The 121,649-nt window shown below is 41.6% G+C and overlaps 2 protein-coding genes and 1 pseudogene across 4 annotated transcripts in view; 2 read left to right on the plus strand and 1 right to left on the minus strand.

The window, feature by feature from the left end:
* The first annotated feature begins 637 nt into the window (after positions 1–637).
* SGMS2 (sphingomyelin synthase 2) lies at positions 638–91,153 on the plus strand. 3 transcript variants are annotated; one of them, XM_066384737.1, is made up of 7 exons: positions 638–838; positions 37,692–37,843; positions 69,073–69,761; positions 73,426–73,543; positions 78,998–79,151; positions 84,104–84,270; positions 86,863–91,153. In XM_066384737.1, exons 3-7 carry the CDS (start codon positions 69,307–69,309, stop codon positions 87,064–87,066), a joined length of 1,098 nt encoding a protein of 365 aa, XP_066240834.1. In that variant the 5' UTR covers positions 638–838; positions 37,692–37,843; positions 69,073–69,306; the 3' UTR covers positions 87,067–91,153. The 3 variants fall into 3 exon arrangements, with proteins under 3 accessions (XP_066240834.1, XP_066240833.1, XP_066240836.1); XM_066384736.1 differs by lacking the exon at positions 638–838 and adding an exon at positions 968–1,234; XM_066384739.1 differs by lacking the exons at positions 638–838; positions 37,692–37,843 and adding an exon at positions 50,551–50,676.
* Positions 91,154–108,742: 17,589 nt separating this feature from the next.
* The window catches only part of CYP2U1 (cytochrome P450 family 2 subfamily U member 1), a 22,864-nt gene continuing 9,957 nt past the window's right edge, over positions 108,743–121,649 (plus strand). The window contains exon 1 of the mRNA XM_066384577.1: positions 108,743–109,330. Within this exon, the coding sequence (XP_066240674.1) occupies positions 108,829–109,330 (502 nt within the window). The 5' untranslated portion in view covers positions 108,743–108,828. The remainder of the gene's footprint in view (positions 109,331–121,649) is intronic.
* LOC136405573 (elongation factor 1-alpha 1 pseudogene) overlaps positions 121,272–121,649 on the minus strand; it is a 1,541-nt pseudogene continuing 1,163 nt past the window's right edge.

The following is a 121,649-nucleotide window of genomic DNA, read 5'->3' on the forward strand; positions in this document are numbered from 1 at the left end:
TGATTCATCCTAGTTAGAATTTCTCAGGCTGCCATTCTTTACTTTGAAAACTGCCCAGCAGGTGTATGAATAGCAACACCAAGAAATGTAGAACGGTGACCATTTGAAAGAAGGCAACACCCTTTCTAAAAACATAATTGCTGAGCTCATCGAAGAAACCACACATGACTGCCTTGTGCCCCGAAAGCTGCGGAAAGTGTTAAGTTAAGCAAAGGAAGACTCTTTCACTGTTTATTTTGGTTACGGTTTCTTATCCATAACAAGAAGTGAATCAATTAACAGAACAAATGACACCGCAGTTAGTCACTGAAGGGAAAGTATTATTAGCCTCATTAACTTAGAGTACCCTTCCAGCTCGCACCTAGCGTTGCCACTGTGCCGACTGATGACTAACTCCTCCAGGCAGCACTGTGGGGTTTAGACACCCACCTCTTAGATTTAGATCACGGCAACACCCTTTGAATAACCGCTGACAGCCCCAAGGCCACTCATCTCAACGTCAGGAAGCAGTTCCTGAATTAGGCGAGGTGCGGGGGTGGGGGATCCCTTCCTAGCCCCACCCTTTAAAGTTCCTGGGAGTGACACCTAAACAAACAACTTTCCCAGATAGCTCCCAGTCACTGGTCAGGGAGGTCTGTCTGCTCCGGCGCTCAGCCTCTCCGCGCAGAGCCAATAGGTGCTCCCTGCCAAGCCCCTCCTTCCCTGCACCTTCAATGGCTGGGAGAGGGGAGGGTCGGCCGGCGATTTCTCCTTAAGAAGTCGCACCGGTTTTTCGAGCTCCGCTCTACGCCTGGAGAGCCGCAGCAGCGGGAGCGGGCGCTGCCACCAGCGGCCGGCGGTGAGTCACTGTTTGGAAATGGGGTGGGCGGGCGAGGGTGTGAGAGAATGAATGATGTCAGGAGCGCGCAAGGCGGCGGGCGGGGAGCGCGGGCCGCGGGGCCGCGGTAAACACCCAGCGCGGCGCCGCGGACCGAGTGGGGCGGGGATACCCCGCCCTCGGCGCGCACGGAGCCGCGGGAGCCCGGCTGGTGCTGCAGCGCCGCCGAGAGCGGCCTTGGGGGCGGCAGCCGCGGGGGGGGACACGGAGAGCTGCTTCTCTGGCGGGGACACCGCGCCAGAGGTCCAGAGCCCGAGCAAACTTTCTAGCGGCTTCGGCCGAGGAGGTGGCTGCGGCGGCGGGCTCTGCCCACTAGTAAATCCTCCGCTGGGAGCTAGTGCCTTCGGCTGGGAGCAGGTGAGGAGCGCCCCGGGGAGCTGGGGAGGAGGATGGGCGGGGAGCCGCGCGTCTTGCGAAGCGCGTGGAGGGGGAAGGTGGACTGGCGACAGGGACGTGGCTCTCATCCGGCCCCCTCGCGGTCCACTCCAGAGCATCCCTCCTTGATATTGCCGGATAGAGGATGGATGTGTGGCTGAAGTCTCTTCGCTTTGAGCATTCAGCTCATTCATTTGCAACCATTTAAGGTCCTGGCGTTGAAAGGACACTTAAACCATAGGTTGCCCAGAGCTACTCAGAAGGTCAGGGCTGAAGTTCAGGTGGCGAAGGAGGGACTGATTTTCTCTTTTTGAGAGGCACTTACTGATGATGTGTGAACAGTAATAACCCAGCTCTGGGCAGACCACACTGAAACCTTTCAACGTTTGGCGGTCCCCTTAAGGAAAGACTTGGTTTCTCGGCACAAATAGGTGGGTGGGCACCTGTCTATCTTTCAGAGATACGAATAATTGCTAATAACCCGCGGCTGTGAATTGAAGTAACTCAAGTATCCTGTCCTGTACTCTTTTACTTACAAATCTTTGTCATTCTTCTATTTCATTTTGTCTGCTCTTATTTGATCTTAAAACATTTTGACATGTATTTTAAAATTTTGAAGAGCTCTGTTTAGTGTCTCTAGGTTAGATGTGAATTTTGAATTTAAAGTTAACTTTTCAAATCCTTGGTTTCGCCCCTCTTTCCATCTATTAACGGGTGCGCTCTCAATTCATTAAACACTGATTCATTTAAATGGGACTATAACGATTTGAGAGGATAATTATGAGGATTAAAGTGCAGAAGACCTATAATGTCTGGCACAAAGCAGACCCCAACAAATTGTAACTGTTTATATATAAATAATGGGGTGTTCCAGCTGACTCAAGTAACAACCAATTAATTTCCACAAATTTTCCTACTTATAACGCTGGGAGACTGAGGTTTTACAGGTGAAATCCTTTGGCCAGTTCCTTAGAATGAGGTCTTCAGGAAGGCTGTGTGTCTGCCAGAAAGGTAGACATTTCCGTGTGTATGCCTGAAAGGTATTTGGTTCCCGCCTCATGACGAGGGAAGTACCATTCAGTGTTCAAACAAAGTCAGAGCAGTGACTGAAAGTGAAAACCAGGAATTGGGAGACTGGATGTACGGAAAATTCTGACTTAATCCTTAACTTATTTTTTTTAATTGTGCAAAATTTCCTGTTTCTAGCCCTTCCCTTGGTTTACTGATAGTCCTAATTCACAATAGTCTGGTTGAAGTTTTTTTGTGTTTTTTTTTTTGAGTTAATATTTAATTTGGTTTCTTTAGTTTCGTTTTTAAGTGAAGCTGGTTGACTTATGAACCTAGAGGGAAACGCTTGGATACCTTTGTGTTTCTGCCTCCTGTCCTCAATTTCTCTTCTCCCAGAGTCTCATATAAGCCCTAGGAAATATTCAAAAGAAGCCTAAGCATTTGCTCAGGTGTTATTGAAAACATTTGTTCTTCGCAAATCTACAACTTTTAGGGTCAAAGGTCATGGGTGTTATTCCACAGCACCATCATAGAGAGATTTTTTTAAAAGTTGATTTGAGAGAGAGAGAGATTTATTGTTTTATTAATATATGTATTCATTGGTTGATTCTTGTATGTGCCCTAACCAGGGATTGGACCTGCCACGTTGGCATATGGAAAGGATGCTCCAACCAGCTGAGCTCCCCAGCCAAGTCCATTGTAGAGAGATCTTAAGCAGTAGCATCCAGAAGACTTGAGGCTACCTGGGTGGTAACTTACTAGCTGAGTTACTTTGAGCGAGTTGAGTAAACTCTCTGGGATTCTATATTTGAAAAATATATAGGGGAAGAAAGTACAAATAATTGTACATACATTAAAATAGACAATGGAATGCAAGTGAGAAAGTTTTTATTTTTATTTATTTTATTTTTTTAATTTTGCTGAAGCTGGAAACGGGGAGAGACAGTCAGACAGACTCCCGCATGCGCCCAACCGGAATCCACCCGGCACGCCCACCAGCGGGCGACGCTCTGCCCACCAGGGGGCGATCCTCTGCCCCTCCGGGGCGAGGCTCTGTTGCGACCAGGCGCCTGGGGCAGAGGCCAAGGAGCCATCCCCAGCGCCCGGGCCATCTTTGCTCCAATGGAGCCTTGGCTGCGGGAGGGGAAGAGAGAGACAGAGAGGAAGGAGAGGGGGAGGGGTGGAGAAGCAGATGGGTGCTTCTCCTGTGTGCCCTGGCCAGGAATCGAACCCGGGACTTCTGCACGCCAGGCCGACGCTCTACCACTGAGCCAACCTGCCAGGGCCAAGAACGTTTTTAAAAAGTGATACTTTTGGTAGTGGATAGAGACGTGACTTGGGGTGGTAAACACACAATACAATGTACAGATGATGTGTAGTTGAATCGTGTACCTAAAACCTGTATGATTTTGTTAACCACTGTCACCCAATGAATTCAATAAAAAGGAAAGAAAAGAAAAAAAGAAGTGATACTTTGAAGTGAGACCTTGTTTTCCAAGGAACAATTACAAGAATTCTGGACAGTTTCAGACTAAGATAGCCTATCTTCCTTTATCCAAGAGGAATTGAAACCTTTATCTTCAATTACTCTCAGACATTCATTCAAGTCATTAAGTTGGTGAACATTAGTGAGTAGCTACTATTCCAGGCTCTAAGCTAGGTGCTGTCCATGCTAAGATGTAGGTGACAGTGTTGCTGCCCTTGAGGCTTATAGTCCGCTAGGCTTTGATTATGGAAAGGAAAAGAAAGCATCAAAAAGGAGAAGGGTGTGGAGTTGGGAGGAAATTAGAAGTGGTTAAGCTACCTTAGGTTTTCTCCTATTGACAGTGCAAGGTAGAGGCATTCAATTGGGTCTTGAATTGGGGCCCTTAAATTATTCTGCGGCTGAACAATGTAAGTATGCTTTGCTTTACCCAATGTATTATAAACAAGTTTAGCCCTTCTGTTAAATAATTTTAAACATTCTAGAGCAAACTTGTTTAAATGCATTCTGAATGGTAAATTCAGCTCAACTAAGATTTATTTATTGTGAGCAAAGCACTACGGATAGATTTTAAAAAGAATAATCACTGTGTGTAAATATTCTAATTTATTAATATTTCCCCGTATTATAAGTAGTATGATACTTATGAAAGTTTAAAAGTACTAAACAAATTAGCCGCCACCCAGAAAACCACTTAACTGCTATATCCTCAACTTCTTTTTCACCCCATGAACATATAACACAGGTAGCACATATTGAGCTTACTGTTGGCCAGTGTGCCAGTTGCTTTATTATAAAGAATTTCCTGTAGCCCTCACTCAAGCCTATGAAGTAGGTACTATAATTATCTCCTTTTTATTGAGGAGAAAACTGACTTAGTGAAATTAAGTAACTTTCCTGAAATTGCACAGCTATAAAGTTATTCTCTACAAAACTGGGTTCATTCTCTACATACTGTTTTGTAACTTACTTTTTTTTTCATCCAAACATGGATATCTTTTTATCACTAAAATACTCATACAGCATCATTTATAGTTTCCTGTTATATGTCCACATACCGACTTAACCAATCCCCTATTGTTAGTTGACAGTTTTCACTATTTTAAGCAACTCTGCATTAAGTATCCCTCTTGCTGTATCTTGTGCACATCCGTGATTGTCACTTTGCATTTTAAAAAGTGATTTATAATGTTTAATTTAGCTGCCCCTTTTAAAACCATGTTCAGAATTAGAGAACTTTCTCCTTCCGCTTTAAAATTTAAGAGTTTCCATTTCTGTGCACCTTTCATAAAATTGCAGCAATAGGATGAACATTCTCTGTGGAGCTGCGCAATAGGTCAGTAGCTCATTACACAAGGGATTTATCTGATGAAAACGGAACACACAGGCTTTCTTAAAGAGCCATTTGTGTATGTATTATTGTTATTAGCTCTAAAACCAACTTCTTCCCTGATGGAGAGTGGAATGGAGCAGAGCTGATCGTGCCGAGCAGCTCTCTCAAATAAATTTACTTCTTCAATTTGCTTCCTTCAGGACGCAGTAAGGTAGACAAGTTAAAATTTTCAGATACTGCGGTTAGCAGATTTATCACTGGGTTTAAAATAAGCTTCATCACTTTAAAATAGGTCATCTTAAAAAAAAACTTAAGTTTGTTGTTTGATCTCTTGAAAAGTGTATTATTGGTAAGGCATTTTGGGTTGATTTAATGAAAGTGCAAAAAATTTCCATTAGCTAATTTTCATTAACGATATAAAACATGTCTTCATTTAATCATTTCTCAAGTTTTACTATACAGTAATATCATACCCTCTTTGCTACCTAGAGTCAAAATCTTTCGGGTTTATTTTTCCATATCCATTTCTACTTACTTTACCATGATGGTTTTTTAAATTTTTTTCCCCATCAATTAGAGAGAGAGAGAAGCATTGACTCATTCTACGTAGTCGTGTGCTCATTGGTGGCTTCTACAGCTCTAACCAACCGAGCTACCCAGCAAGGACCTGTCCTGATGGTTTTGACAAAGGATGTTAGAATATGAGTGGTGTTCAGTTCAATCTCTACATACAGAAACCCAAATCAGTTCAATTTATTAATTTCTGATGATTTGTAATTTGAAGCAGAACTTAAAGAAACGATTAACAAAATTAACGTGTAAATAGGGATAATCAGCTATTTGCTGATTGGTTTTTCCCTACTGTCAAATCCTAATTTGATTATTTGCTTTCAGTTCATATTTCAGCCTTATAATTTTATGTCTTAGTTTGATAGTGTTGCTTTCAAAACCAAACATGTGCACATTCTTAGATTTTTTTTTGAAGCAGCATTAACTGGATTGTCCTGTATGTACATCTTTTCTTTCAATACACCCCTTTGAACTGTTTCAGAAAATTAAACAAAATCACATACTAGAATTGTTAAAGAGGAGGGGAATGAAAGGTAACAAATGCAAGGCCCAAGAGGCAGAAAAGACAGCCAGCTACTAAAAGTCAAGTCGGGGTGAAACCCTACAGAGGGCCCTGCAGGTGTGTCCCACTTCCCTGCCTGGCAGTGCCTGTGCTGAGGCTGATGTGGCGATCCGTCTCCGCTGTGCAGAGAGAGATGGCCAGATGGCAGGGCCAGCCTCAGACAGAGTTGAGCAGGAGCTAACACCCCCACCTTAAGCATCCTCAGTTCAAGTTTACCCAGCATACTTGCCAACACCAAGAAAGGGCTCTGTGATTATCTGAATAAAGGTAAATTACTATCCAATTAAAACTGTGGAACTGGAGGCATCATATTATGGAAAATTGGGGAACAAGCGTCTAGCCCTGGAGTTCAATCACTTCTTTTCATTAAGAAGATTAAAAATGCAAAATACATGATGAGAATGAAATTTTTAAAAAGCATTTCCACGTTAGAAGGGACGTAAGGGAGGGGTGGCCCTGGAGGTGGGAAAGAGCTGCAGAAGGAAAAACGGGCCCATGCAAGCAGGTCTGTGCCCCCCAGGCTGTGCGGCCTCTCAGGCCTGCTGCGCACTGGCTTCCGTTGGAGCGGCCGATGATGTGTGACCCTCGAGGGCCTGGCGGTGGTGTCTCTCTCCTGCGCTGCTAATGACAGTCATCCTGGGAAGCCACCTCTTAACACACACCCCACCCACATGGGTTAAGGGTACTTTTCCATATCTGGGAACTCCTTGAATTAGGTAGTCTGATCTAACACCTAGAGAAAATGTGAAGGAATGAATTTTTTAATTTAAGGGTGGGGAAAAGGGTCAAAGAAAAAGAGTTAAGTTGTTTGTTTTTTACAGAGACAGAGAGAGAGTCAAAGAGAGGGATAGATAGGGACAGACAGACAGGAACGGAGAGAGATGAGAAGCATCAATCATCAGTTTTTCGTTGCGAGACCTTAGTTGTTCATTGATTGCTTTCTCATATGTGCCTTGATTGGGGGGCTACAGCAGACTGAGTAACCCCTTGCTCGAGCCAGCGACCTTGGGTCCAAGCTGGTGAGCTTTGCTCAAACCAGATGAGCCTGCGCTCAAGTTGGCGACCTTGGGGTCTCGAACCTGGGTCCTCTGTGTCCCAGTCCGATGCTCTATCCACTGCGCCACCATCTGGTCAGGGAAGAATTAAGTAGTTTTGGGTCATGGAATGCTTAGTTAATTGGGGTGCCATGGAAGGATTCCCTTTAGATAGCCCCCTGTCTCCAAAGAGGTGTGGAGACCTTTCAGGAAGAGGCTGGCAGCAGTTGCCGGAAGTGAAGGAAGCCTTTGAAACTGAGGGGCCAAACAGAGAGAGGCCACACACTCGTGTTGGTTCCTCATACACAGAGCTGGAGGGAGTGATTTAAAACAGTAATGATTCAGTAATGTGCGTCTTTCTATAGGAAGCACTAAGGCAGTGTATCTAACACAGCTGCTACTGTCTTCTGAGGCTTGCAGTCTGTTCAGCAAGTTGCTCTAATCATCCATATATTTTCCAGTAGCTGCTACCAAACCTTAATAGTGACAAATGTCATTGTTTGTGTTAAATTATAAATGTGTGTGTGTGTGTGTGTGTGTGTGTGTGTAATGTCCTTTATGATAGAGTAGTTAGTGCTGAGAAGGGCCTTCCCTTGGAATATAGCTTGATTGGCAAGATATGAGCGGCCAGCAGGAACATTTAAAATTTTACTTAACAAATACAGCACTCAAGATATGTGCCAGGATTTGTTTTGAGCACTTAGAACTGTTAGTCATTTACACCTCCTAAATCACTGTGAAGTAGGTATTTTACCCATTTTAGACACCCTCTTTGAAACAGAGTTTAAGTCTCTTGCTTAAGGTCACAGCAGAATTGGGTTCTAAAGCAGACAGTTTGGCTGCAGTCTAACCAATGCCCTGTTGATTGTGGAATCTAGCATGTATCTCACAGTTTGAGCCCCATTTTTGCCCTTAAATTTTCAGCTTTAACAAAGGAAAAAAATCATACCTGCTCAAACTCCTTATACCAGGGGTCCCCAAACTACGGCCCGCGGGCCACATGCGGCCCCCTGAGGCCATTTATCCGGTCCCCGCCGCACTTCCGGAAGGGGCACCTCTTTCATTGGTGGTCAGTGAGAGGAGCATAGTTCCCATTGAAATACTGGTCAGTTGGTTGATTTAAATATACTTGTTCTTTATTTTAAATATTGTATTTGTTCCCGTTTTGTTTTTTTTACTTTAAAATAAGATCTGTGCAGTGTGCATAGGGATTTGTTCATAGTTTTTTTTATAGTCTGGCCCTCCAATGGTCTGAGGAACATTGAACTGGCCCCCTGTGTAAAAAGTTTGGGGACCCCTGCCTTATACTGTCCAGTCCTTACGATTTACCATGTGGAAGATTACACTAGGTCATAGATTTCATTCTTGTTACTGAAAGATATTGATGTTGAATTTTCAATATAGTATTTATTGTCAAACACTTCTCTCTAAAGCTCTTAGTGCTCTAGCAGGCCAGCTGGTGGTCTGGGAAAGGAGGGGTGTGTTCTCCCATTCCACTGCTCAGCACATTCACCTCAGCAAGCACTGCAGATTACACTTGCTCTTCTAATGGTATTATTATTATATTTTTAAGTTTTAGGCCTTTTACCTATTGTAAATTAAAACAGTTAAAATGTCCTTATTTGAGGAGAGTAGCTTATACATGTGAGGTTTATTTGGCTGCTTTCTAATTATATTGAAGACAGTGGTAGACAGAATAATGGTCCCCCAAAGATGTTTTCATTCCAATCCCCAGAATTTGTTATTTTGCTTGATGGGGGAAATTAAGGTTGCAGATGTTAAGATTTGGAGATTATCCTAGGTTTTCTGGGCGGACCCAGTGTAATCCTTACAAGTGGAAAAGGGAAGCAGAAGAGTCGGAACCAGAAAGTTGACGTCATTAGAAAAACTCAAGCAGCCATTGCTGCCTGTGAAGGAGGAAGGGGCCGTGAGCCAAGGAATGCACACAGTCTCTAGAAGCAGCAGAGGGCCGGAAAGCACGTTCTTCCCCTGGATTCCAGAGAGAGGGGCATCTCTGCTGACACTGATTTCAACTCAGTGAGACCTGTTTTGGACTTCTGACCTCCAGAACTATAAGAAAATAAATTTGTGTTACTTTAAGCCATGAAGTTTGTAGTAAGTTGTTACAGCAGCAATAGGAAACTAATACAAGGAGTTTCCAGAACAGTCTATGGTTTGATTTGTTTCTTATGCCAGTTGTGGCGAAAGGGCCCCTAAACTCATGATACATTGTTATGGACACATCAGGCTTAGTGAGTGTTTATATTTTGAGGGGTATTTTAGTTTACATGTAAAATTAACTATATACTTTGGGTCACCGGGAGTTAACCCGGTGATAATTTGGGTTAACTTTGGGTGGTGAATTTTGATAATTCTTTACATTTTTATAACTAGCAAACATTTAAAATGACAGTACCAAGTGTTCAGCAAAAAAACAGTCTTATTGATTCTGGAGCAAGTGGAGGCATGTCGGGCCTTTTTTTATTAGAGGTGCCTGGCAGAAATGCTCTGCATCTCATGCGGTGGGCCCATAACCTTGCATTCGTTCAGGGTGAGGTGACAGCCTCTATATCGGATGGTGGTGGACATGATCACTTGAGTTTTGACGTCAGATTCCCTTTACATTTTTTATTTGCTCTGCTGGCCTAACAATATTATTGTGACTTTTTGGAAAGCAAGGGCACATTTTTACAAGGACTTCCTAAATTGTAATGAATCAACCAAATAAAAAGTGTTATCATTGACTGGGTCATCTGTAGTAACTATCTAGAGTGCTGTAGACCCCCTGTGTAGATGATATCTTGGAATGGAAATGTCAATTACTGAAATTAAAAATAACAAGAATTATCATCATGGATGGGATTAGTTTTTGTTTTGTTTTTTCTCATAAGTAATCTTCTAGTAAGAATCTAACTTCGAGGAAATACAGTGGAGAATTAGCTGGATGGTATAAGTATATATCTAGCATTTTTTGGTGGGAGGGATGGGGAGACAGACTGTCTTGTGTAGAAGTAAAAAATATTAGAAACTCTTCAAGTCACGAGATGAAGTATTTTCATATTTGCAGTTCTATTTTTTTGTGAGAAAGACAGGCAGGAACGGAGAGAGATGGGAAGCATCAGTTCTTCATTGCAGCATGTTCATTGATTGCTTTCTCACATGTCCCTTGTGTGGGGAGAGGCTCCAGCCAAGCCAGTTACCCCTTGCTCAAGCCAGGGACCTTGGGGTCAAGCTAGCTACCATGAGGTCATGTCTGTGATCCCACGCTCAAGCCTGCAACCTTGGGGTTTTGAGTCTGATCCTCAGCATCCCAGGCTGATGCCCTATCCACTGCGCCACTGCCTGGTCAGGCTGCAGTTCTTTGAAATAAACCCTTTTTAGATCTGGAATCATTTTGTTAATTTAGAGAGAAATCTATCTATCTATGCTATATATGTATAAAATCAATTTCCTCTTATAAATGTGAATGTAGAAAAAACTCAACTGATGTGAGCAAAGGAAAGTTTTGATCTGTGTTCTAAAATACTTTTGCAGATTTTTCTAGCCCCTTACTCCTTTTGTCTAGAAAGTTCTCGAGACATGGCTTTGTGGGTGTAATACCCTACATGACAATTCATTTGCTTGCATCTGATGTGAGGGCGATCTGGCTGCGACATCTGTCACCCCATTGGTCGCCATGGTTGATTCGGCTGATCTGGCTGGCTAGGTGGGTGTCCCCTTCCTCCCTCACTGCTCCATGTGTGTCCCTCCCGAAGCTGCGTGCTTGGTCGAAGAGGACAACTTTCCCCGATAGAGGAGAGGACCGTTCTTCGGTCAAGGGTATACAAGTAGCTGTGCTCCCCTGCTAGAACCTCCAAACAAGTCTCATCTGCTTGCATGTTACCTTCATCAAACAGTTAATGGTTAAAAACTGACGTTTCCCTGCCAATATCTCCATAGCTGAATGAGTATGTCTTGGCTGTGCACATGATCAAATAAGTAACTTCCTTCACTAGTCACCTCCCATCCATCATTGATAAATTAACAGATCCATGTTTCCTGTTGCATCTTTGTTAGTACAAATCAGAGCTCCAGAGCTTATCTGCCCTGGGTGAACTGATAAAATAGTTTCTGAGCTTGCAGTGACCAGACCCTGGACCAGCTGCTGACCTGCCCCAGGATATAACCATCCCCTAAAAACCCAAAGCAGTGGATCTCATACCAAAAACTCACTCCACCCACAGGACGAGCTACTCTTCTCACGAAGTTCACAGGGTGGGCTGCCTCGGATTTTATAAATGTACAATGTTGACTTTGAAAAGTACCTGCACTGCACAGATGGTTGAAACAGAGTCCAAGCTCTCCTTAATTTTTTCTGAAATTGATTAACGCATTCAACACAATATTTTGAGCACTTGCTTTGTGCTAGACATTATTTTTGATTCTAGGGATTCAGTAAACATTCTAGTTAAGGTTTCTACCCTAAAGGAGATTGAGTTTATATGTTGAGAGAGGAAAAGGGAGTTTGAGCGGATGATAAGTTAGTAAAAACAATAAACAAGATTAGTGCAGATTTGGACTTCTTTAAAGGGAACATGTTGGCACAGTGGAGAATGACTGGGGAAATCTGCAGTAGCACCGTCTGGAAAGGTTTGTTGAAAGAGGTCAGACTTGCACTGAGATGTGAAGAGTAAGTAGGAGCCAGCAGAGGGGACAGCATGTGCGTCTGCCTGGCGAGGAGAAGGGCTTGCTTACACAGGGAAAGGGAGGGATGCCAGTCTGGCTGTGGGTCTGGCAGGAGAGAGTGGGGAGAGAGGTGGTGGTGAGGCAGGCAGGATCACACTGGGTAGGGCTTGCAGACTTTGTAAGGAGCGTGAGTCTCATAGCAGATGCAATGAGAAGGCATTGGGAAATGATCCGAGAAGGAGAGGGACATGATCTGAGTTACATTGGTAACTTCTAGCTAGCCTAGCTGCTGGGCAGAGTAGAGTAGAAAGGGACAAGAGGAGAAGCAATGGAATCATCTGTGAAGTTATTGGCAGCATTCTACATGAGAAGTGGTGTGGCCTGATGTAGGATGGTGGTATTGGTGGAGAGCAGCAGATGGATTTGAGGGATTTGGAGATAGACTCAGTAATACTTACAGAGACAGGTTTGGATGGGTGACGTGAGAAAATAGGAGAAATCAAGCAGGACTCCTAGTGTTTTGGTGAGTGATGGGATTATAGGGAATAGAGTTCTGTTTCAGCCATTGGTTAGTTTGAGTTGCTTATTAGTCATCTTAATGGGGATAGATGTCAAATGGCCAGCGGTGCTGGAGAGACCTACATTCAGGGACAAGATCTGGGCCAGAGTGCATTAGCGTAGAAGTGGTGTGTAAGGTTATGAGAAATCTAGAATCACCTAGGATGAGTTTGTAGGCAGAACAGAGAGAGAGGTCAGACCCTGAAAAATAACAGAATTAGATCAAGTGGGAGACCACGGAGTAACCAGTGAAATAGGAAGAAGACCAGAAGAGCCGTGCTCCTGATGCCAACAGAATCATGTGCTTAAAGCAGGGTGGAGTAATCAAGTCTGTCATAAGTTCTTGAGAAGTTGAGAAAATGAGGCCACAATGTTCGTTGGATTTTGCAACGTGGGAGATTCCTTTAAATGGTGATCTTGTTGAGCCCTGTTTAGAGGAGTGATTTAAAGCACAAATGAATTGACCTCCAGCATCCCTGTAGGGGGCTTTTCTCACTCTCTCCCTTCTCCACTTCACCCATGTGAGCTACCTGTCCCCTCTTTTTTTTTTGGTTGTATGTTCTTTGTTCCAGGGTACTTAAGCTTTTCCCTGTCACTGGACTACCATATTGTAAAATGATTTTTTTCTGTTGAAATTATGTTCCTTCCAGACTGAGTTTCTTGAAAGCAAAACTTATACATTTTGTTGTTTTGGTATTTCCTACCATGATGCAGACACTCAATACATGTTTTCTGAATTAATGACTTGAGTATTCTCCAATACTACTTTTTTGTTTGTATTATTTATACCTATATTGTGCCACGCAAAGGCCAATGAAGAGCCTGGTTTTTCTGATTCTCAGTCTGCCGCTCTCCGCCCTCTGTGGCCAGGGCCGAGGATACCTTTGGCCTGGGATTGCGCCCCTCCTCATCTTCCCTCCCCTTCCCACCCCCTCACCTCACCAGTTGCCAGTGGTTGATTTGGAAGGCTTGCTGAGCTTCAGTATTAGCTGTAGTCCTCTCTTCTTATACCTTCTTGGGAGACACATGTGGAAACCTATAGAAATCACTTCTTATCCATTTCAGAAACCTCATCTCTTCACACCTGTGTTCTTTTGGTGACGTAACTGCTGTTACTCCATACATTTCACCATTCTTGAAACTATTTGCCCCATTGCATACTTCAATATCTTAAAGGCCTAGTAGCTGCTGATCTTAACAACCTTAGTAGGGTTCTTTTCTAAAAGCAAGTTTCCCTTTTTGTTCCCTTGGTAGTTATTTTCCAACAAGGCTGTGCAGAAGTGTGTTTTCTTCTACACTACTATTACTTTGTTTTCTACTTCATTATTCTTCTGCTGCAACATGCCAACACCAGTTGCTGCGGAGATATTAAGTATACTTCTAATAATGGAGGTTATTGCTTTAGGTGGAATACAAGAGGGGGATTTTAATCTTGTTTTTGGGCAAATGTTCCCTAGTAAAAAAAAATAACTAAGTGGTACTAGAGACTGTGGTGCAGAATGTCTGCATGGCCTGACCAGGTGGTGGCGCAGTGGATAGAGCGTCGGACTGGGATGCGGAGGACCCAGGTTCAAGACCCCGAGATTGCCAGCTTGATCAAGGGCTCATCTGGTTTGAACAAAAGCTCACTAGCTTGGACCCAGGTCACTGGCTTGACCAAAGGGTTACTCTGTCTGCTGCAGCCCCACGGTCAAGGCACATATGAGGGAGCAATCAGTGAACAACTAAGGTGTCACAACGAAAAACTAATGATTGATGCTTCTCATCTCTCTTCGTTCCTGTCTGTCTGTCCCTATCTATCCCTCTCTCTGACTCTCTCTGTCTCTGAAAAAATAAAAATAAAAAAGAATGTCTGCATGGGGTTGGCTTCTGTTTTTAGAAAGGATTGTTTTTTTTTTTTTAATTAAAGAAAATATTAATCTAAGCTTCTGGTCCTGTTAGAGATTGATTTCATATTTTAATAATTTTTTATTCTTTTATATCCTTTGTTTAATAGGATGTTGCCTCATGCAGACAAAATGTTTTGTGGACTTCATCTTTTAAAATTTATTTCTTAAAGCCTTTAAAAAAAATTTTACTAAAGGAGACACATTTTAATATTGTTCATCTGATTTTCTTTGCTGAAATCTTGTAGTTTTTCATGGACTTTATTATAATGAAGGTGATTATTTGTCCTGGTTTGCCCAGGATAGTCCCAATGTATATCTGCTGTCCTTAGTGTATATTTACTGTCCTGGTCTAATTATTAGTAAGGTTCTTTTCCACTCTCAAAATGGGCCTGGTTAGGATGTTAAATTATATGGTCACCCTAATTAAAGGCCACAGGTGATGGAAAACTGAGGGAATGAAGTATTTTTTATTTTAATCCACATAAGTTTTATATATATAGATATGCCATATTTTCCCATGTATATATAAGAGGCACATTTTTCCAAAAAATTTGGGGTCTAAAAATTGGGTGTGTCTTATACAGTGGTGGTAGATTTTTTACTTGCATTTCCTGCTTTTTCAGGAGTTGTATGAATTTTATGATGAATAAAACTTGAGTTCAATAACTTTATGTAATACTTTTTTTTTTCTTCAAATTTTGGGCCTCCAAATTAAGGTGCATCTTATACACAGGAGCATCTTCCTCTTGGGGAAATACGGCATATGCACATAAGGGAATTATGTGCGCACATGCGTACGTATACACACAGGTGTATATAACTTTTCCTTTTGCTCTTTCCAACTAAACTTATAGTTTAGAACTTGCCAAATGTCTTGCTGCTGTAGAAAGATATAGATACCTATATTTTGTTGTTGTCATTGTTGTAAGCAAGTCAAAAGAATTCTTGTCATCCTGTTATATTTTCACTAAGATGCGTTTCGCTGTAATAATGCCTGGTCCGACTCCTCCTCAATGGGCAGAAGCTATTTTCAGGGCAGCAGTTGGGCCAAATGTTCACGGTTGTGATTTGAAATAACTTCTCATATCTCAAGTTTGATTTTTGTCTGCCCGGTATATACTTGCTCACCTCTCAATCACATTAGATTGGCCCCTGCATGTGGAATGGGTAACAAAACAAGACCCTTACATGGGCTGTCTATGGGAGAATGTGTGGATATCCTAGACTGACTGTGGCCTTCTCTCCCTATTAGAGCACCATTATTGATGTCCCTGATGGTAGAACAACAGCCACTAGAATAAGAAAGGGAAGGTCTTTAAAACACCCCTTCCCCAATCCATTCTCCTTAATATCAGCTTTGTTATTATAAGAACTCTAAAAATCATATTTAAATTTTTATAATTGACTCATGATTTTGGAGAAAATTCTATCAGATTATGCTCTGGGACAAAGGGAACCGTGAAATGGTTTTAAATGAAAGTAAGAGTGAATTACTAGTGCTGTGTAGATCATCTCTTGGGGTTAATCTCTAGAGAAAAGTCCTGGCACACACCCTTCAGTATGTCAGGAGAGTAAGTCAGTGAAGAGGAAGGGCTTTGCAAGAGCCAGCGAGCACCTACTCTGTGCCAGGCTGGATGTACTCTTGTCAGCAAACAGACATGGCCCTCCCCTTAATGGAGCCTGCCAGCTGGTGTGGGAGACATCCAATGAAAACAAGGAAACAAGTACCTAACTACAAGGTGGGAAAGTGGAGCGGACCTGAGAGGAAAGGAGAGAGACCTGTGTTAGGCAGTGGCGATGCAGGATCATTAAACTTGACAAGTGAAAGATGAGAAGATGAATCCAAGAAAAAAAAAATCCATGCTGCTGTGGTATTCCAGGGTGAGGCTAGGCTGCCTAATTTGTTCAGGGTAAATTAGACAGTTAGAAGCAAATGTAAGCTCTCTGTGGATTCCTCTATCAGTTTCTCAGTCTTCTCTTTTTCGTTGTCTTTTTCGACAGGTTTTGTCTAACCCACCCCACATCCATAAAATTTTAATGCCCTTTGGAGGACCACAAACCATATTCTTTTCACCCTTAGAGTACCCATTTTCGCCATTGAGATTGCACACTCTATCAGTTATCAGTGGGGCTTACTTTGGGGCAATCAGAAATAGGCTTTTATTAAAGGGCTTAATCTAGTGTCCTTGGATTTTCAACTGGATTTTAATTATCTTGATGCTTAGACCATCTCTGGTAGGAGCAATAGTAATGATAGATGCCACTTACGTGACACTTAAAAAACAATCTTCCATGAGGTTGGGAAGGGTGGAATAAAAATGTTGAAAGGAGAGCATGAAAAATCCTTAAATAGTCTAGTTAGTTTAACTTTATATTGAGGTGAAGAAACTAAGATTACTAGGAAAGTCGGATTCATCAGTCTCTTTAATACAATCTGCTTCCCATTTCTAGTACACTCTGGAAGGAACCAGGTTCAGGAAGCTGATGATTGTTAAGAAGAGTTTATGGTTTATTGCAGTGATTCTCAAACTTTTTGAAGTCAGGGCATATTTAAAATCCTACAAATAATTGTAGATGTATATATAGATGTACTATATATAAATTTCTGAGAAATATGTTATAATAATTAAGACAAATATTAAAGAAAAAAAATATAAAGTCCAAGCATGCTTTTATGGTAATTAAACAAAATAAATATGACAAAATTGAATTTATTCTGACATTAAAAAAATTTTTGTTACATTTTTTTAGTTATGCTTTTTAGAATTCATAAAAAAGAGGTTAAAAAATAAAAAAATGACAAAAAGTTATCTTTATATATATATAGATACATCCTTAGTAAGATTTAGTGAATTCGGTAGGTCCCAGTGCAAGTGTATTGTTTTCATTCTTGTGTTTATGAGAAACATGAGCCTCATGTGTCCTAGTGATTTCTTCAGTGTTTGGGCGTATGTTTGAAAGGCAAACTCTCATTTCCTTGTCAATACATTGAAGAATTCCTCTTTTAACTCTTAATTGTGTTGAGAGTAGAAAACCCCCACCATACATACATATTATCTTAACTTTACACCAAATAAAGGATAGAAGAAACTTGCCTCCAGTCTTTCCCCAGAACATGGGGGGGTAGTGGAAACAATCCAGCACCACAGCTTAACAGCCTTTTGCAACCTAATCAGGCAAGTGAGGTGGGAGGTTGGGCAGACCGTCAGCTAACAGCCAATTCCCCATACCTCTGTCCCCCAAAAATCTAAACTCCAAAACCCTGTTGGTTTTTTGGTCCCCAACAGGCACATATTTCTCTGGAATACCATTGGGTGCACCTGGAATTCTTCTAGGGTGCACCAGTGCGCCCTGGTGCACTCTTTGAGAACCACTGGTTTATTGGATGTCCTGAAAGATGTGGATCTGCACAAAGTTGCCATTTTAGGAAGATTAATTTGGCAGAGTCTTCCCATACTTTTCTGAAGCATGAGGACAGTCGTGACAGGGTATACAAAGGAAAAATCTGATTAATAATGAGTTCTGCGTTTCAGGAGCAGCACAACATTTGTCTGCAAAGATACCTGTATAGGAATCAAGAAGAAAAGTAAAGATATAAAATATTAGTAACTTTTAAGAGAAGGAAATTAAGGAGGTGATAGAACCTTTATCACTATGATTCTTCAGTCACTAAGATTGAGATTATACAAATCTAAAGGATATGGGTCTACTGAGGATAATTCATGTTATATATTGTAGGTTGGGAAGAAAGCCGGAATATATTTGAAGGAAGCTATGTTCTGGATCTTTTTCTATGTATCTGTCTCTGTGTCAATATGCGTGCAAGAGAGAAATTCGGATGGAGCTAGTTCTGGGGATTTAGCAAGCAGTGATGGAAACTGGAGTAAAGTGTAGCTATCTTAATGAGCTCTTTTCATTTTCAATTGTGCCTCAATGAATTTTAGAGGTAGGTTCAGCCTATCAAACAGACTTACAAAATTTCCTTTTATTGTTTCTTCATCCACCACTAGTCACATATACTGTAGATCAGGGGTCCCCAAACTACGGCCCGCGGGCCACATGTGGCCCCCTGAGGCCATTTATCCGGGCTCCCTGCACTTCCGGAAGAGGCACCTCTTTCATTGGTGGTCAGTGAGAGGAGCATAGTTCCCATTGAAATACTGGTCAGTTGGTTGATTTAAATTTACTTGTTCTTTATTTTAAATATTGTATTTGTTCCCGTTTTGTTTTTTTTTACTTTAAAATAAGATCTGTGCAGTGTGCATAGGGATTTGTTCATAGTTTTTTTTATAGTCTGGCCCTCCAATGGTCTGAGGGACAGTGAACTGGCCCCCTGTGTAAAAAGTTTGGGGACCCCTGCTGTAGATCTTAATTTTTTTTCAGAATTTTTTATCCAGTGGTTTAATGTAAGCCTTCATTTTTCCCCCTCTTTCAGTCTGTCTTTTTTGTTGTTTTGTTTTCCTTTTTAACAAATCAATTGCCTTTAGTAGGCGAGCATAGAACAGGGAAATTATGGAACAGTTGTCAGAAAGATGAAATTTATAAAAGTCCATTCTAAATGGTTTAATAGAAAACGCAAAATAAAGGCAATATATGGTGTTAGCCCCAAAATTTCATTTCTGTTCTTTTTTGCCCCATGTGCACAAGCAGCTGAGCCTCTGCCTTATTCTGCCATCTTCATTAAGGAAAACGAGACTGCATTTTTTGTGTGTGTTTTAAATAGTGTACTTGAACCTTCCTTCTAAAATCCTCTTTGTTAAACTATCTGAGGGTTGCGTAGATACTTACTTTTTTATACACGTAATTAATTAGCTACTTTTGAATTCTAAGACTCCTTTGATCCCTTCCAACAGGAAACTGAAAAACAAGGAAATAATCACTTCACCTCAAAAACACATTTTTATTAGTTTTAATGAGATTAGATTATATTCAAAAGAGAATCTGGATTGACTCTAAACATAACCAGAATTTAATAAATATAGCTGTCTGATGAGCCAGCTATGTTTATTAACTATTTGTTTATAAATCACAAGTGTTACTAATAGTTTCTAAATATTGTATCTGAAAACGGAAGTTGTGGAAGTGGTGTCATGTCAGCTGTGAGTTGCCATGGACACAGATGTCAGTGAAAAGCAGAATAAACTGAGGGTGCGGTTGCACGGGAAATGGAGGTGGAACTCTGAGGTCTGGAGTCAAGGCTGCTATCGGAGGAAAAGGCTTGAACATCCCTTACCCTTTGGGTCAGGACTGAAGAGTAAAATTACTGTGCAGTGGAGTGCCACATTACAAAAGGCGTTCAGGGTGACCAACCAGATTCCATGTGTTATTATGAACTGCAGATGTAATTCACGGAAGCCTTAGGATGTCTGTTTGAAATTGAGATGTATCGATATTAATTTAAAATCAGTCTAAAACGTACAGGGAATTTTGCAAACGGCAGAAAAATAACTTTTGGGACCTGGCCCTTATTTCTGTAGTCAAATTTCTGTCTTACTGGCAGATACTTTTTATCTTCTTAGCTGATGGCAAGGCTGAGATAGCAGGATTCTTTGAGGTATGAAGCTTGGGAACCCATCACTCAGGGAGCTCCATGGGTATGATGAGTCTTTGGCTACGAGAATATTCTTTTTTTTTTTTTGTATTTTTCTGAAGCTGGAAACAGGGAGAGACAGACAGACTCCCGCATGCGCTCGACCGGGATTCACCCGGCACGTCCACCAGGGGGCGTCGCTCTGTCGCGACCAGAGCCACTCCAGCGCCTGGGGCAGAGGCCAAGGAGCCATCCCCAGCGCCCGGGCCATCTTCACTCCAATGGAGCCTTGGCTGCGGGAGGGGAAGAGAGAGACAGAGAGGGAGGAGAAGGGGAGGGGTGGAGAAGCAGATGGGCGCTTCTCCTGTGTGCCCTGGCCAGGAATCTAACCCGGGACTTCTGTACGCCAGGCCGACGCTCTAACACTGAGCCAACCAGCCAGGGCCGGTACGAGAATATTCTTAACAGATGTCATAAAGATGTCATTTTGGAAGGAAAGTAAGTCATGGGTGTCGTTTTATCAGGGTACAGTTTTGCAAAAGTGTCCTCCTTTTATGTGCTTGTGCTACATGCTGAATGATGCCTTTAATTTCAGCAGGCATAAGATATGCCCTGCCATGTGGTATACTGTACAGCATCGCCCTCCTGTCTGCTGGAATGACTGTGAATGTAGATATAAAAACCTGTGGAGGCAATGATGGGATTACTGATCTAAACCTATCATAGCCCAGAAAGCGCTGAATTGACTACTAATGTTGTTTCATCAACATTTTCAGTGTTTAGAATGTACTCTACATTTAGAAGCCTTAAGTGCTTTAGAATTATAAAACACACTTAGATCAATGGTTGTGCTTGAGCAAATTGTCATTATTATTTTTTCTTTCTTTCTTTTGACAGAAAGAGGGACAGACAGAGACAGACAGGAAGGGAGAGAGATGAGAATCATCAATTCTTGTTGCAGCACCTTAGTTGTTCATTGATTGCTTTCTCATATGTGCCCTGACCAGGAGGCTACAGCAGAGCGAGTGACCCCTTGCTCAACAGTGACCCTGGGCTTCAAGCCAGCAACCCCACACTCAACCTGGATGGGCCCACGCTCAAACCCAACGAACTGGGTCCTCCACATCTCAGTCCAATGCTCCATCCACTGCACCACTGTCTGGTCAGGCAAATTGTCATTGTTCTTAAAGGACATAACTGAGCACTGCTCTACCATTAATGTTTGAGTGTTGCTTTTAGCTTAAATCACAATATTGGGAGTATTTGTCATTTATTTTTGAAAAAATATTGCAGTCTTAAATATGAATGTGTTTATAGCTAATTCTGAGAAGTACTTTTTCTTTTTTTTGAAAATTAATAGGCCTTATTTCTTGAAGCAGTTTTAGGTTTACAAAAAGATTGAGCCTGACGGGGTGGTGGCACAGTAGATAGAACGTCAAACTGGGATGCGGAGGACCCAGGTTCGAGACCCCGAGGTCGCCAGCTTGAGCGCGGGCTCATCTGGCTTGAGCGCGGGCTCATCTGGCTTGAGCAAAGCTCACCAGCTTGGATCCAAAGTCGCTGGCTTGAGCAAGGGGTTACTCAGTCTGCTGAAGGACCGCGGTCAAGGCACATATGAGAAAGCAATGAACAACTAAGGTGTTGCAGTGAAAAACTGATGATTGATGCTTCTCATCTCTCTCCATTCCTGTCTGTCTGTCCTAATCTCTGACTTTCTCTCTATCTCTGTAAAAAAAAAAAAGAAAAAGAAAAAGAAAAAAAGAAAAAGGGCCTGACTGGTTGGCTCAGTGGTAGAGCGTCGGCTGGCATGCAAGAGTCCCAGGTTCAATTACCGACCAGGGCACACAGGAGAAGCGCCCATCTGCTTCTCCACCCCTCCCCCTCTCCTTCCTCTCTGTCTCTCTCTTCCCCTCCTGCAACCAAGGCTCCATTGGAGCAAAGTTGGCCCGGGCACTGAGGATGGCTCTGTGGCCTCTGCCTCAGGCGCTAGAGTGGCTCTGGTTGCAACAGAGTGACACCCCAGATGGGCAGAGCATCGCCCCCTGGTGGGCATGCCGGGTAGATTCCGGTCTAGCGCATGCGAGAGTCTGTCTGACTGCCTCCCTGTTTCCAACTTCAGAAAAATACAAAAAAAAAAAAAAAGATTGAGCATAGTAGGCCACGTCCCCTCCTCCCCCAGTTTCCCTTTATTAACATCTTCATCAGTGTGGCACATTTGTTATAATTGATGACCCAATGTTGATACATTGTTATTAAATAAATGCCTTAGTTGAAACGAGGACTTACTCTGTTGTACATTCTATGGGTTTTGACAAGTGTGTGACATACATCCACCACTATGGTGTCATGTAGGACAGTTCCACCTCCCTAAACATCCCTGTGTTTCATCTCTTTATCCCTCCCTTCCCTTGGCAACCACTGTTTTTTTGTTTTTGTTTTTGTACTGTTTCTTATAGTTTTGCTTTTTCCAGAATACCAGATAATCAGAATTATAGATATGTAGCCTTTTAAAAATTTTTTTTAACTTCGTGGTTTGCATTTACAGCTCCCTTATGTCTTCTCGTGGCTTCACATAACTAATTTCTTTTTATCACTGAATAATATTCTATTGTATAATGCATAATGGTTCATTTATTCACCTATTTATTTATTTATTTATTGTATTTTTCTGAAACTGGAAATGGGGAGAGACAGTCAGACAGACTCCCGCATGCGCCCTACCGGGATCTACCCAGCACGCCCACCAGGGGCGACACTCTGCCCACCAGGGGGCGATGCTCTGCCCCTCCTGGGCATCGCTCTATTGCTACCAGAGCCACTCCAGCACCTGGGGCAGAGGCCAAGGAGCCATCCCCAGCGCCCGGGCCATCTTTGCTCCAATGGAGCCTTGGCTGCGGGAGGGGAAGAGAGAGACAGAGAGGAAGGAGAGGGGGTGGGGGTGGAGAAGCAGATGGGCGCTTCTCCTGTGTGCCCTGGCCGGGAATCGAATCCGGGACCCCCGCATGCTGGGCCGACGCTCTACCACTGAGCCAACCGGCCAGGGCCATTTATTCACCTTTTAAAGGTCATCTTGGTTGCCTCCAACTTTTTGGAAATTATGAATAAACTTGCTATAAAAATCTCTATGCACATATTTGTCTGGACATGTTTTATTGTTTTATTTAAATATATATTTATTTTTATTATTTTTTCTACAAGGACAGAGAGAGAGTCAGAGAGAGGGATAGATAAGGACAGACAGACAGGAACAGAGAGAGATGAGAAGCATCAATCATCAGTTTTTCGTTGCGACACCTTAGTTGTTCATTGATTGCTTTCTCATATGTGCCTTGACTGCAGGCCTTCAGTAGACCGAGTAACCCCTTGCTGGAGCCAGCGACCTTGGATTCAAGCTGGTGGGCTTTTTGCTCAAACCAGATGAGCCCACACTCAAGCTGGCGACCTCGGGGTCTCGAACCTGGGTCCTCTGCATCCCAGTCCGACGCTCTATCCACTGCACCACCGCCTGGTCAGGCTATTAATTGAGTTTTAATCATAGTCCTTTATTAGATGTCTTTTGCACACATCTGTTGCATCCCAGTCTGTTGCTTGTCTTATTCTCTCAACATTGCCTTTCACAGATCACAAGTTTTTAATTTTAGTAAAGACAAGCTTATCAATTATTTCTTTCATAGATTGTACTTTTGGTGCTATATTTAAAAAGTCACGTCCATACCCAAGGTCAATTAGTTTTATCCAGTGTTATCTTCTTGGAGTTTTTTAGTTTTTCGTTTTACATTTATACCTATGATCCATTTTGAGTTAATTTTCATGAAGGGTAGAAGGTTTATCTAGATTCCTTTTTTGTTGTTGCTTTGCATGTGGATGACCAGTTGTTCCATTGCTACTTATTGAGATTATCTTTGCTCTAAGGCATTTTCATTGCTCCTTTGTCAAAGATCGGTTGACTTTATTTATGGGGATCTATTTCTGAGCTCTCTGTTCTGTTCCATTGACTTGTTTTTCTGTTCTTCCACAAATATTAGACTGTCTTGATTACTGTAGCTTTATAGTAAGTTGTGAAGCCAGTTAGTGTCATGTTCTGACTTTGTTTTTCAAAATTGAGGTGACTATTCTAGTTTTTTTGCCTCTCCATATAAACTTTAGAAGACTGTTTTCAATGTCCTCAAAATAACTTGCTTGGAATTTGATTTGGACTACACTGACTATATAGTTCGTGTAGGGAAGAACTGACATTGACAATTTTGAGTCTTTCTATTCATGAACATGGAATATGTCTCCATATTCATTTTGATATCTTTTATCAGATTTTTATAGTTTTCCTCATGTAGGTCTCATACATATTTTGTTAGATTTATACCTAAGTAATTCATTTGGGGGGCACTGATGATGTATATATTGTATTTTAAATTTCAAATTCTATTTGTTCATTGTTGGTTTATAAAAAGTGATAGACTTTAGTATGTAAACCTTGTATCCTGCAACCTTACCATACCTGCCGATTACTTCCAGGAGGTTTTTTGTCAATTTTTTTCAGATTTTCTTTATAGATGATTATGTGGTCAGTGAGAAAAGACAGTTTTATTTCTTTTTCCCCAATCTGTATACCTTTTATTTCCTTTTGTTACCGTATTAGCAATGGAGAGAGGGAACGGTTGCCTTGTTCCTGATCTTAGTGGTAAAGCATTGAGCTTCTCAACATTATGTATGATAATAGCTGTAGGTTTATTTGTAGATTTTTTAAAAAATCAAGTTGAGGAAGTTCTTTCCTCTTCCTAGTTGACTAAGAGTTCTTCTTATGAGTGGGTGCTGAATTTTGCCAAATGCTTTTTCTGCATCTATTGATATTATTATGTGATTTTTTTCTTCCCTAGCCTGTTGATGTGATTGGTTACAAGAATTGATTTTCAAATGTTTAATCCAGGCGTCCCCAAACTACGGCCCATGAGCCGCATGCGGCCCCCTGAGGCCATTTATCCGGCCCTCCACCACACTTCTGGAAGGGGCACCTCTTTCATTGGTGGTCAGTGCGAGGAGCACTGTATGTGGCGGCCCTCCAATGGTCTGAGGGACAGTGAACTGGCCCCCTGTGTAAAAAGTTTGGGGACCCCTGGTTTAGAAGTATGATAGAAAACTAGGATTATTTACTATCTGTCTGTAAACTTTTATGCAAGGATAAATAAGAATTATTTTTAAATATTTTCTATAGCAGGCTTTAGACACTTTAGGGAGTTGGAGGAGGCCCTCAAGGGTTCTTTTTCTGTGTGCTGGTAAAAAGCTCACCCTGCCCTTAAAGGTGCCGTGTTCTGTGAATGTGGTGCTATCCTAGGTATCCAAAGCCTGTGGATGGTACTCAGAAAGCAAGAGGGTAGGGGCATTGATAATGCCTACTCAAACTTTTCCTTCCTGCATCCTGAGGTACAGCCTCTGCCCATGCTTGAATTAGAAGTTCAGAGTAAAGGGGCATGGCCGACTTGTTTACTTGGTCACCATCGCCATCCGTTTTGTGACAGCCCATTAGAGCCTGAATGATGCTGCAGGCTTCGCCAGCAGGCCCTCTGGTTTAGATCTCGCTGCTCACCTCTGACCCTGAGCCCTAAATGGTTCATCCTTTCAGGCGTTTGGGTGCTTTGCTTCATCTGCCTTCATTTTGCTCAAGGTTCAGTCACACGGATTTCTATCAGAGTGCCCCTCATTGCACTTCCTTCTTTCTTCTTCCTCTTCTCTAGTTATCCTTGGTACTTTAATTGTTCCTTTATTTGGACACTAAATAGCCTTTTTTGGGGTCCTAACAGTTTACTTTCTTGACTCTCATTTTGTTCTCTAAACATCATCCTTCCTCGGAAACTTAAAAGAAGGCCTTGGAAGAGGCTGCTTTGTGCAGCAGAGGGTTTTGTGGCTCATATGTAATTTGCTTTGAGATCACTTAGAGCAGGGGTCTCAAACTCAACTCAGCATGTGGGCCGCAGAGCAAGATCACAGCCGTTCGGCGGGCCGCACTAGGTCTACAAAAGGCAACTGTTATGCAACACTTTTCTCACTGCAGTTGAAAACAAAAAAAAAAATCAGTACAACAAGCACAATCGTACATGCAGTTTACTTAGTGTCACAAAACGACCAGAAACTGTAGTTCGCATCACAACTGCTGTTAACTAAGCTAATATCTAGCAAGGATGCTAGAGAAATGAAAAATACAAGTAGGCCCCTAGGCTTACTTAATTTTATCCAAAATATTTTGAACTTCGTGGATTAGTCTGCGGGCCGCACAAAATTGTTCGGCGGGCCGCATGCGGCCCGTGGGCCGCGAGTTTGAGACCCCTGACTTAGAGGGACTGTTGGAAACCTGTTGGGTGAGGATGTCCGATATGGGTAATAATGGACAAGGTAAACCAAATAAACTCTTTATAAAAAGGTTAAGAGAAGCAAACTGCTGATGACTAGTGAGGAGGCTCAAGTAAACAACCTCTTAGAAATCTTAAAGACAACTGAAGATTAGGAGAGAGAAAAATAAAACATCGAGGAGATGGATTACAGAACCAAGAGGCTTGAGTGGCTGGGAGTCTAAAGGAGACTTCCTGAGCAAGAGCTGCAGAGTTAGCACAAGTTTTGCTCTAGTTACAACACTCACGGACAGTCTAGACTCTAGACTGTGCGTCTGTTAACGTGCTCAGGTATGGACGCTACAGGATCCTTGAGGTTTTATGATACTTATGTATATCCTGAGTAGCTACTCTGTCTCCCAACAAATATCCTCTCTCCCTGACCAGAGGTGCACTCTCTCTGAAAGACCTATTTCTAATAATATCCGCCTCCCAGTTTTATTTTAATTTTAATTTATATTTATCCATGTTTAGTTTCACTTTTATTTCAAAGAGGGAATTTTATTTGAGCCAGAGTAATAATCATAGTAAATATGTACATTTTACTTTACTTTTATGAACTATATAATTATGCTATATTTACCCGAGAGGCTAACCTTTTAGCTACCTGATGCTACATCACAACAAATGGCATCTTGTTAAAAAGAAAACTTCTAAATTTTTCAGGGAAAAGTATTTTTATTTACTGACCCCACACATAGTGACCAACATGAAAAATGAATTTACTGTTTTTATCCTTAGTACAGAATGATATTAAACAGACTATGTACTTATTGCTGTTAATATGGTAGCTGGTATTTGAAAATATGTGTTGGGAGTTTTCAGCTCATCTTTTCTCTTTAACTTTTTAGAGATAGTAAAAACTTGTGTTTATTTTAGAAAACTTTAAAACTGGATAAGCAAAAAGAAAATTTAAGTCATCTATATCTCTATCACCTGTTAACTTCTGAGCATGTTTATGCTTAAACATGCAGCTTTTTAAAAAATAGGCTAACTAGGTCATACACATATTGTTTGGTTTTGTTTTTTCCCGTAAGTGAGAAGTGGGCAGGCATAGAGACAAGACTCCTGCATGCTCCCTGGCCAGGGATCCACCTGGCAAGCCCCCTACCAGGCAGTGTTCTGCCCATCTGGGGCCATTGTTACATTGCTCGGCAACCGAGCTATTCTAGCACCTGAGGCAAGGCCATGGAGCCATTCTCAGCGCCCGGGGCCAACTAGTTCCAACCAAGCCATGGCTGTGGGAGGGAAAGAGAGAGGTAGAGAAGGAGAAGGGGGGGGTGGAGAAATAGATGGTCACTTCTCCTATGTGCCCCGACCAGAAATCAAACCCAGGACATCCACATGCCAGGCCAACGCTCTACCACTGAGTCAGCCAGCCAGGGCCTACACATACTGTTTTGTACACATGACTATATCATAAACTTGTCACTCTACTGAACATGACAAGGAAATATTTCAGTATTCCCTGTATCCATCCACCATGATTTATTTAATCAGTCCCCTGTGTTGGACACTTAGTCATTTCCAATATTTCACTGTTATTAACAGTGTCAGAGGCTCAAAACTCAATCTCTGTTCACATTCTTAGGGTGCTTATAAAATATTAGAAGTGTATTTTACAGTAGCAACTTGATGATTTTGTTTCTGATTTTTTTTTTTTTTTTTTTTTTGCATTTTTCTGAAGCTGGAAACAGGGAGAGACAGTCAGACAGACTCCCGCATGCGCCCAACCGGGATCCACCCGGCACGCCCACCAGGGGCGACGCTCTGCCCACCAGGGGGTGATGCTCTGCCCATCCTGGGCGTTGCCATGTTGCGACCAGAGCCACTCTAGCGCCTGAGGCAGAGGCCAAGGAGCCATCCCCAGCGCCCGGGCCATCTTTGCTCCAATGGAGCCTTGGCTGCGGGAGGGGAAGAGAGAGACAGAGAGGAAGGTGCGGCGGAGGGGTGGAGAAGCAAATGGGCGCTTCTCCTGTGTGCCCTGGCCGGGAATCGAACCTGGGTCCTCTGCACGCTAGGCCGACGCTCTACCGCTGAGCCAACCGGCCAGGGCCTTGTTTCTGATTTTTTATAGCCAATTTAATATGTAAAACATAGTATATCGCTGTTTTGATTTGCGTTTGTTTGTTCACCAAAAAGATTAAATGCTTTCTCACTTTCTTTTTTTATTAATTTATTGGGGTGACATTGGTTAGTAGGATCATAAAGGTTTCAAGTGTACGTTTCTTTGATACACGATCCGTCTGTTGTATTGTGTTCCCACCACCCAACGACAAATCGTCTTCCATCCTCTCACTTCCACTGGAAAGTATAAGGGGGTTATTACTTTTTGTTGCAGAAGGTCTGAAAGCATTTCATTAAATAAATAATTATTTATGTTTCACTGTTAGGATAGTACGTGACCTTTGTGTCATTTCTTAGGACTTTTGCTCTAAGGAGCTTTAGGAGTTCGGATGTAACAATAATAACTTTGATTCATGAAGGGAAGAACTAGATTGGCAGTTGTTTCTTCATGGAAGACTGAACAGAAAAACTAAAAAACAGAGGCTGCCAGACACAGGGCTTTTTAATCTGTTGTTCAGCCTTCCTCTCAGCTTAAAAAAATATCCTATTTCTGGGATGTTTTGAATGCAGCCTGTATTAGGCAAAGGAAAGTACAGAGTGACCTTTCAAGATATTTTAAATTTAAGAGTCTATAATTAGAAAACACTGTTTGCGTTCTCATGATGCCGTTTTACTCCCCAGCACCCATCAGTGGGTCATTCCTGCCGCTCCTGTTCCCCCTCCTCCTCTCGTTCCTCTCTGCCCTCTGTATGTCCAGGCACTCTGCTTCTGGAAATCTTCAAGGCATTGAATTTGTGGGATCTGTACTATTAAAGTGCTTCCCTTTGCTTCCTCCTTTGTAAGATGACTTCAGTGACCTTTCTCTCACCTGCCGGGAGCTTACCTGGGACTTCTTAGGAACACAGTTGGCTATCTTATCAAGGGGAAGTTAGTGAGCAGATTAAGTGCACCAGGAAGACAGCAGAAAAACGAACAGATGTGTTCTCTTCCCTCCTGGAGGAAAGAGACAAGTTAGCTGTTAGGTCCAGGTTCAGGGCCCCTTACCAAAACCACAGTTAGTCCTGGCTAGTTGGCTCAGTGATAGAGCATTGGCCCAGTGTGTAGATGGCCTGGGTTCGATTCCCAGCCAGGGCACACAGGAGAAGCACCCAACTGTTTCTCAACCCTTCCCCCTCTCCTTCCTCTCTATCTCTCTCTTCCCCTCTGTTGGTCAACTAAGTTTGTAAATATGATATATAGGTTTGCTCGCTTATAGTTTTCATTGGGTGTGGGGGACAGGCTGTAAGCAGGCAGGGTCCTTATACTCTAAGGCTTAGTTTTAAGACTAAGCCTTTCCCACCCTAAGTGACTTTGTATCAGAGACTTCCTTGTTTGTATATTGGATTAAAGGTTTTGATTTCTACACTATAAAATGGGGCAGACCAGGAGCTTGCTCTCTCTCGGTTCCTGAGATTAGCATTAGAGAGGAGAGCAGAGAAAGGCCACATGGAGGACAGGAAAAGCAGCCAAGACAATGGAGTGCTGAAGGAGAAGCCAGTTTGTGCAGAGTTTGTGTAGGGAGAAGGAGATGGGGAACAGAGGTGAATAAGACTGGTGAGGTAGAAACCTTTGATTCTAGGAAACTTGGATAAGTCAGTGCCTTTGGGAGCCCTGATTAGAAAGGGAAGTGTTTTCCCACTGTGTGTATTTCTTGCCTGTCGGGTGCAAGCTAGGATTAAAGCTAATGGCCCACCAGTTCTTAGCTCCATTGTTTTATTACCTTTCATTACCGTCTGTCCGAATCAAATGCGAACCTGCATGGGCCAGGCTGCTGTGATGGTGGTCGTGACTACTGGTCATATACCCTCCCGCAGCCACGGCTCCATTGGAGCAAAGTTGGCCCAGGCACTGAGGATGGCTCCATGGCCTCCACCTCAGGCGCTAGAATGGATCCGATTGCAACGGAGTAACACCCCAGATGGGCAAAGCATCACCCCCTAGTGGGCTTGCCACGTGGATCTTGGTCAGACACATGCAGGAGTCTGTCTCTCTGCCTCCTGCTTCTCACTTCAGAAAAATACAAAAAAACCCCCACAAAACAAAACAAACCAAAAACCCCCGTACATAAACAAACAAATAAATAATCACAGTTAGCCAGGAAAAACATTAAGTGATTTGGCTCCTGTGCAGCTCTCCTCCCACACTTATCTAAACATTCTGTTGCCTAGTGATCAGCCATCACCCTGGCCCTGGACTCCCCACGTCAAGACCAGCCTACCCCAGGTCTCCCCATCGAGGCTAACCACCCGGCTAGTTTTGTTTACTAACCATATAAAGGCTTGAATCCCCAGACAGTCGGGGCTGACGCCTCTGGGTCTCAGCCCATCGGTCTGCAGATGCGTAAATACATTTCTTTTTGTCTTCTTTCTTTTTTATTATTTATTGATGAGAGAGAGAGAGAGAGAGAGAGAGAGAGAGACAGGAACATAGATCTGTTCCTGGATGTGCCCTGACCAGGGATTGATCTGGCAACCTCTGCGTTTAGGGATAATGCTGTAACCAACCAAGTTATTCAGCCAGGGCCATAAATAAATTTCTTATAAAACTCATCAGGCCTTATGTGTCCCTTCTTTAGCAACCTAACATTAACTTTTACCAGTAGTTGGTCAAATAATTAACCCTTTGAGTAAGTAGTACGAACGTTCATGTACGTCCTCGTGCCTCCTGACCATCGTACATGGGTAAGGCAACATTAAAAAAGGCAAATGTATGTTCTTCTTGTTTCCATAAATTGGTTATCAAACAAACATGATTTTAAGTTAATAAAACTGTAACTGGAACTAATTTCATTTTTTGAAAAATAACTCACTCCTGGGGGTCAGTGAGCATGAAAAAAACTCACTACTCAAGGGGTTAAAACTGGCAAACTGTTGTTCTGTGGTGGAGGAAAAATATGGAACAAAGTGGAGCGGAAGAAGGGGGCTCTCGTCCAGTCTGGGGAAATCGGGAGAGGCTTCTCTGAGGAAGCGGCGTCTGTCCGGGGTTCGTAGGCGTTCATGATATAAATATACGCCATCCCCTTACTCTTCTTCCTTGCAGAATGCTACATTTAGGTGACTGTGAACTGCAAGTGAATATATCTATTTATTCTTTCTTTGGTGGTTTTTGCAATACGTACCCCACAAGTGTTAAAATGAAAATACATTGTTAAAGTTCATTAACAACTTTAAAGTTAACACCATTTCATCTGAAGAAAAATTCTGAAAGAAATTAACCTTGGGCTCTGGCCAGTTGGCTCAGTGCATAGAGTGTCATCCCAGCATGCGAACATCCTTGGTTCGATCCTCAGTCAGGGAACACGTGAGAAGCGACCATCTGCTTCTCTTTCCCTCCTGCTCCCCCTTCTTCTATTCTCCCCCGCACCTTGCAGCTGGTGGCTCTGTTGGTTTGAACGTTGGCCCCAGGCACTGAGGATAGCTCAGTTGATTCAAGCATCAGCCCCAGACGGGGATATCAGGGTAAATCCCAGTTCTGTCGCATGTGACAGTTTGCCTCACTATCTCCCCTCCTCTCACTTAAAAAATTAGCCTTAAGGACAGCATACTTTGCCTGGTGGAATGAGAAAGATTGCCAGCTCACTGGGAGTCAGCTAGTCCGCAGGTGCGTGGCCATACCCTGGAAGTTCAGCGGCATCGTGTCTTCCACATGCAGTACAGGAATATCTGAAGGAATGAAGGTCCCTTTTTGGCTAAGATTTACTCTCTAATAACTAGTCTTTAAAAACAAAAAACTATTTTCCAAATTAACAATAAATATACCTTAACCACAAAAGTTTTCGTAATTTGGGAGCTCCACATTTAACTGTTAGGAAGAGCCTGTGAAGACTGACAAATAGGAATATTTTTCTAAGTTATTTTATCCCTGGACATGATTAGGGTTGTTCTTTCGTCCGACAATGACTCTCAAGTCTGTTAGACCCTCACACTTACTTCTGGAGAACGTCGCTTTTCAATACATCATGTTGACTTAGTGTTTTTATTTGGCTATATTTTTGCCATTTCATGATGTTACAGAATTTGTTCCACAAATTTGGAACTGTGTCTCCTCAGCTCTTCTGAGAAGCACGGTTGAGAGAAATAAAAGGATGGTTTTTTTGTTTTGTTTTAGAAATTAAATTTAATGAGGTGACATTGATCAATAAGAGAACATAGGTTCCAGGTGAACACTTTTTTGCACTTGAACTGTCGATGGTGTGTGTGCCCATCACCCAAAGTCAAATCATTTTCCATCACCGTGTATTTGTCCCCCTTTACTCCCCACCCCACCCCCCGTAACCACTTCACTTTTATCTTTGTCTGTGAGTCTCAGTTTTATATCCCACCTGTGTGCGAAACCATACAGTTCTTAGCTTTTTCTGGTTTACTTGTTTCACTTAGTACGGTGGTCCCCAGGTCCAGAAGGGTGGCCTCTGGAGCAGTGGTTTCCCTGTAGTAGCCGAATCATCAGAGCTGCTTATCTGTATCACATTGCCTTGGCTTCTTCTCAGAGAAACTCTAGAAAGTTATGCTTTGGAATTTATTGAGGGACACAGTAGGAAACAATCATATAATGTCACATAGCGGTCTGTCTGTCCTGTGCTGTTGCCCACTGCCTCTTGAGTACAGGCCTGGAAACTGTTAGAGTTAAGTGTGAAGAAAAGCTTGTTCCCCTGGTGCACTAATTCCCCATTCTGCTTCCTCCCAGTGCACGCACAAACACCCACGTGTGGAGTAACACACATTCTTTCTCTGAGCTTAGAAAATTGGTTTCTTCTCTCTCTTGCCTTAGCTACAAAAGGGTTGAGAGCCAAAGAGTCATTTTGTAAGACATAACCAGTATACTCTATTACTCCTGGTCTCATTTCTGTTTTAGTCATTTAACACATGGATAATGCATACTATATGCCAGGTGTTTTTTCTAAGCTCTTTACAAATATTAACCTGTTTAGTCCCCTCAAGGACCCTCTGCGGTTAGTAATGTTGGTATCTCTACTGATAGACGAAACTGAGGCCCGGGGTGTTGTGGCAGGAGTCACACAGGTGCTAAGCTGGGTTTCCAGATCCTTGCTCATAAGCCCCGAGCTTTGCCACCTCGGCAGTGTGTCCCTTTCGGGAGCTGGTGGAACAGCTTTCGGTCACGGAAATATACAGCCCTTCTCTGCTCCATCTTGTGATGAAGAACCCCTGGTCTCTTTTTACCTGGGCCTCTGACTCTACCTGGTTCTTCTCACAATTGTATTTTGTAAGTTATATCATTTACTCTATGCCTTTCTGAAGTTATGCATGGTGTGCCTATACTTCAAAGTAAAATAAGTCATTAATTTCTGTGACACTTATTAAAATGGGTTTGTGCTTAAAATGATATAATTTTAGGGTGTAGGCAGAAAGAGTCTTTGGACTAGTAAGCGTGAATTTGCATTCTACATATCATGCATACTCCTTCTTTAGTCTTTTTGACAACAGTTTAAGTTGCTCTAGATGAAAGTCACGTTTAGCTATGTAATTGAATAAAATCTGTGCACTGACATTATTAGTTTCATGAATACTGTGTTATAAACAATTGTAATCATCCACAGACTTAAGTTATGGCCCAAAAGCAGCGATCTGCTTTTCTTTAATTTGACTTGTGCTTCCGTAAGAAACAAAATGTCTCTGTTTTATAAGCTGCTTTGACTTCCGGCTTCTCCCAGTTGGACACTCTTGACTTGTTTCTGTGTATGGCTGTGTGGAGGTCCATGAGAAGCACTGCACCTTCAGGATGTATCTCCTTAAAAATCTCTTCGTTAAGCCCAGTTCTTGCTGTATTAGGTAGTTCTCTAAGTCAGTGATGTTCATCCTTTTTCATGTCATGGCACATATAAACTAATTACTAAAATTCTGCGAAATACCAAAAAATATGGTATGTTTTTTGCCAGTCTGACAAAAAGAATAGGTATAATTTTTTTATTCATTCACACCAGACGGCTATTATGTTGACTGTTGTCATTTTTTAATATGACACTCTAAGAGAAAAGAGGTCAGTGCTCCTAAGTAGTCAGTTATTGCATGTTTTAAACACTCATGCTACATACAGTTTGAAAATCACTGATTTAAGCTAATTTAACTCGACTTTATAAATTGGTAATTAAATTGAGCCTCATGATTGAGTAGCTCAGGTTGGCAGGACACAGCCAAGCCCGGTGAGACCATTGGGGTGTTAGCACTGCAGTAGTCACTGGACACAGGGACAGGTGCAGTTTGGGGATACCTAGAGGCTGCATTTGTAAGCACCTTTAATCTTAAGAGCCACATAACCACTTTGGTTCATTTACTACCTGAGTATGAATATACATTATTTCTTCCTAATAGAACCTCAGTGCTGTAGAAATGTCTTAAATATGGGAAACCTCTGAATGGTTTAAAGTAGGAGAGTAAAATTTTAGAAAGATTAATGTGGAAATGAGGGGGGGGGGGCTAGGGAGAGGTCACTATAATCCAGAGGAAGCATTAGATGGCTAGAAGCAGGGTCAGCTTAGTGGGGAAGTGAGTGAAGTCACGACAGAGGGTATAGCTGGAGTTAGCTTCCAAACGAAACGAGAAAAACATCCTCCAAGGGTGGGCTCGTACACGTCCCATGAGGGTGTTGTATATACAGCATGTGAAACATAAAACTAAGCTGCTTACCTTGTATTATGGCAGTTTTGATCAGTAGAAGTTTATTTTATCTCTACACTACATTTTTGATGCACTTTTGGTCTTTTGTTTGTATAACTGCTTTATTGAGATGGTATCATTTACCATAAAATGCATCCTTTTAAGGAGGACAGTTCAGTGGTTTTGAGTGTATTTATGGAGTTGTGTAACCATCATTGCCATCTAATTTTAGAACGTTTACAGCACCCCAGAAAGAAACTCATTCGCATTCACTCCCTGTTTCCAGGTCCCCCCTGGCCCTGGCAGACACTAATCTACTTCCTGTCTTATGGATTTGCCTATTCTGTACATTTCACATTAATGGAACCCCACAATAATTGACCTTCTGAAACTGGCTTCTTTCACTTAGCATAATGTTGTCAGGTTTCATTTACGTATCACCACTTCATTCCTCTTCATTGCCAGATAGTTTTCATTTAGAGATGGAAGCACATTTTGTTTTTCCATTCATCAGCTGACGCACATTTGGATTATTTCCACTCTTTGGCTATTAGGAGTCCTGCTACAGTGAACATCCATACAAGTTTTTGTGTAGACTGATGCTTTCATTTCTCTTGGGGATATACCTAAGAGTGACACATTCATTCCTGAGTCTCTTCCATCTGTTGGATATTTTTGGTGAAAGTGGCATCTCAATTGAAAATTAATTTCTGGTTGCAGATAACCTGTGATTTTTAAACCGATTTTAATGAAATTTTCTAGGCAGCTAAAAGATACATAGATCAACTACCAATTTTGTGTGTGTGTGTGTATCAACTACAGTTGGGTAGTTGATCTCAGGCTGTACTCTTAGGATATTCGTATTGTGGTTCTATCACCTGTAGACCTGTGGCAGCATCTGGTTACTTTCACCTACAAGCCACATTTCAGTTATTTAAAATCCATTCAAAGAGGAGAGGGAGGGATGAATAGGCAGAACACACAGGATTTTTAGGGCAATGAAACTACTCTGTATGATACCATACTGATAGGTACATGTCATTATAAATTTGTCCAACCCCATAGAAAGCATACACCAAGAGTGAGCCCTAATGTCAACTCTGGGATACTGGGTGTAAGTCAGGTGGCCACTGCCATGCAGATTTGCATAGAATTGGGGCAGACAGTAAAGGAACTGAAGTGAAGTTGGAGGATGGTGGGCCATTCCAGTTTATTGGAGGCTCACAAAGAGAGACAAGCCAAAAGAAGAAAGAAAAAGAAAAAAATTCAAAGGGAAAGGAAACCCTGGTTTTCTCAGTGGAGGGCAAGGGATCAGTAAGCCAACCCCACCTCTCAGCGGCACCTGTCAGCTGCGGCAGGATTTGATCTCCTTGCCCCTGAGGGGAAGCACTTATATCCTTACAACAGTGCTGTCACTTGCTCCTGCACTAATTGCACGAAGGGCTTGCAGCCTGTAAACCTGTGAGCAGCCTAACATGGCTGTTTTCCCCACACTGGGCATTAATGATATGTCCGTGTAGTGATTATAACGAATGGAGCACTTGTGGGGAGTGTTGATCCTGGAGGAGGCGAGGGCTTGTGTGAGGACAGGGGAAACATGGTCTCTGTACTTTCTGCTCAATTTTTCTGTGAATCTAAAACGGCTCTAAAAAATAAAGTCTACTTTAAAAGTCCATGAAAAGATCACAGCGGCTGTAAGTATTCCAAAGGGAGTCTTCCACCCTTAGGTTTGAAGGTGACAGGGTGTGTACTGCAAAGCAGGCAGCGTCCGGTTGGCTCTGTGTGGAGAAACCCCTGGTCTGTTCCACGAAGCCCTGGTGACCTGGCCTCTGCCCTGTGAGCTTCTTTACTGGTGGTCATAACTCTTCCTGCTCTTTAAACCTACCTGGCTCATTCTTGCCTCGGGGCCTTTGAACCAGCTCCTCCCTTAGCCTGGAGTGCTGTTCTTCCATGGCTTCCCCCACCCCATTATTATTGTCTTAACATAAAAAGCAAAGCATTCCCTGGGGGAAATTTCCTGACTGCTTGATCTAAATCTGCCTCAGTAGCCTTGCTCTGATTTCAGCTGATTTCTCTAGGTGACATTTGTCACAATCTTGTTTATTTCCCAGTGTGAGAATGTGAGATAAGGGAAGGGAATGGGCCTGCCTGCACAGCGCCACCTCTGAACAGGGCCTCTCTCGCCTTGTCCTGTGGAATGTCTGTGCAGTGAAAGGCAGGGTTGCTTTTCTGAGATGCTGGTACCTGTTAGAGCAGGGGTCCCCAAACTACAGCCCACAGGCCGTATGCGGCCCCGAGGCCATTTTATCCACCCCCTCCACACTTCCAGAAGGGCACCTCTTTCATTGGTGGTCAGTGAGAGGAGCATAGTTCCCATTGAAATACTGGTCAGTTTGTTGATTTAAAATTACTTGTTCTTTATTTTAAAGATTGTATTTGTTCCCGTTTTGTTTTTTTACTTTAAAATATGATATGTGCAGTGGGCATAGGGATTTGTTCATAGTTTCTTTTATAGTCCGGCCCTCCAAAGGTCTGAGGGACAGTGAACTGGCCCCCTGTGTAAAAAGTTTGGGGACCCCTGTGTTACAGAGCCAGTGTTTTCCTGGTAAGATCAAATAACTCTTGATTTCACCTCTGTCCCCAGGAAACCAATCAAACATAACAATAAAGCATCATTCTTATTTAACCTCCCACTTTCTCTACCTTTTAGAGCTGTCGTCCTTTGCACCCTGCCACTCTTCAGGAAAGGATATGCTGCGAGACTGGGAGTGTTGACCGCTGCAAGGACCAGTGTGGGACTAGCTGTGCACCATCTGCACCTAGTAGGTTTGCAGTAGGTTTGGTTCTTCCTGCCGCTACGTCGTAAGTATATTTTGCATTCACTGAAAGTTGGCTGCCTCTCAGTTTTCCTGCAACTTCTCTGCTAAGCTTTTATTTTCTAGTTAAGACATTTATTTCATAAATGCCTTAACACTGAGAATTTCTGTTTTATTCTCAGGGGAGGGTTAGATTTCAAACTGTTTCAGGTGAGTGGATGCTTCCTCACTCATTGTATGGTTGTGTTAAATGCCAGCAAGAGAAATAGAGGTAAAAATGTCCTAACTGCTTTCCATTACTGGCAAGAGACAGCGCTCAGTAACTGCCTCCACTGTGCATTAAGAAAAGTTTATGGCACTAAAAAGCTTCAAAGAAACACCAGTTGGCCCTGCATCTATTCAGCAATGTTATTGCAGTTATAAGTAGCAAAATTGTTCTGCTGTACAGTTATTCAAACCAAGATTAAAGCAGTGAGATAGTTATACCCATTCTAGGCCCGTTGAGGAAGAAGGTTTTGTCCTTTGCGATTGACATTGTGCAAATCAAGTCACCATCTATACAAATTTGAATTTAATCTCAGTGATAATTTTATTCTTAAAGATAGCAGTTGCATTTTTTTGGTGTGTGTGACAGAGACTGAGAGAGACAGAGAGAGGGACAGATAGGGACTGACAGACAGGAAGGGAGAGAGATGAGAAGCATCACTTCTTTGTTGCAGCACCTTAGTTGTTCATTGATTGCTTTCTAATATGCTCCTTGACCAGGAGGGGGTGGTGCTACAGCAGAGCAAGTGATCTCTTGCTCAAGCCAGCGACCTTGGGTTCAAGCTGGTGAGCCTTGTTCAAGCCAGATGAGCCCGCACTCAAGCTGGCGACCTTGGGGTTTCGAACCCGGGTCCTCTGCGTCCCAGTCCAATTCTCTATCCACTGCACCACCGCTTCGTCAGGCTGCACTTTTTTTAATTAAAGTTTTTGTTTCCCTTTGATTTGAGAGAGACAGACAGAGAGAAAAGGGAAGGGAGAGAGAAGCATCAACTTGTTCTACTTAGTTCCATTTAGCAGTTGTATTTTATTTATTTTAATTAATTAATTTTTTTTTTTTTAAGTGGAAGGTAGGGAGGCAGAGAGACAGACTTCCGCATCTTCCCCAACTGGGATCCACCTGGCAAACCCCCTACTGAAGGATGCTGTAAGGCCAGGAGCCGCCATCGTGGCCATTCACATGCAGGTTCCCATTGGATTCAGGCAGACGATAAAGAAATGGCGGAGTCAGAGGATGGGGGGCCATCCTATTTATTGGTGTCTCACCAAGACAGGCAAACCACAAAAGAAGACAAGGGAAAAACAGAAAACCAGCTCTTCCCATGAAGGGCAAGGGATCAGGGAAGCCCCTGCAATTGTGATAGCAGGAACTGTGTGTCCAAGCTCCTGGTCTGTCCCACTTTATAGTGTAGAAAACCAAAATCCCTTAATCCAATATACAAACAAGGAAGTCTCTGATACAAAGTCACTTATCCAAGGCATAATTGGATTCCTCATGAGAGTGCACCACCCAGATCATACAATCAGTCAAGGGTGTGGGGAAAAGCTTAGTCCCAAAACCAAACCTTAGGCTACAACGACCTGGCCTGCTTATAGCCTGTCCCCCACACCCAATATAAGTCACAAGCGAGCAAACATATATATCATATTTACAAACTTATTTGACCAACAGATGCTCTGCCCATCTGTGGCACTGCTTCATTGCTGGGCAACTAAGCTATTTTAGTGCCTAAGGTGAGGCCATGGAGCCATCCTCAGTGCCTGGGGCCAACTTGCTCGAACCATTCAAGCCATGGCTGCAGGAGGGGAAGAGAGGGAGAGAAAAAGAGGGAGAGAAAGGGGAGGGGTGGAGAAGCAGATGGTTGCTTTGCCTGTATGCCCTGACCAGGAATAGAACCTAGGACTTGGACACACTGGGCCAATGCTCTACTGCTGAGCCAGTCAGCCAGGGCAGCAGTTGTATTTTTAATGCAAAATACTTTCTCTCATTTGACTCTTATGATAGCCATTCTTTTTCATCATTACTAATTAGTATGGTGTTTGCCTAAAAAAACTTCAGCCCTGAGATGGACCCCAGGGCCATGTAATCCCAAGTTAATTAAAAATAATGTTTATGAATAGTTAAGAGTCACTGTTCAGCACAGCATTCTATAGGCTTGTGTTTTATAAAATTCAAAATTAATTCTAGGAATGTTGATAGAATTCAAATGCCTGTATTGGGCCACTACTGGGAATGACAACTATTTCTAAATGTTTGGTCCCAGTGGTATCTCTCCCTTTGTCTGTTAGTGTCTGTACCATTGAAGCTGGGTAAAGAAAATATTTTTTTTTTTATTTTACAGAGACAGAGTCAGAGAGAGGGATAGATAGGGACAGAAAGACAGGAACGGAGAGAGATGAGAAGCATCAATCATCAGTTTTTCGTTGCGACACCTTAGTTGTTCATTGATTGCTTTCTCATATGTGCTTTGACCATGGGGCTACAGCAGACCAAGTAACCCCTTGCTCAAGCCAGCAACCTTGGGTCCAAGCTGGTGAGCTTTGCTCAAACCAGATGAGCCCACGCTCAAGCTGGCGACCTCGGGGTCTCGAACCTGTGTCCTCCGCATCCCAGTCCGATGCTCTATCCACTGCGCCACCGCTTGGTCAGGTAAGAAAATAATTTATTCAAGAAATACTTACTGAACGATTAAGTTCTGTGTGCCGGGCACCTTTTTCAGTGTTGCAAACAAGGCCGTGGACAAAACAAAATCCCTTCTTTTATGGAGCTTTTCTGAAAATTCCAAATATCCACCAGACACACAGGTGAAGGGAGGTGCTGAGAACATGACTCAGTGTCAGGTGTGTTGGGGAACCCCCTTCAAGATGGCAGCCAGACACAAGATGAAAAGAAGATAGTTGGAACCTGATTTGGAAAATCAGATCAATGCAACCCTATGCTCTAGTTTAATCACTGCAAAAATATAGAAGCTTATTAAAACAACAGACAAAAAGATGCCAAGTTGATCTAACTTGGGCTTAGAAGAGAAAGCAGAATTAGATTTTATGTATATTATATTTATATTAATACATTTTCTCAGGTTCGCAGATTCTGCCCAAACTCTGCCTCTACCATCTCCTCCCAGCCTCCATTGTCAGTGTTGAATGATTCTTCCAGTTTCTCTGTGCACAGACAAGCAAATATGGATATGAATTTATATTTGCCCCTTTCATAAAGTAAAAGGTAACAAACTAGACTTCTCTGCAGTGTATATTTTTCTCCTAGTGTTTTAAGAGGGTTTAACAATCAGTACCAAGAGTGCTTCCTCATTCTTTTTTTTTTCCTCAACAATTGTAGAGTAGTCCATTGTATGGATGTACCACAATTTAAATAGTGACCTATTGCCCTGGCCGGTTGGCTCAGCGGTAGAGCGTCGGCCTAGCGTGCGGAGGACCCGGGTTCGATTCCCGGCCAGGGCACACAGGAGAAGCGCCCATTTGCTTCTCCACCCCTCCGCCGCGCTTTCCCTCTCTGTCTCTCTCTTCCCCTCCCGCAGCCAAGGCTCCATTGGAGCAAAGATGGCCCGGGCGCTGGGGATGGCTCTGTGGCCTCTGCCCCAGGCGCTAGAGTGGCTCTGGTCGCAACATGGCGACCCCCAGGATGGGCAGAGCATCGCCCCCTGGTGGGCAGAGCGTCGCCCCTGGTGGGCGTGCCGGGTGGATCCCGGTCGGGCGCATGCGGGAGTCTGTCTGACTGTCTCTCCCTGTTTCTAGCTTCAGAAAAATGAAAAAAAAATAAAAATAAAAAAAATAAATAAATAAATAAATAGTGACCTATTGATGGATGTTTGGGTCCTGGCCAATCCTTTGCTTTTAAACAATGCTGTATGTAGTAAATAACTTTGTACATAGGTTATTCTGCATGTATGCAGTGATATCTGTATAAATTTGCAGGTCATAAAGTGTGTGTATAATTTTGATAGATATTGTCAAATTGCATCCCAGAATGGGTTTTTCGTATTTTCACCACTGCCAGGAACTTGTGAGATGTACTGTTGTCAGAGTCTGGATTTTTTGCCGATCTGGGAGACTAAATGGTGTCTCACTTCCAATATAGGAATACTATTTGTTCAGAATTTTCAGTGGTATTTTTTAAAAGAAAAAAGTTTCCCAGAAGACTAAACAAAACTTGAATTTAGCTGTTTTAATTGTATAAGTGGACTGCTAAAGTTTATCTTAAATCTTCTATTATGTAATTTAAAATAATGCTTGTTCAAAAATAAGTAAAATAATGCTTGTTCATGTTTAAATTGGTGCTACATTTTAAATACTGAAAACACAAAGACTAAAAATGCTTCTAAGGCTTATGATGTACCTAGGTGACCTGCTAAGACTAAATCCTTTTTCCTCTAGTTTGATCCAGTAGCTAATTGAGGACAGTGTACAAAAATGAGTTATCATGGCAGGCCTGAGATGCTGTCCCTAGGCTTGCTTATCAGGTTGGCCTTTGGATGACATCTGGGAATTTAGATTTGAGGAGGGCTTCCACCATAATGTCCCTGTGCCTGAACTGTTTGTGGGCACAGTAATGTTTTATGTGGAATACCTGCTTGCATGCTGGGAGGAATCTGGGTACATGCCTGGCAGCAGGTGCCTATGTGACCAGCCCGGTAAAAACCCCAGGCACTGAGTCACTAGTGAGCTTCCCTGATAGACAGCATTCACAGGTGTTGTGACAACTCCCGTTGGGGAGTTGAGTCTGACCTAAAAGACTCTCCTGGGAAAGAACCCTTGGAGGCTTGCTGCTGCTGGCCCCCTCCGGACTTGGCTCCATGCGCCTTCTTTTTTGATGATTTTGCTTTATATCCTTTTGCTTTAACAAATCATAGCCATGAGTACAACTATATGCTGGGTCCCATGAGTCTTCCTAGTGAATCATGGAACTGGAAGTAGTCTTGGGAACCCTCATACAATCAGCTTTGCAAGAGTTTCTTTGTTTTTTGTTGTTTGTTTGTTTTTAGCGAGAGAGACAGAGAGAGGGAGAGAGAGGGACAGACAGGAAGGGGAAGAGATGAGAAGCATCATTCTTCATTGTGGAACCTAGTTGTTCATTGATTGCTTTCTCATATGTGCCTTGACCGGGGGACTCCAGCAGAGTGAGTGACCCCTTGCTCAATCCAGCGACCTTGGGCTTCAAGCTAGCAACCATGGGGTCATGTCTATGGTCCTCTGCTCAAGCCAAAGACACCACGCCCAAGCTGGTGAGCCCGAGCTCAAGCCGGATGAGCCCGCGCTCAGGCTGGCAACCTCAGGGTTTCAGCCTGGGTCCTCTGCATCCAAGTCCGCTGCTTTATCCACTGTGCCACTGCCTGGTCAGGCAGTTTTGCAAGGGTTTTAATATTCTATCTGTGTGCAGTATTAATGGGGAGTGACACAAATATATTTTGCATGCAATTAATTGACCTTTGGCATTATGTCTTGACTTGCAATCTGTGTTCTATTGTAAAATGTGTGGTCCCTCAGATTTCTGAACAGAGACTTAGCACTTACATCTACAATGGAGGCAACAGAAGGCTGCCAGCTAGGGAGTGGTTCTGTGTAGTGTTGAATCCACACGGGTCCTTTGGTCCTCCTAATGTCCATATTAGGCTTAAAAGTTTCTTGCTTTAATTTTCTATAATTTGATTAGTAAATAAATGGATTTACTCAAATTCTTTTGAATTCATAGCCACGGAATTTTAGTTAGGCAGTCTGATTTCTAACTGCGCTTTGATTCTAAAGCTTATGTGCAAAGAAATAATACTAGAAACTTCACTTAGAAAAGAAGATCTTTGTCTAAATCGGACAGAAGGCCCAAAGATTTTGAAATAAAGTTTTATTTTGAATAATTGTATATTAGCATCTCATTTGAAACTTTTTATTTTTAAAGATTTATTTATTCATTTTACAGAGACAGGAGAAAGAGAAGGGGGAGCAATGAGAAATGTCAACATAGTTGCTTCACTTTAGTTATTCATTGGTTACTTGTCATTTGTGCCTTGAACAGGCAAGCCCACGGTTTCACACTGGCGACTTTAGCGTTCTAGGTCCACACTCTATCCACTGCACCACCACAGGCCAGGCCTCCTCATTTGAAACTTTAAAATGTTCAAATTGAAAACTGGCAAATGTGCAAAAACTAAAGACTTATTCATTTAAGCTGTTTTTCCTAAAGAAATTAGATGACATCTAAAGAGAAGCATTTATATTTAAATGGTTTAAAATGTTAAATATAGTCTAGAACACTAGTTCTTCATGCTTACAATTGACTGGTAGATATTTTGTGATCATAATTAAGATTTACTTACCTTGTGGCAGTCATAGTCTTTACATATAATACCTTATTTAATTTTCATAGCAACTCTACAAGGTCGCTGCAATTAACTCCACTTTGAGACACGGAGGGTTTAAGTGACTTGCCCAAAGTTAAGTGATTTGCTAGAATGAAGAAGAACTAGAATTTGAATTCAGCCCCTTTCTTCAGAGGCTGAGTTCTTAGCCACTGTGCTTTCCGGGGTCACCTGGTGACTGGTGCTACAGAAAGTTGGTTAAATAAAGAACCTTGTACATTTACCCTTGAGTATAGATAGGTCTGAGCTGATAATTTTTCTGCTGAGTGCAGTAAATCCATATCTCCTTGGTTTCTAAGTGTCTGGAATTATAAGTGGGATCTTTACAAGACAGAAACTGATTGAGTCATTCCCTGATCCCATTATCCTGGGGGCAAAATCCAAATATCATAAAAGGCCTTACAAGGATCTTCAAAAGCCGGCCTTTCCCCATTTCAGCCAAGCTGACTTTCCTTCTGTTCCCATACATACGAACTACATTCTCCTTCGCTTTTCAGGACCTTTGCACATACTATTCCTTATGCCTTAGATCAGTGATCCCCAACTTTTTTTGGGCCACGGACCGGTTTAATGTCAGAAAATATTTTCACGGACCAGCCTTTAGGGTGGGACAGATAAATGTACAAAATAAAATTATGCGACTGGCGTAAAAACTGTGGTATTTTTAAATATAATTGTTGAACTTACAAGACAAGCATCAAGAGTGAGTCTTAGACGGATGTAACAGAGGGAATCTGGTCATTTTGTAAAAATAAAACATCGTTCAGACTTAAATATAAATAAAACGGAAATCATGTAAGTTATTATTCTTTCTCTGCGGACCGGTACCAAGTGGCCCATGGACTGGTACCGGTCCGCGGCCCGGGGGTTGGGGACCACTGCCTTAGATAACCCCACCCGCACTTGCCTAACTCCACTTCACCTTTCACATCTGATCTGAGAGGCCCTTTTCTCCGGGAAGTCTCCCCTGACCTTCCAAGACTGGGGTGTGCCCCTTGGCAGTGTGTTTCTGTAAGTCTTGAACTTCTGATTATCCAGACACTTTTTCCTTGTGTTAGAGCTGTTTCCCCATCTAGACCTCAAGCTCTGTGAAGGTAGGGGCAAGGTCGGTCTGGTTCACCTGGCTATCACAGACATTCAAATTCTAAGTGAAGGTTAAACAGGGTTTCAGAAGATGAGACAAAGATAATTTAACTCTCAGAGTACAGGATACAAATGCAGGAAACTGGGCTGGCTATCATAGGTGAGGCTTTACTCCCAAATAATTACCAGAAAGCTTTAGTTATAGCATGGGGACAAATATTCTTTTGTTACCGAAACTTGTATTAAGCAGATAGTTAGCAACATATTCATGAACATAAGTCCTGAGCTTTCTGCTTGCAGTCTCATTATTCCAAGACTGCACTCCATTTTGAAAATCTGAAGAACAGGGTTTTCTATCCCTAGTTACGTTCACGAGCCCAAACATTTCATAGAGCAGAAGCAGATCCACTTAGCAGCAATGAGCCTCAAATGGGGAGAACAATCTTTAGACATGGTTAAGGACTTTAAAATACATTGGAGAATAATTGACCCCACTATTGCTTGCCAGTACAGGAATAGTAACCCCAATTCTAAACAATGAGTATACCCCTTTCTCAAAGCTATTAACAGTGTTTGGTGGATTTCAAAAATATTTTGGGCACAGAAAAATTCTTTTTTCCTCTATAACATGCCTTTCAAAAAGAAAATAATTTGAAGACAATAAAGTTTTAACATGTTTATGATGAAAATCTTTCCTAAGTAAACTTATATGCATACCCTTTTTATAGCTGTCAAGGACAAATTAAAATTTATATCATCTATTAGACTTCTTTTAAAATTATTTTTTATGTTTCAATTACAGTTGACATACAATATTTTATTAGCTTCAGGTATACAGCATAGTGATAAGACATTTGTATAACTTGCAAATTTAGCACCCTGATAAATCTAGTATAGGGGTCCTTGGATTACACAGTTTCTGTTCCTACGACAGTGACGACAGTGACATAACCCAAATTTTGTTGTGAGTCGAAACACACCCTAGCCTAATACAAAGGGAGCGCTTGTGCTTTTAGCAGTCCAAAACAGCATAAGTGTACGGGGGACACCAACTCCCTCACTCATACACTATGTTACTGCGAATTCTTCTGCCACGCAACCAAACTAGTTTGCCCATGTCCGTAAGTACAATGCTAACGGCATGAGCTGAAACACGCATGTCTCAATTTCTTAAGTTTTTATGTGAGCATTGTAAACTTGAAACGTCATATGTCGTTGAGACTGTTGTAACCCAAGGACCCCATACCGTCTGACACCAAACATTGTTATCACAATATCGTTGACTATATTCCCTATGCTGTACTTTCTATCACCATAACTATTTTGTAACTACCAATTTGTACTTCTTAATCCCTTCCCCTTTTACCCACTTCCGCAATCCTCTTCCCATTTGGCAACCATCAAAATGTTCTCTGTATCTATGAGTCTGTTTTAGTTTGTTCATTAATTTTGTTTTTTAGATTCTACATGCAAGTGAAATCATGTTATTTGTCTTTCTCTGTCTGACTTATTTCATTTAGCATAATACCCTCTAGGTCCATTCGTGTTATTGCAGGATTCCATTCTTTTTTATGGCTGAGTCATATTCCATTGTATATATGTACCAGTTCTTCTTTATCCACTACTATTGATAGACACTTAGGTTGCTTCCATATCTTATCTATTGTAAATAATGCTGCAATGAATATATAGATGTGTATGTCTTTTGACTTAGTGTTTTGGGTTTCTTTGGATAAAGAGACAGAAATAGAATCGTTTGGTCCTTCTTTGTCTCTTGTTATAGCCTTTGTTTAAACATCTATTTTAACTGGTATAAGTATTGCTGTCCCAGCTTTCTTGTTTTGTTCTGTTTCCATTTTCATGAAATATCTTTCCCACCATTTAATTTCAGACTGTACGTGTCTTTTGATCTGAAGTGAGTCTCTTGTAGACAGCATATGTAAGGGTTTTGTTCTTTATCCATTCAGCCATTTTTTTAAACCTTATTTTTATTAATTTTAATGCAGTGACATTGATAAATCAGGGTACAAATGTTCTGAGAAAACATCTCCAGATTATTTTGACATTTGATTATGTTGCATACCCCTCACCCAAAGTCAAGGTGATGGTATATCATTTGATTGGAGCATTTAATCCATTTTTATTTAAAGTAATTATTGATAGATTAAGTATTTATTGGCATTTTCTTTTTCTTTTTCTTTTTCTTTTTTTTTCTTCTTGACGTCCCTTTAACATTTCTTGTAATACTGGTTTGGTGGTGAGGAATTTCTTTAGCATTTTTTTTTTAATCTGGGTAGACATTATCTATCCTTTGATTTTTTTTTTTTTTTTTTTTTTTTTTTTTTTTTTTTGTATTTTTCCGAAGTTGGAAACGGGGAGAGACAGTCAGACAGACTCCCGCATGTGCCCGACCGGGATCCACCCGGCACGCCCACCAGGGGGCAACGCTCTGCCCACCAGGGGGCGATGCTCTGCCCCTCCGGGGCGTCGCTCTGTTGCAACCAGAGCCACTCTAGCACCTGGGGCAGAGGCCGAGGAGCCATCCCCAGCGCCCGGGCCATCTTTGCTCCAAAGGAGCCTCGGCTGCGGGAGGGGAAGAGAGAGACAGAGAGGAAGGAGAGGGGGAGGGGTGGAGAAGCAGATGGGCACTTCTCCTGTGTGCCCTGGCCGGGAATCGAACCCGGGACCCCTTGCACGCCAGGCCGACGCTCTACCACTGAGCCAACTGGCCAGGGTATCCTTTGATTTTTAATGATAGCTTTGTTGGGTAGAGTAATCTTGAAGAGGAACATCTGGGACTCGAGCAGCCATCGTATCTCACTACACAATATCCATTGGTTTTCACAGCCAGAAGTTTTGGGAACTTGTCTCCTCAACACTGGGGCCGGGATTCCTCGCTTTACAAGGGGACCACCGCAGCTGAGATATCCCTCCTGCTTTTAAACTACCACACATGGGTGGCGGACCAGCCCACTAGGCATCTGTGCCCCTCCTACCAGTCTCCATGTGGCTTCTTCTGTATGTCCTTAGTAATAGGACTTCTGTTTAGTTAGATTCCAGGCAGTTCTCAGTGGTAGTTTTCTGTAGTTCAGTTGTAATTTTGATGTGTTATGAGAGGAGGCGAGGAGGTGAGCAGAATGTTCACCTACTCTGCCATCTTGACGGGAAGCTTCCATCTGTTAGACATTTAGTAGTACTAAATAGATGTCAGGCAACTGGAACCCTTGTGGTAGGATGACTATTATTTGGTGAGGGGAAGAAAATACTACTTTGTATCTTTCAGTCTATAAGCATTATTTAAATTTAGGGTTCAGGACATCCCCCATGAAGGTAACAGGCACATGCTTAAGCCTTACTTTCTGTGTCTTTATCAGGCATGGGGGGAAAGGTGGCCAGAGAAAACTAGCATCTGGTATGTGTGTATGCGTTTGTTTTTGTTTAAACTACTTTTCCTTCTTTGAATATTTAGTGCATATAAATGACTAAGAAAAATAGTGGAGCCCCCAAATACTAGGGTAATAGCAATCACTGGTGGAGAATTTTTATGGAACACAAGCCATTCTTTTTTTTTTTTTTTTTTTTTTTAATTCTGGAGTGTTTTATTCTAGATTTTTGGCTTCTAGAGTGACTCAGGTGTGTATGCTAACTTAAGCTGGAAGATCAAAGTCAGTGAAATGACCTTGGGTCAACTGCATATGTTTATATTTATTATGGTATTTGAGGGTGAGTCCCCTCAGTTCTGAAGCTACTTATATGTGGTCATAAATTCTTTGTTATTCCCAATCCTCCACCCTCAAATAAAAAATCAAAAAAAAAAGAGAGAAAGAGAGGGATGTTATAATACTTTTTCTGTCCTGAATGTAGCCTACCAAATAAGTCCACTACCTAAGTTGCCTGAAAAATAGTTTTTCTTGACTGTGACATCAGAAGTATTGACTCAGTATTGTTTAAGGATATGTTATATTAACTGATTTTGAGAGAACTAATTCTTATATGCATGGCAGGTTACTTCTGTGACGCCATATAATTTCAGTTTCATTTTTATATAAGAGTCACATAATTATTTTTAGTCTTAAAGCTTTTCTTCAGAAGTCAGTAGGTAAAATAATGTAGCATACATACTGCTCACAAAAATTAGGGGTTATTTTATCGCTTCATTTTCATTTTGAAATATCCCCTAATTTTTGTGAGCAGTGTATTTCAGCTGTCTGGGATCTGTCCATTATATGCTCAGCATGGTGCCTTTTGAAATTCCCTGACTTAAAAAGAGTTGAAGGAGCCTCTACTAACAGTGACATGGGAAAGAACAGTTTCAAGGTTAAGCATGACATCAACAGTCTAGTTCTGGAAGGAGGTCATACTTAACAAATATCTGCTTTACATCTGACTGTACCTGTGCTTGAGTCACTTTCCTCCTGCCAAACACAAAAAGGTTACTAGGCAACAGGGGTAATTCCGATACTAAACACCTCACTACAGCGAAATGTCCATCTTTAGTATTTCCAGGAACCATCCCTCTTATACGCCACTGGGGAGTGAGATAAACATTCATGCAGAAACTGAGGACATCAGATGAGCCAGAACTGGTAACCATGTGTTAGAACAGGGGTCCCCAAACTTTTTACACAGGGGGCCAGTTCACTGTCCCTCAGACCGTTGGAGGGCCGGACTACAAAAAAAAACTATGAACAAATCCCTATGCACACTGCACATATCTTATTTTAAAGTAAAAAAACAAAATGGGAACAAATACAATATTGAAAATAAAGAATAAGTAAATTTAAATCAACAAACTGACCAGTATTTCAATGGGAACTATGCTCCTCTCACTGACCACCAATGAAAGAGGTGCCTCTTCTGGAAGTGCAGTGGGGGCCGGATAAATGGCCTCAGGGGGCCACATGCGGCCCGCGGGCCATAGTTTGGGGACCCCTGTGTTAGAAGACAGGGCTGGCTAATATTTGGAGGGAAGTCTGTTCAGAGGGCAAACACAGGCTGTAACCTGCATGGTAGCTGTGGGGAGGAAGGGTGGAGGGGAAAGGGTGGAATCTCCCCAGAAGGACTCACAGGAAAGGGAAATTCTTGCTCTTAGGGGGGAAAACAGTACATTTCTAATTGTCAAAATAAACCAAGATCTTGGAAAATCACAACATAAGAACGTGAACTCTGGACCTGCAGTTCTAGGTTTCACTTCCTCATACGTCAAGTGGAGGTGATAAGGGTGCCTACCTAAAGTGTTTGTGCATATTCGCACATTAATATTTGGAAACACCAGTCTCTGTTACCATAAGCTCTAGGGAAGTGTTACTGTGCCCTCCACCCTCCCGACAACTCCCTAAGTGGTGAGGGCAAAATTGTGAAGGAATGAAGGAAAATCCAAAGATAGGTAAGAACTTTTTAATGATTTATCTATTCTTTTATGATTTCAAAAACTGCAATTATAGCAATTATAATTATAGCATCATGTAAAGAAACCTCTACAACAAAGTTCAACATTATATATTGTACTATAGTTAATTTCAAAATTATTACAAGCCCTAGTCATTGGTATAAAATAATTACATGACACTGTTTTTATGCAATAATTATAGAGATTTTTTTATTGCTAACATAATAGCCTAATGACTTCAGGTTGATTTTTGGATCCTTATAAAAAGTAAGAAATAAACCAGTTTAACTTTAAAATTTTCTGACATTCCTTGAAGTTAAAATACTTAGTGCTCCACTGAATTTGGCATTGGGGTTAAAAGTCATACTTTTTATGCAGTTCTATACTTTGAGTAACTTTCTGTGAGTTTAGAATATGAATTTAGAAGAGATGTTTTTAGGTTTGGTTTGTTTTATATAAAGAACCTAGTTTTCCCATTAATTTAGATTCTCAACTTTTCATCAGAAATCTTTATTATACTTGATAAAAAACTGTATTAATCATTATTCATAATGAACAAACTTATATTTAAAAAAACAGAAGAACCATAAAGAATGCTTTAGAGTTCTAACATACGATCTGCTGCATTTCAAAAGTTGTTTGACTCAGGAGTGTATGTCATGTCTGGGATTAAAACTGGACTAGCCTGTTACCCAGGAAAAAAACCCAAATGTAGGATTGATAATCCATTATCAGAGAAGTCTAGTCCTGTTCGATAGAGTAAATTGTCTACCTGTAAACATGAACACTAGCAGAATAGATTAACTCTTTAAATCAAGATACATAATTTCAGATTATTTACTTTCCTATTTTAAATATTTCAGAAAAGACCTTTTTAAACACCAAGTATTTTAAACAGTTTGCACTAATCTGTATCCTATTATTTCCTAATTTTGAACCTGCATTCATACAAATAGTCAATTGGCATAATAAAACAATACTGTAGTTCTTTTATATCCTTTGGTGTTCACCTCTGAGCTCATCTAGTAACTTTGTCATTTACTTTGCTTCTACTTAACCATCTCTGGTTCTAGGAGTATGATCGTTCACCTTTCACCTTATAATTTATTTTTTTTGTTTGTTTTAGTTTCTCATTTTTTCTCTAATGAGCCTGAGGTCAGGGGTTCTTCATTAAGATGTTTTTTAATTGGCTCAGCCCTGGTGAGAAGGGGGTTCTGCATCAGATCCTACATAATAGTCTTCTTACTGTATTCAGAGCCTAAATAGTGAATGGGACCTAATGGGTGATTCCTCCATGACTTTATTTCCCTTTGGGTGGCCTGTTCTGATGATGCAATTTCTGACCATGAGAAATAAAGGTATAAGACAAAACATGGTTTCTTATTATAATATGCCAATCATTTAACATGGTTCCTAATTTGAGAATTGTGAGAAAGGTAAGGTAGAAAAAAACTGAAGTCCAAGGAGATTGCTTTCTTTTATCTTTCTTAAAAAAAATTAAATTTATTGGGGTGACAGTGGTTAATAAGATTATATTGAAGAGTATAATTCTATGATAAATATATGGTGATAGAAGATTTGACTTTGGGTGGTTGGCACACAATGCAGTATACATACATATGATATATCAGAGATTGCTTTAATGTTCATTAAGTGATAGAGTCAAGGTTAGAACCTGGGTTACCCACCCATCAGTTTTCTACATCAAGCTAACTTAAAATGCCAAAAAATTTTAAGTATCTGGGTGAATCAACTTGTCACACCGTGAGACCAATCTCGTGGTGGTATGGGCACTGTGAGGACATACCTGGAGCATCTATCTGATGGTTAGTACACTCTTCATTACTAAGTAACCTTACCCTACTTTTCTTTCTGTGAGAAATGAGATTTTTGTTTGCCTTCTTTAACTGTCTTTGGGGAGATCACCAACATATATTTGCTTTCTTTTTATAGAAGTATGTATGTGCAGGGTGGGACAAAAGTAGGTTTACAGTTCTTCATATGAAAAATAATACGATAATAATATAAGAATAAACTTTTGTCTATTCATAAGTGTAAACCTACTTGTGCCCCACCCTGTGTATATTTTAATATGGAAAAATGTATTAAAAACCCATAAAATGATGGTGTTATTAGTGTGAAAACTGAAACCTAAGGTTGCTAAATTACCAACCCAGGATTAGTCATGGCTTAATTATAGCCAAATATAGATAAGGACTCTAGCCTGTTAACTTCTGATCCAGGGCCTTGCATTGACACCATTACTTTTTAAATCCTTTGGCCAAGGAACCCAGATTTCAGCTGAGATTTTGGGTAACTCCCCAAAATAGAAAGAAAAATTGGGCTCTTCTAGCTGAAGCAAGGTGGAGGCCTGGAGACACGTCCACGTGGTCTTCCTGAGACACTGGGGCCCCGTGGTCTTCCTGAGACACTGGGGCCCCGTGGTCTTCCTGAGACTCTGCTCTGGAAGGGACTTCTCAGCGCAGGTCACACAGCACAGGTACAGCATGTGGTCCTTCTCCTTCCCTCACTTCAAACTAAACCTGGTCTTTTTCTACATTTCTGGAGCATGCCTTCCCCATATCTGAAAATGAACCTAAATGGAAAAGTTGGGGAGGTGAGCTGACCCAGGCTGGGAGTCACAGCTATCAGGGAAATGTCAGGTCTTCCCAGTTGACCAGGAACGTTTTTACCGGGCATCAAGAGGAAGCAGCAGGGGCAGCCTGGCTGTGCGAATCAGTGATCTCTGAGGTGGGTTCTTCTGACTTAGCAGAACTATCTTACCCCAGTTCCTTTCCTTGGCTGTAAGAATTTATCCTGCAGCTGTGTGCTCATTTGTAGATGCTTTCCCCAAACAGTGACGGAATAACATACTGAATCAGAAACCTCCAAAGTCCCAAATGCTGGCCATACTACTTACTAGCTGTTGACCTTGGGCAATTCACTTAACCTCTCTGTGCTCATCTGTAAACTGTGGGTAATAATAGGTAACTCTAGGGTATCTACCTTCTAGAGTTACGGTGAAGATTAAATAAGGTAAAGTATTTAGTATTGGGGCAGTAATAAGTACTATATCAGTGTTAGCTATAGCTCTTATTCTGAAGTCTAAGCCATATAAATTTAAATTAATAATGGGATACAAAGTCAATATTTTCTAAACACTTAAATATTCCAATGTAGTAAAGTGTATAATAAGCACTTTTTCAAACAAAACCTTTCTTAAAATAACTACGAAGCCAAAAATATAATAATCAATTGGCTTCACAATATAAATTAGACTTGTTAAGGCCCCAGAGAAATTTGGACTTCTCTCTGGTGATTATGCATGATCTGATGTTGTAGATAAGGCAAGTTACACAAAATGCTCAGCCAACATTTTCTTAAAACTCTTTTTGAGAGTTGATCTTCAAAGATAGGTTTTTGATTGTACTCAGGTCATCTCTGTGGAGAAAGTCTGTGGGCAGTTATCTGTTGAAGGACAATCACATTCATGACGGGTGCATTTTTGTTTCTAGGAGTTGATAGCACTTCCAGAATAAGACAGCGGTTATCTGCTCCTGTAACAACAGGGTTCCAGAGCCCTGCTTTACAGTGAGGGTCTTTTCCACTCGCTCTTTTGTCCCTGTCTTTATCATACCTATATATTTGCCAAATGAGCAAATTCAAATTTGAAAGGCTTTATGATTATTAAATATAATGTTTAAGTAATTCTGTGGCTTTTTTTTTTTACCATTGACAACCTTTGAACTAAAGTCTGATTTGCACTGATAGAACACCACTTATAATAATTGTGCATGAATATATAGATCAGAAGGAAAACATAAAAAATAGTAACTATATTCTGAAAATATTGGACACAAAGCACCCCAGAGGGAAAGGTTAGTGTTGGGCAGAAAAAATATATTATGCTCATTTTGTTAAAGATGGCGCTGCCCACGTGGAAGCCCGTTGCCCAGGTGATAATATTAGTTGCTGTTCTTGCTTGGGATGGGCGTGATTATGTTAATATGTGTTGGGGGAGGACTTTCGCACCAAAAGGTTTTAAAAGGAAGAGAGATTACGTTGTTCCGGGGGAGTGATTATGTTCTAGGAGGAGCCCATGCTGTAGGAGAGCAGAGTAGGAGAGCAGAGAAAGGCCACGTGGAGGAGAGGAGAAGCAGCCAAGATGGCAGAGTGCTGAAGGAGAAGCCAGTTTGTGCAGAGTTTGTGCAGGGAGAAGGAGATGGGGAACAGAGGTGAATAAGACTGGTGAGGTAGAACCCTTTGATTCTAGGAAAACTCGGATAAGTCAGTGGCTTCCGGAGCCCTGAATAGGAAGGGAAGTATTTTCCCATTGTGTGTATTTCTTGCCCACTGGTTGCAAACTAGGATTAAAGCTAATGGCCCACCACTTCTTGGCTCCATTGTTTCATTACCATCTGTCCAAATCTAATGTGAACCTGCATGGGTCAGGCAGCTGTGTTGGTGGCCATGGCTACTGGCCATACAATTAGTTTCTGAGCAGCCAAAGTTATAAATTGGCATTTGTTTTTATTTTCTGTTTGTTTTAAATTGGCATTTGTTTTTACATGGGAACTTGAGGAGATGGAATATTAGGTTTTGTAACCTCACTGGGCAGTTGAGTGTATGTGACAATTCATTTCTTAGTCCAGCAGTTGTAATAGGAAAGGTTTCTTGGGTGAAGTGACATCTAGGTTGAGACCTGAAGCAGGAGAGTTGGGCTGAGAAGAGGTTTAAGCTGCTAAAATGTATGTATAAAAGGAAACAGAAATTAAGTAACTATGGCCAGAAGCACAAGACTGAGGGAAAGGAAACAAATGAGTTTCAAAAGCTGAGCCTGAAAGGAAGGCGGAGACTGGACCCTGAAGGTCCTTGTGAGCAAGGCCAGGACACATCACCAGCTAAGAAGCGGCCTGGAGAAAAAATAAGAAAGATAATTGGGGAAAGGCGAGCTGCCTGGATATTTGTCATTACAGAAATCTTGTTAACTTTGTTTGATGTAACAATGGCATTAAGCATTTTTTAGAGAGAGCCTTTATCTCAAAGAGGCATACTGAAATAGTTACAGATGAAATGATATGATCTCTGGGCTTGCTTCCAAAAAATCCAGGGTGGAGGAGAGATAAAAAAGATTTTCCATGATAACTGTACCTGATGAAGTTGTTCACTACGCTATTCTCTCTCCTTTCAATATAACATGTTTGAAAGTTTCTATTTTAAGTTTTTCTTTAGTCAAAATAAGCAATGGACTTTTGACCATAGGGAGCCACTTAAGGGCTTTAAATAAGTCAATAAAGCAGGAAATGGACTGGGAACAAAACCAGGGAGGAAGGATGTGCTGCATTAAACACCTGAAGAGTCCTGTTCCCACAGGGATGGTGGTGCTCCGTTTCTCCTTGTGCAAGAGTGTGCATGACTTTGTATCTTCTTAGTGAACTGTGTGCTGTTATCCATTTTTCTCTTAACACTTTCACTTTGTACTCTAGTAGTGCAAAATACTACTAGCAGTGCCTGGTATTCCTAGGAGTGGATTGGCTTTCTTTTGTTAAAAAAATAATGTTAATGTATCTTTGTGGTGGATGGATCCAAATTGTTGTGGCTATTGATATGTGATTGGACTAACTGCTGCCCTCTGCTAGGAAGAGGAGTTGGTGAACTGAACCAAGCTCAAGAGAGCAGAGGTCAGTAATAGGCAGCAGATTAAAATGGGTGATTGGACCTGGGTGATTGTGAGGGGAGCAGAGCAGGGAGTCTGAAGCCAGGATGATAGCTGTGATTTTACTAACCCTGAGTAACTGGGTGGACGGTGGGACAGTTGACAGAGGTAACAAACAGATCTGGCGGAGGGAAATGACAGTTGTGCTTTGGGATGTGAGGTGTAAGCATCTACTTTTTCTGTTCTGGGGCCATGAGCCCTTCAGATGGAATTTATTCTTTTCTTTTAAAGATCTCCACTCCATCAATCCAGAATCCTTTTTGACATTCTTAAGATGTCCCCCTAAAGTGTAGCTATATGTTAACCAAAATGTCATTATTGACCTTGTTCAGTAAAAGCTTTGGGCCCCCAGTCTCCTCATATATAGATATTTTAAAAGCAAAAAGAGCCCCCCCCAAAAAAAAAATAAACCCCCAGAAAACAAATAACTTCTCATTTTCTGGACTTACTTTATTTCAATTTTTTTAATGCTGGGTTGTTATTGTTGTTTTTAATAGCATACATATGTTTTAAAAAACAATTTCAAGTGATTTTTTTATAGTCAAATACTATTATTTATGAAGGGTAATCAATGAAAATTAGATTTAATGGAAATAAGATTAAACATGGAATTACATCTTTTAGTTTGCTGATACTAATAAGATACGGAGTTTGTTTCCTGACTACCTCTTGGCATGATGTTCAGGTTTAGAAACAGTCCTCTTAATCATCCTGTATTGTTCTAGATCAGTTCCACTCTGTAGAAAACAGTTGTGGCTGTGCTTGACTCCCTACAATAGCCCACAGCTAAACTGAGCAGGATGACTACTACACTGATTTTCTAGTCACTACTGAGTTCTGGGGCTTGGTGTTTTTAAAGGCTCTTTAAAAAATAAAGACTATTCTTAGTTTTAAAATTTTTGTTTTCAGTTTGATCTGTATACCCTAGACCAGGAGTCCTCAAACTTTTTTACACAGGGGGCCAGTTCACTGTCCCTCAGACCGTTGAAGGCTGGACTATAAAAAAAACTATGAACAAATCTCTGCACACTGCACATATCTTATTTTAAAGTAAAAAAAACAAAATGAGAACAAATACAATATTTAAAATAAAGAACAAGTAAATTTAAATCAATAAACTGACCAGTATTTCAATGGAAACTATGGGCCTGCTTTTGGCTAATGAGATGGTCAATGTGCTCCTCTCGCTGACCACCAATGAAAGAGGTGCCCCTTCTGGAAGTGCGGCAGGGGCCAGATAAATGGCCTTAGGGGGCCGCATGTGGCCCGTGGGCCGTAGTTTGGGGACCCCTGCCCTAGACTTACAAAATTCCCAAATGATATATAATCAGTCTTTTCTCCCTCCATTTTGTGTTCATTTTTTTGAATTTTCTTTTTTACTTTTATTTCTTTCAAGGCCTATATAACACCACACCTAAATTGTAACAAGCAGATAGGGCTAACCTGCTGACGGTGCAAATTCTAGAACCTTCCTTCCCCTTAATTTTTCAGTGTTAAAGCTGGCTCTCAGGAAGTCCCCCCTACATCTCTCAGGCAGTATTGAGCTATTGCTTGAATTTGTGTTGTTGGCACACAGCACTAAGCATTCATATAATAACCAATAACCCATTGAATTTTACAACATATCCAACTTTCTAATTCTAGAGTTTAGACCTCTACAAGGAAGTTGTGTAGCTCCCTGTGATTTCCACAGCAGTACTGGGATTGAGTAAACTTCCTGTTCTAGGCATCTGCCCCCTGCCGTGACCACGATGTGTACTAACTGCAGGCGCCTGCTTAAATGTTTCTCCTAAAGTCTTCGCTTTGACCTCCATGCTACAGCAGGATTATTGAACTCCTTTCTATAGAGTCTTGCTTAAATTAGGTAATTTCATTTAAATCTCCAAAAGGGTAATGTTCTTCTCTAATACACTAGTAAACAGCAAGCAAAGTGTCAGGATACCACTTTAAACTACCCATTTAAGTAGCCTGTTTTTACTATTCTACATAAACTTTTTGAAATTGTATAAAACACACGCACAGTTTGGTCACCATGTGGTAGATGGAGAAATCAATAGTATATTTTTAAATAACCTGAAGGACATGGAATAAAGGAGCTGTACTTATGAAAGTGGAGAATTATGAAATTATTTTTAAGGAATTATTTTTTGTCTTCTCATTCTTAGCATGTTTTTTTTTTCCTATAATAAGATACTATGCTTCCAAATCTAAAAACATTTCTGTTGTTGTCTACAAGGAAATACACTGTTGACTCTGATGATGATCTATTTGTTTACTTAGAAGGAAATCTCAACATCATTTAGAAAATGTGTGGTTTGGGGCGATAATGTTAAACTGTTATATCCAGCTTCTGCTTCTCTCTCTCAGACCAGATACTGTTCTTAGGAGAAAATATGAGCTCCAGTATCAGATATATATCTTTTTAAAATATTCAATGGGGTGTTTTTTTACGGTTACGGGAAACCTCCCACTTTAACAGGTAACCTGCACAGAGTATCACGTGTAAAACCTGCGGGAACCAGTTTCTAGGTATATAAATCTTTGGGGTATATAGAGAAAGCCAGGAATGTAGAAGCAGATAATTACCACTGTTCAGTTAGGCTGTTAGATTTAACCTTTCTGATAAAGCCTCCAGGGTGTTTATGCTAAACGAGTGCTGGCTGCCATTGTTTGACCATTAAACAGGAGGCAGGTCATGCCAGTTGTGTGGATGGATTCTAGTGACCAAACACCTACCCTGCATGGTTTCTCCTTTTCTCATTAATTAACAGAATTAACAGTTCACATTATTCAAAGTACAAATGTCTTTTACTCACCTGCTAACATAGATAAGCATTTAAACACAAAGATTAGCCTTCCACCCAGCTGAATTCTCCGAGGCCATGGGCATATCCTACATCACTGGCAGTAAGTTCAGAAACGGTGGGAAGTAGGAAATTCCAGCCTACTTCTTTATACTAAACACTGAAAACACTTAGCTGAAGGAAGAAACCAGCTGGCGTTCTCCTCACACCCACCCTCCAGAAATCCTGTGAGCTCTCCCAGACCACCAGGGAGGCCGTGGGGAAAGGGACAGGGGCAAGCACTAGCCAGCTCTGGGGAACAGAGTGTGATGTGTCTCTTAGGCTACCCCTTTATTCTAAGAATTTCTGATTATCCCAAAGGAAATTTAAAGGATTATTTAAAATATCCCCTAACCTTTGACCTTGTTTTACAGCCCGCTTCTGTCTTCAGGGTCTCGGTCTGTCTACCCACCTATCTGATCCATCTACTCTATCATTCGAATCATTTATCCTGTCTACCCTACTCATTTATTTGTTTACTTATTTTTAATGTTTTCATTGATTTAAGATAGAGAAAGAGAAAAAGGTGGGTGGGGGAGAGAAAGAGAGAGAGAAAGAAAGAAAGGCAGGTATCAATTCTTTGTGCCACTTAGTTGTTCCATCTAGTTGTGCACTCATTGATTGCTTCTGGTGAGGTGCCCTGACTGGGGATTGAACCCGTGTCCTCAGTGCACCACAACTATGTCTTATTTGCTGAGCCACCCAGCCAGGGTCTGCTCACTTGTCTATTTACTCACTTCTGTTTATTTATTGTGAAATTCTTTTCCTGTGACTCCACCCCTCTTTAAGGATCACCTTCTCCCACTGAAGAGCTTCCTTCCATGAAGCCTGTGGCTGCACTTTTGTCTTTCCAAAATACAGTAGAATCAGCCTGACCTGTGGTGGCGCAGTGGATAAAGCGTGGACTTAGAATGCTGAGGTCACTGGTTCAAAACCCTGGGCTTGCCTGGTCAAGGCACATATGGGAGTTGATGCTTCCTGTTCCTCCCTACTCTCTCTCTTTCTCTCTCTCTCCTCTCTAAAATGAATAAATAAATAGTCTTTAAAAAAATTAAAAAAAAAATCGCCATAGTTAAAAAAAAGAAGAAAAACAAAATACAGTAGAATCAGATGTGATCATTGGAATTCTGCTGCCACCGATAAAACGATTAACAGCTAGAAAAATAGAAGAGAGATTTTAAAAAATCCCATGGAACATTTGGCGACCTGTGGTGGCGCAGTGGATAAAGCGTCGACCTGGAAATGCTGAGGTCGCCGGTTCGAAACCCTGCACTTGCCTGGTCAAGGCACATATGGGAGTTGATGCTTCCAGCTCCTCCCCCCCTTCTCTCTCTCTGTCTCTCCTCTCTCTCTCCCTCTCTCTCTCCTCTCTAAAATGAATAAATAAAATAAAAAAATAAAAATAAAAAAGAACCAATTGTTAAAAAATAAATCCCATGGAACATTTATCAAGTCAAATTTTAATGAAGGTATTCTATTGTATCAAACTTATATAGTTAAATCAGAAAGAGCTGATACTGGCGAGGACTGTTGCACCCTCTCTATACGCTGCACTCTCCTACAAATATCCTTCCTTGGGAGATCCTCCCAGTCCCACAAGGCCTTGTTTTCAAATTTGCACAGCTAATATTTGCTCTGTGTAAACAAGCATTCATTTCAACAGGTACTAAATTGTCTATCTGTCCCAGTAGAGCCCAAGCTCTGCGTTGATCAGGAGTCCCTGATTCGACTTCCTGGTGCAGTGGGACACTCCTGCTTAACAGCAGGGCTGGCGGCCTCTTCGAGACTACTCTTGAGGTGGCTATGAGGAATTCTTATTGATACCGAGACCAATGGCCACTGGAGGAAAGACTCCACCAACACACAAGTTAGTTTCAAGAATCACACAGGCAGTTTATTACTCACAAATCCTTATGGGGTGCCTGGGTTCAGCTTCATGGGGCCCCGTCAGGGTGCTTCTCTCGGTGTGTTCTTGGTCAGAGCCGCGTGGAGACAGTCAACGTGGGAATCTGGGCGACTTCTGCAGCAGGGGGAACCCTCGGCTTCAGTACCTTTTCTGGCCTACGCCTTCTAATAAATGTGAATGTACAGGATTATCACCTCAAACCACCTTTTGGGGAGTTCCTAACAGGGAGCCCCTTTTTTATGTAAATCTATAGGACTGTCACAGCAAGCCACCTCTTATCTATATGTAACTTCACACACACTAGATCCCACCCAGAGGGCGTATCCTTGTTCACTTGCCCCAATGGCTTTTAATATAAGGTCTACGGGAAAGTTCTGTCCGTTTCTATCACAAGTTTCGACACGTAAGTACATGTTTATTTGGCGCATGTGTGCCTCTCTGTTTTTATCACTTAATGTATACATACTGACGTAGCAAATTAACTAAAACAAAGTTGATTCACGTTAGTCTTATGTGTGAAGCCATAGCATACCCATGGCTACTGATAAAGTTCATTTACGCCACTGTAATTTTTACGAATTTCAACAAGGAAGAAATGCTACAGAAGCATGTCTGTCGCATCCACCATATTCCCCGGACTTAGCACCCTCCGTCTATCACTTGTTTTTGTTCTTAGAAAATTTTTTGAAGGGCAAAAAATTCAAAAATGAAGAAGATATCAAACAAGCACTGGTTCAATTTTTCGCATCAAAAGATAAAACATTTTTCAAAAATGAGATATAAAAATTGCCCTAATGCTGGCAAGGAATCATTAATAATAATGGCAATTATATTATTTAATAAAGTTTATTGACGGTAAGAAAAATTTGCATTTTGTTTTATTCCAAAAATGGACAGAACTTTCCGGTAGACCTTATATTATATCCTAACTTATTTCTATCTATCTTCTATATTTTTCTATATTTCTATATATTTAATTACTATAACATTATATTACTGTAACACTACCTCACCTAGTAAAGAGAGCAGTATTTTTTTTTTTTAGTGAGACGAAAGACAGACCATCTTTTTTTCCTTTAAATCCAACTCATAGTAAATTTTGATGAGTTCTATTAGAAAACCTATCTGTTTTTTGTCACTTTATATTATTTAGTTACACGTTTATTTTTGGAGCAGTTTACACAAATTTTGTTAAACAGTTTGCTTTTCATTGGCTGGTTCTTGGTCTTGTCTGTAGAAAACTTAAAAATGTGTGTTATTTCAGAACCACTGCTAAAGTAGTGCTCAGCTGGTAAGTACAACACTTTCAAGGGATAAGTGAGCCTGGATGATGATAGGGTATGGGACATCCCTTGATTTTCTAATTCTTTAGAAGCAACTTATCTTCATGGGCTCTATGTTCCTTTTAACAGCTTAAGTGAATTATAACTTACTATCAAACAAATTTGTTAAAAGGGTGCAATGGAATGATTTTTAGTAAATTTACAGAATTGTGTAGCCATTGTCACTATCTAACTTTAGCACATTTCCATAACCCTGAGAAGAAACTTCCAGCTCATTTGCTCTTCATTCCCACCTGTTGTCCCAGCCAACCACTACTGATAGGTGTCTCTTTAATAACACCTGGAAACAGAACTCATGTTGCCCAACCTCCCTTTAGATGGGATAGTAAGGGAGTACTAGAAATCAAAAGGTCTGTCCTCGGATGTGAGGGCGATCTGGCTGCGACATCTGTCACCCCATTGATCTCCAGGGTTGATTCGGCTGATCTGGCTGGCTAGGCGGGTGTCCCCTTCCTCCCTCACTGCTCCATGTGTGTCCCTCCTGAAGCTGCGCGCTCGGTCAAAGAGGACGACCTTCCCCGCTAGAGGAGAGGACTGTTCTTCGGTCAAGGGTATACAAGTAGCTGCACTCCCCTGCTAGAACCTCCAAAAGGTCTGTCCTCTACCCAAGCATATTTCTCCCAGAGCTCAGAAGGGCAGGCTGATTTTTCAATTCTATCTTTTACATTAAAAAATGTTTTTCCCCAATCTATTCTTAGAACAGTGTCACCAAGCTACCTTACAAGCTTGCTCATTTCCCTAATTTAAATCTCTCCTACCTGTGCCAGTGTGGGACCTAGTGGCAGTACAAAACCTTAGTCTAAAGCAGGGGTCCCCAAACTTTTTTCACAGGGGGCCAGTTCACTGTACCTCAGACCGTTGGAGGGCCAGACTATAAAAAAAACTATGAACAAATCCCTATGCACACTGCACATATCTTATTTTAAAGTAAAAAGACAAAACTGAAATAAATACAATATTTAAAATAAAGAACAAGTAAATTTAAATCAACAAACTGACCAGTATTTCAATGGGAACTATGCTTCTCTCACTGACCACCAATGAAAGAGGTGCCCCTTCCAGAAGTGTGGCGGGGGCCAGATAAATGGCCTCAGGGGGCCACATGCGGCCCGCAGGCCGTAGTTTGGGGACCCCTGGTCTAAAGGACTCTTTCCCGTGTTACTTAGGTTGGAAAAGTATTTCACAAATGTACATTATAATTGTTTAGTAAGCAGTGGATCTTCTTTTTAGTTTTCAAAAACTTTGTGGTAAAAATATTTAACAAATTTTGTGGGTGCTTCTGCAGTAAAATCCCATGACTAGTAAGACAGGCACTCTTGTATCCCTAAGTTTGTTAGTACTTAATGATTTTAGGTGGAAAGATTCTTATAAACAAGTTAACGTCAAAGAATGTTAATAAGGAAAAGCTAAGATGTCTTGGTCTCAGAAGAAAAACTTTACGGGCATAAAATTTCTTAGTTAAACTGGATTCTGTTAACATAAAGATGATATACCTGTATTATAAATTTAACATAGTGGTTTATTAGTAACAGTTACTATATTTAAGTGGCACAGTATTATAAATTTAATATAGTGGTTTATTAGTAACAGTTACTATATTTAAGTGGCACAGTATTATAAATTTAATATAGTGGTTTATTAGTAACAGTTACTATATTTAAGTGGCACATATGAGTAACAGGGAAATACTTACCAGACTTCTTTTCCCCTCCCCCCACAAGAGGGTTGAATTATATATTAATTATTTTTCTTAGTATATGTTAATTTTTGCAAAATTACAAAGATTAAAAAATGCCTGTAATGGAATTTCCTGTGTATTTATGTATCTCTTTGGGAAAATAATAAGGTTATAATGGGTTGTCTTCATCTTTTTCACTCCCTATGTGGTTGACCTCTAACATGTAATGAATGGCCCTGGAGTGGCCCTGGTGGAACAGGCGCCCTGGAGGTTGGATTTCTGGATCAGGTCTGGGCTCTGCCACTTCCGACCTGTCTGATCTTGAGCATCTCACTTTATCTCAATTTCTTCAAATATTTCTAGGGTTGGTATGAGGATTAATTAGATAATATACAAAGCACACAGTAAGTACACATAAGTAACATTTACTAATAGCACATGAGTAACATTTACTGAGAACGGTCACTTTGAGGCTACTCTGCAGCTTGTTTTTTTGTTGTTGTTGTTTTTTTTAAAGATTTTATTTATTTATTTTAGAGAAGAGGGGAGAGAGGGAGGGGAGGAGCAGGAAGCTTCAACTCCCATATGTGCCTTGACTGGGCAAGCCCAGGGTTTCGAACCGGGGGCCTCAGCGTTCCAGGTCGACGCCCTATCCACTGGGCCACCACAGGTCAGGCCTGTTTTTTTTGTTTTTTTTTAATTTATTCATTTTAGAGAGGAGAGGGAGAGACAGAGAGACAGAGTGAGAGAGAGAGAGAGAGAGGAGAGACAGAGAGAGAGAAGGGGAGGAGGAGCTGGAAGCATCAACTCCCATATGTGCCTTGACCAGGTAAGCCCAGGGTTTCAAACTGGCGACCTCAGCATTTCCAGGTCGACGCTTTATCCACTGCGCCACCACAGGTCAGGCCCAGCTTGTTTTTTTTTTTTTAATGGCTTTATGGTGACAACTCAGTTTTTTAAGGTCTGAGAGCTTTTGTGTCTGTCAGTAAGCTCATCAGCTATCTGTTTTTATTGATATTCAGTGCAATCAATTCTGTTTCAAGGCCTAGTTTTTCTTAAACCTTTAAGCTCAATGCATAAATCTTTTATTTATTATTTCAAAGTGTAAATGTTAGAAACACATTTTCTTTGATCATTGTTTAACTTCTGTCTTTAACAGATTACCTAAACAGATTATATTACAACCCATATGTAAACTTAAGTGTTTCCTTAATTTTTAAACCATATTTACACATTTAGTACATAATATTCTTAACCACTTCAAATTTGTAGTCTGGCCAACATACCAATCTAGCAGCAAAGAGTTTCTGTGCCCTTCAACTAGAACTCATGACTGTGCTATCAGAGAGCCTTAGGTCAGAACTGCTGTGGGAGACATGTCATGCGAGTCACACTTGAACCTATTCTTATAGCCTTAAATATGTCACATGCCCCTTTTCCTTTCTTTAAACCATAACCTCTGATAGAAATTACTTAGGTTTTACATCTAGTAAGATCTAAATTTCTACTTAATTTGATACTGTACCCTTCTTATGTGTTATGTACTTGTCTCAGTTTTATAGTAATAGTATCAAAACACAATATTTTACAATATTAACCATAATTTAATTAATACTCTGTCCTTGGATATTATTCTATTTTAAATTTTCAAACATGCTTACAGAAATATTTTTTGTGCATCCTTATTTCCTTTGGGTAACTCACAAAATAGAGTAACTGGGTGCCATTACCCCACTATTAGTTATGTAACGTAGTCTAATACCTACTGGTGCAAACCTTCGACTAATGCTCCTGTCTGCTTCCTGCTGAAGCTGTGAATCATTTTGTCAAGTTAAGGAATTGAACCTATTGGAATTATTAAGAGAATATGACTAATGTATTAATATGGTAATATCAACCCTTTATGGTATAATGGAGGTAATAGAAATAAAATGTAGTAACAAAATGATGTTTTCTTGTAATTTGACCCAAATAAAAGCTTCTAATGGTCTCTTAGGGGTGAAAAGAGGGCAGCAGTTATCTTTTTTTCACTGGATATTAGGACATAATATTATATGGTTAAAATTGTGATGTTGGCATCGAAAGAACGTAGCTATATATACTCTGTTTCTATTATTGAAACTTTCCCATAATTCATGTGGATTTGGATTTTATCAAATGCCTTTTGATTTCATGCAAGATGGTCATATCTTTTCTTTTTACATATATTTGTATTTTATTACAATCATTTACTAATTTGAAACCTCCTTTCCATTTCTGGAATAAATCATACCTAGTTCTAAAAATAATACTAGCAAAACCATATCCGTGTACTAAAAGTTTCAGAGTTTTGCATTCGCCTTCAAAAGGAAGATCAGCCTGTAGAAATCTTCAACCTTTAACCATTGTCCAGGTTACTCAGTGAGAGGACGTGGAAAGCTCTTTGTACGCATTGTGCTCTGACATAGCGCCCTAAACAAGTGAGCTAAGGGCATTCCATCCATGGAGAGGAACTGTTGTGGCTTTTCTCACTTCCCCAAATATTTACTGGCATGGAAAGATCGCCATAGGGATGAGTATGTTGTAACCATCATCTTGATGACAAACATTGCGGCCCAACTTTGGTTGACACGTTGTGTTTTATATATTTAATCTTCTTAATGAAATCCCAAGGAAAATATCGATCCATCTGCTAATGACGACAAATGGGCTTTGCACTCGCAGAGAGCTCTTACTCCCAGGAGCACAAAGCTCTTCTTGATTAATTATTTCAGTCATCCTCACAGTTGTGCCATGAGGTGAGTGGATGAGCACTTTTTCTTTAAAATAAAAAGGTGCCCTGCTGTGTAGCTCTGTTGGTTAGAGTGTCATCCTAAAATACTGAGGTTGTGGGTTCTATCCCTAGTCAGGGCACATACAGAAATCGAGATGCTTCTGTCTGTTCTTCTGTTCTACATTCCGTGTTCTAGAACTGGGTTGCTACCTTACGAAGACCATCTGGATGTCAGTTGGTGGACGTGGGTATTAAAGTGGAGTAGTGAGGTCAGAGGAGACTGAGATGGTAGTTTGGCAGGATGCTATAAGTGGTACAGCCTAGAGTTGGTACAAAGAGAGAGGTAAGGGCTGGGTTAGTGCTTTGGTAGCTCCGTTGGAAATAGTAGCCCATGGTGTTGAAGGCTTCTTTATGACACTGTCTTACCCAGGTATCTCTCCCGTATACTTACTCTTCCCACAGCATTGGGCCAGGTCGCTACAGAGATTCTGTGAACCCCGTTTTACAGAGAGGAACACTGCTTTCTCATCCTACCCTAATGGACTAGTAGCTGGGGGTCGAGAGAATGTGAGATGTCAGAAATTTTTATTAATGCCCCTCAGCTGGTCTCCATCCTTCTGTGACCCCATTTCTCTGCGGGGCTAGCTTTCCTCTTGCTTTGCTGCCTCAGAAATGGACAGCGCCTCACTTTGGACACATCTTGTCAGGGCACAGGGACACAAGCAAAGCTGTTTTTATCTAGCGGTCACCCTACCCTCCTTTTACAACATGCCATTCTGGCTTCTCGGACGGTTTGGACACTGCAGTTCTGTCTCTTCAGACTGTGCTCTCTCTGATGAATGTTCCAGGTCGGTGTCATTTTGTTGGGTTTTTTTTTTTTAAACGCCTGGTAATTGCCCCCGCATACCATCCCTGGGGCATTTAGGTGCACGGTAAACACTTGTGGTCGCTCTCTGTGCCACCCACAGCTGTCAACAAATAGTGCCTGTACATATTAACTGTGTCATTTTAACAACTTTCTTTTTCTTTCATTAAATAAAGGCTTAACTGTCACCGCGTGGAGTTTTTCTCCCTCATTTCCCCCCTGAAGTTACCCTGAAAGAGAGGCCTTTAAAAGTGCAAAGGGTTATGCTTAAACTGTGCAGTGTACTCAGGCTGGGGACTAATTACAAGGTCTGAAAACCTCTTTAGGTGGCTGGGTTCTGTAGGACGACTAAAATACTGCTTTCCTAAATTGAGAACAGCTGAGGCCGCGTTGCTCATGAGTATAAAGAGCTGGTGCCGGTGCTGCGTGTGCGGAGAAGTCTTTGCTCTTTGGGGACCTGTGGAGCCTCAGTTAAAGGCACCCTTTCCTCCCCAAGGTCGTGGTGGGTAAGTGCCCCAGCTGATGCTCTGGGTGCTTCTTTCTGTTGTGTTTCCAGAAACTGCAGTGGCTGCATCAGAATGTTACTAATTGACCATGTCAGTTACAGTAAATTACTTTATCCTTGAAGAAACAAGTAGAGTTTGCTACTGCAATGAGACAGAGCTAAGGCTTTGTGTATCTAAGGCTTTGTGTTATTTTGAAGGTTGTCAACTCTCCCTGTGTATGGTGTGCATCTCTGAATAATAAAAGGATAAACTGAGACAGTGCTATTTAGTTCTTGAATATGTTCTGAAGGGTGGTCACCTTAAAAGATTCCAAAAGTTGACTGTTTTGATAAATGCAGAGGGTAACAATTACTCCATGCATGTCATCAACTCATCACGGTTTTCTATCCTTTAAGGTTCATAGAAAAGATGTGGCCTTAGGAAGGAATGATGTTATCTGGGAAGGGTCTAGCTTATTATGACTTCATGGTTAGCAACAGTTAATAGTGTCTGATGAAGCGTTTACAGTATTGGGGCCTGACTTCTACTTAAAGAAATTTAAAAGGAATTGATTATTAAAAACGTTCCTCTTGATACTAACATCAGCTCAAAAAGAGAAGAATTCCAAGATAAAACAATTCCATATTTTCTAAATAAACTCAGCAGCATTAACTGTGTTCTGACAATATATTTATAAAGCAAATGGCTTTGGTATTTGTTTCCTTATTTTGATAATGTTTTGTTGTGGATGGTTGGCAGTTGGACTGGCACGAGTTCTGAACCTAGTTTTGTTTTGTTCTTACAGGTGGGATAGGAAGATCTTTCGGGAAAAGACCATCAGCTTGCGTTCCTGGAGGCAGTAAGCGTTACAGCGGAGAGCTGCATGGGAGGAGAAGGAACCAGGTGGCTCCTTCCCACGTTTCGGACCAGGAAACAGAATCAACTGAGGAGTCCATGTTGATCTTGGAAATAAAAGGATTAAAAACTGTTTCTACAAAAAACTTTGCCACCTTCTTTTTAATCTGAAGAGTAGGGAACAATGGATATCATAGAGACAGCAAAACTTGAAGAACATATGGAAAATCAAACCAATGATCCAGCAAACCAGTACACAAGACCAGCTGAGCCTGTTGAAGAAGAAAACAAAAATGGCAGTAGTAAACCCAAGAGCTTGTCCAATGGGTTGCGAAAGGGCACCAAAAAGTACCCAGACTATATCCAAATTGCTATGCCCACTGACTCGAGGAACAAGTTTCCCCTCGAATGGTGGAAAACGGGCATCGCTTTTGTGTATGCTCTTTTCAACCTCGTCTTGACGACCGTCATGATCACAGTGGTACACGAGAGGGTCCCTCCCAAGGAGCTCAGCCCTCCACTCCCAGACAAGTTTTTTGATTACATTGATCGGGTGACATGGGCATTTTCTGTATCAGAAATAAATGGGATTATATTAGTTGGATTGTGGATCACCCAGTGGCTGTTTCTGAGATACAAGTAAGTGGATCTAACTTGTTTTGGGGGATTTGCCATTAGTTTGTATGTACGTGAGTAAATGTGTACTTGAAATTATCTTTCTTGGTATTAGCTCATAAATTAAGTCTTATTGAAGCATTCAATGAAAGGAAGCAATAGAAAGATCTACCACATTGGATAAATCCAGTCACTATTCAAATATGCATTTATTGAGCAATTCTGGTGGGTGATTCAGAGTTTCTGAATTTAAGGTGCAGTTAGTTCCGATTTCAAGCAGCTTGGTGCGATGGTATTCCTATGATAAATCAGGAGTCCTGGAGAGTAATAATGTTCACTTCATCACGCTGGTGTTATTTCAGGCTCTTGACAGGTGGGGAAAAGGGTAGGCTGGGGAGCTTTTTTCTCCTTACTCACAGTGTGATGACTGTATTAGTCTGTAGACGTTAGCATGCTTTGAGGTTTGCTTCTATTCAGGAGTTCTCAAATTTTACATTACTTTTCCTTTTGCCTATTGGCAAATCAGTCACAAGAATCTGTTTAAGAAACTGAGTTTAGAAATAGGTCTGTGTGGTTTTGGCTTTAGGTTTCTAAAGTAAACGTACCGTCTGGTTTCTCCAGGGCATCACAAAGGAGCTCTTAGTTCACTGGTTTCAGTCTCCCTGTTTGGAAATAGCAGGAATCAGGAAGTATGAGGCCAGGTACTTTTGCTTTGAAGACTCTTAAAAATAGGACGTAGCTCTGAAGTGGTTATTTTTGCTTTTCTGTTAATTCTGTAAAAAATAGAGCCCCTTTGCTTCCTTCTCATATCATTCAGGTGTTTGTTCTCCACTAAGATTCTAGTAATTAAATCACTAAAATAGAAGTTTAAGTAAAACACTGGCCACAGACTTAGGCTTTTGAAAGTGTAATGTAGACTGACTTAGTTGATACAATTCAAAAATTCAGAGTTCACCAGGCTTTCAATATTAACACTGCAAGATTATTTTTAGAAGAAGGAATTTATGCTCTATTGTTCTTTCAGTTGGTTATTGCTTTGAAATTAGAAGAATTCAATTTATCTTTGCTAAAATGTCCCCTACATGCAAGTTTGCAGTTTTGAAAACTTATTCTACAAACATTCCTAAGCATTTTCCTTAACGTATCTCTCTTAATATATTTCTTTAATATGGGTGAGTAAATAGCTATCAGTTTTTCTTTTACTTAGTAGAACTTTTTGCTGCTAAAGTTCTCAGTGATGGCATACTTTTACTAAAAGTAAACTATATATTTGTTGAATATTAGCGTTTTTCTTTTTAGTATCTAGAATTGATTCTGAATATAAAGAGGGACTGCCTGGGCCAAAGATGTTTGCTTTTCCATCTAATTTAGAGCCAATTTTTATTCATGTATGTGTGGAAAGAGAAAATTTCCAACTTTCAACCTCAAGTACAATCTCAATTTGTTTGAATTCTCACCTGAGAGTTGATGACTGCCTCGCCATTACTACTTTAGATTTTGCCATTTCAAAACTTGTGGTCACATGCCAGTCCACATATTTCAGTGATATCTACTATTTTGGTCACAATCCATCATCAAAAACTTGTTGGTAAAAAAACAAACTTGTTGGTAAAATCACATTAATTTCCCTTTTCACTTTTGAGACAGAATTAGAGCTTATATTTTAGTAACTAGCGCAGTAGATTTATAACCTGTTTTGAAGACGCCAGCTGAATAGGGCATCTCTCTTTCTGTCTCTCAAAAGCACCTTCAAAGCTATTGGGAAAAGTCAGTAGTAGCTTTTTTTTTTTTTTTTTTTTTGCGAGATAAAGGAAGGAAGAGAAATGAGAAGCATCAACTCATAATTGTGTCACTTGTGTTGTTCATTGATTGCTTCTCATACATGCCCTGAGCAGGGGGCTCAAGCCGAGCCAGTGACCTTGTGCTCAAGCCAGTGACCATGAGATCATGTCAGCGATCCCTCACTTAAGCCCGATGAACCCATGTTCAAGCTGGCAGCCTTCGGGTTTTGAACCAGAGACGTCAGCGTCCCATGTCGACACGCTATCCACTGTGCCACCAGCAGTCAGGCAGTAGTACCTCTTTTTCTAAATAAGGCTGCAGAGTACATGTTTCACCTTCTTAGTTAATTTTCTGTACAGTAGAACTCAGAATACTGGAATGAATATAATTCCTGTTTATTACTTTGTCTTGTCTAACACGTGGAGCACAATTCAGAACTCTTTGGGGGCCTGGGGTCGAATCAGAAGGTGAGTTGTTTTTCACTTGTCCAAATGGAGAGACTCCGCACTGTTTATCAGCGGTTCCTTTTCGGGGCTAGAAAAGGCAGAACCTGAACCACAGGCCTTTGAAAGAAGAGCCTTGCAATAAATACATACTTTCATCAGCTAGTAGAGGTGGCATGTCTCTCTACTTTGACCCCAGAAACCCTGGAATATTCTTAAAATAGCTATTGGAAATAGGCATTTAAAATTATATTTGTACATGATTCTTGAAATTTGAAGAGTCTCTGGCTGTTACCCGAATTAGACGCTGACACGTGTCAGACCACAGTTCTTGTAGAAAACTTAAAATATGTCTGTTTTTCCAGAAGTCTTTGACCACTACTAGTTTTGGAAGTTTGAGAGCTCTGAAAATGGAGACCTGGAATAATACAGTATATGTACCAGGGAGGTTACAGCTAGTAATTCTAAGGGCTTCATGGATCCCACCCATCTCTTCATCCCCAGAGCTCAGAGTGTAGACCCACCCCCTGACTACACAACAAAAAAGGAGCTGTCATCTTCAGCTGGGAATGAGGATGCTCAGAGCCCTGATGTCCTGTCAGGTGCCCTGAGCAGTGGTGCAGACGGGCAGAACACTTCCCTTTGGAGGACAGGTTGCTCTGCTCAGGGTCCGCCGCTGGGAACCACTGCCATCGATTGGGGACACGGGTGGTGTAGGACAGGGACTAATGTTAGTCAAGACAACTAACTTGTGGGTGAGGTTTTGGGGGTTTTCAGTTCATTTTTCTTTTTGCCTTTTTTTGTTCAAGATTGAATAAAATAAGGGTAAAATAATAGTTTATAACTTCACTATTAGATATTCTTAAATGTATCAGGATACTCTGAACATCTTCAGAATACTCTGTGAAAATGTACAATCATAGACAATATAGTGCGTGCCTAGGTTGTCGAAATACTTTTGGAGGGTCCCCAAATAAACCTTACTTATTATGTAATTTAGGTTAAGTGAGCCATCCGATTTCCCTGTGTGTCCAATTATGTGGCATCAACTTAGCTCATTAGTTAATTCCTCTGTGACCATGTGTTGCTTATACCTTTGATATATTCTCAAGAGAGGGTTTTATTAATGCACTGAGTTGACTGAAAATGTAGAGAGGCTCATTGAATTCTGTTGCAGATAGTGGCTTTTTAGGAAAGATGGTTTCCTGGGACTCTCGGTCTGTTTTAACTCCTCCACTGCTATTGACTCACTCCTCTTGAGCCCCACCCCCTCATTGCAATATGTGAAGACCCCAGTGCAGCCTCTCCATGGGACCGTAGGGATGGACTCAGAAACAGCCTGTGACACTGGTCTGTTAAAGCCGTTCTGTGTTATATTCTATTCTGTCGAACACGCATTTACGTAGCATTAGGAACAGAAACAACCAGTAAACTTGTTTTTCCCCACCCCATCATTCCTCTAGGTCAATAGTGGGGCGCAGATTCTTTTTTATCATTGGAACTTTATACCTGTATCGCTGCATTACCATGTACGTCACCACTCTGCCGGTGCCTGGGATGCACTTCCAGTGTGCTCCAAAGGTAAGCGCCTCTGGTGACCGTTCAGAGGAGACAACAAAACAGTTATTGAACATCTGCTCTCTGTTACACACTCTTCAATACACTTCCACGTGTCAACTGAAATCTAGCATATTTTCTGGTTTTCTTTAGATTTGGGGGAAAGAAATTAAAATGTGTTCATAAAATGTATGTCTTTGTGCATATAATTCTCATTTTCTGCTCACTGGAAGCTGTCCTGGGGACTTGGACTCTGCTGTTCTACCTTCCTTGTTAGTCACTCACCCATTCATTCTACAAGCATTGCGCTCCTGTTGTGTCCCAGGCGCTGCGGTAACAGCAATGACTAAACAAGTTCCTCTCCTAGAGCTTGTGTTCTGTGGAGGGATGACAACTGATAAAGAAATGTACAACGTGTCACATGGTGATAAGCCAGGTGGCTATCAGATGAACAAGAAGGTTGAGTAAGAGTGAAAGGGACTGTGGGGGTAGGTACTGTCTTATAGAGAGGTCAGAAAGGCTTCTTGAATAAGAAAGCATTTGGGAAGAAATCAAGATGAGGGAGTGAGCCACGTGGACAGGCTGAGAGCTCCAGGCCAAGGAGATAGCTCGGTCATGGTGCGTTCAAGAGAGCAGGGAGGCCCGGGTTTCTGGTAGAATTATGTAGCTCAAGGTGATACAGTCAGAGCTCCCATAGGGCTTTGCGGCCATTATAGGAACTTGAACCTGATGGTGAGTGAGTGAGTGAGGAAGAAGTGAGAAGTTCAGTTTGGGACACATTTTGAAGGTAAGGCCAACAGGATATCCTAATAAGTTGGATATGGGTTTAAGAGAAGGAAGTCAATCAAGTAAGACCCCAGAGTTTTTAGCAATTGGAAACATAGAGTGGCCTTTCCCTGACACAGTGTGAAGATAGATACTGAAACTGTCTTAAGCAGGATTTACAGCTTCTCCAGGGAGAGTCATTTCTCGAGAGAGCTGTTAATCATCTTGGACCCCAGTGTACCCTGTTTTATAAAAAAGGAAACTTACAAATCCTGTGCTTTCTGGACAAAGGAATGAAGTCTAACATCATATTTCACTGAACACTAAGCAGATGTCTAAGGTGGAGGGAAAAATAGAGTTGGTCAGAAGAAGTCAACAGTCTCTCTCACCAAATATAGGTATGGTTTGGAGAAGCTGTAATTTTCCAAAGCCATCAAAGCAGAAAGTGTCTGTAATTAAAACAGTGTACATATTGAATTAAACACTGGCTGATTTTTGGTAAAGCTAAATTAAGGCATGGGAGAAGTTCAGAAACACAATAAACACTTCTACAGGGTTATTGCAATGTGTTAAATGGAATAATGGCCACAGGAAAAAAAGGCAAGCCCATCCTAGTAATGGATGAGGTTTGCAGGGATGAACTGCTATGATTACAGAAAGAAAGTATCCTCCATAGAGCTGCAATTTTCGGAAGCCACATTAGTAAACATACCCTGGGTAACCTAGCTACAAATACAGTGGAAGCTCCCGTTGCATCCTTACTAATCAGTTCCCATGTTCAGTCGTCAGGCCCTCTTCCTGAATGTAATAAGGCTGTAGGTACCTGACCTGTGATTCTGTGTAACAAACACAATCACTCTGTTCAATAGAAGTGATGTGGTATTATAGAACAGGAGACTGAATTGCATTCTAAATGCAGTTCAACTGCTGGCTTTGCGTGCTTCTTGGACTTTGTGGTTACAGACTATTAGATAATCTACCTGTCTCCTTGGTTGCTCAGGCTTTGTAGAATGCCCTTCATGACTACAAGCAGTGACAGAACTGTGTATATTGAAACCAGTAGCTTGGGAAGATGTCAGATCTATTCACTGATGTCTGACATAACTTGCTACTCACTTGACGTGATCACCATGGGGACAATCACAGTGACAGGTCCCTTAGTGAAGTCCTTAACTTTCACTCTTCCAGCTGCCTTCCCCTTATCTGTCCTCTGGTTTCCCTTAAGTCGTCTGCTTCAACCCACCAACCTAAGCTTTTGTTTGCAGTCACAAAAATCTGTGCTCTGAAAAGTGTGTTTAAGTAAGTTGCACTTGAGATTTTATGTCATTTTTCCACATACAAGAACGTTGGGCTGACATAGATGCATAGTTCTTCTCTGAGAAAGGTTTTCTGTCACCCTGGCCATAAATGTTCAACGGACTTCTCTTCATTGAAGGGAGGTTTCTGGTTTGGCAGTAGACAAGTTGAGCTCTCTTGTACTTTTTTTTTTTTTTTTTTAAGAAACTGGTATCTGGTGGTCACAGTGTGAGGAACCTTAGGAACAATGAGCCCTATCTTTTTGGCTGTTAGGATGATGCTTTTCCTCTTAGCTTCCTACATCTTCAATTCTGTGTCCAATAATTGGATAGAATGGTGTCTGAAAAATGAGGAAATGAATAGGAACTAGAGTCTTAAGTGGTGTGTGATTGGGGCCCCAGTGAACTAGAATAGAACTCTACCCTCCCCCCATTTGCTAGTAATTTCTACATTCTCTCTCCTTTCTTATACGGAGCATGATCTGATATCTCAGGAGAGCAGTGGCAAGACTGAGAAGTCAAGGACTGAGGACAGACAGAGCAAGGAGAAAGCACGCCCCCTGTCTGTAGAGGTGTGCTGGGTCAGGTGCACGCAGGGAGCTCCGCTCACCAGCACTGCTGGAGGGAGGGGAGAAGAGAAAACTCGGGCTCATTTTAGCTCCTCATTTGTTTATGCCTTTGGATCCCTCTAACCACAAGTAAAGGGACGGATGGCTTTCAGTGTTTCTACCCTTAGAAAATTGAAGTGTTGCGTTAGGATGAGTGGATTAAAAATTATTATGGTTTTGAAATAAAAAAATAGCGTGTCCTTTTAAACTGAGAACACAGTGGCTGGGCGGAGTGTATGCATCTTTTTATTTGATTGCAGTGTTGACAGCAGTCTGTGCCAACTGCCTGACAGACTCCTGCAGGGCCCTGATTCAGCTGATAGAGCACGTGGCTGGAGTCCATCCTCCACATCAAGGCATGGCACATTATTTCACGTGGTTTGCAGGATGTCTTTCCTGAGCTGCACTTGAAATGAGTCTTGTAACTCTGTCAACAGCCCTTACCGTCCTCAGGAATGGACCCATTACCGCCTCTTGAGCCTGTCTCTTCAAGGCAGGATCAGCTGTTACTTGGCATGTTTGCTGTGAGGACTGTCAACTCTTGATAAAAACACACAAGTTCTGGCCCTGGCCTGTTGGCTCAGCGGTAGAGCGTCGGCCTGGCGTGCGGGGGACCCGGGTTCGATTCCCAGCCAGGGCACATAGGAGAAGCGCCCATTTGCTTCTCCACCCCCACCCCCTCCTTCCTCTCTGTCTCTCTCTTCCCCTCCCGCAGCCAAGGCTCCATTGGAGCAAAGATGGCCCGGGCGCTGGGGATGGCTCCTTGGCCTCTGCCCCAGGCGCTAGAGTGGCTCTGGTCGCGGCAGAGCGACGCCCCGGAGGGGCAGAGCATCGCCCCCTGGTGGGCAGAGCGTCACCCCTGGTGGGCGTGCTGGGTGGATCCCAGTCGGGCGCATGCGGGAGTCTGTCTGACTGTCTCTCCCCGTTTCCAGCTTCAGAAAAATACAAAAAAAAACCCCAAAAAACAAAAAAACAAAAACACAAGTTCTCTTGGTTTTTGTCATCTGAGTTTGCCCTAAGCAAACTATTTATGTATTTATTTATGTACTTATTTATTTATTTGTTTTTGAGAGAAAGAGGAAGGGAGAGAAGGCTTGAGAGAGAGAAAGCATCAATTCATCGTGCCACTTTGCTGTGCACCCATTGATTGCTTCTCACATTTGCCCTGACCGGGGCTTGAACCAGCTACCTCAGGTTGAGCTGGCACCCTCGGGGTTGAGCCCTGACTGGGGCTCAAATACATGACCTTGGGGTCAGGCCAGCACCCTCAGGAAATGAGGCAGTGCCCTCAGGACATGAGCTGGTGCCCACAATGATCTGAGACCCAATCAGCGACCTCAGTGCTCCAAGACAACAGGCAGGGCTGCCCTGAGCCAACTTTTGAAAAGAGGTTGTTTCTTCAAAACCTTCCGTTTCTCACCCTGCCCTGTAACCCTGGTTGGCGTCATTTTCTGCTGGAGAGCCTGTTCTCAGCTGCTGACCGATCACAGTGTGTTTGCTTTTCCACAAAGGTCACCTGAAGATTGGAGGGCTTTCCAGATTCATAGATGTGTATTATCAGGAAAGTTTCAGGTGCCCTACTGTGGATGTTTTAGGAAAGGACTCCTTCCCAAATTCCTCACTGTACTGGACAGGATGGATCTCCATGTGCTTTGGAGGCTACCTTAATTTCTCCACCCCGAGACTCTTCCCAGCCATCACGAACACACCTACTCCCCTTTGCCACCATACATCCACCTGGACAACACAGTACCTGTCTTTAAACAGTCTAACCACCACCATGGCTGAACTGGCCCTGCAGCAGGGCCCAGATGCCTGGAAGGGTCAGCATGAGTATAAAGGGCAGCATGCCATACAGCTACCTCCAGGGTCCCGATGAATAGTCATTAGTGGTCTTTCTATGCTTCTCTTCTCATGTGTTCTGTTACATCGTATTTCTGAGGATCATTCTTTAATTTTCTAAGCATAGTCAGTTATTCCAGATAGACTGTGCCTCCTCCACATGGCCTCCCAACATGTCAGTATTCCGGTTTTCCTTGCCTACCATATTGACCAACTCAGTCCACTACTCCTTCCTATAGGCTTAAGTTTTAATGCAATATATATTTTTGACTATTGCCTCAAACTTCTGCCGGCCCATCACTGTTTCCCATTTCATCATGGTGGCTTCTGGAGCCTTGTCCCAGGGAGCTCTTTCCTGGTTATTTCTTTGGTGGATGTTTTTTCCTGATTGGAGCTACTCATTTCTGAAGCTGCCAGTACGTTGCTAATCCATTCTTTCCGAACTTACTTAAAGTATTTAATGTGTTGCAGCTTCCCTTTTTAACTGTAAGTGTTTGATCAACTGTTAATACAGCTAGACACACACTTCAGGCGGCCCACTTAACACAGGGTCTGAACACACTGTATAATGTTAGTAATGTGGTGTGCAGCAGAATCAAATATTAACCATCTGAAACCCTGGCTGCCCCCTGCAAAGGGGAAAGGACGGAGCTTTGATCTTCCTTTTTAGCACATAGCTGTGGTGAGGTCATTTGTTATTAATATTTTTAAAAGCTTTGCCCAAGGACACAACATCACTAAAACATTATTAGCAACATATTGAATAATTTAAAACGTGTTGCTAAAACTGGCCAATATAATGAATAAAACCCAGTTTGAGGAACTTCCCCTTAGGATTCTTTTTGACTGTTTAAGTTAAAAAGAAAAAAATCACTACCTGGTGACCTTTCTAAGTGTCATACGAATCGGGCTAAAACCTGGTTTTATCAACTTGTAAATCCTCTTCCTGCTCTCCTCCTGTCCCTCAGCTCAACGGAGACTCTCAGGCGAAAGTGCAGCGGATCCTGCGCTTGATTTCCGGTGGAGGACTGTCCATCACTGGGTCACATATTCTGTGTGGAGACTTTCTCTTCAGCGGTCATACAGTTGTGTTGACACTTACTTATTTGTTCATCAAAGAATGTAAGTAATAACTTATTCCTACTTGATTGATTGTTCTAATGGGAGGGATTCCCAGGCCCTGAAACTGATGAAAGCCCTTATTCTATTGGAACTGATAGGAGAGAGAGAGAGAGAGAGAGAGAGAGAGAGAGAGAAAGTTTTCAGTCATTCCAACGAGTCATATGTGATTTAAACACTGAAGGCTTAAAATGTGGCCCTGGCTTCTAACGTTTTACATGCCTCCAAAATGTCTCCCTTAGTGCTTCTCAAGGTGTGAAAAGCCTTTTAATATTGGAACCAAGAAGAACAAGTGTTGATTGCAAAGAGAACCAGCATCACCAAAGCCAAATGTAATTAACTTTGCAGGGAAACGTCCCTTGTATATGAAACTTTCATTCCATCATGCCAAATGATTCTGTTACTGTTTTTCCCTTTTCCTTTTTAAAACCCTTCCCTGTCCCACCTTATTCTGATTTCATCATTTCTGACTGATTTGTATAGTTTTAGAGGCATCTTCATGGAACACTTTGCCTGTACCGGCCATTTTCTTCATCAGAAGCAGCCTGGGGGCAGAAAGAGGAGATACCGTTCCTATTTCTACACCGCGTCCCCATTGCACAGATCCTTGTGCATCTCCGCAACTTCAGTGGCTGGAATAATGTCCTGCTTGTTGTGGGCTGTGTTTGCTTTGGGTTGCTTAGCAGATCCCATTCTTAAACCTTTCTGAGGTATCGTGCATTTAGACCCGTGGTCTCAGAGTCCCTGTGAAATCATGATGCTTCCCCTCCATTTCTGCAAAGCTGGTCAGTGATAACCTTCATCTTTACTTCCAAGATCCCCCATGCCAGTGTTTTCCAGAGGTTTCTCAGCTCTCTGCACTTCCTAAGCATATGGTAAAGGAGGTCCTTGAGACCAGCAGAGGGCGGCCTTCCCTCTCGGCCCTCCTTCCTCTTCCCTCCTGTCTTGGTCTGTCACTGATCCCAACATGTTTGGCCTCATCTAATGGCAGTGTGGACCTGAAGGTTTCTCTTCCAGTGGTGGAGAAGTGAACTCTTGCCCCATAGCTTACCTGGAGTGATAGGCTTAAGTTCTGCTTTATGGACAATATGACAAAGTGTTGGATGCTCTGTAGTAGATGAAGTCACATCTCTCTTTTTTCTTTGTGAGAATTCTGAATTGCTTTCTCTGTAAGTGCTACATAGGAACTTAGAGTAGGGAAAGTAGGGTGTTAAGTGTGTGGCATTCACCACACTGACTTTAACGTGAGGGAGGGCCTTCTGCACCTCTCCCCTTATTTCTAGTCTCATGCTCTCTGGGAGGTCGTGGTGGGAGGAATTCACGTCTGTCCCTGCACCAGTATCAGAAGATAGTCTCTTCCTTACATTTTAGTTACTGCATTTCTAATACCTGGTTATTGGCTCTGAGGGGCAGGTGGACTGATGGGTTATATATGGCTCTGACTCAAGCTTTTGCCAAGAAAATTTCCATCTATTTGTATGTGAGACCAATCATTTTTCAGTCTAGAGGGGCATTTGAGTTAAAGGATCTTCTCTAATCTGAAGATCATAAAAAGCTTATAGCAGATGAGGATGAGGGTGGGGAGGAGGCACATGTTAAGAGTGAATCCACTGTGGGTTGAAAACCATAAAGTCATGAAGAGAAAACACTTCAGGGAACCTAGAGTTTTATAAAATAACTGAAGACCACATGATATTAACAGTAATAGAGAGACATAGTACTTCCTCTGTCTCAGGCACCCTTCTAACATCTTGATGTAGATTAAATTTAATTCTACAAACTCCCCATGAGGGAAGCACGTTTTATCTCGTTTTTCTGCTTGATTTCTTTTTATTTACTGATTTGAGAGGGAGGATAGAGAAAAAAGGGGGAAGAGCGGGAAGCATCAACTCATAGTACATCTTATAGTTGCCTCTTGTATGTGCCTTGACCCAGCAAGCCCAGGGTTTCGAACTGGCGACCTCAGCATTCCAGGTCAATGATTTACCCATTGCGCCACCACAGGCCAGGCAGGCTTTTCTCATTTTTTCAGAGGAAACTTAAGCGTAGAGAAAGTGAGTGACCTAACTGTGGTCCCCAGTTAATAATTGGAGGATTATTCAAACTCAAGCAGGTTGACTCCAGAGGTTATGCTATTAATTTCTCTGCTCTGTTTAGAATTTTTAGAAGTTCAACATCTGATTTTATAGAATTAGTAAAGAATATCTGAGTATATTGCTCATTATTGTTCTTTCTTTTACCATAGAACAGTCAATAGCAGGACAACTTATGGATAATTTTTATACCTTAATGCAGGCTATGCAGTATGTAGAGACATTTCCACCCAAGAGAGGATTTTCGCTTGAGGTGTTTTTTATTTTTATTTTATTTTATTTATTTAATGAATTAATTTATTTTTTCCAGGGACAGAGAGAGTCAGAGAGAGGGATAGATAGGGACAGACAGACAGGAACGGAGAGAGATGAGAAGCATCAATCATCAGTTTTTCGTTGGGACACCTTAGTTGTTAATTGATTGCTTTCTCATATGTGCCTTGACCACGGCCTTCAGCAGACCGAATAACCCCTTAGTCAAGCCAGCAACCTGGGGTCCAAGCTGGTGAGCTTTTGCTCAAACCAGATGAGCCCGTGCTCAAGATGGCGACCTCGGGGTCTCAAACCTGGGTTCTCCGCATCCCAGTCCAATGCTCTATCTACTGCACCACTGCCTGGTCAGGCGCTTGAGGTGTTTTTTAAATTGTGTGAGCTTACATACAAGGAAAGAATTGCAATCTGCCTTTTCCATTCTTTGATGAGGACTAAAATGGCAAATCTGTATGTTTAATACAGCTTGAGTCTAAAGACAGTTCTTTACATAGACAGGACATTCCGTATTCATGCTCATTTCCTGTGCAGTTAGAAAACAGTCCCTTTCTAAATTACACCATCTGTTCTTGTTCCGAGTAAGTAGTGGTTCCAGTGGTTCTTCAAACAGTCTGCTTCTAGAATTAGATACACCATTTTCATATGTGTTTTGTTCTCCTGCCTTTTGACAGTTTGGGCATTCTCCTTGTTTGCCCTGTTGTCATGAGAAGATTTGAATTGAGTCATGTCGTCATGAGAGCAGAAGAAAACGTGGGCCAGGACCACTTTCAGCTTAACAGCTTCACACAGTTGTACAGATACTATCACTGAGGCCTAGGCCTCTTACAAAATTAGCCTGAAGATACCAGCCTACCTCTTAGTACATATGTTTTGCTGGTTGAGAAAACTTATTTAACCTTGCTCCCACGCAAAGTTCATTGTCTGTATTATTCAATGACATCTAGGCTAGGATCCCACATGGACAGTGGAGTTATTAAATTATTTTTATTATCAACTTTCAGTTTGACGTGATCCCTCTGGGTAACATGAGAGAGCACAGGGGTAACCATCTTGCCATTTCTGTTTGCCATCACAGTAGTTTATATTAAATCTCTTCTTTGGGTGAGCCAGTGTTCCCTATTAATAAGCAGTGGTCCCAGTGTGCTAGCATAACAGAGGATACATTTACAGGGGAGAGCAGCACTCGAGTTCCCAGCTTCCCAACAACCTCACTTTCCATTCCGTGGGCGGTAAAATGCCCGTCAGGCCACCTCCTCACTCCTTAACTACTTTGGCTTCGCTTCTTATGGACAAACAGACACAAGATAGTTCTGGTTTACTCAGACACTTACAACTTTTCAGGTAGATGCCAGACGACATAATGAGCAAAGGAAGCAGATGTGAGATTAGGGAGGAGAGCAACATGGTGCTAGAGAATGCATACTTAGTGAAAGCTCCAGATTTTTAAGTGTTAGGCTCCGAATGTTCAAAATTGAACAAATCAGAAAAGTTATGGAACTGCATCTGGCCCCCAGGCTATAAGAGGAAGGCCGCTCCCAGCTTTGAAGTTCTAGAATCATACGAGTTACCTGCCAGGACTTAGTAGCAGGATGAACCAAATGAGGAATACTGAGTTGCACATTCAAAATTAGAAAGTCAGACTTTCAAATGCAAGTACTTGAGACCAAAAGAGCAACAGCTACTTTATCAAAAAAATATTGTTCATTTGAATGTCCCTGATTTGGTGTTTCACCCGAAGTTCTGGAAATGGAGCCTTATGTCAACCATTCTTCCACACTTGAACATAAATATCACTGTAACTGTAATCACAAATAGGAAATAAATTTCAGCTTATTAGATTATTAACTTTGTGAGCTAATAAAGTTTTAAAATAGAAAAAAGGAAACAGTAAAAAGAGAAGTTAATGGACATGACCTTCAGCTCCATTTATGCGTGTTGTTAACGTGTGTGGGAATGCAGTCGCGTGTCCAGTCGTGTTTAACCTGATGAGTGTGCTGGTTCTCTAGCTGATCAAGGTGCTGAACTTCTCAGTGAATGGGGAAGAACCCTAAACTCTGCATAGGGAGTGTTTTATAGTTGCTATTGGTAGTTAACAGTATAAAACTGCCGAGAATCAAAATACTGCTAGCCACAATGGTGTTTTTTCTGCTGTTGGAGAAATCGATGTAAGTTTCTGTAAGACCCGTAATTATTACTTCTGCTTTCTCATCCCTCCACCCTATTTTCACTGACAACTACCTTTTCCTCTGACCCCTACTATTTTTCTTCCAGTGGATCCCCAATGTGAGCCAGTCTAGCCAACCTAATAAGACAAAATTCTGTTCGTTTCCTTATCAGACAGCTTAGCAGGGGGCAGGGCCTGGAGTTCCAGTGCTTCCAGCCTCCCCAGAGGGCGACTCTTACCCCTGCTACCAGTGGCACCCCCTCTTTCTACCTACGCAAATCCTGGGCTCTTCACAGTGACCCATTTTGGGGCTGTTAGTTTCCTCCCATTGGTTGTTGACTTTAGATTATTCTAATTAAGGTCTCTAGGATAGACTAATCATCAAGCATCTCTGCGAATCTTGCTAACTCTAGTTTTCTCCTGCCCAGATTCGCCTCGGCACTTCTGGTGGTATCACTTAGTCTGCTGGCTGCTGAGTGCGGCCGGCATCATCTGCATCCTTGTCGCCCATGAGCACTACACTGTTGACGTGATTGTTGCTTACTACATCACAACACGGCTGTTTTGGTGGTACCATTCAATGGCCAATGAAAAGGTGAGAGCAGGGAAGTCATCCCTGTATAATTTATTTTCTTTAAATGCAGGGAGGCTGTGAAGCCAGTAGCCAAAGCCACCATCACAGCTGCCTGGCCCATGCAGGTTCGAATTTGATTCGGACAGACAGTAATGGAACAACAAAGCCAAGAACTGGTGGGCCATCATCTTTATCCTAGCTTGCACCTGTGGGCAAGAAATAACACAGTGGGAAAACACTTCCCTTTCCATTCAGGGCTCCCAAAGCCACTGACTTATCTGAGTTTCCTAGAATCAAAGGTTTCTAGCTCACCAGACTTATTCACCTCTGTTCCCCATCTCTTTCTCCCTACACAAACTCTGCACAAACTGGCTTCTCTTTCAGCACTCTGCCATCTTGGCTGCTTCTCCTCTTCTCCATGTGGCCTTTCTCTGCTCTCCTCTCTAGTTCTAATCTCAAGAACCGAGAGAGAGCAAGCTCCCAGTCTGCCCCATTTTATAGTGTAGAAATCAAAACCTTTAATACAATATACAAACAAGGAAGTCTCTGATACAAAGTCACTTAGGGTGGGAAAGAATGTCTTAAAACAAAGCCTTAAGCTATAAAGACCCTGCCTGCTTACAGCCTGTCCCCCACACCCAATGCAGACTATAAGCGAGCAAACCTATGTATCATATTTACAAACTTATTTGACCAACAGAGGCCTTTTTATACAGTGGGGTTTTAGGTAGCTTAATGGGAATAACTGCTGTTGCTACCCAAGTGTGTGGTCAGGTCAGTCACTTTTTAAACTTGCGGTATATCCATTGTTAATTTCTTAAAGAATGTCACAAATACAAATGGCATTTAAGGATAAAAATATATGACTATAGAGCATAATGTTTTACTAATTTAATTTATATGAGAATTAAAGAAGTATATATGGTAAATTAAAGTTTAGGAACCTTCTCTGCAGAAGCATTTTGGTGCAGTTAGGTAGGACCCTCCTTGCCTTCAGAAAACTTAATTTTGAGAACAAGATGGCAACTATTTTTGAAAGGCAGGTAAAATAACTCCTGAATAACTGGATTTAATACATCTTTCAGTGATGCTGTGCTCTCTGGCTTTCCTTCCTGTTCTTATTTCTTCTGAATCCTGTTTCCAGATGAACTTTGTTGTTTTTGTTGTTCATAGTAGCTGTATTTCAAATGAACTTTTTAAATTCTCCCACTGGTTCTGAAAGAACTAGCTCAAGTGCCACCTCTTCTGGGAAGCCTCCCTGAACTAGCTCAAGTGCCACCTCTTCTGGGAAGCCTCCCTGAACTAGCTCAAGTGCCACCTCTTCTGGGAAGCCTCCCTGAACTAGCTCAAGTGCCACCTCTTCTGGGAAGCCTCCCTGAACTAGCTCAAGTGCCACCTCTTCTGGGAAGCCTCCCTGAACTAGCTCAAGTGCCACCTCTTCTGGGAAGCCTCCCTGAACTAGCTCAAGTGCCACCTCCTCTGGGAAGCCTCCCTGAACTAGCTCAAGTGCCACGTCCTCTGGGAAGCCTCCCTGAACTAGCTCAAGTGCCACCTCTTCTGCGGAGCCTCCCTGCTTCTAGCCTGGAACGATTCCTCCCCATGTCTTTGCGTTCCTGTCCTTGCTGTAATAGAGTTAGTCTGGATGCCATGACACTTATCTTGGGGTAGTCTGTGTAATGCCGGTGGCTGAGGCCAAGCAGGTTCCCATTGGATTTGGGTAGACGGTAGAGAAACTGTGGAGCCGGAAAGGGTTGGGCCACTCCATTTAATAAATTCTCACAACGGCAGACAAGCACACAGGCAGGGGAATCCTCTTCTCAGGCAAACAAACAGCAAGAATGGCCCCTCACAGTGGCGGGCAGGCGATCTGCGCATCCACAGTTCCCCATGTTTCTCGAGCGCAAACAGCCATAGCCTGATGTGTAGGCCATACACAGGGGGTGCTGCTCTGCACCCAGGCTTCAGCCAGGCAGTGTGCCTGCAGCGGCAGCCCCCCGAGCAAGCCTGACACCGCTGCCCACATCTTGCCATACTGTCTGATGCGTATAATGTTTGGAGAATTTGTGAGTGACTGAAATGTGTCCTTCCCCAAGGATCTAAATCCAGTTCTCATTTAGTGGTGTATTAAAAAATGCCCTGTGGATTTGTCTTTTAACTCTACTTCCTGTTTTGTAGTCTCCTATTTCCATCTTCCATTTAGTTATCTGCTGACAACACTGAACCAGAAATTTCCTCTTTCCTCTTAAATATGCTCAGCCTTGTGAGTGCTGTTTCCACTCTTCCATCTTCCTCCACCGGAGGTCTGACCACTCACACTTCCTGAAAGTTGCTCCTCCTACATAACTGCCACATGCCTTTCCAGGTCTCCATTGTCACTGGAATTGCAGGCAGGTTTGCATAAGCCCCAGAGGGGACAGAACGAGGCACCTGTGGAGGGGCGGGACCAGGTCACTTCAGGGTTAGGGAAAAGCAAGACACTTCCTGCCTTGTGAGGTGGATTCTGCTGCTGTCCCTGCTAAGTTACAGCGGGTGACAGTTTACTTACGGGGGAAGAATTCAGAATGCAAATCATGAAAAATAGGTCTCACTTTATTTTCCCCCTACCTTTTACAGAACCTGAAGGTCTCTTCACAGACTAATTTCTTGTCTCGTGCATGGTGGTTCCCCATCTTTTATTTTTTTGAGAAAAACGTACAAGGCTCAATTCCTTGCTGCTTCTCCTGGCCACTCTCCTGGCCTCCTGGCTGCTTTAAGTCGTCATGCAAAAAGTATTCGCGGGTTCAGAAGACGGGTGAAGACAATGAGAAATCCACCTGAGGAGCGCAGAGAAGGCTGATGTCAGCTCTGACACCAAAAGCGGTATCACTGTAACCAAAGGTATAGTTTTGTGTTTTTTTATTTTTGGAGAACTGACTGGTAAATGAAGAAGTGGACCAAATTTTGTGTAAATGATTAGAAAGTTGAACAAAGTATTGCCCTGTGACTGGTTTTTTAATTCATCCTGAGAAAGTTCTAGTCTCCTGTGGCTCTTCACGCGTTGGTGACACGCCCCCGCCTGGGATTTGACTACCGAGCTTGTTCAAGGAGTGCCAAAGAACACACTGCGCCTTCCCTTCATCTTTCTCCACCAAAGGGCTTTTCCAGAATTGTTTTTTTTCTCCAAGGTCAGAAGAATTTGTTCATGTTTTAAATAAACTATCTGGACAGACATAGCTAATGTATAAATAGAATAACCTAAGACTGGAGAGTGGATTTTAGCACTAGGGCTGTTAGTGGGCGGAAGACCCAGGGGTTGTGAGTCCACTCGGGGTGAATTTATTTCTACCCCGTCACGGGGGAAGGTCAGCGTGGGGACTGGGAACATGCACTGCTGCTACCACCGAATGCACTATGTATCACTTTTACTTTATTTTTTAAAACTGGTACTTTTATTTTAAAAATGAAAGAAACGTGATCTAAGTAAACGTGGAAGTATTTGACACACCCTGCAGATTTTACTTGTGTGTAAATATTTAATTTTAAGATTCCTATGACAGACAGACAGGAAACACGGGGCTGTTCCTGCTCACAGGGGTCCTTGTTTGCACACTTCCCTGCTGTCTGCCTGGCAAACTTGCACCTGTAGCCCCAGAGCAGGCTGGAAACGTGCGAGCTGACGCTCCCGCCACCTAGGGAACAAGCCTGCTTTTCCCTCCCAGGTCCTGCCCTGTGTCAGATCTGTTTTAGAAGCTGCTAATTGGAACGGGGAAATACAATTGATCACATTTCACTGAAATCCATTTCTTTCTCGTTAGTCTGCTTTAAGGAAAAACCAAGATGGCGTCCAAAAGTTTAATGCATCCTTGCCTTTTTGCAAGAGACCCAACTTCTTATAAACCGAATGTGTGTAGGGAGGCGTAAGGATACAGCCTAGAACCGAGTCATTTTACTTTGACCCTGAGGTTCTACCACGGTGCTGCACTATAATCCGAATTGGAATTGGGGTGTTAGACAATTACAGCTAGTCAATAAAGGAGGCTCATAATTTCTGAAGTTCTTTCAGGTGATACAAAAAAAAAAAAAAGATGGACTTGATCAGATTTAACGCTGTCAGAGTTAGTGTTTAATACTGTTGGATCTTGTGGATGGTTCTTGCTTTATTTCTTAAGACTTCTAGTAACCTTAGAAGAAGATTTAAGGTTACAGAATCATCAACACAGAGAGCAGAGAGGCCAACTGGGGTGGATTTTGATATTGAATGTAACAATTTCCCTCTGCTTAGAATGAAAAAAAAAACAACCCCTAAACTTATCATTATGAAATAGCCTTGATTTTATATACAAAATTGACCTTTACCTTCCTTGAGAGAAGCACAACACACACTTCAGTGTGTTCAGAAGCACGGTCATCCTTTGCTGAAACTCAGTGTGTTTTCAGTAGAGCTCTTGCTCTGTGTAATAGAAGAATCACTAAGGAGAGGCAGTTGTATTCAAACCCAGGAAGAAAGATGCTCTAATCTGGTTATTTAAAACAAATGAAAAAGAAGCTTTCCCCATGTTTATTATTAAACCAATAAAAAGCATACCTACATCTTACCTGATGTGTTCAGCCATAGTTTTACATAACTTTCACTTATTAACTATTGACACTTGTGATAGAACAAGGTGTTCTGCTTGAAAGCACTGATTTTGGATTCCTGCTGTCTGATTGTGAGGAAAAACATCTGACACTGAAGCCTGGGTTTGGCTCTCCTAACACTGGGATTTTGAGCCTCTAATTTAAGTAAACAACCTGGTATACCTTACAGCCTTATCCACTACATTTTGGATAACCCACTTTTCTTCAAATCGAATTAGGAAATGTATTTCACCTTTTTCAGTGATGGTGCATTGATTGTTAGAGACCCTTGAAACAGTAAACCTTGCATTTTAGTCAAGTAATCTAGTTTTTGTTTTTGTTTTAAATAATGCCATCACCTTTTAAAGAACCTTAAAAACATCTCTGACCCCACGTGTGGACACTGCTGCTCCCATGTTCTTTAGAGTCTATGTCATAGCTCTCTAATACATGTGTGGAAGCATGTGATATCAAAATAAGGGCTAGGGGGAAATGTCAAAGTTTCAAAATCAGAAATAAAGGGAAATATAGTACAAGCTTATGTACATTTATTTAGAAAAGCAAACGAGGTTTAACCCAACATACTGCTTTGGAATATAAAACATAAATCACTAGACTTATTGTGGGAATCATTTTGCAGTATATAGAAATAGCAAATCATCATGTGTACACCTGACACTAATATAATGTAATATGTTGATTATATCAATTAAAATGTTTTTTTTTATCTTGCCTTTGAAACAATAAAGTTTTGGAGTTTGTTTTCCTTGCTAATCAATATACAACAGCTTATTGATTATTCTTGGTTTTGTAAACTATTACTTCTGTTTGAAGATTTCTTATTCTAATTAGGTCCTCTGTTTTGTATCTACAACATATTTCCTATAAATTGTACCAGTTTTTTTCCTAAATTCTTTGAAATGGGAATGAATTCCTCTCAGATTCTATTTTTTGAACTCCTCCACTAGCTCTAAGAATATTCTTCCCCAATTTCACTGGAAGTGATTTCGAATTTTGAATTTACTGGCATCTTGGGAAACAAGTTTTGCTGTGGAAGGAAGGCTGTTCAGAGTGAGGGCGAGTCTCTATTCTGGTTTATGGATGATGACTTTGCATCAGGTTTTTTGCTGTATACCAGCGCCCCCTTGTGGAAATATGTTATATGACTTGGAACACAAAGGCCACTTTTTAAAGTGTATTTTCAAGATTTTAAAAGACATATTATTTTGCCAATAATCTGAAAGTATAGTGCAAAAGGAATTATTGTAAAGATATTTTAAGCCTTTCCCAAAGGGAAAATGTACTTCTATCACAGGGAGTTGCAACTCTAATCTTTTATCTATTTGGTCAAAGAAAATTTACAGACCATTTTTACCTCTCACCATCACAATCATTAATGTCTCCCTTTATAACTACCGATACTGTTTACTTTGAAACACCAAGTTGGCTGCATTTTTTTACATGCTAGAACTCATGTAGTTTTTTTCATTGAAGTTCACATCTTGTTTCTTGAATATTTTGAACATTTCTTTTAAAATTCTTTTTTATTGTTATTGTTTTGTACTGTAAAATTGATTAAAAATTTTAGCTGGTCTTAACACACTCCTGTAGTGTAAGGAAGTGTAAGAAGGAATTTCTTAATAAATGAATTTGCATATTTAAATCAAGCATATTAAAAGTAATATGCCATGTGTTGAAGGCTTTTCTTTTTGTATGTATAAAGATTCCTGGTATTTTTTTATGTCATTGTGTTGTAATAATTTAACTCATTTGACTTGCTAAAAATATTTTGTCTATTAAGTGCTCTTGACTTCAATACCTAAATAGTGAAAATCATGTCAAAGGTACCCAAAGATAAGTTTTTATACAGATACACACCTTATAAATTGTTGTTTATTTTATTATTCATTAATCTATGCTGTGTTCTAAATGAATCATTAATGAGAATAGTTCATTATTCTGGAATTATTTAAAATTGTCCTTTAAAAGAAAAAGAAACTATAAATATAAGCTAATCTCATTGCCAAGTTGGGATTCATTATTTAATTTACCTCCTATGCAAATGATTAATGCTGCAAAATGTATGGTTATATTGCGGTATATTCACAAAAGAAATACTATGCGGTTTGAGAGGTAGCCAATTGCATTCTTTCAGAAATTTACTGTACTGTTTCAGCGTGTTAAGTGCCTTGTTGTAAAGTAAAATTTTAAGCCTAGAATGCATTATTTTCCTGACATATATTTTCATTATTATATATACTGTATGTTATTGTAATAGTTTTATTAAATACTTACGTTTTAATCAAAAGTGTAAATTTCGGAAGCTCTTTTCTTCTACCCACCTGTATACCTTAATCATTGGTCTGTCATATGGGATTTAGATTCAGGGTTTTTTTTATAAAAAGAGGAAATCATCTTTGTTTAGAAGTATGTTTTCCATGCTTGTGCTTTTGTTTGTATAAAAACATTTCAGGAGGAATTTAGGGGTGTGACTATAGTTTGTACTTCAAAATGTTTTACATTTACATTTTAAGTGCCTAATTGTTAGTTAAAATTAATTTATGTTTTTATTCTGAAGAAACTATATGTACTTGGTTTCTAATTTCTTTGGCTTTGCTTAAAAAAAAAAAAAAGACTGTAGTTTTTATTTACCCAATAAACCACCGTGGCATCAACAGTCTTTTCAAAATCGATAGTACTGCTTTCAATTAAAAAAAAAAAATGTTTTCTTTAGAGATTAAAAAATTTTATTTAGTATTAAGTACTTATTAAAACCACAAGTGGCTTGTTTCAGGCACTATTTTTAAAATAAGCTGATAATCTTCAATTATTGGAACTGTAAATAAACTGAGTATTATTTTTCCTGTTCTTGGACTTATGGTGAAAAAGTCATTCATAATAATATAAGGTCATTCATGGAGAAGAGAAAAGTTACCCAGTCCACAATTCTGATTCTCATTGTTCAAAGTGACAAAATCATGAATCCTTCAAGGACCACAGTCCTTTCTGTCAGTGCTGAAAGAAATGTCATCTTCACTCCTTCACAAAGGAGGCACCAGGGTAATGGCCTTAACTAAACCTTGATAGGATAGTTGTTGCAAAAGTAGATTGCAGTGACATGTGGTTTTTTGGGTTTGTTTTTTTTTGGACCCTGTGATAAACATGAACACCTGACTCTCTAAGACAAATAAATTCAGTAAAAGCAATTAAACAGAATAAGGGGGCTGAAAGATAAATATGTTCAAAGGTTAAATTGCTGGGTATAGTCCAGGTTAGTTTGGGTTATCTGGAAAAAATCCAATAGTCCAAAATAGAGCATGGATCAGAATAGTCTTTCCACCGCCTCCACCCAGGCCTTGGATGAAAAGCTCATCACGGTGATGGTCCCATCCTCCTGTTTGAAACATTAGTGTGCTGATTTTGCTGGCCATAGCCTCAAAGATGGCCCTTATCCAAAACACATTATACAGGGAACTCATGCAGTAGTTCTGAACGTTGTGCGCCAGGGCACACTGGTGCACCCTAGAAGATTTCCAGGCGTGCCCTATGGTATTCCAGAGAAATATGTGCCTTTTGGGGACCAAACATCAACAGGGTTTTTGGAGTTTAGATTTTTAAGGGGACAGGGGTGTGGGGAATTAGTTCTAACCTGACAGTCTGCCCAACCCCCCACCTCACTTGCCTGATTAGGTTGCAAAAGGCTGTTAAGCTGTGGTGCTGGGTTGTTTACACTACCCCCCCATGTTCCCAAGAAAGACTGGAGGCAAGTTTCTTCTATCCTTTGTTTGATGTAAAGTTAAGATGATATGTATGGTGGGGGTTTACTGCACTCAACACAATTAAGAGTAAAAAGAGAGGAATTCTTCCATATATTGATGAGGAAATGAGAGTTTGCCTTTCAAATATATGCCCAAACATTGAAGAAATAGCTAGAACACATCAGGCTCATGTTTCTCATAAACACAAGAACGAAAAAACCCATTTGCGCTGGGACCTGCCGAATTTACTAAATCTTACTAAGAATGTATCTATATATATATAAAGATAACTTTTTTGTCATTTTTTTAACCCGTGTTTTACGAATTCTAAAAAGCATAACTCAAAAAATGTAACATAAAAATGTTTTCTAATGTCAAAATAAATTTAATTTTGTCATTTATTTCATTTAATTACCATAAAAGCATGCTTGGACTTTATATTTTTTTCTTTAATATTTGACTTAATTATTATAACATATTTATCAGAAATTTGTATATAGTGTGCCTACAATTATTTGTAGGATTTTAAATGTGCCTGGCTTCAAAAAGTTTGAGAATCACTGAACTGATGTGATGCTTCACAAACCTTTATATCAAACATCTTTCATCTTCTTATAAAACATACAAGAATATCAGAAGCATGACGTAGATTCCTCGCTGATATGTTAAACTAGTAACGGCTGATGCACCATATGTCTACATAATGCATATTTAATTCATATGTAGCACGTGTGATGAGGCATAGCATTTTACAGTCTTTATGCTTGACATACATTAGTTAATCTTCACAGAGCCATGCAACACAGGCAGAGAAAAAAGTGGTGACCCCATTTAGTGAGATGAAAGAGTTCATAGTGTCAGTTTGGAACCCGAGTTCTGTTTTCTCGATTTTGCTGCCTCCCCATCGTAACTTCTGTGGTTACCACAGCTGGTTAGGGTTTTGTTGTTTATTTGTTAGGGGAGTTTATTTCCTTTTCAGCCGGTTAGTTTGTTAAGAGGGAAACTGCTTTTTGGAACAGATTCTTTGTCAAATGCTATGGACATTTTCTCATAGCTGCAATTTATATTTTAATAAGTTTACATTTCAAAGGGAAGAAGTCAATGCTTCTAGTGCAAAATGGCCTCGAAGGCAAAAGGATCCCCAGTGTTTCACTTACAAATTTGTTAAAATTAAGCAAACTCATTGCAAATGTCACACACAGGATAGTACACTGTTAGGCACTTTGGCCTTACACACAGCTTAACACAGGGGTCTCAAACTCGTGAACAATTTTGTGCAACCCGCAGACTAATCCACGAAGTTCAAAATATTTTGGATAAAATTAAGTAAGCCTAGGGGCCTACTTGTATTTTTCATTTCTCTAGCATCCTAGCTAGATATTAGCTTAGTTAACAGCAGTTGTGATGCGAACTACAGTTTCTGGTCGTTTTGTGACACTGAGTAAACTGCATGTACGATTGTGCTTGTTGTACTGATTTTTTTTTGTTTTCAACTGCAGTGAGAAAAGTTGCGTAACAGTTGCCTTTTGTAGACCTAGTGCGGCCCGCTGAACCGCTGTGATCTTGCTCTGTGGCCCACATGCTGAGTTGAGTTTGAGACCCCTGGCTTAACACAAACGACATAAAAGTGCATAAGGCTTTCTCTCTAAATGACTCCCTCGGGCTTTATCCCAAGGGAGAGTCAGAAGGAGAGCGTGCGAGGCCCTGCTTCCAGAGGACAGCACGGCTCCGGGAGAAGGGGACAGAATGGCGTCAGTAGAGTCTGCATCAGTTCATGGTTCCCCAAAGGACCAAAGTGAAGTCAGGATTGCTTGGTCCTGGCATGAACTGCTAAGTTTTCTGGGCCAAAAATCTGGCCAAACCAATGTGTGCGCTTGCTTCTGGCCAAGTTTCTGGGCACACTTTACTTCAGTTCTTAGATCTAAGTACTTATCTCTTTTTATAAGTTCCTTAAATGATGTATTTCTTTGGGTAAAAAGACAAGAAGCCACTCCTTTTGGGAAGCGGCCACAGCTGAGGCCTGCTGAGAGGTTTCCTCTTTTCTCCCGTGCACAGCAGTCGTGCCGGGAGGCCTTCTGCCCCCTGCTCAGCAGAGGGAACTCAGAGAGGTGAACGCGGGCGAGGAGCACATTCCACCCCAGAAATGCTGGGACCTTTGTTTTCTTACTGCACCGGTGTGACAGAAGTCACCGTGTGCAAGAAATGCGTAAAAAGAATTGCCTCTCCCGGAACTCTGACAGCCAGGTATTGTGTGGTCGAAAGCAAGGTTACAGAGTGCTTGAGACTGAGCCCTCTAACACTCCGTGACCCGTGTTCAGCGGACTTCCTGTCTCCACATGGACTCTAGTCCTGTCATCTATAACTATGTGCCTTTCCTCTTTTCCTCATCTATAACTATGTGCTCTTTTATAGCCTTATGCCCTAAAATTGATGTGTGGTGAGTGGGGCAAAACTTTTGTTGCCATCTCTCATCTCATAGCTGCCCGAGGCCGATGGCAGAAGGCTGACAGGACTCCCAGCCTGCAGAGTCCTGAGGCTGGGGAGTCCGAGACCAGGGTGCCTGCCTGGTCAGGTGCAGCTGAGGCTCCCTTCCAGGTTTCCTTACATCTGGGAAGAGAGACTTCTGGTTTCCTTCCTTTTATAAAGAACACAGACCTCATCATGGGGCCTCCACCCTCATGACTGCATCTAAGACTATGACATCCCAAAGGTCACACCTTCTAAAACCATCCTGTTGGGGCTCAGGGTTTCACATAGGGACTGTGGGAGAACACAAACATGTCCACTACACCTGGGTATTTTAATTTTACATAAACTTTTTTTTTAGAAATTAAATTTAATGGGGTGCCATTGGTCAATAAGAATACATAGGTTTCAGGTGAATATATAGCATTTGAACTGTTGATTGCGTTCTTTGCCCATCACCCAAAGCCAAATCAGTTTTCATCTTTACAAAGCAAAGTGCACTGCTATCGTGCCAAGTCTCAAGCCCCTCGGGGTTAGTGGTTCTTCCTAACCTGTGAGCCCTCCCCATGCAAGGTACTTTTCCCCTGCTTTCAACCAACAGTGCCCCGGCCCTGGTCAGGCTGCTCTCGTCCCTGTCCTCTTTACTGCAGTGGTCAGTCCTGCTGCTGATGTGCCTCCCCACCCAGTACATCACCGAACTCCCAAAGAGGCGACAGAACGTGGCAGCCCTGTGCTGTCTGGGTTTGAGTCCCAGTTCCTGCAGGACCGATGCTCCATGGGAGACCTTAACAAGTTGTTTCACTTCCCTGTACCTCCGCTTCTCTATCTGTAAGATGGAAGTAATAGTAGTCTGCGTCCCAGAGTTGTTGGGAGGACTAAATGAAAGATATTACAAGGTATATATTGAATAAGTGTTGACCAGGCTCAATGAAAGATTTTAGGTACCACAGTCCTAGCGCTGATTTATTAATATACAACCAAATCTTCCTGCCCTGAAAGCTCAGCTGCAGTCTTACCTCCTGACAGCTCTACTCCTCTGAATGCCTCCCGAAAAGACACATACAAATTGCCAAAAGGTAAGGTACACTTACTACTTTTTTAAAGATTTTTTTAAAAGTGTTTCAATACCAAATTAAAGTTCCTTAAGGGAATGGATTATCTTAGTGTTCATTTCAGTCTAATAAAGTTCTTATCACATACAGGTTATTCAGCAAATACTTATTGAATGACTTTTAAAATATCTTGTGTGTTTGGATTATTAACAGAACTTATGAAGATTCAATAAAAAGGAAATTGCCCAACATGCCACCAAGTCATATGCTTTACAATAATTGAAGCACTAACCAAACCATCCTATGTTTATAACTTAAAAATGTTTCAGTAGCCATCATCTAATATGTGTTTTGGCTAAAACTATGGATTGAAAAAGGCTGAGGTGGAAAACTCAAAGACTGTAAACTTGGCCCCTAGGTTTAATTCTAGGACAGTTGCTTCCCAGCCACCAACCTGGGCAAGCTGCTTTACCTGTCCTAGTCATTTTGTCCCCTCGATAGAATGAGAGGGAAGAAACCAACCCGCAATGTCATGTTAAAGGTCAGAGATAATGTAAAGGAAAAACCTAGCTATTGCCTAACTCAATATTTATATATAATAACATCTAATCAGGAAATAAATTGACAGGATTTTAAAAGTGTGTTTCAATTTAATGTAAGGAATTTGAGAATTTTTAAATTGTAAGAATTTAGGGACTTTTAAATGAAACATTTTTAAATTTAATACAAGACACAAATATTTGTCCTGTTGCACAAGCTTTTGAATACCAGCTGATAACAATGTCAAGTGCTTAAGCTATGTTTCCGAAGGCCCACTCTGCATACCTTCCCCACATTTGGTATAATAATAAGGTATATGAGTTATTTTACTGTATCTCTGCAGAAACATCCAGGAAAGAGAGTAATGAATTACTAGTGTGTAAATATTTTTTTTCTAATAAAACACAATTCATTGAATAAGGCAAACCCTGGCCCTTCTGCTTAGGACCATGTGATTAAGAGTGACCATTTTTGCCTTACTGGTGGTGGCGCAGTGGATAGAATGTCACACTGAGGATCCAGGTTCGAAACTCCGAGGTTGTCAGCTTGAACGCAGGGTCACCAGCTTGAGCCACAGGATTATCAACATGATCCTGCGACTGCTGGCTTGAAACCCAAGGTCACTGGCTTGAAACCCAAAGCCACTGGCTTGAAGCCCAAGGTCAGTGGCTTAAGCAAGGAGTCATTGTCTGGGCTTGAGCCCCCCACCAGGGCACATTTAAGAAGCAAACAATGAATAACAAAAGTGATGCAACTACAAGTTGATGCTTATCACTCTTCCTTTCTGCTTTTCTTCTCTCAAGAAATAAAAAAGGTTGTTTTTTTTAAAATCATTTTATTACAGTTATAAATAGCTATAGCAGTTCTCAGTGGTCATATGTCTGGTACAGTGCTGTACTACCAACAAAGTCACTAGATTTTAGCAGTAACTACTCTACTGAGCTGACTTTTGAATGACCTGCCTGCCTGAGGGACCACCAGAGGCTGGGCAAGTCCAAAAAGGGTGCTGAGATTAAATGTCAAAGAGAGTTGAGCTAAAAAGCAAAAAAAAAAAAAAAAAAAAAAATGTAAAGGCTGTTTTGTTACATAGCAGCCTTCCCAAGAGAAGTAATGAGAAATCTTCTGCTGGACCTATTTAAAATAAAAGTTCCCAAACAAAAACATTCACAAATATATGGAAATTAACCATCACACTCAACCAGTGGGTCAAAGAAGAAATCCCAAAGGAAATTTGGAAATACTGTGAGGCAGATAATGATGAGAACAGCACAGGAAAACATGCAGGGTGCAGTAAAAGCAGGGCTGGGAGGGGAATTTGTGACTATAAATGCCTACATTAAGAAAGAAGAAAGTTCTCAAATTAATAACCTAACTAGATGTTAAGGAACTAAAAAGAAGAAGGGCAAATGAAACTCAAAGCTAGCAGATTGCAAAAAATAAAGGTTAGAGTGGAGATAAATTAATAAAAAAACCAGAAATCAATGAAACAGTTGGTTCTTTGCAAAGAGCAACAGAATTAACAAAGCTTTAGCTACATTGAAAAAAAAAGAAAAGGTTCAAGTTACTAAAAGCAGTATGAAAGTGGGAACATTACTACTGACTTTACAGAAATAAAAAAAGCAGTACTATGAATAATTGTATGGTAGCACATTGGACAGCTTAGATGAAATGGACAAATTCCTAGAAACATAAAACCAAACAGTACTGAATCATGAAGAAATATAAAATCTAAATAGACCTATAACAAATAGAATTGAATTAATAATTAAAAACCTCCCAACACAAAAAAAACACCCTGGTCTAAATGGCTGCATTGGTGAATTCTACCAAATATTTAAAGAATCAATGTCAGTCTTTCTCAAGTTCTTCCAGAAAACTGAAGAGAAGGGAATATGTCCTAACTCATTCTATGAGGCCAGAATTACTCTGACACCAACGCCAAACACAGCCATTAAAAGAAAATTTAAGACCAATATCCCTTATGAATACTGACACAGAAATCTCCTACAAAACACAGTATTATTCAGCCATAAAAGGGAGTGAATGTCTGAAATATGGTACAACATAAACGAACCCTGAAAACATTATACTAAGCCAAACACAAAGGACAAATATTGTATGATTCCACTTACATATAACATTGTGAATGTACTTAATGCCACTGAATAGTACATTTTATTTATGTAAATATCACAATAAGTAAAAAAAAACCCTATATTGATTGCAGCACTATTTGTAATAGGAACTAGAAGTAACTTTGATGTTATTAACAGAGGATTTACTAATAAATTATGATATACCTAGATGGATTTCCTGATCATCCTGGCTTCACCTCTGCTTCTCTTACAAAGCAGCCAAAGTGGTTTTATTAAAACATAAGCTACAGTGGTAGAGTGTCGGCCTGGCGTGCAGGAGTCCCAGGTTCGATTCCCAGCCAGGGCACACAGGAGAGGCGCCCATCTGCTTCTCCATCCCTCCCCCTCTCCTTCCTCTCTTTCTCTCTCTTCCCCTCCCACAGCCAAGGCTTCACTGGAGCAAAGTTGGCCCGGGTGCTGAGGATGGCTCCATGGCCTCTGCCTCAGGCGTTAGAATGGCTCTGGTTGCAACAGAGCAACGCCCCAGATGGGCAGAGCATCACCCCCTGGTGGGCGTGCCGGGTGGATCCTGGTCGGGCGCATGCGGGAGTCTGTCTGACTGCCTCCCCATTTCCAACTTCAGAAAAATACAAGAAAAAAAAAATTAAAACATAAGCTAGATGAGATGTTGGTATTCCTTATCAAAAACCCATCTGTGGCTCACTAACTCAGTGAAAGCCAGAGCCTCTCCAGTGCCCTACAACAGTGGTCCCCAACCCCCGGGCCGCGGACCGGTACTGGGCCGTGGGTCGTTTGGTACAGGTCCGCAGAGAAAGAATAAATAACTTACATTATTTCTATTTTATTTATATTTAAGTCTGAACGATGTTTTATTTTTTTAAAATGACCAGATTCCCTCTGTTACATCTGTCCAAGACTCACTCTTGACTTGTCTCAGTTACGTGATACATTTATCCGTCCCACCCAAAAAAGGCCAGTCTGTGAAAATATTTTCTGACATTAAACCGGTCCGTGGTCCAAAAAATGTTGGGGACCACTGCCCTACAAGGCTACCTCTTACCGCCCCGCCCTGGCCTTCTTCACTCTAGCTTTGCTCCCGGAAAGCTGTCAGCATAACAGCCTCAGCGCCTGCGCACCTGCTCTGTCCTCAGTCTGTACTGCTCTTGCCCAGTATCTGCAAGCTTTCCATCAGGTGGTCAGCTCTCTATTCAGGACAAGCCTTCCCTGAACACCTCATGTAAGAAAGCACTCCCCCACCCCACCCCCACACAGACACAGAGAGCAACCTGTACCATCCTCTTCACGTGCCTTATTTCCTCCCCAGTACTTACCACTGACTGACACATATGTCTGTCTGTCTATTATCTGTCTTCTCCCACTAGAGAATAAGCTCCTTGACAGGCAAGTATTTTTTTTAATTTATTGATTTCAGCGAGAGAGAGAGAGAGAGAGGGAGGGAAGGAAACAGGGACATAGAGCTGTTCCTGTATGTGCCCTGATGAGGGATTAAACCTGCAACCTCTGTGTTTCGGGATGATGCTCTAGCTGAGCTGTCCAGCCACAGCATGGTGCTTTGTTTTGTATACGTAGTATTCTCACTGCCGAAAACAATACCTGACACTCAGTGCTCAGTACATACTTTTTTGAATTAATCATTTAATAAAATACCAGATGGCTGTTTAAACAGGATGAAGGAGGCAAATCAATACTCAGTGACATTTACAAGATTGTCAAAAAACACCCCTAAGTGGAGTAGGTTAGTGAACCAAAAGCATAGTATGATGCCATTGGAGGGGGTGGGGCGTCTATATTAGCATATAAGAAATCTGAGAAGATATATATCAAACATTTTAACAGTATCTGAGAGGTAGAAAAGCAACGTGCATGCACGTTTGTATGAGTATGTATGTCTGTGTGCTGTGTTTTATGTAGTAATAGTCTTAGTACCAAAATCTTGTCTTAGTTTATTCTGCTGAAATAATAAAAAATGTATATATTCCAATATTGTTTATAATAGCAAAAAAAAAGAAAAAGAAAATAGTCTATGTGTCAATAACAGGATATTGATCAGCTAAATATTGAAATATTCCTTAAAAATAGACTAGATTTTTTAAAACCCAGAGTTCACAAATATTGCCCTGCAAGCTAGTTCTAGCTGCTATGTTCTTTTCATATATAAAGTTTTGCTGAAATATAGCCACAGCCATTTATTTACACATTGTCTATGGCTACTTTCCCACTCCCCCAGCATAGCTGTATAGTTGTGATGGAGACCATATGGCCTACAAGAACTGAAATATTTACTATTTGGCCCTTTACAAGAAAATGTTGCTGAACACCTGGACTAGAATATTGTAATTAAAAATGATTTGTGGAGGGACCCGGCCAGGTAGCTCAGCTGGTTAGAGCATTGTCCCAATAAGCCAAGTTTGTGGGTTCAATCTCTGGTCAGGGCATACACAACAATCAACCACTAAATGCATAAATAAGTTGAACAACAAATCAGTATTTCTCTCTTCCTTCCTCTCTCTCTAAAATCAATAAAAAATAAAATGATTTGTGGAGAACATGGAAACTGTTAATTATATATATTTATTCACATATTTATTTAAAAAGGTGAATATTATAAATAGAAATATTTATAAAATTTAAAAGTATCATCAATATATTTTTTAAAGAGAATAGAAGGATACATATAGAAATCTTACAAATTACCTCTGAGTGGAAAAATAATAAGATGATTATTCCCTCCTTTAAAATTTCCTGCATTTTCAAATTTTCTACACACGCTATGTATTACTATTTTTAAAATGAAAGTGAAAAATTGACTATTCAATATCTGGTTTTGAGCCTGTTCTTGCCTAAAAGAAAGAGTAGGTAATCTTTCAATGTCCTTCATAAAATGTGATTCCTCACGAGACTTAGAAATGAGGCTTCATTATTAGGCAAAGGGGCAAGCATCCTTACCTGGGCCGGGAAGTAATAAATTTATATTAGTTTTGTTGAGGCAACTGGCTTATGCTTTACTTTGTAAATGTACTTTTCTTTTTCATGTTATCCTGAATAACACTGTTTTTAATCATGGGCCAAGTTCAAAGTCCTCACAATCTACTTTAGAGGGTATTAGGGATCGAAGGAATCTCACAGTCTTTGTGTTACAGCTTCCTCTTTTTACCACCTGAAGAAAACAAGAGGTGGCCCTGGCTGGTTGGCTCATTGAAAGAGCTCGGTTGGCATGTGGTTGTCCCACGTTAGATTCCTGGTCAGGGCACACAGCAGAAGTGACCATTTGCTTCTCCACCCCTCCCACTCCCCTTTCCCTCTCTCTCTCTCCCTCTCCCACAGCCATGGCTCAACTGGTTCAAGCACATTGCCCCAGGCACTGAGGATGGCTCCCTGGAGCCTTCCTTTCAGGTGCTAAAAATAGCTTGGTTGCTAGCATGGCCCCAGATGGGCAGAGCCATCCCCCCAGACAGGGTTGCCAGTGGATCCCAGTCAGCGTGCATGCGAAAGTCTGTCTCTATATCTCACCTCCTCTCACTTGAAAAAGAAGATTAAAAAAAAAAAAGGAAAAACCAAGAGTAGTCAGAAAGGTTTACTGCTTGCTCAAGGCAACTCGCATGGAGTTGGACAGAGCTCCTGTGTGGTTTCCACATAGCCTTCTACGGAACAAATAGAAGTCAGTGAGACAGAAGAGAGGAGCAGGGATTTCAGCAAGGCTTCAGCTTACATAAAAATAAAATGTTAGGAATCAATAACAATTATGGGCAGGCTAACTGAAGTAAGAGTAAGTTTATTTTTTAAGAGTAATGTTACTCTACTTTCTCTTCTATTCCTCTTTATTTACATACTAAACTACTAGTCACTATTGTTATATTAATAATATATCATGTAACTGTTACTGAGGGCATCTATTTCACCATAGGTAACCAAGTCTTCTTACTTCACCATGTGTTTTTCTTCCAAAATATTGGATTTTATTTTATTTTTTAATCTGTTCCACTGAGATATAATTTACCTAGGTCAAACACACAGTTCACTTTTGACAAGTGCATATACCCAAGTAACCAACACTCTGGCCAACATATAGAATATTTCCACCACCTCAGAAAAATGTCTTATATCTCTTCCCAGACAACCTCACCCTCTGTTCTGATTGCATCTTAGGCTAGTTGTCCCTTTCTAGAACTTATAACTGCAGTTATTCAGTATGTACCCTTTTGTGCCTGGCTTCTTCACTCAGCATAATGATTTTGAAATTATCGTGCTGGCCTGCCCTGTGATGGTGCAGTGGATAGAGTATTGATCTGGAACGCTGAGGTCACTGGTTTCAGGTCCTGGACTTGCCTGGTCAAGGTACATATGATCAATAAACAACTAAAATGAAGCAACTACAAGTCGATGCTTTTCACCTTCTCTCCCTCTCTCTCTCTAAAAAATCAATAGATAAAATCTTTTAAAAAATTTATCATGCTGTGTGTGGGGGGTGGTATTACAACATGTTCCTTTTTATTTTCCTGAGTAATAGTCTATCTTACAGTCATACCAGAGCTTCGCCCCGTCCCCTCCTCTTTTGTTGAAGGATGCCTGGACTGTTTCCAGCTTGGGCAGTAAACAAAAAGTTGGTTCCAATCCTGGCACCATTTTGTACAAATAAAAAGAAGTTTTGGGAACTGTGTTTTTGTTACTTTTGAGAGTCTGCCTTCCACTAATACTTAAATTTTTCAGGGGCCTCCCTCGCTTGATCTTCTTTCCAGGAATATCACGGCAAATGCATGCAACTGGAGGAATGAGCTGGGTAACACGGAAGATGGGCAAGTTTATATATTCATCACACAACATAAGGCTAAATACAGAAACAAGTTCACAGCCCGGCCAGTCGCACAATCTAGTTTTGGAAAGGACAAGTAAAACTGCAAGGGGGGAAACAAGAAGGGGGAAGGTCAGCAATACTGTCAACCTGTAGAATTTAAGACATTATTAGGGCCTCAATGAGATTATAAGTACAGCTTGTATTATTGACCCTTAACTAAATGCTAGACATGGTGCTAATTATTTCATCTAATCTTTATGCTTGATGTAGGTACAGCTGTTATCCCAATTTCAGGTAGAGCACTTGGACACTAGGAGAGTACATAAAGAAGTACATAAATAGTATATATAGAAGACACTCAATGGAGTAATATGAAGCAAATCGTAGGGACTTGAAGTGAAGGGGTTAATTTTTAAATGCTAAGTGGTGCAACTAAATAGCATAGATGGCATTTTTACTTTCGCTTTCATTAGCATTTTGCAAATTGTTCTTAAGCTGTAAGCCTTCTCTGTTCATGCTCGCTGACTCTTAAGTGTAGTGTGTCACATTTACCTCCCAGGGAATTACAAACCAGCTGAACAATGGTAGTTATACAAATGGGAGTAATTTAATACCACTCTTGATACCAAATAATAAGTACTTTGATATTTTGAATACATTGTTACCAACAATTCTGTCCAAAATCCATTTACAGCAAGAAAGAATTTCAGTGGGAAAGTGAGTGGCTTAAAAATTATCTTTGGGCCCTGGCTGGTTGGCTCAGCGGTAGAGTGTCAGCCGGCCTGTGGAAGTCCTGGATTCGATTCCCGGCCAGGGCACACAGGAGAAGCGCCTGTCTGCTTTTCTACCCTTCCCTCTCCTTCCTCTCTATCTCTCTCTACCCCTCCCTCAGCCAAGGCTCCATTGGAGCAAAGTTGGCCTGGATGCTGAAGATGGCTCCATGGCCTCTGACTCAGGCGCTAGAATGGCTCCGATTGCAGTGGAGCAATGCCCCAGATGGGCCAAGCATCACCCCCTAGTGGGCATGCCGGGTGGACCCCCCCTTTGAGGATTCAACAAAAAATGATTTTTTTTTCTTAATGCTCTCCTTCCTTGTCTTCCTTCCCCTGTCTACCCACCCCAAAGATTGTTTATTTCTCTTTCCTTTACTGCTGGTCATTATACTATTCCCCTATTTAAAATAGGGAGGATGGAGTAGAAAGTATTCCTTTTTCTGGCAATAAAGCACTGAATACAATTTGGGAACTTCATCCTTAAGACTCACTGGATGAGCTATGTGGCTTTATGTTTAAAATAATTTAATCTATGGTATTACAAACAATATAGCTTCCTATATCAGTTTGCTAGGGCTGCCATGACAAAGGACTATAGATTTGGTGGCTTAAACAGTAAATATTTATTTCCTCACTGTTCTGCAGGCTGGAAGTCCCAGATCAAGGTGCTGGCAGGGGTGCGCTCTCTGTGACCTCTTTGCTTGGCTTGCAGATGGCTGCCTTCTCACTGCATCTTCACATGGCCGTCCTCTGTGCCCAATCTGTGTCCTAACCTCCTCTTCTTAGAAGGCCACCAGTTGTATTAAATTAAGGTCCAATCATACAACCTCATTTTTCCTTAGTTACTTCTCTAAAGACCTTGTCTTCAAATACATCCTGAAGTACTGGGGGTTAGGACTTCTACATATGAGTTTTCAGAGGAACACAATTCAGCCAATATAACTTCCTGTCTGCATCACAGACCTAACAAAGTAAGAAAATATTTAGGAAAATGCTATGAATGCAGTTGTATCCTGCACAAGAGGGTGTGTGTCTGTTACAGTTGTTCAACTAGTCACATCTTGAGCTACTTTAAAATCATTTGTAAATTTAAGTTGCTTGTAAGGAAAGATGTTAATGACTGCAGAGAGCAAGGCCATGAAGAGAATCAGATGACATGCTTATGTCCATATCTGCAAATAAGTACAGTAGCTTAAATGTTAAAAATTCTCTCAATTAAAAAAAAATGAGAAAGTAATTAAAATTCATGGTTAATTATAGAGGGTTTATTTTTTGTTTGTTAAGCTTAAAACAGCTTATGAAGAACATGGCAAAAATAACACAAGAACAGAGCAGACTTGAAAGTTAGCAGAGCCTCCTGGCATCACCTGTTTATAGAAAACCTATAATGGATCGCTCAGAACGAATAAAGAGGGCTCATTATAGTTTGGTCACGCTTTTGTAAGTACAGCATGGTGTTCGAACTTTTAGTGTGTGCAGAAGAATTTAAAAAATCATAAATCAGGAAACAGATTTATTTGTTATGATCAATTAAGATGATTATTCATATGAAACTGACTTTTCAGTAGATTTAAAAACAAAAAGGTCCAACATAAACAACTCTATGCGTCAGCCTAACAAAAGAGAAACTGGAGGATTCAGTCTGTAGAAGAGGGAAAAGGGAAGTACCTCAAAGTCATTATGAAAAAAGATTTTAAGATGGACTTTTGTCTTGAAATAATTGTACAATTCCTACATAGTATCTCCACCTCAGCATTTCAAGCTTGGTCTCATATCAATAATAATATTGTCACCCCTCCTCACCCTATTTATTACTTTTCTTTTTATATTATTAACTACTTAAATCCTCCAAGCAAATTCCTGAAATATAAGGTGCCCAATCGTCCTTCTTTAGGGAGGGCAGTCCTTCTTTGGTAAGTTTTGTCCTCCCTCGAAAAGTGGATGTACATCAGAATCCTGGCCTTTGCCTACCAGGAACTAATAGTTTCACCATTCTCAAGTTCTGAAAATAGAAATGTTTGCAGATTTGGCCAGATGTGCCCTGGGAAACAATCACTCCAGTTGCAACCACATCTCTAAATTATGCTGCCATAAATATCTTTTGGTATAAAGCTTCCTTTCACATGTAAAAGTATTTCTAAGCATCAACATCTCAGGTCTGTCTTATAGGTGAACAAGTAGAGGCTTAGAGAGTAGAGTATCTTGCCAAAAGTTACAGTGGCAAAGTTGGAATTGTAGCCTCAATAAGTAGGAGTTCAAGGTTTTGTGTTTAAGCACCATGTTTCAAGACGTCTAAATGAGGGGCCCCTCTATGGTGGTCCCAGACTACAGTATCTTGCTTTTTGTTTCTCTCCTTCACTCTACTTTTACTCCTTTCCCCAGATTATTTTGCTCTCTCCCATCCTAGCTTCTGGTAATCTGTTTTTCAATTTCACAATGGAGGTTCCCAGTCTCCTTGTTTCTCCTCTTTCACTCACCTCTCCTTTTATCTTGGTCAGGTTTCAAAGCAGACCCTGAGCCAAAGACATATGTGTAAGTGTTCTCCTTTTTGATATTGGAAGACTAACCTGTAAATGTCCGTATTCAATCAATGCAGAGTCGATCTATTGCATGTGATGTGACATATTTGAATCTAAATGAGTACTTTTTTCTTACAATTATTAAAAATTAGCCTGACCAGGCGGTGGTGCAGTGGATAGAGCGTCAGACTGGGATGTGGAAGACCCAGGTTCAAGACCCCGAGGTCGCCAGCTTGAGCGTGGGCTCATCTGGTTTGAGCAAAAATTCACCAGCTTGGACCCAAGGTCGCTGGCTCAAGCAAGGGGTTACTCGGTCTGCTTAAGGCCCATGGTCGGTCAAGGCACATATGAGAAAGCAATCAATGAACAACTAAGGTGTCGCAATGTGCAACAAAAAACTGATTGATGCTTCTCATTTCTCTGTTCCTGTCTGCCTGTCCCTGTCTATCCCTCACTCTGAATCTCTCTGTCTCTGTAAAAAAATAAAATAAAATAAATTAATTGGCAATATAAGCATAATTACGATATAAAATATTACAAATATTTTTTTTATTTTTTTTTTCTGAAGCTGGAAACGGGGAGAGACAGACAGACTCCCGCATGCGCCCGACCGGGATCCACCCAGCACGCCCACCAGGGGCAACGCTCTGCCCACCAGGGGGCGATGTTCTGCCCCTCCGGGGCGTCGCTCTGCCGCGACCAGAGCCACTCCAGCGCCTGGGGCAGAGGCCAAGGAGCCATCCCCAGCACCAGGGCCATCCCTGCTCCAATGGAGCCTTGGCTGCGGGAGGAGAAGAGAGAGACAGAGAGGAAGGAGAGGGGGAGGGGTGGAGAAGCAGATGGGCGCTTCTCCTATGTGCCCTGGCCGGGAATCGAACCCGGTCCCCCGCACGCCAGGCCGACGCTCTACCGCTGAGCCAACCAGCCAGGGCCACAAATATTTTTATTATGCATTTATCATATAGTGTATTATTGTTGCAATGAATTAAGTGTTTCTTTTATTTACGATTTTGTTTTCTTCTATTTATTTTTGTCCTCCTTTCCATTGTAAAATAGTTGGTCACCTTATGAAACAGGCTTTCCTCTTTCCCCAGGCCATTGGCTGAAACGGACTCCCAACACTCACTCTAGAGGTTTCCCCGACCCTGGCAAGTTCTAGGAACTTGACTCCACCACCACCATCCCCTGCCCCTCCTTCCCAGAGCGCTGGCCACCTACACCCCAGAGCGCTGGCCACCTACACCCCAGAGCGCTGGCCACCTACACCCCAGAGCGCTGGCCACCTACACCCCAGAGCGCTGGCCACCTACACCCCAGAGCGCTGGCCACCTACACCCCAGAGCGCTGGCCACCTACACCCACAAACTGAGCGCATTGCGTTTCCGTCATCCTCCCCTCTCTGAGAGGAGAAAGGGGTCCTTTATTCCTCTGAATCCCGATTTGGATAACGGAGTAGCCCTGACATTTTCCTACCAGGGAGTGGGGCGGGGACCCCACTCGCCCAGCTCCGGGTGAAGCTGCTGGGGTGGAGGCTGAGTGAACAGGGGCCTGTTGATGTGGCACGATTTATATCCTCCACGGACAAACGAGTGACTTAGGAAGCCCGGCAACCAATTAGACCGCAAGCACGCGCCGCCAGCATCTTTGTTTTAGGACCGGGCACAGCCAAACTGAACCCAGAGGAGGGGCACTAGGAAAGGAGGCGGCAAAGTTGCAGGCGGCGCCCCCCACCTCGACCTCAGCCCCCACCTGCGGCGTCGAGAGCGTGTCCCGGTTTCCGCGGGCGTCGCTGTCTGGAGGAGGTGGGAAGAAAGGGGGAGCCCAGCCAATCCGGGGCGCCCTCCGCCGCTCCTCCCTCCCCAGGCTGCAGCTAAGGTCGCAGCCCGCAGCCGGCAGCGGGGCGTCTGCGAGCGCTCGGCTCTGACCGAGGGAGGAGCCCGAGGCTGCGGCGGCCGGCGAGCAGGCCATGGCCGACGCCGCCCGCGACCCCGCGCCGCTCCCGCCCCCGGCCGAGGGCTCGCCCTGGCCTCTGAGCCTCCTGCCCGGCCCCCTGGGGCTGCTGCGGCTGGACCCCACCGGCGGCGCGCTGCTGCTGCTCGGCCTGGCCGCGCTGCTCGGCTGGAGCTGGCTGTGGCGCTGCCGGCCTCCGGGCATCCCCCCCGGGCCCACGCCCTGGCCGGTGGTGGGCAACTTCGGCTTCGTGCTGGTGCCGTCCTTCCTCCGCGGGAAGAACTGGCTGACCCGCCGGGTGAGGGACAGAGGTATCGACCCCTCCACGCTGGGCTCGCAGGTGCTGCTGACCTACCTGGCCCAAGTCTACGGCAACATCTACAGCTTCTTCATCGGCCACCACATGGTGATCGTCCTCAACGACTTCCACAGCGTGCGCGAGGCGCTGGTGCAGCAGGCCGAGGTCTTCAGTGACCGCCCGAGCGTGCCGCTCGTCTCCCTCCTGACCAAGGAGAAGGGTGAGCTGGGCCGCGGCCCGGAGCCGGGGGACCGCGGGGACCGCGGGCCGCGGGAGCGCGCGAGGCTGCGGGGCCTGTGCGCCCTCCAGCCGCGCGCCCCGCCGCCGCGCTCCCGCACCCGAGCCCAGGGAGCGGCGGTGGCGGCGCCTCCCTTTCCCGGCCTCTTTAAGATTCCATCCATCTGTAACTGATGAGTACCTCTTTCGTATTTCGAGATCAAAAGTTAGAAAACCACCGGAAAGTTGAGGCAGGGTAACGGGAAGAAAGGGATGGCCACCGGCGGGAAGCCGGACTGCATCTCTCCGGGGCTATCAGTCTCCCTTTCCCAGAACGCAGCCTCTCGTCAGGTGGCGTCCCGGGAAGAAACTTGGACGGGATGAGAAAGAGGAAGAGATAGTTTCACCTTGTGAGTTTTGCGTGCAAGAGTTTAAAAAGACACTTATTTTCCCATAAAATAGAAAGTCCAGAAAACACTTTAGGAGCCGAATAGCAGATTTAATACACTGGGTTTGTAGCTACTTTGATTCCTGCCTAAGGGAGTCTAACTTGGGCAATTTTTCCAGGTTAGGAAACACGTTATCTGTTGCAGTAGAATATCACATTTACTTTTTCCCCTAACTCCATCCACCCATCTATTTATTTACTTATTTCTCTTTGTATGTACGTATGTATTTTTATTTATTGCCCTGTTTTGATCAGTTTTCCCCTCCCTTTGTCTTATGGCATAGGTCCCAGACTTTTTTTTGGTCTGACTCACTCCTTCGCAGGCATTAAATCTTTGCTTTAGGGAGGCTTCCCTGCCCTAGTTCCTCTGCCTCTTCAAGTAAATTAAGCTCCCCTTGTGAGAACTGGTTTCATTGCACAAGTAGTTTTCCTTCACTGAACTTAACCAAAGCTGAGGCTCCATAATTGTGTTATCTGGGGCCAGCATGTGGGTCTTCACCACTAGACTCACATCCAAGAGGACAGAGTAATTAGTATGTGCTTGGCACATAGTAGGGAGATGCTTAAAAAGTACTTATTAAGTAAATGAACTGCTGCTTTCTGTCCTTGAAATGTGGCATAAAGAGACCCAAGCTTTTTAGAATCTGAGTAAGTTGGATTTTTTTTTTTTTTTGCACCAAGATTTTAAATGAATAGTAGCAGTGATGATCGTAATATTCTAAAGGTACCACTGCAAAACTGAAGTCACAAGTCTTCTACTTGGAATTCTCTTTCAATCTTATGGCTACCTAGAAACTCCTGCCTACTTTTCTTTTCTTTTTGAAAATTGTGGTGAGCCCCTGGCAGGTGGCGCAGTGGAGAGAGCCTGCTTTTGGAGGCTAAATACCTGGGACACCAGCTCAGCCCCTAAGTCGCTGGTCTGAGCTCCAGTCAGGGCTCCACCCCAAGGTCACCAGTTGGAGCCTTGGTCAGGGCACATGAGAGCAATCAATGGCACAAATAAGTGGAACAAGTTAATGCATTTTTTTTCTCTCTCTCTCAAATAAATAAATAAATGAAAAGAAAAAGAAAAGTAAACATAAAATTTGCCATCTCAAACATTTTTAATTGTAAAGTTCAATGGTATTAGGTCATTCACGTTATTGTGAAAACCATCACCATCATCTCCAGAACTCTCTTTGACTTGCCAAAGTAAAATTTTGTAAGCACTAAACAAACATTAAAAATCCCAGTTCTCACCATGGCTGGATAGGTCAGTTGGTTAGAGTTTTGGCCCAAAGCACAGAGTTTGCTGGTTTGATCCCTGGTCAGGCTACATACAGGAATGGACCAATGTTCCTGTCTTTCTCCCTCTCCCTTCCACTCCTTCTAAAAATCAATAAAATAAACATTAACACATTTTTCTTAGAAAAAAACAAACAAACAAAAAACCAATTTTCTTTTCCAAGCTCCTGGCAACCACTATTGTTTGTCTCTATGAATTTGTTAATCAACAGTATTTGTCCTTTTGTGACTGATATATTTCACCTAGTATGTTTTAAGGTTCATTCGTATTGTAGCATGTGTGAGAATTGACTTCCTTTTTAAGACTAAATAATCTTCCATTGCATGCATGTATTACATTTGTTTATCCATTCATTCCCCCAGTGGGGATGCTTGGGGGCTTCCTTCTGTTGTCTTGAAAAATGCTGCTAATGAACATGGTACATATCCAAATATCTGTTAAGAAAAAACAAAACTGGTAAAAGATGTTTGCCAAGCTTAAGTTTTCTTTAATACAGTTCCTACAAATCAAAAAGTAAAAGCCTAACAACCCAATATGAATAGACAAAAAAATAACTTCATAAAAAGATATCAAGATATGGTTAAAAGATGATGGTAACTGGTTAGTACAGATAAAATCTACCATTGAAATTTTATTTTTCAGCGGTGAGACTTTCAAATATATTTTGATCAGTTATTGAAGGAATGGGGAAATAGGCACTCACTTGTCAGAGTAAGTTGGTATAATCTTTAAAGAGGGCAATCTAGTTTTTAAACTTAAAAAGTGCACAGTCTAAGCAGTTCTAGTGCAATCAAGAGTACTTTGTGACATGAAAATTGTACAAAATTCCAGTTTTAATGTTTATTAGAACAAAATCATGCTCATTGACTGATCGTTTGTGACTGATTTTGCACATTAAGACCAGAGTATTTCTCACAGAGACTGTATGGCCCACAACCCTAAAGAATTTAGCCCTCTTCAGAAATTTTAACTGACCCCTGCTCTAGAACAATACTGTATAATAAAAATTTCTGCGCTGACAAAATGTTCTCCAGGCTCTCCACTAGCTAAATGTAGATAGTAAGTTTGAGACAGTGAGTGTAGCTTTTGGCTATTGGGAAGCAGACTGTGTAACTCTAGAGAATGAGATGTTTATTTTAAACTGCACACATACATTTACATATATGGAACAATATGTACATGAGTAGCAGAAAATAAGAAAATACCAAATGTCCATTAAAAGAACATTGTTTAAATAAATTTTGTACCATTCATGTACAATAAGATAGCCTTATTGGAAGATATCCAAGAAAGTAAGTAAAATAAGAACAATGGATAATCTCTTTTTAAAGTAACGCTTTGGGCCCTGCCCAGTGGTTCAGTGGATAGAGCATCATCCCAGTGTATGGACATCCCAGGTTTGATTTCTGGTCAGGCACACAGGAGAAGTGACCATCTGCTTCTCCCATCCCTCCCTCTCCCCCTTCTCTCCCTCTTCTTCTACAGCCAGTAGCTTTCTTGGTTCAAATGTGGCCCAGGGTACTAAGGATAGCTCTGTTGGAGCATGTCAACCTCAGGCACTAAAAGTAGCTCAGTACTGGAGCATCAGCCCCAGATGGGGTTGTTTGGTGGATCCCAGTCAGGGCACATGGAAGAGTCTGCCTTGCTATCTCCCCTCCTCTCACCTAAAAACAAACAAGCAAACAAAAATAACACTTTGGTGTGTCACAAAGTAACTAATGCCCAAAAAAGTTAGTAGTTCAAACAAGTTCTAAAATGCTGTGGTTGGTTGGGCATAGGTTGTGCCTTTGTCCCATATGGACTAGTGGTGGTGGGGGTGCTGCAGCCATCTGGGGTTTTACTTTGCCTGGCAGTTGGGGCTGGTGCTGTTGATTGAAGCACCTTGGTTCTTTTAATGTGGCCTTTTCATATGAGTTAGGATTCTCACAGCATGGCAGCTGGGTTTCAAGTGGCTGAAAGCAGATATTAAAAGTCACTTTTGCATTCTCTAAGTTAAAACCCTTCCATTTGCAGGCAGAGGGGAGATAAATCCACTGTTCCATGAGAAGAGTGGACAGGAGACAAGAGGTTGTGGCCATCTTTAATTCACCACTAGCACATACAAAGTTTATATAATCATAGAAAATTCTTACTATACACGAGAAATGGTTGATAGTGTTTCCTTTTATATAGAGAAATAGAGGTTGGGGTAAACTTTCCTCTTTGCTTGTGTTCTTTGAATTTTATTCTGGGTATTACCTATTAAAAACAAGTTTTTAAGCCTCGTTTCTTCTATGCCATTGAAAATAAAAGCCATTGTTTAACAGTTTTTTATTTTTAAATAGACTAAAGTGTAGAAATGATCTGGCTCAAGGTGTTAGTTCTGTTTTGTTTTGTTTTGTTTTGTTTTTTAAAGAACAATAACTTGATAGCGGACTTCCCAGAGATTCTGAGACCACAGGTCTGTTGAAGGCAGTGCAGTAAAATGTTCAAAAATCTCTTGGTTTGGATTTAGAAGCAGCCTTACTTCATTCGATAAGCCCTTTGAAAATATTTAGCCTATTACCAAGTTCACCTACCATTGGAATGTGAGCTCCATGAGGGCAAAGATTTTGTTCATCTTGGTAACCACTCTGTCCCCACTATTTGGCACAGAGTAGATAACCAGAAAAACGAATGAATATGTGCAAGCGAGCATTTACTGATGCACTTACTACATCAAAGTGTAATTTGTGTTGCATGTCTGTCTTTTCCTCCAGAATTTTAAAGGTAGAAATTAGATATTTTTGAGGTCTTTCTTGGCTATATTGTTTGGTCAAGAATTTATAATAGTGCCCTGGCCGGTTGGCTCAGTGGTAGAGCGTCAGCCTGGCGTGCAGAAGTCCCGGGTTCAATTCCCGGCCAGGGCACACAGGAGAAGCGCCCATCTGCTTCTCCACCCCTCCCCCTCTCCTTCCTCTCTGTCTCTCTCTTCGCCTCCCGCAGCCGAGGCTCCATTGGAGCAAAGATGGCCCGGGCGCTGGGGATGGCTCCTTGGCCTCTGCCCCAGGCGCTAGAGTGGCTCTGGTCTCGGCAGAGCGACGCCCCGGAGGAGCAGAGCGTAGCCCCTGGTGGGCGTGCCGGGTGGATCCTGGTCAGGCGCATGCGGGAGTCTGTCTGACTGTCTCTCCCCGTTTCTAGCTTCAGAAAAAAAAAAAAAAAAAAAAAAAAAAAAAAAAGAATTTATAATAAGAGTTTCTAAAATATTAGTTGGATCACACATTATTATCATATCCCTCTTTATTTAAGAAAGCACGGGGAGCCTGGGGAAACTTGGTGCTTCAGAATCTCAGCTAAAGTATTCATTCCTCCAAGAGAGGCTGTCTTGGGCAATGCTGCTCTTACTCTTGGGATGTGTTTTAGACAAATGTGATGTGAAAGAATGGAGAAAAACTTCCGTAGTTGGTGAAGGCGATTGACAAGAAAGGTAGGGGGAGAACCATATGTCACCAAAAAATGCCTGTGGACTTAACTTGTAATAGAGAACAGATAATCTGAAGAGGAAAATTTAGATAGTTGAGGATTTTTTTTTTTATTGGAACCTATTCAAGAGTGAAGAATGAATTAAAGAGGAGAATGTGAGTTTATTCCAAGATGCCCATTAGAAAATGAAAGAGCAGATGAGTTCTGAGTAGACCTCAGAGGAGTGAGAAAACGTATATGTGATCAATGTAGAACTGCATCAAATTTAATGTATTTTAAGTATTTTTATTATAGTAATATATGTTTATTATTATAAAAGCATAAAGCATGGAAAAGGAAAAACAGAATTCTTTTCAGTTCTTTTCAAAAAGAGGGAGATCTCTGGGCCCTCTTATTAAGGCACTAATCCTATTCATAAGGGCTCCACCCTCATGACCAAATCACCTCACAAAGGCCTCACCTCCAAATACCATCACACTGGGCATTATGATTTAATATACGAATTTTGAAAGGACATATTCAGCCTTTGGCAACCCTCTGGTATTTTTCTTCTACATATACACGTTTAAAAACGTATTTGCTTCCTTAAAATGGAATCATATTCTTCACACTGTTTAAAATTGTTTTTATCACTTAAAGTATCATGAATATATTTCCATATTATGGAATATTCTCCTGCAAAGTTTAGTTTTTTGGTTTTTGGGTTTTTTTATTTTTATTTTTTTTTTTTGTGAGACAGACAAGGCAGAGACTGGCAGACAGGAAGGGAGAGAGAGAGAGATGAGAAGCATCTCTCACTGAAGCATCAATTCATTGTGGCACCTTAGTTGTTCATTGATTGCTTTCTTATATGTGTCTTAACGGGGGGGGGGGTCCAGCCGAGCTAGTGACCCCTTGCTCAAGCCAGCGACCTTTGGGCTCAAGCCAGTGACCATAAGGTTATGTCTATGATCCCACGCTCAAGCCAGCCACCCCATGCTCAAGCCAGCTACCCCACGCTCAAGCTGACAACCCTGGGGTTTCAAACCTGGGTCCTCAGCATCCCAAATGGATGTTCTATCTACCACCTGGCCAGACTCCTGCAAAGTTCTTAATAGCTGTACAGTATTCCTTTGTGAGAATGTATTATAGTTAATTTAGTCTGTCCTTTATTTGATTTGAAGTAGATTTTTGTTTCAACTATCTAGCATCTACTCCTCTGAGAAGAACATCTCCTTCCTCTGAGGAACTCTTTGTCCCCCCCCTCCCCCATCCTTTTGTATCCATTAACTGTGGTTGGGACAAAAGATTCCATACCTTTATAAGAACTCACTTCACTAGCCACAGTGATTAGGTGAGGGATAGACTCCTGGCCAGAAGTGGATTATCAGAATATCTCACCGCTTTGTAATACTGGTTAGTCTGTGGGCTAGGCACAGAACTCAAGAATTCGTAACTACAGATACATCTGCACATGGTTTGGGGGTAAGAATTTACACTTGTGGCATTGTTTGGAAACCTCAAGCCACAGAATGCACTTTAAGGTATCCCAAATTGGTATCACTGTGGCATACTTGACGAAGCATTTGAATTCTCCCCCAGCGTTTATGAGGTTGGACCCGGAGAATAGAGGACTTTCTCTCTGGTGGTGAAAATGGGAGCACAGACATCTCAAGACAGCTGCTATTCTTGGAAAAGCTGGTCTGCAGTAGGAAAGAAGTCAGTCAGGCAGAAGGAAGTGAAAAGTGGGTGCAGGGAGAGAGTTCTGTGGCACACAATGTTCCCTGATACTCGGCCCTTCCTATTTTTTTGTGGGGTTTTTTGGTGGTTTTTTGTTTATTTTGGTTCCACATCCTAATTGTCCTTTTTGCTAAACTAGCTTGAGGGCCTATTTTTGTCGTTCCCAACCAAAAGATTCCTATTTTTTGCTTTGGAGCTTTTTTGTTCGCAGTGTCATTATCTTCCTTGAGATGAAGTTTTTGTATACATGAACAGCGCTGCTTTCCAGGGCTAAGAATGGAGACGTCACCAACTACAGGAGATGTCCGTGTCTCTTCCTAACACTTGTAAGACTCTAAGCCTTTCTGACTCCACATCATGAGTGTTTTGTAAAGTTTGGAACCCTGGGGTCGTTAATTCTGTCCCTGCCTCTCATCCCTGGCATTCCCAGGCACTGTGTCTTTGGTCACCTCTTCTGTCTTGCACTTCTTTCCTGTTAACTCATCAGCAGAAATCCCAATGCTCAAATATTAGCCTCTTCTGAGAAGGTTCTCTCCACTTTCTCGCCTTATCCAAATCTGATTTCCTTTTGCAGGTAATTTAGCTCTTTTTGAAATACCGTCTTTGACCTTGCTCAACTTATTTATTTTTCCTAAGAGATGCCTTCATGCACAGGCTCATTAATAACTGAAGTATCAGCTCAGATGATCTCTCTTCTGGGAAGCACTGCCTTCCCTCAGATGGCATGGTATCCCCTCCACTGTCTACACTGCACCTTCAGTATACCTCCAACATACAATGTGCTATACAATTTGCAATGTCAATACAACCCAACATACAACAGTGTATTAGGATTGTTGGATTTCCCAGCTCCTCACAAGACTGTAATCATCCTGAGAACAGGGACTTCTTCTAAATCTTTGTGCCCTCAGTATCTGGCACACAGAAGACTCTATATAAATATTGAGAAAACCGATAGGAAAAGGGCATTTTTCTAGATAAATTATTTTTAAAATACAGATCATACATAATACCTTAAATGATGAGATGATAGAGTCAGTATCGAATCCTGAAGTTAGAGTGAGAGACCTTATCTTTTCAAGAAAAGAAGAGGAGTCCCAACACTTAGTAAATGCTGAATGCACAAAAGACTTGGCTATGGATAAAGACAAGAGGAGTGACTAAGCTGTGGTTACTAGGAAATAGTTTATGGAGCTTTATTAAACAAAGGTGGTTCTGTTTTGGGGTGTTTGAAACATTTTCATTTCATCTTTGTCTTGACGATCACACACCAAACCAGAGGGACTTTTAACAGAAACATATATTCCACATGTGATGAACTATATTTACAGTCCTGCACCACAACATCTGAAGATAAAAAGTGGACACAGGAGTGGCCAGTGGCTTCATACCATGAAGGATGACAATCTTGAAGTATGTACAGGGGAGAATGCTAGTGGAGTGTGACAATTTACCCTGAAGAACCCCCAAAAGGCTCAGAAATGGGAGGTATAGGGGTGAGCTAAAAACAGATTGTTAGAAATGCACGTAAGACATAGTGGACCAGTTCCTTATGACCACCCCCACCCCTGCAGAATATAGAAAGCAGAAGCTCTGGAGAACCCTGGGTTTTAGTGACCTCTTAGGTAGCCAGAGTTGCAGAGTTGGGGAAGCAAGGGCAGAAAACTATGGCCTTGGACCACGCAAGATGAAAAGCTACATCTAGATCAGGGGTAGTCAACCTTTTTATACCTACCGCCCACTTTTGTATCTCTGTTAGTAGTAAAATTTTCTAACCGCCCATCGGTTCCACAGTAATGGTGATTTATAAAGTAGGGAAGTAACTTTACTTTATAAAATTTATAAAGCAGAGTTACAGCAAGTTAAAGTATATAATAATAATTACTTACCAAGTACTTTATATCGGATTTTCGCTAAGTTTGGCAGAATAAATCTTTATAAAACAACTAACTATAGTTAAATCTATCTTTTTATTTATACTTTGGTTGCTCTGCTACGGCCCACCATGAAAGCTGGAATGCCCACTAGTGGGCGGTAGGGACCAGGTTGACTACCACTGATCTAGATGAAAAGAGAACTTTTAAAGAGCTTAACTATGAGTGAATTAGGCAAAGAACAGTCAACAAGCCTGCCCACCAGTAAAAGAAAGCAAGGAAATTTGCCTGTCTTGTCCTAGACTATGGCAGAGAAAATTTTCTCCCCTACCACTAATCTCTGTTGAAAACATTCTGCCATTTGGGTGCAGAAGCAGCTGTAGACTATATGTAAATGAATTACAGTGATTCATTAACTGGCTGTGTAACAGTTAAACTTTATTTATAGACCCTGAAATTTGAATTTCATATGATTTTCACATACCACAAAATATATATATATATTTTAACTGTGTAGAAATGTAAAAGCTAGTGTCAGCTCTCTGGCAGTGCACAAAGAGGCAGCAGGCTGGATGTGACCTCTGGTCTGCAATTTGCTACCACTAATCTTGACTTTAAGTAAGCTTTTTAAAAAATTTGTTTCTCTCAATTCAAAAGAAGTCAAGAAAGGAAGGGAGAAAAGAGAATGGACATAGTACAGATAGAAAGTGCAAAATTATGTTAGACATAGTACTTATATTAAATGTAAGTGGACTAACTGTACAGACTAAAAGACTGCCAGGATAGATTTTGAAAAACAACTATAAGTTTTAAAAGAGATACACCCTCCCCCCAAAGAAGAGACATCCCAAACATCAGGAAACATTCAATTTCAAAGTAAAAGAAAGGAAAAGATTATACCAAGAAAATACTTTATAAAGAAAAGCTTATAAAAAAATAAGTAAAAAGAAAAGCTGATATATTTTTGACAAAATATACTTTGTCGGCTTAATTGTTAAGAATAAGGAGGGTATTGCATGATAAAAGGAGGTTGGTACGGGTTTTTTTTCACAAGGAAGATATAAGAATTTTAAATGTGAATGTACCTAGTAATTTTGTCTAGTGTGTGTATATATATATATATGTATGTATGTATCTAGTATATATATGTATATATATACATAGATATAGCTATAAATATATAGCTATGATTTTTATTTACATGTAACAAAAATTTACAGAACTGCAAAATTGACCATTATAGCAGAATATTTAACATAAGTAATTGAACAGTAGAGAGAACAGGCAGATAAAAATTTGGTAAAGATACAGAAGATTTGATTACAACAGTTACCAAACTTTCTCTGTTGGGTATATATACCCAACAATTGCTTGGATAAAAATTCTTAACTTAGGCCCTGGCCGGTTGGCTCAGTGGTAGAGTGTCGGCCTGGCGTGCGGGGGACCCGGGTTCGATTCCCGGCCAGGGCACATAGAAGCGCCCATTTGCTTCTCCACCCCCCCTCCTTCCTCTCTGTCTCTCTCTTCCCCTCCCGCAGCCAAGGCTCCATTGGAGCAAAGATGGCCCGGGCGCTGGAGATGGCTCCTTGGCCTCTGCCCCAGGCACTAGAGTGGCTCTGGTTGCGGCTGAGCGATGCCCCGGAGGGGCAGAGAATCGCCCCCTGGTGGGCAGAGCGTCGCCCCTGGTGGGCATGCCGGGTGGATCCCGGTCTGGCGCATGCGGGAGTCTGTCTGACTGTCTCTCCCCGTTTCCAGCTTCAGAAAAATACAAAAAAAAAAAAAAAAAAATTCTTAACTTTTGGAAGTTTTATTAAAATTGATGGCCCTGGCCAGTAGTCTCAGTGGATAGAAAATCAGCCTGACTTATGACATCTTGGGTTCAATTCCCAGTCAGGGCACAAAGGAGACGTGACCATCTGCTTCTCCCCCTCTTCGCCTCCCGCAGCCAGAGGCTTGATTGGTTTGAATCTTGGCCCAGGCGCCAAGGATGGCTCAGTTGTTCCAAGCTCATCAGCCTCAGGTGCTAAAAATAGCTCAGTTGATTTGAGCATTGGCCCAAGACGGGTTGCCAGGTAGATCCCAGTCAGGGCACATGCAGGAGTCTGTCTCACCATCTCCCCTCCTGTCACTTAAAAAAAAAAATTGGTCACATACTGGGCTAAAAAGGCAAGCTCATCGTCATATGACATTGTCTATATGAGACAATGGACAAAATTTGTCCATATGAGACAAGTTGAGGTAGGTGGCAAAAGAAAATCATAATAGTAAAAAATTTAAACTAATGAAAATACATGCAAACGATACTGTGGACTACTGCTGAAGTAGTACCTAGAGGCAAGTTATAGAACCTTAACTCACTTATTAGGATAAAGGTCTAAAAATTAATGAGTTAGAAGACCAACAACAACTTAATTTTTTTAAAGATTTTATTAATTTTTAGAGAGAGAAGAAAGACTGAGAAAGGGCGGGGAGAAGCAGGAAGCATCAACTTGTAGTTGCTTCTCGTATGTGCCTTTACCAGGCAAGCCTAGGGTTTCAAACCGACCACCTCAGCACTTCAGGTCAACACTCCATCCACTGTACCATCATAGGTCAGGTGAAGACCAACTTTATATATACAAAACAACAAAAGAATAAATTCAAAAAAGAGGAACCTGCCCTGGCTAGTTGGCTCAGTGGTAGAGCATTGGCCCAGCATGTGGATGTCCCCAGTTCGATTCCAGGTCAGGACACACAGAAGTGCCCATTTGCTTCTCCACCCTTCCCCCTCTCCCTTCTATCTCTCTTCCCCTCCCACAGCCAAGGCCCCGTTGGAGCGAGTTGGCCTGGGCACTGAGGATGGCATCATGGCCTCACCTCAGGCGCTAAAATGGCTCCAGTTGCAACAGAGCAATGGCCTAGATAGGCAGAGCATCACCCTCTACTGGGCTTGCCAGGTGGATCTCTGTCGGGCACATGTGGAAGTCTGTCTCTCTGCCTCCCTCTTCTCATGAAAGAAAAAATACAAAAAAAAAAAAGAAGAAGAACCTGTTATTTTATTTTCTCATTAAGCTTTGTTTTAATGGGTCTCAAAATTCTGTGACAATTTTTGGTCAAGTTATTTCCATTAAAAAGTACTGATTTTTAAAAAATTATTTAAAAACTGCCACACTCTCACACACACACACACACACACACACACACACACACACAAAACCTCAAATGGTCCACTAAACATTTTCCATTCCTTCTGAAAGTTATGATGCCTTGTAATCATTAACCAGTCTTTTACTATTAAAATTAAATGGCCAATCAAGACAAACAGTTCTGAGATGTCCTTCCACCACTGATTAAGACTGGGGTAGCAGGTGTTGGGGATAATATTTAGCCTTCTAAGCTCTCTGGGCAGACTTGGTGACTTTGCCAGCTCCAGCTGCCTTCCTGTCCACTGCTTTCATGACCCATGCGACTGTCTGTTTCAATCCATTAACAGCAAAGCAGCCCAGAGGAGGACAGTCAGAGAAGCTCTCAAATACACGTGGGCTTGTCAGGAACTATATCAATGACAGCAGCATCA

This window comes from Saccopteryx leptura, chromosome 5 (genome assembly GCF_036850995.1).
Source record: "Saccopteryx leptura isolate mSacLep1 chromosome 5, mSacLep1_pri_phased_curated, whole genome shotgun sequence".
In the NCBI taxonomy this organism is placed as follows: domain Eukaryota; kingdom Metazoa; phylum Chordata; class Mammalia; order Chiroptera; family Emballonuridae; genus Saccopteryx; species Saccopteryx leptura.

Bases quoted from the DNA above. Each gene is read 5' to 3' on its own strand.
- SGMS2 (XM_066384737.1), top strand. From the start codon at position 69,307: ATGGATATCATAGAGACAGCAAAACTTGAAGAACATATGGAAAATCAA. The intron at 79,152-84,103 runs GTAAGTAATAAC...TCTCCTGCCCAG, and splicing joins TTATTTGTTCATCAAAGAAT to ATTCGCCTCGGCACTTCTGG. The intron at 84,271-86,862 runs GTGAGAGCAGGG...TACCTTTTACAG, and splicing joins ATTCAATGGCCAATGAAAAG to AACCTGAAGGTCTCTTCACA.